This window comes from Vidua chalybeata, chromosome 29 (assembly GCF_026979565.1).
Source record: "Vidua chalybeata isolate OUT-0048 chromosome 29, bVidCha1 merged haplotype, whole genome shotgun sequence".
NCBI classification, from domain to species: domain Eukaryota; kingdom Metazoa; phylum Chordata; class Aves; order Passeriformes; family Viduidae; genus Vidua; species Vidua chalybeata.
The window spans coordinates 1,411,529-1,543,715 of NC_071558.1; the positions used below are offsets into that span (position 1 = coordinate 1,411,529).

At 54.4% G+C, this 132,187-nt stretch overlaps 13 protein-coding genes across 28 annotated transcripts in view; 6 read left to right on the top strand and 7 right to left on the bottom strand.

Moving 5' to 3' along the window:
* The first annotated feature begins 1,769 nt into the window (after nt 1-1,769).
* On the top strand, nt 1,770-30,222 carry TUFT1 (tuftelin 1). 2 transcript variants are annotated; one of them, XM_053966844.1, is made up of 14 exons: nt 1,770-1,851; nt 3,245-3,358; nt 5,697-5,765; nt 7,480-7,581; nt 12,520-12,594; nt 15,430-15,537; nt 16,751-16,810; nt 17,219-17,299; nt 19,012-19,119; nt 21,136-21,230; nt 22,581-22,686; nt 25,407-25,490; nt 28,818-28,918; nt 29,436-30,222. In XM_053966844.1, exons 1-14 carry the CDS (start codon nt 1,810-1,812, stop codon nt 29,488-29,490), a joined length of 1,200 nt encoding a protein of 399 aa, XP_053822819.1. In that variant the 5' UTR covers nt 1,770-1,809; the 3' UTR covers nt 29,491-30,222. The 2 variants fall into 2 exon arrangements, with proteins under 2 accessions (XP_053822819.1, XP_053822820.1); XM_053966845.1 differs by having other exon boundaries at nt 1,791-1,851; nt 3,248-3,358.
* Nucleotides 30,223-36,677: 6,455 nt separating this feature from the next.
* ARNT (aryl hydrocarbon receptor nuclear translocator) lies at nt 36,678-59,013 on the top strand. Of its 7 annotated transcripts, XM_053966761.1 has the most exons (24): nt 36,701-36,768; nt 40,672-40,894; nt 42,241-42,346; nt 43,466-43,510; nt 44,372-44,416; nt 45,296-45,340; nt 47,289-47,502; nt 47,736-47,949; nt 48,033-48,098; nt 48,216-48,315; nt 48,658-48,723; nt 48,807-48,916; nt 49,314-49,390; nt 49,540-49,674; nt 50,102-50,176; nt 50,980-51,131; nt 52,043-52,147; nt 52,334-52,409; nt 54,398-54,521; nt 55,213-55,312; nt 55,665-55,815; nt 56,020-56,179; nt 56,654-56,805; nt 57,369-59,013. In XM_053966761.1, exons 2-24 carry the CDS (start codon nt 40,672-40,674, stop codon nt 57,456-57,458), a joined length of 2,631 nt encoding a protein of 876 aa, XP_053822736.1. In that variant the 5' UTR covers nt 36,701-36,768; the 3' UTR covers nt 57,459-59,013. The 7 variants fall into 7 exon arrangements, with proteins under 7 accessions (XP_053822740.1, XP_053822741.1, XP_053822742.1 ...); XM_053966765.1 differs by lacking the exon at nt 40,672-40,894 and having other exon boundaries at nt 36,678-36,768; nt 48,831-48,916; XM_053966762.1 differs by lacking the exon at nt 48,033-48,098 and having other exon boundaries at nt 48,831-48,916.
* An 89-nt stretch (nt 59,014-59,102) lies between these two features.
* LOC128801098 (pro-resilin-like) lies at nt 59,103-61,810 on the top strand. Its single transcript, XM_053966736.1, has 3 exons — nt 59,103-60,829; nt 60,867-61,273; nt 61,735-61,810. Exons 1-3 carry the CDS (start codon nt 60,221-60,223, stop codon nt 61,808-61,810), a joined length of 1,092 nt encoding a protein of 363 aa, XP_053822711.1. The 5' UTR covers nt 59,103-60,220.
* On the top strand, nt 61,595-64,571 carry LOC128801120 (cathepsin K-like). The gene is made up of 8 exons (XM_053966770.1): nt 61,595-61,806; nt 62,589-62,733; nt 62,868-62,990; nt 63,081-63,236; nt 63,308-63,526; nt 63,607-63,772; nt 63,856-63,961; nt 64,043-64,571. The coding sequence occupies exons 2-8, from the start codon at nt 62,608-62,610 to the stop codon at nt 64,140-64,142; spliced, it is 996 nt and encodes a 331-aa protein (XP_053822745.1). The 5' UTR covers nt 61,595-61,806; nt 62,589-62,607; the 3' UTR covers nt 64,143-64,571.
* Nucleotides 64,572-65,179: 608 nt separating this feature from the next.
* Nucleotides 65,180-70,268, bottom strand: ECM1 (extracellular matrix protein 1). Its single transcript, XM_053966769.1, has 7 exons — nt 70,228-70,268; nt 69,594-69,665; nt 68,280-68,578; nt 66,892-67,257; nt 65,816-66,036; nt 65,509-65,596; nt 65,180-65,431 (listed from the first exon to the last, which is right to left on the bottom strand). The coding sequence occupies exons 1-7, from the start codon at nt 70,265-70,267 to the stop codon at nt 65,258-65,260; spliced, it is 1,260 nt and encodes a 419-aa protein (XP_053822744.1). The 5' UTR covers nt 70,268; the 3' UTR covers nt 65,180-65,257.
* A 983-nt stretch (nt 70,269-71,251) lies between these two features.
* Nucleotides 71,252-77,154, bottom strand: TARS2 (threonyl-tRNA synthetase 2, mitochondrial). Of its 2 annotated transcripts, none has more exons than XM_053967246.1 (18): nt 77,095-77,154; nt 76,769-76,983; nt 76,424-76,547; nt 76,213-76,334; nt 76,015-76,132; nt 75,724-75,785; nt 75,572-75,650; nt 74,433-74,576; nt 74,249-74,347; nt 73,802-73,968; nt 73,563-73,725; nt 73,351-73,488; nt 73,200-73,274; nt 73,013-73,113; nt 72,606-72,707; nt 72,207-72,279; nt 71,976-72,090; nt 71,252-71,485 (listed from the first exon to the last, which is right to left on the bottom strand). In XM_053967246.1, the coding sequence occupies exons 1-18, from the start codon at nt 77,149-77,151 to the stop codon at nt 71,337-71,339; spliced, it is 2,103 nt and encodes a 700-aa protein (XP_053823221.1). In that variant the 5' UTR covers nt 77,152-77,154; the 3' UTR covers nt 71,252-71,336. The 2 variants fall into 2 exon arrangements, with proteins under 2 accessions (XP_053823221.1, XP_053823220.1); XM_053967245.1 differs by having other exon boundaries at nt 73,200-73,277.
* A 244-nt stretch (nt 77,155-77,398) lies between these two features.
* Nucleotides 77,399-92,359, bottom strand: RPRD2 (regulation of nuclear pre-mRNA domain containing 2). 2 transcript variants are annotated; one of them, XM_053967114.1, is made up of 11 exons: nt 92,121-92,359; nt 87,331-87,460; nt 86,972-87,072; nt 85,825-85,899; nt 84,509-84,561; nt 83,952-84,078; nt 83,395-83,570; nt 82,498-82,783; nt 81,980-82,255; nt 81,531-81,734; nt 77,399-80,933 (listed from the first exon to the last, which is right to left on the bottom strand). In XM_053967114.1, exons 1-11 carry the CDS (start codon nt 92,344-92,346, stop codon nt 78,286-78,288), a joined length of 4,302 nt encoding a protein of 1,433 aa, XP_053823089.1. In that variant the 5' UTR covers nt 92,347-92,359; the 3' UTR covers nt 77,399-78,285. The 2 variants fall into 2 exon arrangements, with proteins under 2 accessions (XP_053823089.1, XP_053823090.1); XM_053967115.1 differs by lacking the exon at nt 85,825-85,899.
* Nucleotides 92,360-93,137: 778 nt separating this feature from the next.
* Nucleotides 93,138-104,825, bottom strand: PRPF3 (pre-mRNA processing factor 3). 3 transcript variants are annotated; one of them, XM_053967133.1, is made up of 17 exons: nt 104,741-104,796; nt 103,173-103,665; nt 102,507-102,662; nt 101,571-101,701; nt 97,578-97,724; nt 97,396-97,479; nt 97,056-97,276; nt 96,447-96,753; nt 95,659-95,825; nt 95,149-95,231; nt 94,859-95,002; nt 94,541-94,640; nt 94,322-94,435; nt 94,082-94,200; nt 93,723-93,806; nt 93,576-93,637; nt 93,138-93,406 (listed from the first exon to the last, which is right to left on the bottom strand). In XM_053967133.1, exons 3-17 carry the CDS (start codon nt 102,649-102,651, stop codon nt 93,260-93,262), a joined length of 2,055 nt encoding a protein of 684 aa, XP_053823108.1. In that variant the 5' UTR covers nt 102,652-102,662; nt 103,173-103,665; nt 104,741-104,796; the 3' UTR covers nt 93,138-93,259. The 3 variants fall into 3 exon arrangements, with proteins under 3 accessions (XP_053823108.1, XP_053823109.1, XP_053823110.1); XM_053967134.1 differs by lacking the exon at nt 103,173-103,665 and having other exon boundaries at nt 104,741-104,825; XM_053967135.1 differs by lacking the exons at nt 101,571-101,701; nt 102,507-102,662; nt 103,173-103,665; nt 104,741-104,796 and adding an exon at nt 98,461-98,915 and having other exon boundaries at nt 93,139-93,406.
* A 148-nt stretch (nt 104,826-104,973) lies between these two features.
* On the bottom strand, nt 104,974-106,557 carry MRPS21 (mitochondrial ribosomal protein S21). Of its 2 annotated transcripts, none has more exons than XM_053967264.1 (3): nt 106,345-106,557; nt 105,944-106,036; nt 104,974-105,192 (listed from the first exon to the last, which is right to left on the bottom strand). In XM_053967264.1, exons 2-3 carry the CDS (start codon nt 106,024-106,026, stop codon nt 105,012-105,014), a joined length of 264 nt encoding a protein of 87 aa, XP_053823239.1. In that variant the 5' UTR covers nt 106,027-106,036; nt 106,345-106,557; the 3' UTR covers nt 104,974-105,011. The 2 variants fall into 2 exon arrangements, with proteins under 2 accessions (XP_053823239.1, XP_053823238.1); XM_053967263.1 differs by having other exon boundaries at nt 105,944-106,033; nt 106,345-106,415.
* A 118-nt stretch (nt 106,558-106,675) lies between these two features.
* CIART (circadian associated repressor of transcription) lies at nt 106,676-108,123 on the bottom strand. Its single transcript, XM_053967262.1, has 4 exons — nt 107,863-108,123; nt 107,562-107,637; nt 107,381-107,459; nt 106,676-107,290 (listed from the first exon to the last, which is right to left on the bottom strand). Exons 1-4 carry the CDS (start codon nt 108,094-108,096, stop codon nt 107,026-107,028), a joined length of 654 nt encoding a protein of 217 aa, XP_053823237.1. The 5' UTR covers nt 108,097-108,123; the 3' UTR covers nt 106,676-107,025.
* Nucleotides 108,124-109,445: 1,322 nt separating this feature from the next.
* CA14 (carbonic anhydrase 14) lies at nt 109,446-112,900 on the top strand. 2 transcript variants are annotated; one of them, XM_053967117.1, is made up of 11 exons: nt 109,448-110,132; nt 110,263-110,283; nt 110,911-111,090; nt 111,157-111,299; nt 111,679-111,774; nt 111,851-111,917; nt 111,985-112,142; nt 112,217-112,346; nt 112,449-112,469; nt 112,546-112,630; nt 112,736-112,900. In XM_053967117.1, the coding sequence occupies exons 1-11, from the start codon at nt 110,081-110,083 to the stop codon at nt 112,815-112,817; spliced, it is 1,035 nt and encodes a 344-aa protein (XP_053823092.1). In that variant the 5' UTR covers nt 109,448-110,080; the 3' UTR covers nt 112,818-112,900. The 2 variants fall into 2 exon arrangements, with proteins under 2 accessions (XP_053823093.1, XP_053823092.1); XM_053967118.1 differs by lacking the exon at nt 112,736-112,900 and having other exon boundaries at nt 109,446-110,132; nt 111,990-112,142; nt 112,546-112,632.
* Nucleotides 112,901-113,080: 180 nt separating this feature from the next.
* Nucleotides 113,081-115,980, bottom strand: APH1A (aph-1 homolog A, gamma-secretase subunit). 2 transcript variants are annotated; one of them, XM_053966832.1, is made up of 7 exons: nt 115,224-115,973; nt 114,856-115,014; nt 114,560-114,633; nt 114,337-114,459; nt 114,127-114,254; nt 113,758-113,881; nt 113,451-113,605 (listed from the first exon to the last, which is right to left on the bottom strand). In XM_053966832.1, the coding sequence occupies exons 1-7, from the start codon at nt 115,379-115,381 to the stop codon at nt 113,541-113,543; spliced, it is 831 nt and encodes a 276-aa protein (XP_053822807.1). In that variant the 5' UTR covers nt 115,382-115,973; the 3' UTR covers nt 113,451-113,540. The 2 variants fall into 2 exon arrangements, with proteins under 2 accessions (XP_053822806.1, XP_053822807.1); XM_053966831.1 differs by lacking the exon at nt 113,758-113,881 and having other exon boundaries at nt 113,081-113,605; nt 115,224-115,980.
* A 9,807-nt stretch (nt 115,981-125,787) lies between these two features.
* Nucleotides 125,788-132,187, top strand: part of ANP32E (acidic nuclear phosphoprotein 32 family member E) — an 8,725-nt gene continuing 2,325 nt past the window's right edge. Inside the window, exons 1-7 of one of the 2 annotated variants that reach the window (XM_053966842.1) lie at nt 125,788-126,049; nt 127,568-127,717; nt 128,222-128,344; nt 129,018-129,180; nt 129,919-130,073; nt 130,922-130,973; nt 131,799-132,187. The exon at nt 131,799-132,187 is cut by the window's right edge and continues 2,325 nt beyond it. In XM_053966842.1, coding sequence (XP_053822817.1) covers nt 125,996-126,049; nt 127,568-127,717; nt 128,222-128,344; nt 129,018-129,180; nt 129,919-130,073; nt 130,922-130,973; nt 131,799-131,866 — 765 coding nt within the window. In that variant the 5' untranslated portion in view covers nt 125,788-125,995 and the 3' untranslated portion in view covers nt 131,867-132,187. The remainder of the gene's footprint in view (nt 126,050-127,567; nt 127,718-128,221; nt 128,345-129,017; nt 129,181-129,918; nt 130,074-130,921; nt 130,974-131,798) is intronic. The other variant, XM_053966843.1, reaches the window with a different exon arrangement.

The following is a 132,187-nucleotide window of genomic DNA, read 5'->3' on the forward strand; positions in this document are numbered from 1 at the left end:
CAGCCTGGCACAGCTCTGGCCCAGCCTGGCACAGCTCTGGCACAGCCTGGCCCGGGTTTGGCACAGCCTGGCACAGCCTGGCACAGCCTGGCACAGCCTGGCACAGCTCTGGCACAGCCTGGCACAGCTCTGGCACAGCCTGGCACAGCTCTGGCACAGCCTGGCCCGGGTTTGGCACAGCCTGGCACAGCCTGGCACAGCCTGGCACAGCCTGGCACGGCTCTGGCACAGGTTGGGCACAGCCCGGCCCCGATCCTGCCCCACCCTTATCCCAATTTCCCCCTTCTGGCCACTTTTATCCCAATTTTTCCCCATTTTTTGCCCAATTTTCCCCCAATTTTATCTCAAATTTATCCCAATTTTTCCCCACTTTTATCCCAATTTTTCCCCATTTTTTGTCCACTTTTATCCCAATTTTCCCCATTTTTCCCACTTTTATCCCAATTTTCCCAATTTTTTCCCCACTTTTATCCCAATTTTCCCCCATTTTTTTCCCAATTTTCCCCCAATTTTATCTCACATTTATCCCATTTTTTGCCCACTTTTATCCCAATTTTTCCCCATTTTTTGCCCACTTTTATCCCGATTTCATCTCCAATTTTCCCCATTTTTTGCCCACTTTTATCCCAATTTTTCCCCATTTTTTCCCCACTTTTATCCCGATTTTATCTCCAATTTTTCCCATTTTTCCCCACTTTTATCCCGATTTTATCTCCAATTTTCCCCATTTTCCCCCACTTTTATCCCGATTTTATCTCAAATTTTTCCCCATTTTTCCCCACTTTTATCCCAATTTCATCTCCAATTTTTCCCCATTTTCCCCCACTTTTATCCCAATTTCATCTCCAATTTTCCCCATTTTTCCCCACTTTTATCCCGATTTCATCTCCAATTTTTCCCCATTTTTCCCCACTTTTATCCCGATTTTATCTCAAATTTTTCCCCATTTTTCCCCACTTTTATCCCAATTTCATCTCCAATTTTTCCCCATTTTTTCCCCACTTTTATCCCGATTTCATCTCCAATTTTCCCCATTTTTTCCCCACTTTTATCCCGATTTTATCTCCAATTTTCCCCATTTTTTTCCCCACTTTTATCCCGATTTTATCGCCAATTTTCCCCATTTTTTCCCCACTTTTATCCTGATTTTATCTCCAATTTTTCCCCATTTTTCCCCACTTTTATCCCGATTTTATCTCCAATTTTCCCCATTTTCCCCACTTTTATCCCAATTTTATCTCCAATTTTTCCCATTTTTTCCCCACTTTTATCCCAATTTTCCCCCATTTTTCCCCCAATTTTCCCCCAATTTTATCTCACATTTATCCCATTTTTTGCTCACTTTTATCCCAATTTTTCCCCATTTTTTCCCCACTTTTATCCCAATTTTTTCCCATTTTCCCCCCAATTTTCCCCCAATTTTATCTCAAATTTATCCCATTTTCCCCCCAGTTTTATCCCAATTTTTCCCCATTTTTTCCCCACTTTTATCCCGATTTTATCTCCAATTTTCCCCATTTTTCCCCACTTTTATCCCAATTTTATCTCCAATTTTTCCCATTTTTTCCCCCTTTTTCCCCCGAGTCCCCCAAACCCCGCCCCCTTTGTGGGCGTGTCCACACCCCTCATACCCAAATTAGTCATGACCAAACATGGGCATGACCCGGAGCTGGGGGGGCGTGGCCAAAACCCCGCGAACAACATCCAAACCCCACCGAGGGCGTGGCCGCTGTGGGCGTGGCCGCTGTGGGCGTGGCCGCGGTGGGCGTGGCCACCTGGCTCAGGTGAGGCGGAAGTGGCGGCGGGGCCATGAACGGGATCCCGGGCTGGGCCGCGCTCACGGAATTCCCGGTAATTCCCCCCCCCCCCAATTCCCAAATCCTTCCCAAAATTTCCCCAGGAAATTCCTGCAGCATTCCCAAAAAATTCCCGCAAAAAAATCCCCGGGCCTTTCCTTCGGCTCTTCCCGGAACTGCCGGGATTTTTTTTTTTTTTTTTTCCCTCTTTTGGGATCCTTTTGGAATTCCTGGGATCCCGCCCCAAATTTTCCCATCCTTCCCAAAATTCCTGGATCTCTTCCCCGAAAAGTTTCAGGATCCTTTTCCCCGAAATTCCTGGATTTCCTCCCCAAAATTCCCGGGCCTCTCCTTTCCCCACTCCCGGAACTTTCGGGCTCTTCCCGCCCTCCTGGGAGGAGTTTGGGGGATCCCAAATCCCTTTGGAATAGCCGCGAGCTCTTCCCAAAATTCCCAAATCCTTCCCCAAAATTCCCGAATCCCTGCCCTAAAAATCCCCGGGACCCCTCCCTAAAATTCCCGCCTCCCTCCTTTTCCTCATTCCGGGAATTCCCGGGATTCTCCTCCCTCCTGGAACGACTTTTGAGGGGGGGGGAATCCCAAATCCCTTTGGAATTTCCGGGACCCCTCCCAAAATTTCTCCAGCTCCTTCCCAAAATTCCCGCCTCCCTCCTTTTCCTCATTCCTGGAATTCCCGGGATGATTTTTGGGTGATCCCAAATCCCATTTTTTTCCCGCCTTCCAAACCCCAAATCCATGCCGGCTTTTTCGGGATCTTCCCACGGAATTCCCGGGAATCTTTGCCCAAAATCCCGATTTTTTTTTTTTTTTTTTTTGGGAATTCCGAATTCCAAGGGGCGGGGCCAGCTGGGATTTGAGGAAGTTTTCCCAAATTATTTTCTTTTTTTTCCTGCTTTTCCCATCCAGGCCTTGGGGCGGGGCTGGCACATTCCCAAAAATCCAACCCCGCCCCAAATCCCGGGAAATTTGGGAATTTTGTGTCTCAAATCCCAACGGTCACAGAGGTTTTTATGGATTTGGCAAACTCCGGGATTTTTCCCGGTTTTCCAGAGGAAATTCCTCATTCCCAGCCTTTTAAGGAGCGGTTTGGGATCGCTGGGAATTCCCAACATTCCCGAGTTTTTTTTTTTTTTTTGGGATCCCCCATTCCAGGATTTTTGGGAGTCTCTCCCCATCCTTCCAAACTTTTCCCAAAAAAAAAAAAAAAAAAAAATTCCTTTGGAAATGGAAATGATGGGAAAAACAAACCTTGGAAAAGTTGGAAAATTCACCTTTGGAATTCTGGGATGAGCTTGGGATTTTGAGATTCCCAAAATTCCCATTCTTGCTGAATTCCCACCCCTAAAAAAAAAAAAAAAAAAATCCCCCTTGGGAATGAAAATTTGGGAATTTGGGGAATTTTCCGGTTCAGGGCAGATTTTTCCCAGCAGGAGCTGAGCATGAGGCGCCCCACGGAATTCCCAGAATTTCCCTGCCTGGAAAATTCCCCCGGATCCCCCGAAGATTCCGGAGGAGGCTCCGGATCCGCCTGGAATCCGGAGGTGAGTCCTGGAATTCCTGGAAAATTCCACCCCCAAAAAAACCCGGATCCGGTGTCGCTTTTCCTTCTCCTTGTCTCTGTTTTCCTGGATTGATCCCGGGTTTTTCCTGGAATTTTCCTGGATTTATCCTGGATTTATCCCAGATTTTTCCTGGATTTATCCTGGATTAGTCCCGCATTTTTTCTGGATTAATCCTGGATTTATCCTGGATTTATCCCGGATTTTTCCTGGATTTATCCCGGATTTTTCCTGGATTTGTCCCAGATTTTTCCTGGATTTATCCCGGATTTTTCCTGGATTTCTTCCGGATTTTTCCTGCATTTATCCCAGATTTTTCCTGGATTTATCCCAGATTTTTCCTGCATTTATCCTGGGTTTTTCCTGGACTAGTCCTGGATTTTTCCTGGATTTATCCTGGATTAGTCCCGCATTTTTTCTGGATTAATCCTGGATTTATCCTGGATTTATCCCGGATTTTTCCTGGATTTATCCCGGATTTTTCCTGTATTAAACCCGGGTTTTCCTGCATTTATCCCGGATTTTTCCTGTATTAAACCCGGGTTTTCCTGGATTTATCCCAGATTTTTCCTGCATTTATCCCGGGTTTTTCCTGGACTAGTCCTGGATTTTTCCTGGACTAATCCCGGATTTTTCCTGGATTTTTTTCTGGATTTATCCCAGATTTTTCCTGGATTTATCCTGGATTTGTCCGGGATTTTTCCTGGATTAATCCTGGATTTTTCCTGGATTTATCCCAGATTTATCCTGGATTTATCCCGGGTTTTTCCTGGATTTATCCCGAATTTTTCCTGGATTTATCCCGGGTTTTTCCTGGATTTATCCCGAATTTTTCCTGGATTTATCCCGAATTTTTCCTGGATTTATCCCGGGTTTTTCCTGGATTTATCCTGGATTTTTTCTGGATTTATCCTGCATTAATCCTGGATTTTTCCTGCATTTATCCCGGATTTTTCCTGCATTTATCCCGGATTTTTCCTGGATTTATCCCAGATTTTTCCTGGATTAATCCCGGGTTTTTCCTGGACTAGTCCTGGATTTTTCCTGGATTTATCCTGGATTAGTCCCGCATTTTTTCTGGATTTATCCTGGATTAATCCTGGATTTATCCTGGATTTATCCCGGATTTATCCCGGATTTTTCCTGGATTTATCCTGGATTTTTTCTGGATTTATCCCGGATTTTTCCTGGATTTATCCTGGATTTTTCCTGTATTAAACCCGGGTTTTCCTGGATTTATCCCAGATTTTTCCTGCATTTATCCTGGATTTTTCCTGGATTTATCCCAGATTTTTCCTGCATTTATCCCAGATTTTTCCTGGATTTATCCCGGATTTTTCCTGGACTAATCCTGGATTTTTCCTGGATTTTTTTCTGGATTTATCCCGGATTTTTCCTAGATTAATCACAGATTTATCCCAGATTTTTCCTGGATTTATCACAGATTTTTCCTGGATTAATCCCAGGTTTTTCCCGGATTTCTTCCAAGTTTATCCCAGATTCTTTCTGGATTAATCCCAGATTTTTCCCGGGTTTTTCCCGGATTTTTTCCTAGATTTCCCCCGGATTTTTCCCAGATTTTATCCCGGATTTTTCCCTGATTTTCCCTGGCTTTATCCCGGATTTTTCCCAGATTAATCCCAGATTTTTCCCGGATTTTTCCCGGATTAATCCCTGATTTATCCCGGATTTTTCCTGGCTTTATCCCGGATTTTTCCCGGGATTTTTCCCGTATTTATCCCGGATTTATCCCTGATTTATCCCGGATTTTTCCCGGATTTATCCCGGATTTTTCCCGGATTTTTCCCGGATTTATCCCGGATTTATCCCTGATTTATCCCGGATTTTTCCCGGATTTATCCCGGATTTTTCCCGGATTTTTCCCGGATTTATCCCGGATTTATCCCGGATTTATCCCTGATTTATCCCGGATTTATCCCGGATTTTTCCCGGATTTATCCCGGATTTATCCCTGATTTATCCCGGATTTTTCCTGGATTTTCCCTGGATTTTTCCCGGATTTTTCCCGGATTTATCCCGGATTTATCCCGGATTTATCCCGGATTTTTCCCGGATTTATCCCGGATTTTTCCTGGATTTATCCCGGATTTTTCCCTGGATTTATCCCAAATTTTTCCCTGATTTATCCCGGATTTTTCCCGGATTTTTCCCGGATTTATCCCGGATTTTTCCCGGATTTATCCCGGATTTATCCCTGATTTATCCCGGATTTATCCCGGATTTTTCCCTGGCTTTATCCCTGATTTATCCCGGATTTTTCCCGGATTTTTCCCGGATTTTTCCCGCGTTTAACCCTTAGGGTGCCGGGCCGGTGCTGAGGCTGCGCCTGCCCCGAGACCCCCCCGGGGACCCCCGGCCCAAACAGAAGGTGCGGAAAAACCGGGAATGGGGAGGGAAATTCTGGGAATTCTGGGGAAAACGGGAATTTGGGGGAAAATCTGGGAATCCGGGGGGGAGAAATGGGAATTTTGGGGGAAAATTTGGGGAAAATTTGGGATCTTTGGGGAAAATTTGGGATCTTTGGGGAAAATTTGGGGGTTTTGGGAGGAAAATGGGAATTTTTTTGGGGAAAAAAGGGAATTTGATGATAATTCTGGGAATTTTGAGGGCAAATTTGGGATTTTTCTGGGAAAATTTGGGAATTTTAGGGGAAATTTTGGGATCTTGGGGGGAAATCCTGGGAATTTTGGGGGAAAATTGGGGAATTTTAGGGGAATTTGGGGGTTTAGGGAGGAAAATGGGAATTTTTTGGGAAAAAATAGGAATTTTGGGATAATTCTGGGAATTCTGTGGGGAATTCTGGGTGAAAATCAGGATTTGGGAGGGGGAGAAAAGTGAAATTTGGGATTTTTCTGGGAATTTTGGGGGGAAATTTGGGAATTTTGGGGGAAATGTGGGGGTTTGGGGAAGAAAATGGGAATTTTGGGGGGGAAAAGGGGAATTTTGGGATAATTTTGGGGAAAAATTTGGGAATTTTGGGGGAAAATTTGGGGATTTGGGGAGGAAAATGGGAATTTTTGGGGGGAAAAGGGGAATTTTGGGATAATTCGGGGAATTTCAGGGAAAAATGGGAATTTTGGGGGAATTTTGAGAATTTGGGGGAAAATCTGGGAATCTGGGGGGGAGAAATGGGAATTTTGGGGGAATTTTGGGGAAAATTTGGGATCTTTGGGGAAAATTTGAGGGTTTTGGGAGGAAAATGGGAATTTTTTGGGGGAAAAAAAAGGGAATTTTGCGGGAAAATTTGGGAATTTTTGGAGGAAATTTGGGGATTTGGGGAGGAAAATGGGAATTTTTTGGGGGAAAAATGAGTATTTTGGGATAATTCTGGGAATTTTGGGGGAAAATTCGAGAATTTGGGGGAAAATCTGGGAATCTGGCGGGGAGAAATGGGAATTTTGGGGGGAATTTTGGGGATTTTGGGGAGGAAAATGGGAATTTTTGAGAGGAAAAGGGGAATTTTGGGATAATTCTGGGAATTTTGTGGGGAATTCTGGGTGAAAATCAGGATTTGGGAGGGGGAGAAAAGTGAAATTTGGGATTTTTCTGGGAATTTTGGGGGGAAATTTGGGATTTTTGGGGGAAATTTGGGATCTTTGGGGAAAATTTGGGGGTTTGGGGAGGAAAATGGGAATTTTTTGGGGGGAAAAAAAGGGAAATTTGGGATAATTCTGGGAATTTTGGGGGAAAATTTGGGAATTTTGGGGAGGAAAATGGGAATTTTTGGGGGGAAAAGGGGAATTTTGGGATAATTCTGGGAATTTTGGGGGAAAATTTGGGAATTTTGGGGAGGAAAATGGGAATTTTTGGGGGGAAAAGGGGAATTTTGGGATAATTCTGTGATTTTCGGGATGATAATCCAGGATTTTGGGGGGGAAATCTGGGATTTTGGGGGAAAATCCACATTTTTTGGGATAATTTCAGGACAAGGAATGAGTTTATGAATTTACCCGTAGCTGAAAAAAAAACCTGGATTTTCCCATGAAAATCCTGGAATTTTCCCTCCAAATTTGGGGTTTTTGAGGACAAAAGGTGACAAATCCCAGCTGTGGGGTTTTCCTGGGAATTTTTTTCCCCCAAAGCCGGTGGGAAGAGCCTTCGCCATGGTGGCCAAGAGATCCGACGGGAATTCCTTGGCCTCGGAATGCGTCAAATCCAAGGATGGCGACGAGGAGATCATCAAGGTGCCCCAAATCCGGGGAATTTTGGGGTTTTTTTTTTGGGATTTTTCCTTGGGATTTGAGGAAAGAGTGGGGTGATAAAATTCCCACAAAGTTCCCCCTGAAATTCCCAAAAAATTCTCACAAAATATCGAGGAATTCCTGAATTTTGGCCTCAAAATGCATCAAATCCAAAAATGGGGATGAGGAGATCATCGAGGTGCCCCAAATCCGGGGAATTTTGGGGGTTTTTTTTTGGGATTTTTCCTTGGGATTTGAGGAAAGAGAGGGGTGATAAAATTCCCACAAAGTTCCCCTTGAAATTCCCAAAAAATTCCCACAAAAATCGAGGAATTCCCAAATTTTGGCCTCGGAATGCGTCAAATCCAAGGATGGCGACGAGGAGATCATCGAGGTGCCCCAAATCCTGGGAATTTTGGGGGGTTTTTTTGGGATTTTTCCTTGGGATTTGGGGAAGAGAGGGGTGATAAAATTCCCAAAAAATTCCCCCTGAAATTCCAAAAAAAATCCCAAAAAATCCCCACAAAAAATCGAGGAATTCCTGAATTTTGGCCTCAAAATGCGTCAAATCCAAAAATGGGGATGAGGAGATCATCGAGGTGCCCCAAATCCGGGGAATTTTGGGGGTTTTTTTGGGATTTTTCCTTGGGATTTGGGGAAAAGAGTGGGGTGATAAAATTCCCACAAAGTTCCCAAAAAATTCCCAAAAAATTCCCAAAAAATTCCCACAAAAAATCGAGGAATTCCCAAATTTTGCCCTCGGAATGCGTCAAATCCAAGGATGGCGACGAGGAGATCATCGAGGTGCCCCAAATCCTGGGAATTTTGGGGGGTTTTTTTTGGGATTTTTCCTTGGGATTTGGGGAAGAGAGGGGTGATAAAATTCCCACAAAGTTCCCCCTGAAATTCCCAAAAAATTCCCACAAAAAATCGAGGAATTCCTGAATTTTGGCCTCGGAATGCGTCAAATCCAAAAATGGGGATGAGGAGATCATCGAGGTGCCCCAAATCCGGGGAATTTTGGGGGGTTTTTTTTGGGATTTTTCCTTGGGATTTGGGGAAAGAGTGGGGTGATAAAATTCCCACAAAGTTCCCAAAAAATTCCCAAAAAATTCCCAAAAAATTCCCACAAAAAATCGAGGAATTCCCAAATTTTGCCCTCGGAATGCGTCAAATCCAAGGATGGCGACGAGGAGATCATCGAGGTGCCCCAAATCCGGGGAATTTTGGGGGGTTTTTTTGGGATTTTTCCTTGGGATTTGAGGAAAGAGAGGGGTGATAAAATTCCCACAAAGTTCCCCTTGAAATTCCCAAAAAATTCCCACAAAAAATCGAGGAATTCCCGAATTTTGCCCTCGGAATGCGTCAAATCCAAAAATGGCGACGAGGAGATCATCAAGGTGCCCCAAATCCGGGGAATTTTGGGGGGTTTTTTTTGGGATTTTTCCTTGGGATTTGGGGAAGAGAGGGGTGATAAAATTCCCACAAAGTTCCCCCTGAAATTCCCAAAAAATTCTCACAAAAAATCGAGGAATTCCTGAATTTTGGCCTCAAAATGGGTCAAATCCAAAAATGGGGATGAGGAGATCATCGAGGTGCCCCAAATCCGGGGAATTTTGGGGTTTTTTTTTGGGATTTTTCCTTGGGATTTGGGAAAAGAGTGGGGTGATAAAATTCCCATCAAAATTCCAATAAGATCCCAGCAAAAACGGCTCCAAATTCTGGAAAAATTCCCCTAAAATTCCTCATTATTCTCCCAAAATTCCACCAAAATTCCCCCAAAATTCCCCAAAAATTCCCACAAAATTCCCACAAAATTCCCAAAAAATTCCCCCAAAATTCCCCCAAAATTCCCCAAAATTCCCCCAAAATTCCCCCAAAATTCCCAAAAAATTCCCCCAAAATTCCCCCAAAATTCCCCAAAATTCCCCCAAAATTCCCCCAAAATTCCCAAAAAATTCCCCCAAAATTCCCCCAAAATTCCCCCAAAATTCCCCCAAAATTCCAAAAAAATTCCCCCAAAATTCCCCCAAAATTCCCAAAAAATTCCCTAAAAATTCCCAAAAAATTCCCCAAAAATTCCCAAAAAATTCCCAAAAAATTCCCAAAAAATTCCCTAAAAATTCCCAAAAAATTCCCCAAAAATTCCCAAAAAATTCCCAAAAAATTCCCCAAAAATTCCCAAAAAATTCCCCCAAAATTCCAAAAAAATTCCAAAAAAATTCCCACAAAATTCCCCCAAAATTCCCAAAAAATTCCCACAAAATTCCCCCAAAATTCCCCCAAAATTCCCCCAAAATTCCCCCAAAATTCCAAAAAAATTCCCCCAAAATTTCCAAAAAATTCCAAAAAAATTCCCCCAAAATTCCCAAAAAATTCCCAAAAAATTTCCACAAAATTCCCCCAAAATTCCCCCAAAATTCCCCCAAAATTCCCAAAAAATTCCCCCAAAATTCCCACAAAATTCCCCCAAAATTCCCAAAAAATTCCCACAAAATTCCCACAAAATTCCCACAAAATTCCCCCAAAATTCCCAAAAAATTCCCACAAAATTCCCACAAAATTCCCACAAAATTCCCACAAAATTCCCAAAAAATTCCCACAAAATTCCCACAAAATTCCTACAAAATTCCCACAAAATTCCCAAAAAATTCCCACAAAATTCCCACAAAATTCCCACAAAATTCCCACAAAATTCCCAAAAAATTCCCACAAAATTCCCACAAAATTCCCACAAAATTCCCAAAAAATTCCCAAAAAATTCCCCCAAAATTCCAAAAAAATTCCAAAAAAATTCCCACAAAATTCCCACAAAATTCCAAAAAAATTCCCCCCAAATTCCCCCAAAATTCCCAAAAAATTCCCACAAAATTCCCACAAAATTCCCCCAAAATTCCAAAAAAATTCCCCCAAAATTCCAAAAAAATTCCCCCAAAATTTCCAAAAAATTCCAAAAAAATTCCCCCAAAATTCCCAAAAAATTCCCACAAAATTCCCACAAAATTCCCACAAAATTCCCCCAAAATTCCCAAAAAATTCCCAAAAAATTCCCAAAAAATTTCCACAAAATTCCCCCAAAATTCCCAAAAAATTCCCACAAAATTCCCACAAAATTCCCAAAAAATTCCCCCAAAATTCCCACAAAATTCCAAAAAAATTCCCACAAAATTCCCACAAAATTCCCACAAAATTCCCAAAAAATTCCCACAAAATTCCAAAAAAATTCCCCCAAAATTCCCAAAAAATTCCCCAAAATTCCCACAAAATTCCCACAAAATTCCCACAAAATTCCCACAAAATTCCCCCAAATTTTCCTTGGATTTGGGGATGGCTTTGAAGGAATTTTGGGAATTCCAGGTGGAATTTCTGGGATCCACTTTGGATTTTGGGGAATTCCAGGTGGAATTTTGGGAATTCCAGGTGGATTTTTGGGAATTCCAGGTGGATTTCAGGGAATTTCGCTCCATGGGAGCAACAAAGGCGAGGAAACCTCTCCCAGAAAATTCAAATTTAACGGGAAAAATTCAAATTTAAACGGGAAAAATTCAAATTTAAACAGGGAAAATTCAAATTTAAATGCTAAAAATTCAAATTTAAACATGGGAAAATTCAAATTTAAATGGGAAAATTCAAATTTAAATGGGAATAATTCAAATTTAAACAGGAAAATTCAAATTTTAACGGGGAAAATTCAGATTTAAATGGGAATAATTCAAATTTAAACAGGAAAATTCAAATTTTAACGGGGAAAATTCAGATTTAAATGGGGAAAATTCAAATTTAAGGAGGAAAATTTAAATTTAACGGGGAAAAATTGAAATTTAACAGGGAAAATTCAAATTTAATGGGAAAAATTAAAATTTAATGGGGGAAAATTCAAATTTAAATGAGAAAAATTCGAATTTAACGGGGAAAATTCAAATTTAAACAGCGAAAATTCAAATTTAATGGGGAAAAATTCAAATTTAATGGGGGAAAATTCAAATTTAAACGGGAAAAAAATCAAATTTAAATGGGGAAAATTGAAAATTAACGGGAAAAAAATCAAATTTAAAGGGGAATAATTCAAATTTAACGGGGAAAAATCCGATTTAAACGGGAAAAAATTCAAATTTAAATGGGGAAAATTCAAAATTAACGGGAAAAATTCAAATTTAAAGGGGAATAATTCAAATTTAACGGGGAAAAATCCGATTTAAACGGGAAAAAATTCAAATTTAATGGGGAAAAATTCAAATTTAACGGGAAAAAATTCAAATTTAATGGGAAAAAATTCAAATTTAATGGGAAAAATTCAAATTTAAATGGGGAAAAATCCGATTTAAACGGGAAAAAATTCAAATTTAATGGGGAAAATTCAAATTTAACGGGAAAAAATTCAAATTTAATGGGAAAAATTCAAATTTAAATGGGGAAAAATTCAAATTTAACGGGAAAAAATTCAAATTTAATGGGGAAAATTCAAATTTAAATGGGGAAAAATTCAAATTTAACGGGAAAAAATTCAAATTTAATGGGAAAAATTCAAATTTAAATGGGGAAAAATTCAAATTTAACGGGGAAAAATTCAAATTTAATGGGAAAAATTCAAATTTAAATGGGGAAAAATTCAAATTTAACGGGAAAAAAATCAAATTTAATGGGAAAAATTCAAATTTAAATGGGGAAAAATTCAAATTTAACGGGGAAAAATTCAAATTTAATGGGGAAAAATTCAAATTTAATGGGAAAAATTCAAATTTAATGGGAAAAATTCAAATTTAATGGGGAAAATTCAAATTTAACGGGGAAAAATTCAGATTTAAAGGGAAAATTCAAGTGGAAGGGGGAAATTCGGGGACAAAAAGCTTCCGTGGCGCTTTGGGAAGGCTCTGGACGCTCTGGAATTCCGGGGAGGCTCCGCCCATTCCCGATCCCGTTCCGTTCCCATTCCCACTCCAGGTTTATCTCAAGGCTCGCGCCGAGCACGAGGAGCCGGTGACGCAACTCAGGAGCGAAGTGCGGCACATCCAGGAGGTGAAATTCCCCAAAAATTCCCCACATTCCCAGAATTCCCAGGAAATTCTGCAACATTCCCCAAAAAAATCCCAAAAAATCCTCCCAAATTCCCAGGAAATTCTGCAACATTCCCCAAAAATTCCCAAAAAATCCTCCCAAATTCCCAGGAAATTCTGCAACATTCCCCAAAAAAATCCTCCCAAAATCGGCAAAATTCCCAAAAATTCCCCAAATGCCGCAGAATTCCCAGAAATATTCTGTGAAATTCCCAAAAAAATCCTCCCAAATTGTGCAAAATTCCCACAAATTCCCAAAATTCCGCAGAATTCCCAGAAAATTCTGTGAAATTCCCAAAAAATCCTCCCAAATTCCCAGGAAATTCTGCAACATTCCCCAAAAAAATCCCAAAAAATCCTCCAAAATTCCCAGGAAATTCTGCAACATTCCCCAAAAATTCCCAAAAAATCCTCCCAAATTCCCAGGAAATTCTGCAACATTCCCAAAAAATCCTCCCAAAATCGGCAAAATTCCCAAAAATTCCCCACATTCCCCAGAATTCCCAGGAAATTCGGCAACATTCCCAAAAATTCCCAAAAAATCCTCCCAAATTCCCAGACAATTCTGCAATGTTCCCAAGAAATCCTCCCAAATTGTGCAAAATTCCCACAAATTCCCAAAATTCCCCAGAATTCCCAGGGAATTCTGCAACATTCCCAAAAATTCCCAAAAAATTCTCCCAAATTCCCAGGAAATTCTGCAACATTCCCAAAAAATCCTCCCAAATTCCCAGAAAATTCTGCAACATTCCCAAAAAAATCCTCCCAAAATCGGCAAAATTCCCAAAAATTCCCCAAATGCCGCAGAATTCCCAGAAATATTCTGTGAAATTCCCAAAAAATCCTCCCAAATTGTGCAAAATTCCCACAAATTCCCCAAATGCCGCAGAATTCCCAGGAATATTCTGTGAAATTCCCAAAAAATCCTCCCAAATTCCCAGAAAATTCTGCAACATTCCCCAAAAAAATCCCAAAAAATCCTCCAAAATTCCCAGGAAATTCTGCAACATTCCCCAAAAATTCCCAAAAAATCCTCCCAAATTCCCAGGAAATTCTGCAACATTCCCAAAAAATCCTCCCAAAATCGGCAAAATTCCCAAAAATTCCCCACATTCCCCAGAATTCCCAGGAAATTCGGCAACATTCCCAAAAATTCCCAAAAAATCCTCCCAAATTCCCAGACAATTCTGCAATGTTCCCAAGAAATCCTCCCAAATTGTGCAAAATTCCCACAAATTCCCAAAATTCCCCAGAATTCCCAGGGAATTCTGCAACATTCCCAAAAAATCCTCCCAAATTCCCAGAAAATTCTGCAACATTCCCAAAAAAATCCTCCCAAAATCGGCAAAATTCCCAAAAATTCCCCAAATGCCGCAGAATTCCCAGAAATATTCTGTGAAATTCCCAAAAAATCCTCCCAAATTGTGCAAAATTCCCACAAATTCCCAAAATTCCGCAGAATTCCCAGAAAATTCTGCAACATTCCCCAAAAAAATCCTCCCAAATTCTGCAAAGTTCCCAAAAATTCCCAAAATTCCGCAGAATTCCCAGGAAATTCTGCAACATTCCCAAAAAATCCTCCCAAAATCGGCAAAATTCCCAAAAATTCCCAAAAAAATCCTCCCAAATTCCCAGAAAATTCTGCAATATTCCCAAAAAAATCCTCCCGAATTGTGCAAAGTTCCCACAAATTCCCCAAATTCCCCAGAATTCCCAGAAATATTCTGTGAAATTCCCAAAAAAATCCTCCCAAAATCTGCAAAGTTCCCACAAATTCCCAAAATTCCACAGAATTCCCAGGAAATTCTGCAACATTCCCCAAAAAATCCTCCCAAATTGTGCAAAGTTCCCAAAAATTCCCAAAATTCCGCAGAATTCCCAAGAGAATTCTGGAAAATTCTCAAAAAAACCTCCCAAAATCTTCAAAGTTCCCACAAATTCCCCAAATTCCACAGAATTCCCAGGAATATTCTGTGAAATTCCCAAAAAATCCTCCCAAATTCCCAGAAAATTCTGCAAAATTCCCAAAAATTCCCAAAAAAATCCTCCCAAATTCCTAGAAAATTCTGCAACATTCCCAAAAAAATCCTCCCGAATTGTGCAAAATTCCCACAAAATCCCAAAATTCCACAGAATTCCCAGGAAATTCTGCAACATTCCCCAAAAAAATCCTCCCAAAATCGGCAAAATTCCCAAAAATTCCCCAAATTCCGCAGAATTCCCAGGAGAATACTGGAAAATTCCCCAAAAAATCCTCCCAAATTCCCATAAATTCCAAAAAAAATCCTCCCAAATTCCCAAAAATTCCCAGGAAAATTCGGCAAAATTCCCAAAAATCCTCCCAAATTCCCCAAAAATCCTCCCAAATTCCCAAATTTCCAATTCCAAATTCCCCAAATTCCAAATTTCTGCAAAATTCCCGAAATTCCCCAGAATTCCCAGGAAAATTCTGCAAAATTCCCACGAATTCCCTCCCATATTTCTCCCAAATCTTGGCTCAAATCCCCCCCAAAACTCCCAAAAAATTCCCCCAAAAATTCCCTGAATTCCCCCTGAAATTCCCCCAAAATTCCCTCAACTTTTCCCTGAATCATCCCAAAAAATTCCTGTAAAATTCCCCCAAAATTTTTTCCCCAAATTCCCAAAAAAATCCCCCAGAATTCCAAACGTTTTTTTTTCATTCCATTGGATTTTTCCTCCTTTTTATTTGGATTTTTTTCCCCCTGGAAATTCCCAAATCCCCCAAAAAAAAAAAAACCCAAAATTTTCCCTTTTTTTTCCCAATTTTTTTTCCCAGGCTGGGAGCGCCCTCAAAAAACTCCGGGAAGATTTGAGCACCAAACTCCAAACCCGGACGGAATTTCGGGAATTTGGGGAATTTTGGGAATTCCAGGAGAGCTCCGAGGTAAAAAATTGGGGAATTCCAGAAAAAAAAAAATGGAATTTTCCATTGGGAAAACCCATTCCAGAGGGATTTGGGTGGGAAAAGGGGGAAAAATCCCAATTTTTCTGGTGGGAAAAAGGGAGGAATTCCCATTTTTGATGGGTAAAAGGGAAAAATTCCAAATTTTTGGGAGGGAAAAGAGGAAAATTCCCATTTTTTGGGGGGAAAAATGTGAATTTTGGGATTTTCTGGCGGGATTTTGGGATGATCCTGGAATTTTGGAGTTGGTAAAATTCCCAGATTTTGCCTCAAATTGGGAAGGAGGAGCAGGAAATTAAAAAAAATTGGAATAAATCCATTAAAATTTAGGAATAAATGGATTGAAATCGGGAATAAATCGATTGAAAGTTTGGAAATGGGACAAAAAAAAAAAAAAAATCTTGGATTTAAAAATGTGGGAGAAAAAAAAAAAATTTGGGAATAAATCCGTGAAAATTGGGGGGGAAAAGGGCTTTGAAAAAATAAGGAAAAAAAAAAATGGGAATTCATCCGTTGAAATTTGGGAAGAGGGAATTGAGTAATTAGAAATTAAAAAAAAAATTGGGATAAATCCCAAAAAATCCGGGATTTCAGCCGGAATCCTGAAAAATCTGGGATTTCACCCAGAATTCCCAAAAATTCCGGGATTTCAGCCGGGAATTCCCAAAAAATCCGGGATTTCACCCAGAATTCCCAAAAAATCCGGGATTTCACCCAGAATCCCAAAAATTCCGGGATTTCAGCCGGAATCCCAAAAAATCCGGGATTTCACCCAGAATTCCCAAAAAATCCAGGATTTCAGCCGGGAATTCCCGAAAATTCCGGGATTTCAGCCGGAATCCCAAAAAATCCGGAATTCCGAAAAATCCGGGATTTCACCCAGAATTCCCAAAAAATCCGGGATTTCAGCTGGGAATTCCCGAAAATTCCGGGATTTCACCCAGAATTCCCGAAAATTCCGGGATTTCACCCAGAATTCCCAAAAAATCCGGAATTCCGAAAAATCCGGGATTTCAGCCGGGAATTCCCGAAAAACCCGGAATCCCCAAAAACTCCGGGATTTCAGCCGGAATCCCAAAAAATCCAGAATTCCGAAAAAGCCGGGATTTCAGCCGGAATTCCTGAAAATCCGGGATTTCACCTGGAATTGGGATAAATCCCAATTTTTTTTCCCTTTTTTTCCTTTGGATTCCAGGTGGGGCTGGAGAAACGAAACCAGAGCTGCTCCTGCCGGGGAAATTCCCAGGAAAACCCGGTAGGGAAAAAAAAAATTGGGAATTTTCCAGGATGGAATTTGGGATCGGGATCAAAACATTGAAAAAAATTCCCTTTTTTCCACCCCAAAATAGGGGGGGATATTTGGGATTCATTCGGGATTTTGTTGGCGTTTCCCAGCGAGTTTCAAGCCCTGAAATTCCCAAGTTTTCCTCGGGATTTGGGAAGTTTGGGGATTTTTTTTTTTAAGCGAAAAATTCAGCAAATTTTTTTTTTTTTGGGGGGGGGATTTTGGAGCTCTTGGGAAATTCAAAATTTGGGATTTCTTGACCTCTTGGAAAAAAAAAAAAATGGGAATTTTTGACATGTTGGAAATGGAAAATTTGGGGAAAAAGGATTTGGGGATTTTTTGGATGTTTTGGGATTTTTTTTGGGGTCGTTCCCACAGGAGGATCCCGAGGATCCGCAGCTCCTGCGGAGGCTCCAGGAGGCGGAAAAGCGGCACCAGCGGGAGTGGAGCGGCCTGGAGGTGAGGCGGGAATTCCCGAAAATCCGGGATTTCAGCCGGGATTCCCGAAAAATCCGGAATTCCTGAAAATCCGGGATTTCAGCTGGAATTCCTGAAAATCCGGAATTCCTGAAAATCCGGGATTTCAGCTGGAATTCTGAAAATCCAGGATTTCAGCGGGAATTCCCGAAAATCCAGGATTTCAGCGGGAATTCCTGAAAATCCGGGATTTCAGCTGGAATTCCTGAAAATCCGGGATTTCAGCGGGAATCCCCGAAAATCCGGAATTCCTGAAAATCCCGGGATTTCAGCTGGAATTCTGAAAAATCCAGGATTTCAGCTGGAATCCCAAAAAATCCGGGATTTCAGCCGGAATTCCCGAAAATCCGGAATTCCTGAAAATCCGGGATTTCAGCTGGAATTCTCGAAAAGCCCAGAATTCCAAAAAATCTGGGATTTCACAAAAATCCGGGATTTCAGCCGGAATTCTGAAAATCCAGGATTTCAGCGGGAATTCCTCTAAATCCGGGATTTCAGCCGGAATCCCGAAAAATCCGGAATCCCCGAAAATCCGGGATTTCAGCTGGAATTCCCTAAAATCCGGGATTTCAGCGGGAATTCCCGAAAATCCGGGATTTCAGCCGGGATTCCCGAAAATCCGGAATTCCCGAAAATCCGGGATTTCAGCTGGAATTCCCTAAAATCCGGGATTTCAGCGGGAATTCCCGAAAATCCGGGATTTCAGCCGGGATTCCCGAAAATCCGGAATTCCTGAAAATCCGAGATTTCAGCTGGAATTCCTGAAAATCCGGAATTCCTGAAAATCCGGGATTTCAGCTGGAATTCCTGAAAATCCGGAATTCCTGAAAATCCGGGATTTCAGCTGGAATCCCGAAAAATCCGGAATTCCTGAAAATCCGGGATTTCAGCTGGAATTCTGAAAATCCAGGATTTCAGCGGGAATTCCTGAAAATCCGGGATTTCAGCTGGAATTCTGAAAATCCGGGATTTCAGCTGGAATTCTGAAAATCCAGGATTTCAGCGGGAATTCCTGAAAATCCCGGGATTTCAGCTGGAATTCCCAAAAAATCCGGGATTTCAGCTGGAATTTCTGAAAAATCCGGAATCCCAAAAAATCTGGGATTTCACCCGGAATCCCGAAAAATCCGGGATTTCAGCCGGGAATTCCCGAAAATCCAGGATTTCAGCTGGAATGCCCAAAAGTCCGGGATTTCAGCTGGAATCCCGAAAAATCCGGAATTCCCGAAAATCCGGGATTTCAGCTGGAATTCCCAAAAATCCGGGATTTCAGCCAGAATTCCCAAAAAATCCGGGATTTCACCTGGAATCCCGAAAAATTTGGGATTTCACAAAAATCCGGGATTTCAGCTGGAATTCCAAAAAAAATCCAGGATTTCAGCTGGAATTCCTGAAAATCCGGGATTTCACCCGGAATCCCGAAAAATCTGGGATTTCACCCGGAATTCCTGAAAAATGCAGGATTTCACACGGAATTCCCCAAAAATCTGGGATTTCAGCCGGAATCCCGCGGGAGAATTTTGCCCAAATTCCGGGAATTTTAGTTGGAATTTTAGAGGAGGCGCTGGGATTTTTTTTTGGGGGGTTTTTTTTTTTTGAGGAACGATTTTGCGGGATGTCCGGGAAAGTTTGGGAATGTGTCCTGAGAGCCGGCATTCCCGGCATTCCCGGCATTCCCGGCATTCCCGCTGCAGAGGGCGCTGCTGCGGAGCCGGGAGGACGCCGAGCGGGCGAATTCCGCGCGCGGCCGCGCGGAGACGGAGGCGGAGCAGCTCCGGAGGCTCCTGGCGGACATGGAGAAGGTGATTTGGGATCGGGGAGCGGGACTGGGATGAGGGGATTTGGGATTGGGATGAGCTGGGGCCATTCCCGATATCCCGACCCATTCCCGATATCCCACCCCATTCCCGATATCCCGACCCATTCCCGATATCCCGCCCCATTCCCGATATCCCGACCCATTCCCGATATCCCGACCCATTCCCCATATCCCGACCCATTCCCGATATCCCGCCCCACTCCCGATATCCCGCCCCATTCCCGATATCCCGACCCATTCCCGATATCCCACCCCATTCCCGATATCCCGCCCCATTCCCGATATCCCGCCCCATTCCCGATATCCTGACCCATTCCCGATATCCCGACCCATTCCCGATATCCTGACCCATTCCCGATATCCCACCCCATTCCCGATATCCCACCCCATTCCCGATATCCTGACCCATTCCCAATATCCCACCCCACTCCCGATATCCCGCCCCATTCCCGATATCCCGCCCCATTCCCGATATCCCGACCCATTCCCGATATCCCACCCCATTCCCGATATCCCACCCCACTCCCGATATCCCACCCCATTCCCGATATCCCGACCCACTCCCGATATCCCGCCCCATTCCCGATATCCCACCCCATTCCCGATATCCCGACCCATTCCCGATATCCTGACCCATTCCCGATATCCCGACCCATTCCCGATATCCCGACCCATTCCCGATATCCCACCCCATTCCCGATATCCCGACCCATTCCCGATATCCCACCCCATTCCCGATATCCCACCCCATTCCCGATATCCCGACCCATTCCCGATATCCTGACCCATTCCCTATATCCCGACCCATTCCTGGTTTCCCACTGTGCCATCCCTGGATCCCGTTCCCGGATCCCGTTATCCCATCTCTGTATCCCATTATCCTGTTCCTGTATCCCATTATCCCATTCCCAGATCCCATTATCCCATTCCCATTATCCCATCCCTGTATCCCATTCTGGGATCCCATTATTCCATCCCATTATCCCATTCCCATATCCCATTATCCCATCCCTGGATCCCATCCCTGGATCCCATTATCCTGTTCCTGTATCCCATTATCCCATTCCCAGATCCCATTATCCCATCCCATTATCCCATTTCTGGATCCCACTATCCCATCCCATTATCCCATTCCCAGATCCCATTATCCCATCCCATTATCCTGTTTCTGGATCCCATTATCCCATTTCTGTATCCCATTCCCAGATCCCATTATCCCATTCCCGGATCCCATTCCCGGGTCCCGTTCTCGGATCCCATTATCCCATTCCCAGATCCCATTATCCCGTATCCCAGTATCCCGTTCCCGGATCTCATTATCCCATTCCCGGATCCTGTACCCGTATCCCATTATCCCATTTCTGGATACCATTCCCGGATCCCGTACCCGTATCCCATTATCCCATTTCTGGATACCATTCCCGGATCCCGTTCCCGGATCCCATTATCCCATCCCTGTAACCCATTATCCCATTCCTGGATCCCATTATCCCATTATCCCTGTATCCCATTATCCCATTATCCCGTTCCCGGATCCCATTCCTGGATCCCATTATCCCATTCCCGTATCCCATTCCCGGATCCCATTCCCGGATCCCGTTCCTGGATCCCATTATCCCATCCCTGTATCCCATTATCCCGTTCCCGTATCCCGTTCCCAGATCCCATTATCCCGTTCCCGGATCCCTGTATCCCATTATCCCATTATCCCTGTATCCCATTATCCCATTATCCCGTTCCCGGGTGCCCTTCCCGGATGCCGTTCCCGGATCCCTGTATCCCATTATCCCGTTCCTGTATCCCATTCCCGGATCCCATTATCCCATTATCCCATTATCCCATTATCCCATCCCTGTATCCCATTATCCCATTATCCCGTTCCTGTATCCCATTCCCATTATCCCATTATCCCATCCCATTATCCCGTTCCCGGATCCCATTATCCCTGTATCCCATTATCCCTGTATCCCGTTCCCGGGTGCCGTTCCCGGATCCGCAGGATCACCGGGATCTGCTGGCGCGGATGGAGTCGGGCCAGGCGGAGCTGGAGCGGCTCCGGAAGGAGGAAGGGGAGAGAGCAGCACAGCAGGAGCGGTGGGAACCGGGAAATCCGGGAATTCCGGGAATGGGGGGAATCCGGGAATGGGAATTCCGGGAATGGGAATTCCGGGAAGGGGGGAATTCTGGGAATGGGAATTCCGGGAATGGGGGGAATCCGGGAATGGGAATTCGGGAATGGGAATTCTGGAATGGGAATCTGGGAATGGGAATCCGGGAATGGGAATTCTGGGAATGGGACTCTGGGAATGGGGGGAATCCAGGAATGGGAATTCTGGGAATGGGGAGAATCCTGGGAATGGGAATTCCAGGGATGGGAATTCTGGGAATGGGGGGAATCTGGGAATGGGAATTCCGGGAATGGGAACCCTGGGAATGGGGGGAATTCTGGAATGGGAATCCTGAGATGGGAATCCTGAGATGGGAATCCTGGGAATGGGAATTCTGGGAATGGGAATTTTGGGAATGGGGAAATCCAGGAATGGGAATTCTGGGAATGGAGGGAATCCGGGAATGCGGGAATCTGGGAATGGGAATTCTGGGAATGGGAATTTTGGGAATGGGAATCCGGGAATGGGAATTCTGGGAATGGGAATTTTGGGAATGGGAATTTTGGGAATGGGAATTCTGGGAATGGGGAAATCTGGGAATGGGAATCCAGGAATGGGAATTCTGGGAATGAGAAAATCCCAGGAATTCCCGACATCTGAGCGTTTTTTGGGGGTGGCCATTCCCTTTTTTTTTTTTTTTTTTTGACTCAAAATTCCAGAGTTTTTTTTGCTGCGAACATTCCCAGTTTATTTTAGGTGAACATTCCCAGGTTTTTTATTTTTTGGGGTTTTTTTTTTTGGGATGAACATTCCCATTTTTTTTACTGTGAGCAATCCCATTTTTTTTAGCTGAACACTCCCAATTTTTTTTTTGTTTTTTTGGATGTGACCATTCCCAATTATTTTTTTATTTTGGAGTAGGAATTCCATTTTTTTAGTTTTTTTTTTTTTTTTTTTTTATGTGACCATTCCCAGTTTTATTTTTTTTTTGGAGTAGAAATTCCATTTTTTTTAGGGTTTTTTTTTTTTTTTTGATGTGACCATTCCCAATTTTTTTTTTTTTTTTGAGTAGGAATTCCTTTTTTTTTAGTTTTTTTTTAGTTTTTTTTTTTTTATGTTACCATTCCCAATTTTTTTTTTTTTTTGGACTAGGAATTCCATTTTTTTTTAGTTTTTTTTTTTTTTTTTGATGTGGGCATTCCCAATTTTTTTTTTTTTTTTGGACTAGGAATTCCATTTTTTTTAGTTTTTTTTTTTTTTTATGTGACCATTCCAATTTTTTTTTTTTTTTTTTTTGGGAGGCTGTTCCCGGAGATTTTTCCTGGTTTTTTCTCAGCTCATCCCAGCTGGAGAAGGAGGTGGCAGCGCTCCGGGAGAAAATCCATCACCTGGACGACATGCTGAAGAGCCAGCAGCGCAAAGTCCGCCAGATGATCGAGCAGGTGATGGGAAAAGGGGGGAAAAAATCCCGGGAAAATCCCGGAAAAACAAAAAAACAAACAGGAAAAATGGGGAAAAAAAAACACAGGAAAAATGGGGAAAATTGGGGAAAAAAAAACAACACAGGAAAAATGGGGAAAATTGGGGGAAAAAAAAAACACACAGGAAAAATGGGGGAAAATTGTGGGGAAAAAAACACAGGAAAAAAATGGGGAAAATTGGGGGAAAAAAAAAACAACACAGGAAAAAATGGGGGAAAATTCTGGGAAAAAAAAAACGCAGGAAAAATGGGGAAAAATTGTGGGGAAAAAAACACAGGAAAAATGGGGAAATTGGGGGAAAAAACACAGGAAAAAATGGGGAAAATTGGGGGAAAAAACACAGGAAAAAAATGGGGAAAATTGGGGGAAAAAAACACAGGAAAAAAATGGGGAAAATTGGGAAAAAAAAACCACACAGGAAAAAATGGGGGAAAATTGGGGGAAAAAACACAGGGAAAATGGGGAAAATTGGGAAAAAAAACACAGGAAAAATGGGGAAAATTGGGGAAAAAAAACACAGGAAAAAAATGGGGAAAATTGGGAAAAAAAAACCACACAGGAAAAAAATGGGGAAAATTGGGAAAAAAAAACCACACAGGAAAAAATGGGGGAAAATTGGGGGAAAAAACACAGGGAAAATGGGGAAAATTGGGGAAAAAAAAACAACACAGGGAAAATGGGGAAAATTGGGGGAAAAAACACAGGGAAAATGGGGAAAATTGGGAAAAAAAACACAGGAAAAATGGGGAAAATTGGGGGAAAAAAAACAACACAGGGAAAATGGGGAAAATTGGGGGAAAAAAACACAGGGAAAATGGGGAAAATTGGGGAAAAAAAAAAAACAACACAGGAAAAATGGGGAAAATTGGGGGAAAAAAAAACCACAGGAAAAATGGGGAAAAATCTGGGAAAAAAAAAACAAACACAGGAAAAATGGGGGAAAATTGTGGGGAAAAAAACACAGGAAAAATGGGGAAAATTGGGGGAAAAAAAAAAACAACACAGGAAAAATGGGGAAATTGGGGGGAAAAAAAACACAGGGAAAAATGGGGAAAATTGGGGGGAAAAAAAAACAACACAGGAAAAATGGGGAAAATTGGGGGGGAAAAGAAACACAGGGAAAATGGGGAAAATTGGGGGAAAAAACCACAGGAAAAAATGGGGAAAATTGGGGGAAAAAACCACAGGAAAAATGGGGAAAATTGGGGGAAAAAAACACAGGAAAAATGGGGAAAATTGGGGGGAAAAAAAACCACACAGGAAAAATGGGGGGAAATTCTGGGAAAAAAAAAACACGGGGAAAATTCTGGGAAAAAAACCCCACAGGAAAAATGGGGAAAAATTCTGGGAAAAAAAAAACCAAAGGAAAAAATGGGGAAAAATTCTGGGAAAAAAAAGTGGAAATGCGTGGGGAAAAAGGGGAAAAGCAGGAAAAACTGGGGGAAAAACCCAGGAAAAAAATTGGGGGAAATCCATGCAAAATCCATGAAAAAATCTGGGAAAAAACTGGGAAAAAGCCTGGAAAAATCCAGGAAAAAAAAAAAACAAACAGGAAAAAATGGGGAAATTCTGGGGAAAAAAAAAAAAAAAACACAGGAAAAAATGGGGGAAATTCTGGGAAAAAAAAGTGGAAATGTAGGGGGAAAGAAAAGGGGAAAACCAGGAAAAACTGGGAAAAAAACATGAAAAAATGGGGGAAAATTGGGAGAAAAATCCATGAAAAAATCTGGGAAAAAAAACTGGGGAAAATCCCCAAAAACATCCTGGAAAAATCCAGGCAAAATCCATGAAAAAATCTGGGAAAAAACTGGGAAAAATCCCAAAAAAAATCTGGGAAAAATCCATGCAAAATCCATGAAAAAATCTGGGAAAAAAAACTGGGAAAAATCCCCAAAAAAATCTGGGAAAAAACTAGGAAAAATCCCAAAAAAAATCTGGGAAAAATCCTGGCAAAATCCATGAAAAAATCTGGGAAAAAATCTGGGAAAAAAAGTGGGAAAAATCCAGGCAAAATCCAGGAGAAAATCTGGGGAAAAACTGGGAAAAAGCCTGGAAAATATCTGGGAAAAATCCGTGAAAAAATCTGGGAAAAATCCAGGAAAAAATCTGGGTAAAAAGTGGGAAAAAGCCTGGAAAAAATCTGGGAAAAATCCAGGCAAAATCCATGAAAAAATCGGGGAAAAAAATGTGGCAAAGCCAGGAATAATCCATGAAAAAATCTGGTAAAAAACTGGGAAAAATCCAGGAAAAAATCTGGGAATCCCCAAAAAAATGTGGGAAAAATCTAGGCAAAATCCTTAAAAAAATGTGGGAAAAATCCTGGCAAAATCCTTGAAAAAATCTGGAAAAAATCCAGGCAAAATCCATGAAAAAATCTGGGAAAAAAACTGGGAAAGATCCCCCAAAAATCTGGGAAAAATCCAGGCAAAATCCATGAAAAAATCTGGGAAAAAAACTGGGAAAGATCCCCCAAAAATCTGGGAAAAATCCAGGCAAAATCCATGAAAAAATCTGGGAAAAGCCTGGAAAAAATCTGGGAAAAATCCAGGCAAAATCCATGAAAAAAACCCTGGGAAAAACTGGGAAAAATCCAGGCAAAATCCATGAAAAAATCTGGGGAAAAAGTGGGAAAAATCCCGGGGAAAATGCGGGAATTGTCAATCCCGTGGGAACGTTTGCAGCTGCAGAATTCCAAGAGCGTGATCCAGGCCAAGGACGCTGCGATCCAGGAGCTGAAGGAAAGAGTTTCCTACCTGGAAGCAGAGGTGGGACCCGGAATTCTGGGAGCTGGATCCCAGCTTGGATCCTTTGGGAATGTTGGGATTTTGGGGTTGGGATCCTCGTGGAGGTGGTTGGGGATTGGGAATGCAGGAAAAGGTGGGAAAAGGGAGGGAATCAAGACTTGGAAAATCTCAAAAGACCAAAAAAAAAAAAAAGATGGAAAAAAACCAAATTCCCACCACGAGCCAGAGCAATTCCAGCGGGATTTGGGAAATTTCCTGGGGAATTCCCAAGCCCAAAGTGAGATTGAGGATTTTGAGGGAGAAAATTCCCTCCTGATCCTCATTTTTCCTGGGACAAACATTCCCAAATAACTCAGGGAAATCCCCAGCTCCATTCCCACACTCCAAATTTCCCCCAAATCCCGAGTAAAGAAGGACCATCCCCCAAGGGATCTCCTCAGGGGTTGGAAAATCCTTTCCTGGATCCCAAATTCCTGGAATTCCCAAGCCCAAAGTGAGATTGAGGATTTTGAGGGAGAAAATTCCCTCCTGATCCTCATTTTTCCTGGGACAAACATTCCCAAATAACTCAGGAACTTCCCAGTCCCATTCCCACGCTCCAAATTCCCCCAAATCCCAAAAAATTCCTGATCTGGGCACAGAAGGGAGCTCCTCAGGGGTTGGAAAATCCTTTCCCGGATCCCAAATCCCAATTTTATTCCAAATTTCCTGGGGAATTCCCAAGCCCAAAGTGAGATTGAGGATTTTGAGAGAGAAATTCCCCCCTGATCCTCATTTTTCCTGGGACAAACCTTCCCAAATAACTCAGGAGCTCCCCATTCCCACGCTCAAATCCCAAAAAAATCCCAAAGGGATCTCCTGAGGGGGTTGGAAAATCCTTTCCCGGATCCCAAATCCCAATTTTATTCCAAATTCCTGGGAAATTCCCAAGCCCAAAGTGAGATTGAGGATTTTGAGAGAGGAAATTCCCTCCTGATCCTCATTTTTCCTGGGACAAAGATTCCCAAATAACTCAGGAACTCCTCATTCCCACACTCAAATCCCAAAAAAATTCCTGTTCTGGGTACAGAAGGGAGATCCCCAGGGGTTGGAAAATCCTTTCCCTGATCCCAAATTCCTGGAATTCCCAAGCCCAAAGTGAGATTGAGGATTTTGAGAGAGGAAATTCCCCCCGATCCTCATTTTTCCTGGGACAAACATTCCCAAATAACTCAGGAGCTCCTCATTACCACGCTCAAATCCCAAAAAATTCCTGTTCCGGGCAGAGAAGGGATCTCCTCAGGGGTTGGAAAATCCTTTCCCTGATCCCAAATCCCAATTTTATTCCAAATTTCCTGGGAAATTCCCAAGCCCAAAGTGAGATTGAGGATTTTGAGGGAGGAAATTCCCCCCGATCCTCATTTTTCCTGGGACAAACCTTCCCAAATAACTCAGGAGCTCCCCATTACCACGCTCAAATCCCAAAAAATTCCTGTTCCGGGCAGAGAAGGGATCTCCTCAGGGGGTTGGAAAATCCTTTCCCTGATCCCAAATCCCAATTTTATTCCAAATTTCCTGGGGAATTCCCAAGCCCAAAGTGAGATTGAGGATTTTGAGGTAGAAATTCCCCCCTGATCCTCATTTTTCCTGGGACAAACATTCCCAAATAACTCAGGAGCTCCCCATTCCCACGCTCAAATCCCAAAAAAATCCCGAAGGGATCTCCTCAGGGGTTGGAAAATCCTTTCCCAATCCCAAATTCCTGGAATTCCCAAGCCCAAAGTGAGATTGAGGATTTTGAGGGAGGAAATTCCCCCCAGTCCTCATTTTTCCTGGGACAAACCTTCCCAAATAACTCAGGAACTCCCCATTCCCACGCTCAAATCCCAAAAAAATCCTGAAGGGATCTCCTCAGGGGGTTGGAAAATCCTTTCCTGGATCCCAAATCCCAATTTTATTCCAAATTTCCTGGGGAATTCCCAAGCCCAAAGTGAGATTGAGGATTTTGAGGTAGAAAATCCCCCCGATCCTCATTTTTCCTGGGACAAACATTCCCAAATAACTCAGGAGCTCCCCATTCCCACGCTCAAATCCCAAAAAAATCCCGAAGGGATCTCCTCAGGGGTTGGAAAATCCTTTCCCAATCCCAAATTCCTGGAATTCCCAAGCCCAAAGTGAGATTGAGGATTTTGAGGGAGAAAATCCCCCCAATCCTCATTTTTCCTGGGACAAACATTCCCAAATAACTCAGGGAAATCCCCAGCTCCATTCCCACGCTCCAAATTCCCCCAAATCCCAAAAAATTCCTGATCTGGGCACAGAAGGGAGATCCCCAGGGGGTTGGAAAATCCTTTCCCCGATCCCAAATTTCCTGGGGAATTCCCAAGCCCAAAGTGAGATTGAGGATTTTGAGGTAGAAAATCCCCCCGATCCTCATTTTTCCTGGGACAAACATTCCCAAATAACTCAGGAGCTCCCCATTCCCACGCTCAAATCCCAAAAAAATCCCGAAGGGATCTCCTCAGGGGTTGGAAAATCCTTTCCCCGATCCCAAATTCCTGGAATTCCCAAGCCCAAAGTGAGATTGAGGATTTTGAGGTAGAAAATTCCCCCTGATCCTCATTTTTCCTGGGACAAACCTTCCCAAATAACTCAGGGAAATCCCCAGCTCCATTCCCACGCTCCAAATTCCCCAAATCCCAAAAAATTCCTGATCTGGGCACAGAAGGGAGATCCCCGAGGGTTGGAAAATCCTTTCCCCGATCCCAAATTCCTGGAATTCCCAAGCCCAAAGTGAGATTGAGGATTTTGAGGGAGGAAATTCCCCCCGATCCTCATTTTTCCTGGGACAAACCTTCCCAAATAACTCAGGAACTCCCCATTCCCACGCTCAAATCCCAAAAAATCCCGAAGGCATCTCCTCAGGGGTTGGAAAATCCTTTCCCCGATCCCAAATCCCAATTTTATTCCAAATTTCCTGGGAAATTCCCAAGCCCAAAGTGAGATTGAGGATTTTGAGGTAGAAAATCCCCCCGATCCTCATTTTTCCTGGGACAAACATTCCCAAATAACTCAGGAGCTCCCCATTCCCACGCTCAAAATCCCAAAAAAATCCCGAAGGGATCTCCTCAGGGGTTGGAAAATCCTTTCCCAATCCCAAATTCCTGGAATTCCCAAGCCCAAAGTGAGATTGAGGATTTTGAGGGAGGAAATTCCCCCCAGTCCTCATTTTTCCTGGGACAAACCTTCCCAAATAACTCAGGAACTCCCCATTCCCACACTCAAATCCCAAAAAAATCCCGAAGGGATCTCCTCAGGGGGTTGGAAAATCCTTTCCCGGATCCCAAATCCCAAATTTTTTCCCCCCAGAATCTGGAGATGCACGACCGGATCGAGCACCTGATCGAGAAACAAGTGAGCCGGGGCGGGAGCAGCGCCCGCGCGCGCTCCAAGTCGGAATACGTCAGCAGGTGCGGCGGGAATTCCGGGAATTCTGGGAATTCTGGGAATTCCGGGAATTCTGGTCAGGAATTCCGGGACCTCTTCTGCATTTGGGGATTCTCCTTGGATTGGGGCAATGAATTTTTTGGATTTGGGGGCTGCACTTTTGGAAGCGCCGTCCGGATTTTAGGAATTCTTTTCTGGATTTGGGTTTTTTTGGGGTTTGTTTTTTTTTTTCCCTTCTGGATTTTTTTTTTTTTTTTTTTGGAGAGGGATTCTCTTTGGGATTTTGGGATGAGCTGTTGGGTTTTGGGGTTCTCTTCTGGATTTAGGGATCAACTTTTGGAATTTTGGGATGCTCTTCCACATTCGGGGATAATCGAAACCTCCCCTGATTTTTCCCACGTCTCCAGCAGATCCCAAATCCCTCCCTCAGGAATTTTTGGGAATCACCCCAAAACCCTTTTCCCTGTTTTTTTTTTTTTTTTTTTTTCCAACAGAAAATTCACTTTTCTTCTTTTTTTTTCCTTCTTCCCCTTTTCCCAGCAAACGCCTCCCGGGCCCCAAGCCGCTGCCCCTGATCCGAGTGGTGGAAACCTGAATTTCGGGATCCGGGCCCAGCCGGATCCTTCCCCTTCGGAAAGATCAGAATTCCCAGCTGGACTCAGAGCCCTTCCCGAGGGAAGAGGTTTGGGATTACCATGGGCACGATTCCAGGTCGGAATCTGGAATTTTTCCCCCTTTTTTCCCCAGCGATTTTCCGGCTCTCGCCATCCCTGTGTGGATTCCAGAGGTTTTTTCCCAACCGAATTTAGGACTTCACATTGGTTTTTTTTTTTTTTTTTTTTTTTTTGGAGGAGTTTCCAAATCAAAATTTCGGCTTTTGATTTTTTTTTTTTTTTTTTTTCCCTGAAGAAAAATCCCAAAAAAATCTGGGAGCCGCCATCTCCGACCTCCAGCACCACACTTGGACTTGGAAAATGCTCTCCCAACCCTAAAAATTCCATGTTTTTCCTGCAGAATCCTGTGGTTTTTCTCACAGAATTCCATGCTTTTCCTGCAGAATTCCATGCTTTCCCTGCCCCCCAATGATTATTGTTGGAATTCCCGCGATTTTGGGATTTTATTCCCTGTATTTATTTCCCTAAATTATCAGAGTCTCCCGGTGAGGTGGGGGATGGGCACAGGCCAGAATTCCTGGGAATTTTGGCCCAGGACTGCCCCAATCCCACGTTTGACCCCAGAGGCTCCAACCGGGATCCCTTGGGATTCCCTTGGAATTTTTTAATTCCTGGTTTTCTTATTAAAAATAAAAAATTCTGTCTGCTTTAAATCCCAGACGTTTTGGTTGCTTGGAAAAGATTGGGAATTTTGGGGGGGGGGACGTTGAGGGGAGTTTATCCTGGGGGGTTTTTTTGGCTTTTTGGTTTTTCCAGGTCCTGATTCCATGGGAATGGAGAAACTTTGGGATTGGGATTTTCCCAGGACTGGGATTTTCCCAGTTTTCAAAACCAGGGGGGGCTTAGGTCAGGAATTTGGGGAATTTGGGGATTTTTCCAGGATTTTTTTTTTTTTTTTCTTTTTTTTGCTTTTGGGGTTTTTCCAGGCCCTGATTCCATGGGAATGGAGAAACTTTGGGATTGGGATTTTCCCAGTTTTCAAAACCAGGAGGGCTTAGGTCAGGAATTTGGGGATTTTTCCAGGATTATTTTTTTTCTTTTTTTGGCTTTTGGTGTTTTTCCAGGTCCTGATTCCATGGGAATGGAGAAACTTTGGGATTGGGATTTTCCCAGGACTGAGATTTTCCCATTTTTCAAAACCAGGAGGGCTTAGGTCAGGAATTTGGGGAATTTGGGGATTTTTCCAAGTTGTTTTTTTTTTTTTTGGTTTTTGGGGTTTTTCCAGGTCCTGATTCCATGGGAATGGAGAAACTTTGGGATTAGGATTTTCCCAGGACTGGGATTTTCCCAGTTTTCAAAACCAGGGGGGCTTAGATCAGGAATTTGGGGAATTTGGGGATTTTTCCAGGATTTTTTTTTTTTTTTTTGGCTTTTGGGGGTTTTCCAGGCCCTGATTCCATGGGAATGGAGAAACTTTGGGATTGGGATTTTCCCAGTTTTCAAAACCAGGAGGGCTTAGGTCAGGAATTTGGGGATTTTTCCAGGATTATTTTTTTTCTTTTTTTGGCTTTTGGTGTTTTTCCAGGTCCTGATTCCATGGGAATGGAGAAACTTTGGGATTGGGATTTTCCCAGGACTGAGATTTTCCCATTTTTCAAAAACAGGAGGGCTTAGGTCAGGAATTTGGGGAATTTGGGGATTTTTCCAAGTTGTTTTTTTTTTTTGGTTTTTGGGGTTTTTCCAGGTCCTGATTCCATGGGAATGGAGAAACTTTGGGATTAGGATTTTCCCAGGACTGGGATTTTCCCAGTTTTCAAAACCAGGGGGGCTTAGGTCAGGAATTTGGGGAATTTGGGGATTTTTCCAGGATTTTTTTTTTTTTTTTGGCTTTTGGGGGTTTTCCAGGCCCTGATTCCATGGGAATGGAGAAACTTTGGGATTGGGATTTTCCCAGGACTGGGATTTTCCCAGTTTTCAAAACCAGGGGGGCTTAGATCAGGAATTTGGGGATTTTTCCAGGTTTTTTTTTTTTTTGCTTTTGGTGTTTTTCCAGGCCCTGATTCCATGGGAATGGAGAAACTTTGGGATTAGGATTTTCCCAGGACTGGGATTTTCCCAGTTTTCAAAACCAGGGGGGCTTAGATCAGGAATTTGGGGATTTTTCCAGGTTTTTTTTTTTTTTTGGCTTTTGGGGTTTTTCCAGGCCCTGATTCCATGGGAATGGAGAAACTTTGGGATTGGGATTAGGATTTTCCCAGTTCCCAAAACGTGGGTGACTCGGGGTTTGAGGGGTCTCAGATTCACCTGAATTCCTCTCCAAAGGGTCTGGACCCTTCGGGAATGACCAAGAGGGGACCCCGAGGACAACTGGGAATATCCTTGGTTGGTCGGATTTTTTTTGGAGGCGGCTCCTGGAGACAAAGACCGGTTCTTTTTCCCGGGAAGGAAAAGTGGCCAGCCCGGGTTCCCGATGTCATTTGTAGGGTGCCCTTGGGACGGTCAGGGCAGCACAGGTTTGAGGTGGGGGCAGCGGACGCCGCGGCGCTGACGTTGCCACAACGGCCGGTGGGGACACGGCGGGGATGGACACCGGGGCTCAGGGCCCGCTGTGCCCCAAGTCCCAAGGTGGCACGCGAGGATTTTGTTTAACAAAAATGAAATCTCAAGTGGGAATAAGGACCCCGGGAATGAGGGGATGGACACGGAATTCCCAAGTGAAGTCCCAAGGTGACACTCAAAGATTTTGTTTAACAAAAATGAAATCTCAAGTGGGAATAAAGGACCCCGGGAATGAGGTGATGGACACGGAATTCCCGGGGCCGGACGGGGCAGCGGTCACTGGAGTGGCATGGGAGAAAACCCAACGGCCAGCACGGGGCTGACATGCGTGGGGAGGGGATAACGCGGGGGACACACGAGGATACACGGAACCGGTAAGCTAAGACAGAGCAGAACCCCAAATCTGATCCCAAAACCCCAACACTTTCCCTGGGGAAGAAAAGTGGCCAGCCCAGGTTCCCGATGTCATTTGTAGGGTGCCCTTGGGACGGTCAGGGCAGCACAGGTTTGAGGTGGGGGCAGCGGACGCCGCGGCGCTGACGTTGCCACAACGGCCAGTGGGGACACGGCGGGGATGGACACCGGGGCTCAGGGCCAGCTGTGCCCCAAGTCCCAAGGTGGCACGCGAGGATTTTGTTTAACAAAAATGAAATCTCAAGTGGGAATAAAGGACCCCGGGAATGAGGTGATGGACACGGAATTCCCAAGTGAAGTCCCAAGGTGGCACGCGAGGATTTTGTTTAACAAAAATGGAATCTCAAGTGGGAATAAAGGACCCCGGGAATGAGGTGATGGACACGGAATTCCCAAGTGAAGTCCCAAGGTGGCACTCAAGGATTTTGTTTAACAAAAATGAAATCTCAAGTGGGAATAAGGACCCCAGGAATGAGGGGATGGACACGGAATTCCCGGGGCCAGACGGGGCAGCGGTCACTGGAGTGGCAGAGGAGAAAACCCAACGGCCAGCACGGGGCTGACATCCGTGGGGAGGGGATAACGCGGGGGACACACGAGGATACACGGAACCGGTAAGCTAAGACAGAGCAGAACCCCAAATCTGATCCCAAAACCCCAACATTTTCCCTGGGGAAGAAAAGTGGCCAGCAGCCTGGGGCCGACACCCGTGGGGAGGGGATAACACTGGGGATCGTCCTAAATTGACTGCAAAACACTTTTATCCCCAATCATCTATTCTATTTCTGCTGAATAATAAGTTTTGCACTTTTAAGACTTGTTCCAGAAGTAAAAGGAGAGAGAAAAAGCGCAGAGTTTGTTTCCAAAAAACTGCACTCACTCCTCCACATTCCTTCTCCCGGGCTGTGCTGTCTGCAGACAAAGCAGCGAGACAGAGCTCTCCTTTGCTTTTTAGTTAGTTTTAACTAACTGAGGCAAAGAAATTCCCTGAACTGTAGTTTTTGGTTTTTTTTTTCCTTTTTTTTAAACCTGCTCAACCCTGCTCTAGACTAAACAACAAAAAAACAGCAACAAGTCACACCCGTAGCCCAGCAGGCCCAGCCTGGGCCGCAGCATTTCCAGCACCAAAGGGACTGAGTGAGCCGAGCTGCAGCCCGGGCAGGGGGTGGAATTGGTCTAAATTTGTCTCTCTTTTAAAGCAGCAAGAAATTCTATCGTTTAATAGTGTTTAATCAACCACTTTTCTCCCAAAAATAAAGTATTTTTCCCCGAACCACTCAAGGAGAAAAGGTAATTAAATCTGCCTGCTAGAAGAACCCCTTTAAAGATTCTCTCCCAAATTTAAAACCAAGACAGGGACACACGAGGATACACGGAACTGGTAAGATAAGAAAGACCAGAACCCAAAACCCAGGAAAATCTGAACCCAAAACCCAGGAAAATCTGAAAGCAAATCTGAACCCAAAACCCAGGAAAATCTGAACCCAAAACCCAGGAAAATCTGAACCCAAATCTGAACCCAAAACCCAGGAAAATCTGAACCCAGAACCCAGGAAAATCTGAACCCAAAACCCAGGAAAATCTGAACCCAAAACCCAGGAAAATCTGAACCCAAATCTGAACCCAAAACCCAGGAAAATCTGAACCCAAATCTGAACCCAAAACCCAGGAAAATCTGAACCCAAATCTGAACCCAAAACCCAGGAAAATCTGAAAGCAAATCTGAACCCAAAACCCAGGAAAATCTGAACCCAAAACCCAGGAAAATCTGAACCCAGAACCCAGGAAAATCTGAACCCAAATCTGAACCCAAAACCCAGGAAAATCTGAACCCAAAACCCAGGAAAATCTGAACCCAAAACCCAGGAAAATCTGAACCCAAAACCCAGGGAAGGACAGTGGCCAGCCCGGGTTCCTGATGTCGTTTGTAGGGTTTCTTTGGGACTGTCAGGGCAGCACAGGTTTGAGGAGGGGGCAGGTTGGACCTGGGGTAAATCCTCGGTCGTTTGGGGTTTTTTGGAGTTGCCGGAGGGGTTTTGGGCTCAGCTGATGGGCTCCTCCTCCCAGGTGGAGGTGGGGATGGCGCTGTAGGGATCCGCCACGAGCCGGGCGCAGCGCACGGTCACGGCGAGGAGGAGCAGCCCCAGCAGCACCACGAAGGCCACGGCCACGGCTTCGTCCACGTCCATGGCGGGCGGCGCCGTGGGGGTCTCCATGCAGGGAGCCTCAGGTGGGTCTGGCCCAGCTCCAGGGACCCTCAGGTGTGGCTGTGACAGCTCCTGGGGTTCCTCAGGTGGGTCTGGCCCAGCTCCAGGGACACTCAGGTGGGTGTTCCTTGGTTCCAGGGACCCTCAGGTGTGTCTGTCACACCTCCAGGGACCCTCAGGTGTCTCTTCCTGGCTCCAGGGACCCTCAGGTGTGTCTGTCACACCTCCAGGGACCCTCAGGTGTCCCTTTCCCAGCTCCAGTTTCCCTCAGGTGGGTGTTCCTTGGCTCCAGGGATGCTCAGGTGTGTCTGTCCCAGCTCCAGAGGTTCCTCAGGTGTCCCTCGCTGGCTCCAGGAATGCTCAGGTGTGTCTGTCCCAGCTCCAGAGGTTCCCCAGGTGTGTCTGTCCCAGCTCCAGAGGTTCCCCAGGTGTGTCTGTCCCAGCTCCAGAGGTTCCTCAGGTGTGTCTGTCCCAGCTCCAGGGACCCTCAGGTGTCCCTCGCTGGCTCCAGGGATGCTCAGGTGTGTCTGTCCCAGCTCCAGGGATGCTCAGGTGTGTCTGTCCCAGCTCCAGGGACCCTCAGGTGTGTCTGTCCCAGCTCCAGGGATGCTCAGGTGTGTCTGTCCCAGCTCCAGGGATGCTCAGGTGTGTCTGTCCCAGCTCCAGAGGTTCCTCAGGTGTGTCTGTCCCAGCTCCAGGGATGCTCAGGTGTGTCTGTCCCAGCTCCAGGGATGCTCAGGTGTGTCTGTCCCAGCTCCAGGGATGCTCAGGTGTGTCTGTCCCAGCTCCAGGGATGCTCAGGTGTCCCTCGCTGGCTCCAGGCTCCTCCACCACGCGTCCCCCAGCTCTCAGCTCCCAGTGACGTCCCTGAGGGGCCGGAACGAGGGCGGATTCCTGAGGCTGAGGGGGTCAAAAACACCCAAAAAAAAGGGGGGGAAATGAGGCCTCGAGTCCCCTCTGCTCCTGCCTTACCTGCCCGGGCCGCCTCTGCGTCTCTGCCGGCTCCAGGCCTTCATCAATAGTGCAGGAACGCGGCGGCATCGCTTTTCAGGGGATCAAATTCCCACCCCACACCCCCCCCCGGGTCCCTTCACGGATCTTCCCGGCGGCTCGGGGGGTCACAGGGGGAGCGCTGAGGAGGATTGAGCCCCAAAATCCAAAAGCCTTGCCTGGGAGAGCATTTCAAGGTGGTTTTTTTTTTTGTTGTTTTTTTTGGCTTATATTGGAATAGACTGGGGAAAAAAAAAAAAACCTCTTGGGAAAATGAAGTGAGCTGCCATTTGGATCTGGCGAGACAGCCTCACAAAAACACCAGAACGCCCAAAATACGCCCAAAATCTCCTTCGAATTTCTTTTTTTTCCCCCCCTGCTCTGAGAGAAAAAACGATCATTTTGGGAAGACAGTGAAACTTTGGCACCCCAAGAGCCGGGCTGTAGGGGCGTTCCAGAGATTTTTTTTTCAGCAAAGGATGAGTTGTGGGGTCCTGTTGGTGGCCCCAAATTCCGGCCCTGACAAAAAAAAAAAAAAAAAAAAAAAAAACATTCCGAACCCAATCCGGGTTCCGACCCAAATCACGCGTCCGGTCTGGATCCGCATCTTCATTCGCGGGGTTTTGGAACACCAGCTTCACCCCAGTCTCAATCCTAATCCTAATCCCAATCCCAATCCTAATCCTAATCCCAATCCCAATCCTAATTCTAATCCCAATCCTAATCCCAATGTTATGTGACGTCAGCAACACCACCCACTTTAGCCACGCCCCCTCGACAAACCCCGCCTCCTTCCCGGTGGGGGCGGGACACTGCCGCGCTCGCCACGCCCCCAGCCGTGCCCTCCGCTTGTCCCCGCCCCCAGCCCTCCGCTCGGACCAATAGCAATGCCGCGTCTCCCCGTGTCCCTCCTCCCGCCCCCAGGTTGAACCAATAGGAAGCCGCCGTGCCGCTGGCCCCGCCCCCGCGCCGGCGGGGCTGTGGGGGGCCGGCGGAGGTTTTCCTGCGCCGCCATCTTGGCTCGGCGGAGCGGAGCGAGGAGGGGGCGGCCCGGGACCCCCGCCATGGCCGCCACCGCCGCCAGCGCGGGTGAGCCCGGCCGCGGCGGCACGAGCGGGGCTGGGGAGCGGGCGGGAGGGGCCAGGGCGAGCTCAGGGAGGGTTGAGCGGGAGCTGAGGGGGCTGAGGGGGGGCTTTAGGGGATGAGGGAGGCCTGAGGGGACTCAAGGGCTCTCACGGGGCCTGCAAGGCTGAGGGCGACCCTCAGGGGCGAGGGCTGACAGGGGCGTGGGGAGGTTCCTGAAGGGCTGAGGGGGGTCTGGAGAAGGGGAAATGGCGCTGGGGGGCGGACGGAGGGGCCAGGGGGAGCTCAGGGAGGGCTGAGCGGGAGCTGAGGGGGCTGAGGGGGGCTTTAGGGGATGAGGGAGGCCTGAGGGGACTCAAGGGCTCTCACGGGGCCTGCAAGGCTGAGGGCGACCCTCAGGCGCTGTCGTGTGGGGGGCTCTGAGAGGGACCCTCAGCGGTGGCTGAAGGGCTGAAAGGACCCTGGAGGGGCTGACAGGGGCGTGAGGAGGTTCCTGAAGGGGCTGAGGGGGGTTTGGAGAGGGGGAAATGGCGCTGGGGGGCGGACGGAGGGGCCAGGGGGAGATCAGGGAGGGCTGAGCGGGAGCTGAGGGCGACCCTCAGGGGCGAGGGCTGTCGTGTGGGGGGCTCTGAGAGGGACCCTCAGCGGTGGCTGAAGGGCTGAAGGGACCCCTGAGGGTCTGACAGGAGCGTGGGGAGGTTCCTGAAGGGGCTGAGGGGGGTTTGGAGAGGGGGAAATGGCACAGAGGGATGGGGGCACCCTGCAAGAGTCGGGGCTGTGGTTGGGGTACGAGGAGACCCTCGAGGTGGGGATCTGGATTTGGGGTCCCTGCACCAGGTTTCCATCATCGCTCGTTTGGATTTGTTTTCCCGGTTTCTGCCCGGTTTTAACCCTTTATCAGCTGCGTTTCACTGAGTCTGTGTTACCTGGGTTTGGGGTACGAGGAGACCCTCGAGGTGGGGATCTGGATTTGGGGTCCCTGCACCAGGTTTCCATCATCGCTCGTTTGGATTTGTTTTCCCGGTTTCTGCCCAGTTTTAACCCTTTATCAGCTGTGTTTCACTGAGTCAGGGCTGTGTTACCTGGGTTTGGGGTGCTTGGGGCCGGGGGTCCCGGAGACCCTCGAGGTGGGGATCTGGATTTGGGGTCCCTGCACCAGGTTTCCATCATCACTCGTTTGGATTTGTTTTCCTTGATGGATTCTGCCCGGTTTTAACCCTTTATCAGCTGCGTTTCACTGAGTCTGTGTTACCTGGGTTTGGGGTACGAGGAGACCCTCGAGGTGGGGATCTGGATTTGGGGTCCCTGTGCCAGGTTTCCATCATCGCTCGTTTGGATTTGTTTTCCCGGTTTCTGCCCGGTTTTAACCCTTTATCAGCTGCGTTTCACTGAGTCTGTGTTACCTGGGTTTGGGGTGCTTGGGGCCGGGGGTCCCGGAGACCCTCGAGGTGGGGATCTGGATTTGGGGTCCCTGTGCCAGGTTTCCATCATCGCTCGTTTGGATTTGTTTTCCTTGATGGATTCTGCCCGGTTTTAACCCTTTATCAGCTGCGTTTCGCTGAGGTTTTTTTGTTCAATCCCAACAAAAAAGCTCATGGCCCGGTTTGGAGGTTTTGCACGAAAGTCCCTCTGAGCTCTGTGAAGGAGGGGAGGGCCCTGGAGCACAATGTTCCCTCAGGTTGGTCCCCAGAGTCCTCAGCTCCCTCTGCACAGGAAGCTGGGAGCTGCTGATCCCAGAAAAAAACAAAAAAAAAAGAGATTTTATCAATTTTCTGGCCAAACTGCTCCGAAACGAGCTCGTGTCCAGATTAACCCGGCGCCTGTGAAGTCGTGATGGATTTACAGCGTGGTGGCTGAGATCAGAATTTGAGTTTGTTTGTGGTTTTTTGATTTTTTTGAGTTTTTTTTTAATCTTAACTTGTGCTTTGTGGCTTGAGGGTCGTGAGACACGCTCAGGTTTATCCAGGAGTGTTCAGTGACGCTGCTGAAGGATCCCAGGGGTTTTATTTGAACGTTTTAGGGAGGTTTTGTGGCTTTTAAAGGTGGGAAAAAACAACGCACTGGGGACTCAGACCATCCAGTTTAGGAGGAAGGAAGATGCTCGTGGGTATGCAAGCATTTGTGGAAGTGGAGTCTTCAGGGCTCTGTGGTGTTTTGCATAATAAGAAAGTTTTAAAATTCTGAAAGAAAAGAGGATTTTTAACATCTGCGTTTAATATTTTTAATCGTGGGCAGAGTGACCAATATTCACTCAACCCTTTTACACAGAGGGAGAGAAATACACAAGCAGTAAACCAGGAGATTAAATTCTGAAGAATTCTCACAAATAACGTGGGGCTTCTTTTCCTTAAAGTGTTAAAAAAAAAAACCAGATTTCAGGGCTCCAGTAGATGCTGGGTAATGCCTGAAAACTCCCCAGAATGTCTTCATTTCAACCCCTTAGCATTGGAAGGAACGTTCTTTTCTTAATTTTTATATTTCTTCGTGGAGAAGGTTCCCCATGGGGATGAAAGTGCTGAGCTGGCATTGCATGGGAAACTCAAACAAGCTGAAAACCTCCTGCTTACTTTAAAAAAAAAAAAAAATCAATTTAATGTACCCCAGACATGGAAATTGAGATGTTTTGTAAATAAAAAAAACCCATAAAAGCAGAAATATCCAAGCCTTAGAGCTTTTAAGGCTCCCAAACCTGCTCCAAACATTCTGGGGAGCTCACAAATGGTTAAATTTAAAACAAATCTTATAAGATTTGATGTCCAAACGTGAGCCTGGCAATCAACCCCCTGCTGAAGCTCCTGCAGCAAAAAAAAAAATCACCAGTTTGGTACAATAAAAATGTATATAAAAGCTGCAGCTCGTAAATCACAGCTGGGAATATTTGCAGTAATTTTATTTTTGGAGCTTTTTTTCTTTTTTTTTTTTTTTTTTTTCCCTGTTGGGATGCCAGTGGTTGCAGCAGAGCTTTTCCCAGGAGAGCTGGGCTGGGAGCCTGGAGCACTGGTGGGGGGAGGTTGGGATTTACATTTGCTCTCTTAATTAGATCCAGCACAAGCAGGGATTGGTTCTGGGAAGGGCTGGGACACAGACCCAGCCAGGATGTTGGAAACCCACCTGGGATTTCTTGGGATTCTTGACTGGACACCTCCAGCAGCAGCTCCTTTCTGGGAAGGGATTTTCCCTCCCTCCCACCCTAAACCTGCCCTGGTACAGCTTGGGGCTGTACCATCCTCATCCTCATCCTCTTGTTCCCTGGGGAGAGCAGAGCCTGCCTCCAGCCTCCTTCCAGGGAGTTGGACAGAGTGAAAAAAACTCCACCGTGTGCTCCAGGAATTCACCTCGTGTTTGGAATGGGGATGAACACAATCTTTGTGTTCGTGGGCATTTCCCAAAAATCCCAAAGTGGGGGGGGGGGGAAAGGCAGAGCTCTTCCCGTGCCGCCTCCCTGCCCGTGCTGTCCCTGGCTTTGGGAGGCCGTGGCCAACCTCAGGGTCTGTCCTGGGCTTCCAGCTGAGCCACGAGAGGGAAATGTTCCTCGTGGGATGCGTGTTGGGCTCCTGGGAGATGTGGAAGGCTTGGAAAAGAATTCCCTGTGTCTGTCCCCCTCAGCCCTGTGAGAACAGCACAGTGTCACTTCCTTCCCCTGCCCAGAGCGGAAATTCCTTCCCCTCAAGAAAGGGATTCTCCAAAAACTTCATTTCTCTTCCCACCATGTTCACATAAGGCTGGGGAAAAGGAGAAACCCTCCCTTATTCCCACTTGAGATTTCATTTTTATTAAACAAAATCCTTACCTGTCACCTTGGGACTTCACTTGGGGCACAGCAGCATCTGAGCGATCCCAAATCGAGCAGAAGGGAGATGGGGAATTGTTTCCACCTCTGGTTTTTTTTTTTTTTTTTTTGTTCCCCAGATGTATTTTGGAATTGCAGAGGATCCTGGTGTTTTGTTGCTGGTGTTGGATGGGCTGTGCTCACTCCTGCTGTTGGTTGAGATTGTTGTTTTTGGCTCCTTCGGCTGCCGAGCCTCCAGCTGGATGCTTATTCCATACTGTAGTCACCCCTGGGAAATTCTATGGATCAGCAAGGAAAAAAGCTTCCTCAGCAACGCCAGCAGCTTGGAGGAAAACAAACCAGGCAGGCAGAGAGGCTGGGAATGTTAACGTGGTAAAATGTGTTTAATTTTGGCAGAAATAACCAGGAATTTGGGAGCGTGTTTGCTGTGAGGTCCAGGCACACCACGGAGGTGATTGTACAGCTCCACTTCTAGCTGTAAATGTGCAACTCTGGAAGTGAAATTAAGCTATTGTTGGACTGAAATCTGCCTTTGGGCAGTGGAGAAGAGCTTGGGAACCCCAGCTTAAAGCCCATTTTTTCCCTAATTCGTTAAACCTGGCCTCAGTTCTTCACTTTGTCCCCCCAGTTGTGGCTGTTTCCCGCCCAGGCTGCTCTCGGTGCTGCTGAGGGCGGTTTGGGAAGCCCAGCACTGGGGTTTTGGGGGTGTCTGGGTAGTTCTGGGCTCCCTTTGCTTTGATAAAGGGTCTCATTAGGATCACTAAATAAAGAAGTGGTTTGGGGGCTGCATCAGGCTCAGTTTGCAGTGGTTGTGGTGGAGGTTTTTGGACTGTTTTGGGGCAGTTTCACAGCACATTTACAAACCAACAACCGTTAAAGTACGCCCAGAGCTGACACGTTTCAGCAAAAGAAGAAAAAAATTGTTTATAACGGATTTAAAAACTCATTTTCTGATGTGGAACAGAACTGTTTGAATGCAGAGCAACATTGGTTGGGCTCTGATGGTGATGCTGGGGTGTAGATTCAGCATGCTGAGCAAGCTCTGAACAACTGCAGACCGTGAAGAACCAGGATTAGGGGAAAACACAGGAAAATGGAATGCTGGAATCACAGCCAGGTTTGGGGTGGAAGGAATCACCTGGGCCACGGCTCAGCCACCTCACACTTGTCCAGGGTGCTCCAAGCACTTGTGGAAGAGCACAAGCAGGCCAGTAATGGTGCCCACTGGTCTGTGCTGGTGAAGACCAGCATGGGTCAGCTGAACAATGCTGAGTTTTGGAGTGTTTTACGAGCGTTTGGGTTCATCCTTTGTCTCAGATTGGGCAAGGAACCCTCTGCGAGCTGGTGTCATCAGGGAAACTCGCAGCTCTGCTCCTCCTCCTTCATCCTGCAGCCTCAACCCCTTCCCTGCTCCCACCAGGCTCCTCCTCTCTCCAAAAAAAAACCAAAAAAAAAAACCAGCCCACATCTTTTGAGTTTGGCAGCCTCAGCTCTTGCAGCTGAGGAAGCAGCGTGTGCTCCGGCCCCTCGGCGCAGCAGATGACACAAACACACCCCAGATCCCACCCCAGCACATGCTGACACACAACTGCTTCTACCAGGGAGTGTTCCACTGAACCAGAGGGGCTTGGAAGTAACACTGGTTGATTTCTTTGATATTTTTCTTTTTTTCCCCAACTCCTGTTTAGAGATGGCATCCGACGTTTCCTCGCTGGGCGCAGCCGTCGGCTCCGGGAACGCCGGGTCGGGAGCTCAGGCTGGAGCAGCTCAGAGGCCCAGCAAGAGACGGCCTGGGTGAGTGAGTGTGTGAGTGGGTGAGTGCTGGGGCTGTGCTCTGCGGGGAGGGCTGGGGGAAAAGGGCCTTTTTGAGGAAGTTCTGTTCTCCAGAAAGAGCTGTGGCTGCTTCTGAGACGTTTCTTTCAGGTGGGCTCTGTGCAGTCTTTTCCCTTTGTGGTCGTGTCTTTGTGCCAGCTACACCCCTTGAAGAGTGACGTATTCAGAGGGGACTAAAAGCTTTGCGCCTCAGAAGAAGGAGCAAATGCACACCAAGGATTGAGAGCAAGACAGGAGTTTGCTGCAAGACCTGGGGGAACAGAGAAATCTGGGTTTTGGGGCCTTACTCCAACCTTTGCAGCTGTGCTGTCCCTGGGAGGGGTGGGGGGAAGAAGCCACAATGTGCTTGTGGGAGGCTTTTTGTTTGCTCAAAATGCCTTTGCAAATTCAAAGGGAGTTTGAATGGCTCTTCCCAGATTTCTGGCACAAGAAATTGCCTCGTAATTTTCAAGCAAACTGAAATCTTTCTCTGCACCCCTCCCAGTCACTCAAACTCTTTCCTTCAGCCCCATTTGCTGGTGCTCCCACCCCCCTGCAGCTCCTCCTCTGCATCCACAGTTTTCCATCCCGAAAGAAAAGGTGAAAAGTCTTCTGTCCTTCCACATGAACTGGTCAGAAGTGAGGTTTTGGCCTTGTGTGAGCAAACACTGTGCACAAAACTGAATTTTAACTCCAGGAAGATTTTACCCTTCTGCTTTTTTGTTTTGGTTTGTTTTAATTTTAAATGCACCCAAATCCAGGCTTTTGAGCTGGGAATGCTCCATCTGTAGGCTGCTGATGGTCCCTGGTTCTCCTAGGAGATCCAGGCTTTTGGAACAGAAGGTTGGGAGTCCGTGCATGCTCCAAGTGGGTTTTCTTCCTTTGCAACTGTTTTTCCTTGCTCTGTTCCTGATAGATACCTAAAAGAAGCCCCTTTCCAACCAACTGTGCTGGTTGTTTCACAATAGGATCACTAAACTGCCTTGGGATTACTTAATTTTTTCCCTTTCAGGAATCATCTGCATCCATGGGGACAGACAGAAAAATAATTTAAAGGAGAAACCACTTGGTTAACAGCTACCTTTTTTTTCTGTTTTTCAGGCTCGATTTTGATGATGATGGAGAGGGGAACAGTAAATTCCTCAGGTGAGGGAGAACATTGCATCCACAAGTTTCTGTCCTGTGGTCTAGCTGTGTCTGTGTCTTTTCCCTGGAGCAAGATCTTTCCGCTCCTGTGGCTTTTCCTCTCTGGAAGCAGTGGGAATTGCTCCAGTTCCTCAAACTCTTCCCTTTCTCCCAGTCAGCAATATTCCTCCATCTCTGTGGCTTTTGTTGCTGCCTCAGATATTAATTAATTAACCCTCATCTGTTGTAAGGATGCTCCAGTTCCAGAGACATCCTTATTTCCCGAGGAGTTGGCGAGGCTGCAAGGATCTCCCCGTGATCCATATGGAACACAGAAGAGTTGGAATAGCTTGTGTCATTTATTTGTAGCCTCACTACGTGGTTTAGGATTGAATAACTCCAGTGATAGTGGAGTTAACTCCAATAATAACTCCAAATAACTCCGATTCCAGTGATACTGGAATTCCCTGGGCTTTAAGGATGCCCATGGAATGGCTGGAGGATGATGAATGTAGAATTTACCAAGAGAAACCCCTTGGATGGAGGTCCTGATTTGGGCCACCTTCATCTTCCAAGTGCAATTGAATCAATTTCTTGGTATGGGATTAAATTTTGTGTGATCCCAGCACCCTTGATTGGGATGAGCTATGGAAAACCCCATGGAGGTGATGCCCAGAGTCCACCCACAGTGTTTGGAGTGATCAGTGAATTATCCTGCACTGCCCAGCCACAGCCAAGTTTGCCTTTTTAACCCCAGGCTTTTCTCTTTTTTTCTTTTTTTTTTTTTTTTTTTTTCTGTGGGAGTTATTAAACCTTGTTTTCTCAGTGTTTGTTTGGGAAAGAAGGAAGTGTAAACACTTTAACCTCTCCCCCTTCTCCTAGATGTGATGATGACCCGATGCCAAACGATAAAGAGAGATTTGCCAGGTAAGAATTTGATGATTTAAAAGCTTTTTGTGCCAAAAAAAACCCCAAAAACTTAATATGAGAGGGATCCTGCAGCTCCCTTCTCACAATATCTCTCTTTGAAGGTGTTCCACACGTACTCCTTGATGTTTTTTGGACCAGTTCATTGAGTGTGACAGTGACATTCCTCTTTTTCACCATTCCTTTCAGCTCTGGCCTTGGACTCTCATTCTTTTCTCCTGCTCAAGAAACTTGCAGAGATTCAAGTTTCCTGCTTAGTCCAAGTTTTCCTTGAACAGAGTTTCCTGGCACACATTGTGATTTGTGTGTTTTGTGGGGAATTACACAGAAGCTCTACAAATTGGGAGTTTTCTGGAGACTGTAGGGAATACTTTGATGAGTTTTTGGTGTCTGACAGTATCTCTGTGAGTGCTGGCACCGAGCCCATGGTATTTTTACAGCTCTTTGAAGCTCCATTCCCTTCTCTGGACACATTCCAGCCCATCAATGTCCCACCTCCCAGGAGGAGACAAAACTGCCCCCTGGATTTGGGGCAGCCCTGCTGTTACCAAGGGAATTCCAAGCTAAGATTCTCCAACTTTTTAAGCAATTGGAGTCCTTCTGAAGTCAAGCAAATATCAGAATACCTCAAATATTAGAAATAAGCAAATTAGAACTAGGTCACAGCCTCAGAAAATGTTTTTAAACTCCAACACATCAGGCACCAGTTGAATGTAGAATGTTGCAAACTAATGACTGTTTTATTTTATGGAATTGCTCCTCTGCAGAACAGACCTGTCCCTAGGCTGGGTTTCCTAGTCCATCTTTCCATTTTTTTTTTTTCCATTTCTTTCAACTTTTTTTTCCATTTTTAGCTTAGCTGGCTAATTTTATTTTTAGGTCTGATGATGAGCAGAGTTCAGCGGATAAGGAGAGACTTGCCAGGTAGGAGAATGGAGATTTCAAGCATGGACAAGCAGAGTTTTTCCTTTCCTTAATGTTTCTCTAGGCATCCCTTCTCTTTTTTTTTTTTTTTTTTATTTTTTATTTTTTATTTTTTTTCCCTCCTTCCCTCATCTGCTGCAGAGGATTTAACAAACTCCTGGAAATGGCTGTGGAATTGGGATTAGGAGGGGAAAGGCATTGAGGAAAGGCACACCTCATCCTTGGAAGAACCTTTTTAGGGAATACATGGAAGGATTTCTTTACCAAAGGCCACAGGGTTGGGCTTCTGCTTTCACCTGTGCTAAACACAATTCCTCTTGTCCTGGGTCGAGGTGCCAAGTTGTCCATCTGGGAAGGTTTTGGGTCGAGGTGCCAAGTTGTCCATCTGGGAAGGTTTTGTGTCCTGGGAATGCTGTTGGACTCTCAGAACAGGCAGGAGAAGCTCAGGTGTTTTCCTTCCAGGAAAGGTGGTGTCACTGGAAACAGCATTTCATTTTTCCCTGAGTTTCTATTAGCAATTAATGAGAGAGACTGTGCCTGAAAGCACCAGAATGCTGCAGCAAGAATCCAGGAATGGGCCCTGCAGCCCCCTGTGCCCACGTGCAGGTGATTTGTCACCTGGGCACACCTGCAGCAGCCTTAACACCTGTGCCCTTCGTTTTCCACCTCACAGACTTAAGCCAATTTGGGGCAGTTTTGTCTTTAAACCAAAACCTGACCCCCAGAGTGCCTTTGCTGACTGCACTGAGCTGTGCAGAAATGTTTGAGGGGCTCAGGAAGGCACAGAGGTGTCCCCCAGGATGGACAATCCCAGTTCTCCCATCCTTTCCTCGTGGCACGCTGACAGTGGGCAAGTGAAATGTAAATGTCTGGTGATTCCCCAGTAGCTTTTGTAGTTGAAGGATCTTTGTTTTTCACACCTGAGCTTGTGAGTTTAGAGAAGCTGCCTGACTCAAAGGTGAGGAGGTCACTGAATGTCTGCACACACCTCGTAGTGATAAATGCTCCATGTTTGTATTTATCCTGTTCATTCACCTGCCTATCCTTGCTCCTTCCAACACTTCCATCTCATTTCACTTCCCACCATGTGCTTCCTTGCACATGATCCATCCTTCTGCATAGGAAACCTGGCTTTTAAGCTCTGTTTTGGGAAACCCACCTTAGGATCCCAGTTAAACGATGTGTCCTGGATAAAAGAACCAAGTTCTGGTCTGTGGGACTTGATGGGAACTGTGCCCTGTGAGCCAAAGGGGTGCCAAGAGCCTCCTTAGATGGCAGCAATTGCCAACAGTGGCTCTTTAGAGGTCGGTGCCACCCCTCCCCAGGTGTTGCCTGGTCCTGGTCTGCCCAGGTTGGTTGGCCTGGATGATCTGTGCAGAAATGAGGTGGAACCTGCTTGGAAGCTTTCCCTGCTGTGATGGGAAAGTGGCTTCCCAAAGCACTGCGAGGTGAGACCCAGCTCATTCAGGTCACTCGGAATCCTGGGCTGCCTGGGGCTGGAAGGAACCTTAGAGCTCATCCAGTTGCACACCTCCCACTAGCTCAGGTTGCCCAGAAGAGCAGGTGCCCAAGTTTTAGCTGCAGGGTCTGATGGTGCAGGTGATCTCACCCAGCCTCGGATGGACAGTGCTGAGGTCACCTGCAGCGAGGTGGAGCTTTGGGAGCAGCTCCTTTGGCTTCCTGCAGCGCTGTGTGGTGGACGGGGGAGGTTAGCCCAGGTTCCAGGGAGCTGCTGTGACTTCGAGGAAGGTCCAGGTGTAGCCTCTCCTCCTCCTCCTCTCCACATTCCCTGTGCACGCCCAGCATGTGAGGCTTGACTCCTAATCCTGACGGCCCCGATGCGTCTCTGTGTGTCGCACCCGTGCGAGCGCCGACGTGGGGACACGGCCGAGCCTCCCACCCTTGGTAACTTCACCTTCCTCCTTTTCTCCTCCTCGACCCGTGGCAGGGAGAACCACAGCGAGATCGAGCGCAGGAGGAGGAACAAGATGACCGCCTACATCACGGAGCTGTCGGACATGGTGCCCACGTGCAGCGCCCTGGCCCGCAAGCCGGACAAGCTGACCATCCTGCGCATGGCCGTGTCCCACATGAAGTCCCTGCGTGGGACCGGCAACACCTCCACGGATGGCACCTACAAACCCTCCTTTCTCACCGACCAGGTCTCTGCCTGTATAAAAAAATCCCTCTTTTTATGAAGCCTCCTTAAGGTCCTGGAAGGTCACAGTGAGGTCTCCCTGAAGCCTCCTGATCTCGGCCTGATGCTGCTTTGTGGGAATTATGGCAGAGGGGAAAATTAAACGATGGGTGGTGGCGGGGGGGAAAAGTCCAAACCCAGGGTGTGTTTTGGCTGTGGAGTTGAGAGGTGTCTGTGTGTGTGTGTGTGTGTGTGCAGGAACTCAAACACCTGATCCTGGAGGCAGCTGACGGCTTCCTGTTCATCGTGTCCTGCGAGACGGGGCGCGTGGTCTACGTGTCGGACTCGGTGACGCCGGTGCTGAACCAGCCGCAGTCCGAGTGGTTCGGCAGCACCTTGTACGAGCAGGTGCACCCCGACGACGTGGGCAAGCTGCGGGAGCAGCTCTCCACCTCCGAGAACGCCCTCACAGGTACAGCAGCCCGGGCTGGGACGCCAGGGGCTGGCAGGTGGGAGAGCCTGCGGAGGACTTGGATTAAACCCTTCCCTTTGTAGAGGGAACCAAGCCCTGGTGCCTTTCTACCAAGGATGCTGCAGCCCCCCCCGAGAATGCATCTAAAGGTACCACCAGTGACACTCGTGTCCTGCCAGCTCCCAGTACGTTACCTGGAGCCACACCTTGTCTTGGTGGAAGGACTCCCAGTGCAGCAGCATCTCCTTTTCCTTTCTGTTTTTAAGGTCGTATCCTCGATTTGAAGACGGGGACTGTGAAGAAGGAAGGGCAGCAGTCCATGAGGATGTGCATGGGCTCCCGGAGATCTTTCATCTGCCGAATGAGGTAGGAAGGAATTCCTGGGAAAATCTCTGAGCCTAAAGCCAAACTTGCTCCCTAAACCTGGCCCTTCCATGCTTCTATTTCAGCTTTTTTGGGGGCTCATTTTCATGTAGACGTGATAGAAAATGGCTGAGCCTTCCCTACAGTCAAGTTCTTGAGATGTTTGTTTGCCCTGTTGTTGTAGAAGATCCAGATAAAGTAACAATTAGTTTCAGCCCCAGGTGTCACCTCCCTTGAGTTCCGCAGAATGAGGGGTTTGTGTGATGGAAATTCTTCTTCTTCAAGACATCCAGATTATTTCCATGTTGATGAGGAAAGATCAAATCCTTTCTAACCCTGGTGCAGGTGTGGCAACAGCTCCGTGGATCCAGTCGCTGTCAATCGTCTCAGCTTCATGAGGAATCGCTGCAGGTAAATGACACAGAAACAGCACACATGCATACAACATATAAATAACACAGCTAAACACCTTGCCTCACCTTCCCCCACTGCAGCACAGCCTCTTTCTCTCTCCCAAGGAATGGGTTAGGTGCAGCCAAGGATGGAGAACCTCACTACGTCGTCGTGCACTGCACGGGCTACATCAAAGCCTGGCCCCCAGCAGGTAAGGATTCACCTCGTGTTCAGCTGGGCTGGGTTTAAGAGCTCGTGGTCTCATGTTGCCATTCCAGGAGCTGAATGTGCCAGGAAGTGCTTTGCAAACGTGTCCATGACTTTTATTTTAAGATTGACTTAATTTTTGCAGGCGAAGCAGCAGAGTGCCTCTGTCTGTAGAGGATGAAAATAACATTGAATTGTCTGATGTGCAGCTTTTGCTGAAATTCAGAGATTTTCATTCCTTCTGGTGAAAGAAAAGGAGGGGATTGCACCTTAATTTACAAAATCCCTTCATGGGGAAGAGTATTGGGTTACAGACCACGGCAGAGAGATGTCTTGAAGTCCATTCCTCTGAAATTTTTCCTGTACTAACCTTGCTGGAATTTTTGGTCCTCCCCTCCCAGGTGTTTCTCTGCCTGACGATGACCCCGACGCCGGCCAGGGCAGCAAGTTCTGCCTCGTGGCCATTGGCAGGCTCCAGGTGAGTGCCCTGTTCCCCTTTTCCAACATTGCCTTGTCCTGGTAATCCCCAAATTTAAACGGTTCTGTCTGAAAACATTCCCTGATGGCCACAAATCCCAGTGCAGGGCTGGCAGCTCAGGTTGGGGACTCTCCCTGTGTTCCTGGCAGGTGACCAGCTCCCCCAACTGCACGGACATGAACAATGTCTGCCAGCCCACAGAATTCATCTCCCGACACAACACCGAAGGAATTTTCACCTTCATCGACCACCGGTGCGTGGCCACCGTGGGTTACCAGCCCCAGGTGAGGATCTTTAGGAGCTTTTGGAGAAAAAAGTGCTCTTTAAACTTGCTTTTCCTTCTACATCATGGCTCTACTTGTCTACTTGATAAACCATGCCCTGGGCTTAACCCAGACATGTGTTTCTTCTCCACTGGTTGCTCTTCCATGTGTTTTTCCAAGTCCTTTGATCCTGGGAAGGCTGGGTGTCTCTGGATTATGTCAAATGTCAATTAAAGCCATTTTTGCCTCCAATTGAGTTAAAGATCAAACATTGATCAACAGCTGTTGTGCTTTTCTTTTAAAAAACAGCACACCAGCTCTTGTGCTTGGGTTGTGTAGCAGGGATTTGGGGGGAAGGAGCAGGAACTACCTGTCCAGAGACAGATTAATTATGGAATCTGCCTGCCAGATGAACTGACTCAATCTCTCACAATTCCTTGAAAAATAGGAACTTCTGGGGAAAGACATTGTGGATTTCTGCCATCCAGAAGACCAACAGCTTTTACGGGACAGTTTTCAACAGGTAAAAGCATCAGAGCTGCCCTTTGCATGCAGGGTGGAATTCAGATTGGAGTTCATCCCGAGACTGGAATGTCTTGGTGCTTGCAAAGCAACAAAACTGACTGGAAAACCAAGAAGAAAAAAACAAAGCTTAGCTAATTCTCCTGTGCAAAAAGTTGCAGACTTAGTCGTATCATTAAATGCAAAATGAAAACAGAAGCATCTGATGTCTTAACTCCTGAATCCAGTCTTAACTCCAGCTCTGGCTGCTGATCCAGTTGGCTTTTAGGGCCAGGGATGTGGCTCCCAAGTGCCTGCTTGACTTGGCTGAAACCCTGGTTCATCTCTAGGGCCCAGCCCAGTGCTGCAGAACCCGCAGTGGAGGTGGTTTTCTTGCCCTGTTATTTCTGAGGGCCTTGGACTGGTGGCAGGGCAGGTAAGGCTGCCCCTGTGGTTTCATGACTCCAAAAACCAGCTGCTCATATCCATTGCTCCAAACCGTTGGAATGGGAAGCGACAGCATGTGTTTCATTTCTTGGAGGCTTTTCCATACATCTCACCAGTGCAAAGAGATAAGAGAAGTGAAGCCAAAAAAAAAAAAAAGGGGATTTTAGGAATCAAAATCCCTCCTGTATCCTTTAGGAATCAAGCTATCCCAAGGGAATAGTGCCATTTAGTTTGGGAAGGCTTGAGATGTGGTGGTCCAGGTTTGAGGCAAAGGGCCATCGCCGGGGGCTGGGCGGGGGGAACTCGTGCTCAGGCTCTTCCCCCACCTTTGATCAGGTGCTACTGATGTAACTCCCTCTTTTTTTTTTTTTTTTCAAGGTGGTGAAGTTAAAAGGCCAGGTCCTGTCAGTCATGTTCCGCTTCCGATCCAAAAACCGGGAATGGCTGTGGATGAGAACCAGCTCGTTCACCTTCCAGAACCCCTACTCGGATGAGATCGAGTACATCATCTGCACCAACACCAACGTCAAGTGAGTGCCTGGAGAAGGGCTCTCAGTCCAGAATAACCCAGAACTGAGCCTCAGCCTCTCCCCCTCACCAGTTTCCCATCAATTCCCACAACCCTGGGGAAGTTCCTAAGTCCCTCCAGCTCCCATTCTCTGCTGGGCTGTGCCAGGCACTGGAGGGCTACAAAGTGCAGGAATTGTAATGCCTTTGGCTGTCTTGTTGTGTGGCTTAACAAGCTGCCAAAATTCAGCTCCAGCAGTGCCTGAAAACAGTGAAATCTGCCTTAGAATGCTCGTGGATTCCTGTGACACCCCAGGGAATGGTCAGAGCTGCTCTCTCTTTCCTTGAGGGAGCTCCACACCCTTTGCAAGGACCAAGAAATTGTGCCTGTGTGTGATCTAGAGCTGCAGGCTTGGCAAGGGCAGCTCCAGCAGACAAACAGAAGGCTGGATTGCCTGGGAAAGGGAAATCCGGGAATATTTTTTTTTTTTTTTTTGCCATGAGGCAAAGGAGCACTGCTTCCCTGCAGAGCTGAAATCTGCTGCAAGCCTGATTTCCTGCCCCATGTCAGAGCTCTCTCTTTGAACTTCTTCGTTCCTCATACAGCCATTCCCACATCCAGAACCCAAAAATCCCTGTGGAAGTTCAGAGCAGAGCAGCAGTGTCTGTGTGGTTGTGTTTGAGGTGTGCAGGGCACAACCCCCCACACCTGGAGCATCCTATTCCATGACACCACCTTTCAAGGAAACCAGGTGGAAACTCACTCCAAAAAAACCCTTCCTCACTCCAAAACCCCTTCCTCACTCCAAAACCCCTTCACTCAAACGAGGGTTTTGCATCTTGTCCCATACAGCCACGCCCTGCTACACACAGGACCCAGCTTTGCTGCCAGCTGGGGCTTTTTAAATCTCATTTTTCTGTGTTTGCTTTGAAGGAACTCGAGCCAGGAGTCCCGGCCTGCCCTGGCAAACTCCATGCCAAGGCCTCAGCTGGGGCAGAGCCTTCCCCTGGACATGGGCACGGCCCCACTGCCCTCAAGGTCAGGAGGAGCTCAGCTCCTTTTCCCATTTCCACCTTCCCCTCACACACCCTTCATTCCCAAATTGCCCTCTCTGCAGCCAGGAGCTCCAGGCTGACAAATCCCTGGTGTAACCAGCCAGAGCTGTTCCCTTGGGAATTATCTTTAGCAGCCTGTGTTCAGTGTTACAGACTCTTTCTATTTTAGGCAGCAGCAGCCACCCCAGGCAGAGCTGGAAGTGGGCCCAGGAAGGGAGAGCTTGGCTGGCTATGAGCACTCACAGGTGAGTCCAGAGGGATTTGGGCACTCCCTGTGCATTGTCCTGCACTGTTTAATTCACCCTTTTGCTGGGGGTTTAAAGGTGGTGGCACCAGGTTGAGGTGAGGTTTGAGAAGGTGTTTTTACCTTGGGCGTGGCTCAATTCCAGTATTTATCACGTGGAATCATAGACTCATGGAATAATCTGGGTTGGAAGGAACCTTAAAGCCCATCCACTCCCACCAGAGCTGGTTGCTCCAAGCCCTGTCCAGCCTGGCCTTGGTCACTTCCAGGGATGCTCCTGGGCATCCTGAATGGTCCTGCTATCCCAAAAAAGGCACATCAGAATCCCGGGAGCAGCTGGGCCCTCAGCTGCTCCCTGTGCTCACCTCCTCTGTGCCGAGGTGTGAGCAGCTACACCAGGTGTGAGCAGCTACACGAGGTGTGAGCAGCTACACCAGGTGTGAGCAGCCCCATGAGGTGTGAGCAGCTACACCAGGTGTGAGCAGCTACACCAGGTGTGAGCAGCTACACGAGGTGTGAGCAGCTACACCAGGTGTGAGCAGCTACACCAGGTGTGAGCAGCTACACAAGGTGTGAGCAGCTACACCAGGTGTGAGCAGCTACACGAGGTGTGAGCAGCTACACGAGGTGTGAGCAGCTACACGAGGTGTGAGCAGCTACACCAGGTGTGAGCAGCTACACCAGGTGTGAGCAGCTACACAAGGTGTGAGCAGCTACACAAGGTGTGAGCAGCTACACAAGGTGTGAGCAGTTACACGAGGTGTGAGCAGCTACACCAGGTGTGAGCAGCTACACAAGGTGTGAGCAGTTACACGAGGTGTGAGCAGCTACACAAGGTGTGAGCAGCTACACCAGGTGTGAGCAGCTACACAAGGTGTGAGCAGCTACACCAGGTGTGAGCAGCTACACCAGGTGTGAGCAGCTACACAAGGTGTGAGCAGCTACACCAGGTGTGAGCAGCCCCATGAGGTGTGAGCAGCCCCATGAGGTGTGAGCAGCTCCACCAGGTGTGAGCAGCTACACCAGGTGTGAGCAGCCCCAGGAGGGGAGGTGTGAGCAGCTACACCAGGTGTGAGCAGCTACACCAGGTGTGAGCAGCTACACGAGGTGTGAGCAGCTACACCAGGTGTGAGCAGCTACACAAGGTGTGAGCAGCTACACCAGGTGTGAACAGCTACACGAGGTGTGAGCAGCTACACCAGGTGTGAGCAGCTACACCAGGTGTGAGCAGCTACACAAGGTGTGAGCAGCCCCAGGAGGTGTGAGCAGCTCCACCAGGTGTGAGCAGCTCTGGGAGGTGTGAGCAGCTACACCAGGTGTGAGCAGCTACACCAGGTGTGAGCAGCTCCACGAGGTGTGAGCAGCTACACCAGGTGTGAGCAGCTACACCAGGTGTGAGCAGCTACACCAGGTGTGAGCAGCTCCAGGAGGGGAGGTGTGAGCAGCTACACGAGGTGTGAGCAGGTACACCAGGTGTGAGCAGCTACACGAGGTGTGAGCAGCTACACCAGGTGTGAGCAGCTACACCAGGTGTGAGCAGCTACACCAGGTGTGAGCAGCTCCACCAGGTGTGAGCAGCCCCAGGAGGTGTGAGCAGCTACACCAGGTGTGAGAGCTCCACCAGGTGTGAGCAGCTCCACCAGGTGTGAGCAGCCCCAGGAGTTGTGAGCAGCTCCACCAGGTGTGAGCAGCCCCAGGAGATGTGAGCAGCTCCACCAGGTGTGAGCAGCCCCATGAGGTGTGAGAGCTCCACGAGGTGTGAGCAGCTCTGGGAGGTGTGAGCAGCTCCACGAGGTGTGAGCAGCTCCACGAGGTGTGAGCAGCTACACCAGGTGTGAGCAGCTCCAGGTGTGAGAGCTCCACAAGGTGTGAGCAGCTCTGGGAGGTGTGAGCAGCTGCACCAGGTGTGAGCAGCCCCAGGAGGTGTGAGCAGCTCCACCAGGTGTGAGCAGCTCCACCAGGTGTGAGCAGCTCCCCCGTGTCCCCCAGGTGCCCGTCCAGGCCGTGAGCGCTGCCGGCCCCGAGCACAGCAAGCCCCTGGAGAAGGCTGAGAGCCTGTTCAGCCAGGAGCGGGACCCTCGCTTCGGGGAGATCTTCCCTGGCATCAGCACAGGTGAGTGCAGCACAGGTGAGTGCAGCACAGGTGAGTGCAGCACAGGTGAGTGCAGCACAGGTGGGTCACAGCACAGGTGGGTCACAGCACAGGTGGGTCACAGCACAGGTGAGTGCAGCACAGGTGGGTCTGCAGCACAGGTGGGTCACAGCACAGGTGGGTCAGCAGCACAGGTGGGTCACAGCACAGGTGGGTCACAGCACAGGTGGGTCACAGCACAGGTGAGTGCAGCACAGGTGGGTCACAGCACAGGTGGGTCACAGCACAGCTGGGTCTGCAGCACAGGTGGGTCACAGCACAGGTGAGTGCAGCACAGGTGAGTGCAGCACAGGTGAGTGCAGCACAGGTGGGTCACAGCACAGGTGGGTCACAGCACAGGTGAGTGCAGCACAGGTGAGTGCAGCACAGGTGGGTCACAGCACAGGTGGGTCTGCAGCACAGGTGAGCTCCTCCTGCCTGCCCTGGTCACTCCTTCCTGCCTCTCCCTGCTCCCTGTCTGCAGTGGATGCTCTGACCCCAGAGAACCTCTGTTCAGTAGAAAATGGGAGAGGAAATCAAATGAAACAGGATTTAACAAAACCTGGAGTGTGTGTCTGGAGAAGGAACAAAGGAGTCTTCCTTCTCTTCCAACTGCTTCTGCCCCTGTTCCTGAGATGTCCCAGCCCAAAAATGACTCGTGCTCTCTCCACAGATGAGAGCAAAGCCATCCCTGCCAGCACCATGCCAGCCAACCCGCCCCTCTTCGCCCAGGGAAACACCTTCACTGCTGCACGGCCCGCTGAGAACTTCAGGTGAGGCTTCACCTGTCCAGCTCCTGCCCATTCCCTCTGTTTCCTCTGCTGTGCCTTGGACATGCCCAGGACCTGAGTTCCCACAACCCAGCAGCTCCTCTCGGTTGTTTCCCAGTATGGAATCATGGAACCCTGTGGGTTGGAAAGGCCCTCTAGGATCATCAAGTCAGACTGTTAACCCAAGTTTACCACTAAGCCCGTCCCCAGGTGCCACATCCACACATTCTTGGGACCACTCCACCCTTCCCAGATGGGCAGTTACCCCAACTGTTGGGCTCATTTCCCTCCAGCAATGACTTGAGCAGAGGGGTTTGGTGCCTGTCCATGGCCTCAGACACCTCTTGTGTTCCAGGAGCAGCAGCATGGTGCCTGCAGTGAACATCATCCAGCAGCAGCCCTCGCCCGCCGGCCGGATCTTATCCCAGATTTCCCGGCACTCCACCCCAGCTCAGGTCAGCGGGACCACCTGGGCTCCAGGGACACGGCCGGTGTTCACACCCCAGGTAGCACAGCCCGAACCCTCAGGTGCAGGCCCCGGGTCCCTGCTGCCTTCCAGACCCTGCTCTCCATGGGGGAACCATGCTGCTTCCACTCTCTGGTGCTGCGTGTCCGTGTGCTTCCTCCTTCGGGGCTGCTCCTCCCTGAGCTGGGGGTTGAGGTGAAGCCGTGCCTCCTCTTCCTCTCCTGTGTTTTTCCTCTCTTTACAGCAAGTGGCATCCCAGACAGTGAAGACTCGGCCACCTTCCTTCAGCATGGGGACATTCCAGGGCACGCCGTCCTCCTTCAGCTCCATGACAGCGCCGGGCTCGACGGCTTCTCCCACCACGGCGCCGTACCCAGCCCTGGCCAGCCGCAGCACAGGCTTCAGTGAGTGGGGTTTGGGGGGAGCAAAACACCCCTGGGAGGAAAGCTGGGAGCATCCAGCTGTGGTGGGGTGTGCTCTCCATCGTTTTTTTGTGGATTTTGGGAGTGCCTAAATGTGGGGAGTAGAGTTGAATCTGTGCATTGACTGACACTGATCACCTTCAGTCATCCTGCAACCACAGAGTTGGACTTGGTGGGTGGATTCCTCCCAGCTCGGGATAACTGGGGTCATCCCAGCAGAAGAATTTTGAACCATTTTAAGGCTGACTAGGAGGAAACAAACCCCTCTGGGAGTCTCTTTGTTCTATCCCATGGCAAACACCTGAGTTCCTGTGGCAGGAATTCCTGGAGGGCGACCCTGCTGTCACAGCAGCAGCCCCACACAAAGCACTGCCCTTCCCAATCCCATCAGAGCACTGGAGAAGCCTCAATTGCCAAAGGAGGGGTGGCTCACTGCCCCTGTTCTCTGTCCCACAGCCGCAGAGGCAGCGCAGACCCCGGCCCCGTTCCAGCCCCGCGCCGCCGACGCCGTGGGAATGTGGCCACAGTGGCAAGGACAGCACCACGGCCCAGGATCTGGGGAGCAGCACGTGCAGCAGTCCCAGCCCAGCCAGCCTGAGGTCTTCCCAGTAAGATGGGGCTTTTTAACCTCCCAGTCTGGTGGGATCCACTGGTCTTGAAGCACCCAGAGCTTGTCCCTCTGGTTCAACTCAACTGGGGAGATCCCAAACTCCTGGATAACCTGATGGAGCTGGAAGTGGACACGGGCTTTGTGTCTTGGTCTGTTGCAGGATCAGTGGGAAATTCCAGTTGGATTACCCCTTCTAATTGTAATTAATTAAAAAAAAAAAAAAAAAAGCTACAGTCCAATGAAATTAAAATAATTCCTGAGAATTCATAATCATCTCACCCCAGCTTTCCCAGCAGTTGTTGGTGGTTATAGCTTAAATTTGCTGCTCTCCTTGGACACAGACCCTGTGTTCCCTGGGAGAGGGACCACTTTGGTTGACAGTATCCATTCCAGCAAACCCATGATTAAATTGCCCACATGATCACGGAGCCACGGAATTGCTGAGGCTGGAAAAGCCTCTGAGGTGGAGTCCAGCTGTTCCCCCTGATTTCCAATCTAAACCTCCCTGGCACCCCTCGATACTCCAGTGTGGATCCTAACTCTCTCCTTGTATCCTCACAGGACATGCTGACCATGTTGGGGGACCAAGGGCCCAACTACAACAACGAAGAATTCCCAGAGTTGAATATATTCCCTTCTTTTTCCGAATAAAACGAGCCTTAGGGGAAACAACATAAAGCCCTCTACAACATCCACATGGAAAGGAAAACAGCAGAGTCTTTTTCTCAAGGAACCATCACTTCCCACCTTCTGGAAGCTGAGCTCCAAGGAGGGATGGCCGTGGAGGAGGAGGTGGTTTGGACACCTCCTCCATGTGGGATTGTTCTGGAAGCTTCAGGACTTGAGTGCCACGAGGCCGAAGGCCCCGTGTTCCCCGAGCCGCTCCCAAGTGGATTTTCTTTTTTTTTTTGGGGAGGGATTCCTGTCTGCATCACAGACAGCCCTTCCAAACTTTTTAAGGTGGCTTTGACTGTTTTTATTTCATTCTCTGCCGTGACTTTTTTTCTATACAACACAAACTTTTGGAATTTTTAAATACTGGAAGGAACTCTTCCAAAGTGTTATCCCTGTAAACACAATCCTGGAGGATGCTTGAGTAAGAATCCGTGTCCTAAGCCAGCGTTTCCCTCCTTTTTGGAGGGATTTTGGCTGTTTTTGGAGGGTTGTTACAGCGTCTCCAGTCCAGGGTGCTCCATGTGGAGATTCCTGTGTTTGTTTGGAATCTTCTCTCTCCTGTGAACTGTGCAATGAAATCAGTGTGACCCATGACCCCCCGTTATCCCGGGATAATTAACAAGCCATAAAAATTTTACCCCATGTAGCTTTCTTCTGGATGAATCCATTTTCCAGCTGATGGTTTCTGTGCTGCCACAAATTGATGTTTCAAGAGGGTTTTTTTTTGGGATAAAACCTGCTCCACGCTGTCCATGGAATTTTATCACGTGTAGATGAGTTCCTTGTCCTGGTTTTGGAGCTGGATGTAGGAGAATCCCTGGATTTGATCAGAGAATTGCTGAGGAACTGTGTATTTTCACTACATTTGTTCACTCACCATCTCCTTAAAGAAGAATTCCTGCCATGGGATGATCCTGTTGCCAAATGACAAAAGAGTAAGAGGAGAGCTGGAAAAGTAGGGAACAGAATGAAATTTTTTTTATATATATATATATATATATCTATATATATAAATTTTTAATTTTTAAACATTGACTTGGAATCTTCTGGCTTTTTCCATGGAAAAAAAAAAAAAAAGCCAACTTGTGGCCAACCCTGCTCTCCTCAGGGGCTGGAAGAACCATTTGATTCCTTCTTGCTTCAATTCCAACAGGAAAATGAATTGCAGAGTTGGACTTGGAAGGAAATTTGGCACAACGGCAGCTGGGGAAGAATCCCAAGTGTTCCTGGTTTTTGTTTTGAATGGAATGTGGGTGTCCCCCCCTTTTCCCTGCATGTTGGGGAGGGGGGCTCTGGGACCCCCCAGGCTGGTTGTGAGTGTTCTCTCTGCTGGTTGAGGGCAAGGATGGGGGGACACCCCTGCTTTCCAAGAGCTGATTCCAGAGCTGTCAATTCCTGACTGAAATCCGAGCTTTGAAACCTTTGTGTCACCAGCCCAGAGAGATTCCTCTTGTAAGTGGAGCAGGAAACTTTATTTTTTTCCCCCTCTCCTTTTCCCTCTGGAAAATTAAGACTTGAAGGTTTTGTTTTAGTTGTTTGGGTTTTGTTTTTTTTTTTTTATTTTGGGGGGGGGGGTCTTTTTAAAAATTGTGTTCCGAAGTTCTCTATGGATAAGTGGGAACATCCCATCTGAAGACATGCTGTGATCCTCCCCAGCATCCCATCACATCCTGGGCCCTTCCCCTTCAGTTCTGAAAGGAGGAGGGAAATTCCCATTTCCACGTCCTGTGGTTGTATCCCCCCCACCCCCCCCCAAAATTTTCCAGATCCTGGGAGAAGGAAACCAAATCTGTTGGGAAAGGAGGATGAGGAGCAGCCAACAGGGTTCCCAGGGGCTGCTGCATGGGGGACAGGGACAGGCTGGGCCCTTCCCCCCCTCTTTGGGAGCTCCAGTGTTTGTCCTGGGGGGAATTTTATCCTACACCCCCCTCGGGTGTGTCCCAGCCCCAGGTACCTCAGCCCTGTGGATTCTGGGCAGCAGAGATTTTCCAACAAAGAGATTTTCCCGTTTTTCCAACCTTTGTCTCATTTCTGCCTCACTCCTGTCCCCGTCTTGGAGGAATGTCCCTAAATCCCCATCCCCTCCCCGTTCTGGCCTCCAAACTCCCGTTCCCTCCCTGTTTTGTCCCCCAGATCCCCTTCCCCCCTGTTTGGCCCCCAAGCCCCTATTATCCCCCCCATTTTTCCCCCCATAATTCTCCTCCTCCCATTTTGCCCCAAACCCCTCGTACTGCCCCGTTTCCCCCCGGTTTGTCCCCTCGGTTCCCGGTCACTCGCTGCCACGTCAGGGCCTCGTGCTCCGGGCGATGATTCTGCCCCGGAGCCCCGGGCTGACTCAGCCCCCGCTGTCCCCACAGAGGTCCAGGTCACATGGGGGGGGGGGGTGGCCCCTCTCTTGGGGACCCCCGTGGGGTCGGGGTGACGAGGACACAGCCCCACCTTGGTGCTGCTCCATCCCTCCTCTCCCCTCCTGGTCCCGGGGATGATCCGTCCTTGTTCCCGTGGCTGGAGGGTGGCAGTGGTGACGGTGTCCATGTCCCCGGTGTGACACGGCTGGGATGGCTCTGGTGCCCTTCCTCCTTGTGGTGGCAGGAGCCGCGTGACGAGGTGACACTCGCTGCACAAAGCACCCTCCAACCCCACCTCCCCCAGCCAGGGACCCCCAAACTGGGGACGGGGAGGCAGCCCCGGGTTGGGGACAGAGGTGGGCTCCTGTCCTCCGTTCCTGCTGTCACACCATGTCCCCGAGCTGCCGTGTCCGGCTGCTCCTGAGGGAAGTGGGCGCTCAACTCCGTCCAATTCGGCCACGGGGAGGACTTGGGGACAAGGTGGGTGTTCCCCAGGGCAGCAGAATGTCCCCAGGGTGGCATGCCGGGACAAGAGAATGTCCCCAGGGCAGCAGGACATCCCCAAGTTGGGATGCCAGGACAAGAGGGTGTCCTTGGGGCCAGGATCCTTGGGACAGGTGGGTGTCCCCAGGGCAGAACGCTGGGACAGGAGAACGTCCCTGGGACAGGAGGGTGTCCCCAGGGCAGAACGCTGGGGACAGGAGAATGTCCCAGGGACAGGAGGGTGTCCCCAGGGACAGGAGGGTGTCCCCAGGGACAGGAGGATGTCCCAGGGACAGGAGAATGTCCCAGGGGCAGGAGGGTGTCCCAGGGACAGGAGGGTGTCCCAGGGACAGGAGGGTGTCCCAGGACAGAACGCTGGGGACAGGAGAATGTCCCAGGGACAGGAGGGTGTCCCAGGGACAGGAGGGTGTCCCAGGGACAGGAGGATGTCCCAGGGACAGGAGGGTGTCCCAGGACAGAACGCTGGGGACAGGAGAATGTCCCAGGGACAGGAGGGTGTCCCAGGGACAGGAGGATGTCCCAGGGACAGGAGAATGTCCCAGGACAGAACGCTGGGGACAGGAGAATGTCCCAGGGACAGGAGAATGCCCCAGGGGCAGGAGAATGTCCCAGGGGCAGGAGGGTGTCCCAGGGACAGGAGGGTGTCCCAGGGACAGGAGAACGTCCCAGGGCAGAACGCTGGGACGGGAGAATGTCCCAGGGACAGGAGAACACCCCAGGGACAGGAGGGTGTCCCCAGGGACAGGAGGGTGTCCCAGGGACAGGAGAACGCCCCAGGGACAGGAGAACACCCCAGGGACAGGAGGATGTCCCCTGGCTCAGGGGACAGGAGAACGCCCCAGGGACAGGAGGGTGTCCCAGGGACAGGAGGATGTCCCCTGGCTCAGGGGACAGGAAAATGTGCCAGGGACAGGAGAGTGTCCCCAGGGATAGGAGAACGTCCCAGGGACAGGAGAATGTCCCAGGACAGAACGCTGGGACAGGAGAACGCCCCAGGGACAGGAGGGTGTCCCTGGCTCAGGGGACAGGAGGGTGTCCCAGGGACAGGAGGGTGTCCCCAGGGACAGGAGAACGCCCCAGGGACAGGAGGGTGTCCCAGGGACAGGAGGGTGTCCCCAGGGACAGGAGAACGCCCCAGGGACAGGAGGGTGTCCCTGGCTCAGGGGACAGGAGGGTGTCCCAGGGACATGAGGATGTCCCTGGCTCAGGGGACAGGAGAACGCCCCTGGGACATGAGGGTGTCCCTGGCAGGACCCGCCACCAGCCCCGCGCCGGGGCTGACTCAGCTCGTCCCGCAGCATCACGTGAAGCCCGGGGCAGCCCCCGCGTCCCCCCTCCTTCCCATCCAGACCCGATGCTTGCCAAAATTTTCCGGCTGCCTCCAAACTTCCTCAATCCAGCGGCATAAAAGCGCAGCGGCCGCGGCTCCCGCAGGCCCCGTCCCGGCGCTCCCACCGACGGCTCCGTGCTGGGTAAGCGGCGGGGAGGGGTCCCCCAGGGGGGCGCTGGGTGGCTTTTTCCCCAGGGAAATGGATCCCAGTGGGAATGGGAGGGAATCGGCTCCATTGTGGGACCCTCGGAGGCACAGAAAGGGAAACTGAGGCACTTTACGTCGAGCCGGCCTGGGGACCCCCGGCTTGGGGAAGTGCCCAGGTCCTGCTCTGCCGCGGGGGGCTGGGGGGCTCGGGGTGAAGCCAGGGAGGGGCGGGATGGTTGGGACTTCCCCCCTCCTGCACCCTCTGCATCCCAAATCTCCCCCCTGGCTTCGGGCTGCCGGAGCGGTAACGGGAACCAGCTGTCCCGGCTCATGTGATGCAGGCGCCCGGCCAGCCCTGCCCGCGGGGGCTGTCCTGGCCCCAAATCGGGGGAGGAAGGGCTCCCGGCCCCAAATCCAGGGTGGCAAGGGGTCCCGGCCCCAAATCGGGGGAGGAAGGGGTCCCAGCCCCAAATCCAGGGTGGCAAGGGGTCCCGGCCCCAAATCCAGGGTGGCAAGGGGTCCCGGCCCCAAATCCAGGGTGGCAAGTGGTCCTGGCCCCAAATCCAGGGTGGCAAGGGCTCCCGGCCCCAAATCCAGGGTGGCAAGGGGTCCCGGCCCCAAATCCAGGGTGGCAAGGGGTCCTGGCCCCAAATCCAGGGTGGCAAGGGGTCCCAGCCCCAAATCAGGGTTTGCAGGAGGTCCTAGTCCCACAAGAGTGTGGGCACGGGGTCCTGCCCCCACCCGGGCCCCCTGGCTCAGCCTGTGGCCCTTCCCCAGTGTTGAGCTGGTCGCCAGGATGTGGTGGCCCATGCTGCTGGCCCTGCTGGTCCCTGCGGCGCTGGCCCAGTTGCACCCGGAGCGGGAGCTGGACGCGCAGTGGGAGCTGTGGAAAAAAACCCACCGCAAGCAGTACAATGGCCAGGTACGGGGGGGTGCCGTGCTTGGGACCCCCAGTGACGTCCCCAGGGTGGGGTGCTGGGGCACAAGGACGTCCCGAGGGTGGGGGGCACAGGCAGGACCCCCCTGTCCCAGCACCATCTCACCCCCCCGGTGCAGGCGGACGAGGTGACGCGGAGGCTGATTTGGGAGAAGAACCTCAAATACATCAACACCCACAACCTGGAGCATTCCCTGGGCGTGCACACCTTCGAGCTGGCCATGAACCACCTGGGTGACATGGTGGGTGTCCCTGGCAGGGGAGAGAGCGGGGCTGAGCACCTGTGGGTGCTCCCACCCACCCGCTCACTCACCGGGGGGCTCCTTCCCCAGACCAGCGAGGAGGTGGTGAGGACAATGACCGGGCTGAAGGCGCCCCGTGGTCGCCAACGCCACAACGAGACACTCTTTGTCCCCGACTGGACCGAGAGAGCCCCGGCTGCCATGGACTGGCGCAAGAAAGGCTACGTGACCCCTGTCAAGAACCAGGTGAGGCAGGTGTGTCTGGAGCAGGGCGTCCCCCCGGTGTCACCCTGGTGTCACCCGTTGTGTCCCCGCAGGGCCAGTGTGGTTCGTGCTGGGCTTTCAGCTCGGTGGGTGCCCTGGAGGGGCAGCTGAAGAGGAAAACAGGGAAGCTGCTGTCCCTCAGCCCCCAAAACCTGGTGGACTGCGTGGCCAACAACGACGGCTGCGGGGGCGGCTACATGACCAACGCCTTCGAGTATGTCCGGCAGAACCGCGGCATCGACTCCGAGGACTCCTATCCCTACATTGGCCAGGTGTGAGGGGGGACAGCCCCAAATCCCCCTCCATCCCCCCCCCATCCCCATCTCACCCCGACCTTCCCGGCCCCACGCAGGACGAGAGCTGCATGTACAGCCCCACCGGGAAGGCGGCCAAGTGCCGCGGCTACCGCGAGATCCCCGAAGGGAATGAGAAGGCTTTGAAGAGGGCGGTGGCCCGGATTGGCCCCATCTCCGTGGGCATCGACGCCAGCCTGCCCTCCTTCCAGTTCTACAGCCGGGGTGAGGGGCTGGGGGCAGATCGGGGGTCCCGGGGCTGCTCGGGGACCTGAGGCACGCCCGGTGACACCGGCTGTGTCCCCAAGGCGTGTACTACGACGAGAGCTGCAACGCCGAGAACATCAACCACGCCGTGCTGGCCGTGGGCTACGGGGCACAGAAGGGCACCAAGCACTGGATCATCAAGAACAGGTACAGGGCTTGGGATGCCTTGGGAATTGCGGGTGGCCGGGGCTCTTCCAGAGGCTCAGGCTCTGCTTTTCCACCCTCCAGCTGGGGCGAGGAATGGGGCAACAAGGGCTACGTCCTCCTTGCCCGCAACATGAACAACGCCTGTGGTGTGGCCAACCTGGCCAGCTTCCCCAAGATGTGACGAGCCCGCCCAGCCCTTCCCTAGCCACTGCCCTGCCCTCCAGCTTGGCCTCTTCCCTCCCAGTCCCAAAGACGACGGTGCTCCCAGGGGGAATTCTTTGTCTCCGTGAGAAATTTCCCCTGGGAAGGGGGGAGACACCCCTCTTCACCTGCAGGGAACGGGGAGGAGTCCCCTCAACTCTGTTTGCCACCCTTTGCCATGCTGGGTTCTGCCTTCCCGTGGACGGTGCCCGGCCTGATCTGTGAAGGCCGATGCACGCAGACACGCTTCAGGAAACAGGTTCCACACCAGCCCCTGCCTCAGGAACACTGGGGTGGAGGTGGGATATTCCCAGTGGAGAAAGTAGATCCCTCTCCCTCCACCCTGTATCCCAGTGGAGGCTGCTGAGAATGATGTGACTTTATTTTTCAACTAAAATTGGGAATAAGGCTTGGGACTGGTTCGTTTTGTGCTGGGAAAGGGATGGGAAAAATTCTTCCTTTTCCCAAAGGGGCAAAGAGCCCCCTTGTGAGGCAGAATAGGGTGAGAAGAAGCTGCTGGGGAATTTTGGGACAGATGGATGGATGGAGTACCTGGGGAGGGGGTGGTTCCAGCAAGGACACAGGACGGACCCACAGGATGCCCCCAGCCCCATCAGAGTCCCCCAAACACTCCCCAGCGACTGCCAGCCATGGCTGGGGGGGCACCAGGGGGGATTTGGGGACCCTGAGGTCCCATGAGGGATTCGGGGACCTCCTGGGATTGTGGCCATGGGCGGAGGGGGGGACACAAGTGACAATGACACTCTGGAGCCACAAGAATTGCAGGGAAGAGGTGCACAGAGACCCCTGGGGGGCACGAGGCCGCGTGTGAGCGTGGTGACCACAAGCACACCCCAAAACCAAACACAGGTATCACAGCAGGCCTGACACACCCCAACAGTGCAAACAACCCCAATATCCACCCACACCCCGGCACGCCCCGGAATGGGGCCCCGTGGGGGACACTGAGGCCCGGGGCGGGGGGGGGGAACCCGAAACAATGGAGACAGTGAGGCATAAGGAAGTCCCCCAGAGGGAAAAACACTCCGAGGTGACACCGCAGCGTCTTTATTGCTCCCTCGCGCTGGGAGGGGTTCACTCCTCGTGGCCGGGGGGCGGGGGCGCCAGGGCGGCCCCCAGGGTCACCTGGCTCAGGTAGGTGTCGTCGAAGCAGCGGCGCCGCTCGGGCTCGTCCCACGAGCAGCAGCCCTGGGGGTCCCTCCAGGCGTCCCGGGGGGTGGCACAGAGCGTGGCGATGCCCTGGGACAGCTGTGGGCAACGGGGACGGGGGTCAGGGCGGCCGTGGGGGTCCCCTAAGCGCCCCTGGCCCCCTCGGTCACTCTCACCTGCTCCCGGGCGCAGGTGCCGCGTTCCTCGGGGGGCAGCGGGCAGCACGCGGCCGTCAGGGCCCCCAGCAGCTCCGGCACCGGCCGCCTGCGGACACGGACACGGACACGGACACGGACACGGGGGTCACCTCCACGCGGCTTTAAGGGCAGGGGGAGTGGGCTGCTGCGCCCCCACCCCGAAAGGGGTCCCCGAGCAATGGCGAGTCCCGGGTGCCTGGGATGGGGATGAGGGGTCCCGCAAAGCCGGGTTCCCCCAACAGGAGGGACTGTGGGGTGCCCCCGGGGCTGTTCTGGGGTCACCCACCTGTGCGTGAAGAGCCGCGTGGGGCCGCAGAGGGAGCGCAGCAGGGCGGGGCCGGGCCGGGCCAGGCTCACGTTGTGCAGCTCCCGGTCGTATTCGGGGTGGGGGGCGGCGGCGGCGAAGCAGCGGCCCCGGGCCCGGGAACCCCCCCGCTGGCAGCACCGGTGCTGCCCCGTCTTCACCGCTGACTCCTCCCGGCAAAACCGATTCAGCCCCTTCAGCCACTGCGGAAGGAGGAACTGGGGGGGTCAGGGGGAAGCCCGGACACTGAGCTCCCCAAGCCCCCGAACCCCTGGGTAATCCCCGGGACATTTCCGTCCTCTCCCCGGATGCCGGAGCCCCTCCCTGACACGTTCGTCACCTTCCCGGATACCTGGGAGCCTTCCCGGCCTCTGAGTGTCTGGGTCAGGCTCCGGGCACATGGGTCATTCCCGGGACACCTGGGGCCCCTCCCCGGATACCGGAGTGCCAATCCAAACACCTCGGTCCTTTCCCAAACACTTCGGTCCTTTTCCTAAACACCTCAGTCCTTTCCTAAACACCTCGGTCCTTTCCCAAACACCTCGGTCCTTTCCTAAACACCTCGGTCCTTTCCCAAACACCTGGGTCCTTTTCCCAAACATTTCCATCCTTTTCCCAAACACCTGGGTCCCTTTCCCAAACACCTGGGTCCCTTTCCCAAACACCTCAATCCCTTTCCCAAACACTTTGGTCCTTTTCCCAAACACCTGGGTCCTTTTCCCAAACATTTCGATCCTTTTCCCAAACACCTGTGTCCCTTTCCCAAACACCTGGGTCCTTTTCCCAAACACCTGGGTCCTTTTCCCGGACACCTGGGTCCTTTTCCCAAACACCTGGGTCCTTTTCCCGGACACCTGGGTCCTTTTCCCAAACACCTGGGTCCTTTTCCCGCATACCTGGGTCCCTTTCCCAAACAGCTGGGTCCTTTTCCCGCATACCTGCGCCTCCCCACTCCTTTGACACCTGAGACCCTCCCAAACTCCTGGGGTCCCCCGAGCCCTCCAGCACAGCCACCGTCCCTCCCAGCCTTGTCGCCCCCGCCCCGTGTCCCCGCTCACGGCGCTGTGGGCGCAGCTCAGGCTCTCGTTGCGGCAGCAGCGGCCGTACTCGCGCTCCAACCGGACGCGCATCCGGACGCGGGGCCCGGAGCGGGCACCGGGGCCGGGGGGCCCGGGGCGCAGCGTCCGCAGCCCGCAGATGTTGCCCAGGTTGGTGGCCGTGGGCTCGCCGGGCGGAAAGGGGGGCTCGGTGACCAGGTCCCAGGCGACGTTGGGGTCCCAGGTGGGGACGGGCTCCCAGGTGGGGGCCGGGGTCTCCTGGGCGAAGCAGCGGCGCCGCGCGGCCCCGTGCCGGCGGCAGCAGTGGAACTGCCGCGTCTTCACGCCGAACTCATCCGTGCAGAACGCGTCCAGCACGTCCGTCCACTGCGGGGGAGAGGGAGCAGAGCCCCCCCGGTGTCACCCCGTGTCCCTCCCTCCGCAGCGTCCCCGTCCCCCCCTCCCGGCATTGTCTCCCCCCACGCGTTCTTACACCTGCCCCAGTGTTTTCGTGTCTTCCCCTCCAGCAGTGTCCCCGTGTCCCTCACAGTGTCCCCGCACCCCCCTTCCCGTGGTGTCCCCTCTCCCCGCGATGTCCCCTCTCCCCTCAATGTCCCCTCTCCCCGCGGTGTCCCCTCAGTGTCCCCTCTCCCCTCGGTGTCCCCTCTCCCGCAGTGTCCCCTCTCCCCTCAGTGTCCCCCCTCTCCCCTGTGTCCCCTCTCCCCGCAGTATCCCTTCTCCCCTCAGTGTCCCCTCTCCCGCGGTGTCCCCTCTCCCCTCGGTGTCCCCTCTCCCCTGTGTCCCCTCTCCCCTGTGTCCCCCCTCCCGCAGTGTCCCCTCTCCCCTGTGTCCCCTCTCCCCTCGGTGTCCCCTCTCCCGCGGTGTCCCCTCTCCCCTCAATGTCCCCTCTTCCCTCAGTGTCCCCTCTCCCCGCGGTGTCCCCTCTCCCCGCAGTGTCCCCCCTTTCCCCTCAGTGTCCCCTCTCCCCTCAGTATCCCCTCTCCCCTGTGTCCCCTCTCCCCTCAGTGTCCCCTCTCCCCTCAGTGTCCCCTCTCCCCTCAGTGTCCCCTCTCCCCTCAGTGTCCCCTTTCCCCTCAGTGTCCCCTTTCCCCTCAATGTCCCCTCTCCCCTGTGTCCCCTTTCCCCGCAGTGTCCCCTCTCCCGTGTCCCCCCTCCCGCAGTGTCCCCTCTCCCCTCAGTGTCCCCCCTTTCCCCTCAGTGTCCCCTCTCCCGCAGTGTCCCCTCTCCCCTGTGTCCCCTCTCCCCTCAGTGTCCCCTCTCCCGCGGTGTCCCCTCTCCCCTCAGTGTCCCCCCTTTCCCCTCAGTGTCCCCTCTCCCCTCAGTGTCCCCCCTCTCCCCTGTGTCCCCCCCCCCGCAGTGTCCCCCCTCCCGCGGTGTCCCCAGCTCACGGCGCGGCGGGCGCAGGGCAGCGGGCTGTGCTGCCGGCAGCAGTCGTTCATGCGGGGCCGCAGCGCGGCCAGCGCGGCCGCCTGCCGGCGCAGGTGGGCGAAGGCGGTCGAGGGGAGCAGCAGCGGCGGCGGCAGCGTGGGGGGGTCCCGGCAGTGCCGGGTGACGGCGGCGGCCATGGGCCAGGCAGGGGGGAACCCGTCCAGGGCGCTGCCCCACACCGGGGGGCTGCGCGGGGGGGACATGGACCCCCCCACCAGGATGCCGGGGGGCACCTCGAGGTCCTGCTCCTGCTGCAGCACTGGAGAAGGGAGCGGGTGGGTGGGCACAGGGCGGGGGGGGGTCCTCCCTGCACTTTGTGTGCCCCCCCCCTCCCCATTTGGTCCCTGTGTCCGTCGTGGTCCCACTCCTGTGCCCAACCCTCACTGTCCCCGTGTCACCCCCACCCGTGTCCCCTCCGTCCGAGTCCCTTCTCCTGCACCACCACGTCCCCACGTCCCTCCACCCCCAACCCTGACCCCCCCGTGTCCCCTCCATCCATATCCCCACCCATGAGCATCCCCCTGTCTCCAGCCCTGGGTGTCCCCCTTTGTCCCCCCAGTCCTGGGTGTCCCCGTTTGTCCCCCCCATCCCTGGGTGTCCCCCTTTGTCCCCCCAGATCTGGGTGTCCCCTTTGTCCCTCCCAGCCCTGGGTGTCTCCCTTTGTCCCCCCAGTCCTGGGTGTCCCCGTTTGTCCCCCCCCAGCCCTGGGTGTCCCCCTTTGTCCCCCCAGCCCTGGGTGTCCCCGTTTGTCCCCCCCCAGTCCTGGGTGTCCCCCTTTGTCCCCCCCAGTCCTGGGTGTCCCCCTTTGTCCCCCCCCAGTCCTGGGTGTCCCCGTTTGTCCCCCCCCCAGCCCTGGGTGTCCCCGTTTGTCCCCCCAGCCCTGCGTGTCTCCCTTTGTCCCCCCAGCCCTGGGTGTCCCCCTTTGTCCCCCCAGATCTGGGTGTCCCCTTTGTCCCTCCCAGCCCTGGGTGTCCCCCTTTGTCCCTCCAGATCTGGGTGTCCCCCTTTGTCCCCCCAGCCCTGCGTGTCCCCCTTTGTCCCCCCAGTCCTGGGTGTCCCCGTTTGTCCCCCCCCAGCCCTGGGTGTCCCCGTTTGTCCCCCCAGACCTGGGTGTCCCCCTTTGTCCCCCCCAGCCCTGGGTGTCCCCGTTTGTCCCCCCAGCCCTGGGTGTCCCCGTTTGTCCCCCCCATCCCTGGGTGTCCCCCTTTGTCCCTCCAGATCTGGGTGTCCCCCTTTGTCCCCCCAGCCCTGGGTGTCCCCGTCTCTCCCCTCACCTTGTTTGATGCTGGGGGGCCGCAGCTCCAGGCTCTCCTGTACCACCTGCTGCAGCTGCCCCGAGGCCACCGCTGTCACCCATGGGGGACACAGGGGGTCAGCAGGGTCACCCCCTCCACCCCCCCACCCACGGAACAGCAAGCAGGGACCCCTCCAGACCAGGGGAGCCCCATAATGGGGAGGGGGGCGCAGGTATTTGGGAAGGGGACCCAGATTTCAGGAGGGACCCCGGGCGCTGGTGAAGGGGACACAGGCACCCAGGAGGGACGCAGGTGTTTGGGACAGGGAGCTCCAGGCACCTGGGAGGGATCCAGGTGTGTGGGCAGCGGCCCCGACATCCGGGGTGGGGAGCCCTGAGGTGCGGGTGCCGAGCCAGGTGTCCGCGGAGGTTGCCCCAAACACCTGGGCAGGAGCCCAGGTGGGACCCAGGAGTTCGGGAAGGGCATCCAGGTGTCCCGGGAAGGGACCGAGATTTTGGGAAGGGGCCCCAAACTCTCTGTGGGGGATCTCAGGTGTTTAGGAAAGAGATCCAGGTGTCCGGGGAAGGGACCCAGGAGTTCGGGAAGGGGCTTCAGGTGTTCGGGGGGCCCGGGCGTGCGGGGGGGGCCCTGGGTGGGGGCCGCGGGGACTCACCGGCGGCGCTGAGGAGGAGGAAGAGGCCGAAGGCCGCCATGGCGTCGGGCGCTGTAGGGTCAGCGCCGGCTCCGCCGCCTTATGAAGGGCCGGGTCGGGCGTGGGGCCACATCCCGCGGGGCTGAGTCACGGCCTGACGTCGCGGCAGAGCCGGGAGGGGGACCCCGGGGGGACCGGGGGGCTGTGCACGATCCTGCACCCCCCAAAACAGGACCAGGGGCGCAACCCCGACCCCAGCCAGGCTGGGGACCCGGCGACGGCCCTGTCCCCACCCTGGTGGTCCTGTCCCCACCCTGGTGGTCCTGTCCCCATTCTGGTAGCCCCGGATCGCCCTCTGGTGGCCCCTGCGCCCCCCCCCCCCCCCTCCCCGGACCCCTGCGTCACAGCAGGGGGAAGCGGTCAGAACCACATTTTCTGTGGGTTTTGCCCCGTTTTGGGGCCCCCGCCCACTGAGTCACCCCCGGCGCTGGGGGGGGGGGCTGAAGGGGGCCTACAGAGGGACCCCCGGAGATGGGGGGGGGTCACTCAGCTCATGTCCCCAAGGGTCACGGCCTTGGTCACCTACGGACAGGGGGATCCCGGGGCGGGGGGGCTCCTGTCCTATCCCGGGATAATCAAATCCTGCCCGGGGCTGAGCCCACACGGCCGGGCAGGTGTTTGGGGTGGAGGTGGGGGTGGGAAACAGCCCCGTGTCCCCCCCCCCGGATTGCCCAACGGCGTCTGCGGCTCCGTGACTCGGGGTTTGCGCAACCCCCCCACTTTCCCCGCCGCGTGGGCGGGGGGGAAATCCCGGCTGGAAGGACCCAGAAGTGCCGGAGGGAATTCGGGAGAGGGAAGGTGGGAACGGAAACCTGGGAATGAGAGCCCGGGAATCGCCACCCCCGCCCATCCAAGAGCTGTGGCGCGGCTACCCAGGTGTTTTTGGGGGGGGGTCCGCAGCGTCCTGCCCCCCTCCCCGAGCACCCCAGCACCCAGAGGTGCCCTGAGCCGCCCCAGTCTCAGCTCTCACAACATCCAGCGCGTTTCCCAGAGGTTTATTGAGTTGGGGGTTCCCTGTGGGGGGGGGGGGGTCGGGGTCCCCCGGAAGAAATTGGGGCGGGGGGGGGGGGTCAGAAGCGCTGCTCGGCGTCGGGGACGCGGCCGTCCCGGAGCTCCTGCAGGCGCTGCAGCAGCCGGGGCAGCTCCAGCTCGCCGAGCTGCCGGTTCTCCCGGGTCCGGACGCTGACGGTGCCGTTCTCCCGCTCCCGCCGCCCCACCACTGCGGGGGCACGGCCGTCGGGGAGGGGGGCACGGGGTCCCCGCGACCCCCCCCGGCCCGCACAGGAACCCCCCCCCCCCCCCACCAAGCACAGCACCCCCAGCTCTGAGCAGCACCCACCGCCCTGCGGGGTCCCAGGGACTCGGGGGGGGGGTCCCAGAACAGTCCCGGGGAAGGTCCCAAAAGGGGGTGGGGGTCTCAGAGGGGCTCCCCTAAAACACTCCTGGGGAGTTCCCGAGTGGATCTCAGGGGGGGTGCTGGTGAATTCCCAAGGGGGACTGAGCTCCTGGGGGGGTGGGGGTCTCAGGAGGGGCTTCAGCAGATTCCTGAGGGGGTCTCACAGGGGGGGCTCCCAGGGGATTCCCAGGGGAGGGTCTCAGTTTTCCTCCCCAGCAGCACCCAGGATGTGGATGGGGGCGTCCAGCCAGTCCTGGGGGGCTCCAAGGGGGTCCTGGGGGGGGGTCCTGGGGGGGTCTGCAGGCCACCTTACCCAACTGGAAGTTGTAGTGGGTGAGTTGGGCCCGGCGGATCTTCCGTGCCAGGGTGGTCCCAGGGTCCCCGTCCAGGTCGGCCAGGAGGCCCCCCCTCCTCAGCACCGCCTGCACCTGCACCCCCAGAGTCAGTGGGGGGCACCGGGGGGCACGGGGGTGGGGGCACACGAGATGGGAGCACATGGTGGGGGTCCTGGGGGAGCACGGGGAGGGGGGGGTCACATACTCACCTCCCGGGCATAGTCCTCGACCTCGGGGGTCTGTGGGATGACCATGGCCTGCAGTGGGGACAGCCAGAGGGGCCTGGGGGGGCACCAGGGGTCACTGAGGGGCACTGGGGAGCACGGGGGGGAACACACAAGGAGGGGGTGCCCCAAGGGTTGCAGGGGTGTCCCCAGGATGGAGGGGATACCTCCCAAAAGATGGAGATGTCTCGGGGATCCAGAGAGTGTCTTGGGGATTGAGTGTCCCCAAAAGTGGGGAGTGTCTGTCCCAAGACAGGACAGGGGTGACACTGGGCACGAGGGGGCCCAGCAAACTGGGAACTGGGGGTGTCCCTGGGGACTGTGTCCCAGGGACTGGGGGTTGTCTGAAGGACTGGGGTGTTTTTGGGGACCCCCCCCCCTCACCATCTCCCGCCGTAGCTCTCGGCCAGCACGGCCACCATGCGCTCCACGGAGCCCAGCACGGCCCGATGGATCAGCACCGGCCGCGCCGGGCTCCCGCTGGGGCTGGGGGAAAAACGGGGTCAGGGGGACCTTGATGCCTCCCAAATCCCCAATTCCGCCTTCCCCATCCCAATCCTGACGCTCCTCAGCCCCATGTCCCCCCCCCCCCCCCCAAATCCTGACCCCCCCACCCAGCCCCATTTCTGTCCCTCCACCCCAATCCTGATCCCCCTCCCAGCCCCCAATTCTGCCCTCCCAATTCTGACATTCCTCAATCCCAATCCTGCTCCCCCCCCCCCCACAACAATCCTGAACTCCAGCCCAATCCTGGCCCCCACAAATCCCCAATCCTGCCCCCCTCCCAGTACCTGGCATATTCCAGCTCGAATCTCTCAGGCATCTGGAAATCCAGCTGGATGGTGCCACACTGATGGTGCCTCCCCAGAGCATCCCGGATCCGGATATCAATCTTTTGGGAATCCAGGGGAGGGGAGGTTCCAGCAGGGCCCTGCTTTGTCCCCTTCAGGGATCCCCCCCTTCCCCAAAATGCCTCACCTTGGGCCCATAAAAGGCGCCGTCCCCCGGACTCAGCTCCCAGGGCTGCCCGAAATTCTGCAGGCTCTGCTCCAGCTGCTGCAGGGGTGGGTTGGGAGGGTCAGGGGGGGCACAGCGCAGGGGGCACACGACACAGGGGGCGTCATCCCACCTGCTCTGCGCGATCCCAAGTTTCAGGGTCCCCCAGGAATCCGTCGGGACGGGTGGCCAGGGCCAGGCGGAAGGAAAAGCCCAGGACGGCGTAAACGGCGCGGATGAAATCCAGGGAGGAATCGATCTCGCTCTCCAGCTGGGAAAAGGGGTGTCAGGGGGGGGCAAGTGACACATTCTGAGGGGACAGGGAGGGGTCAGGGGCACGGACACCTGCTCCAGAGTGCAGAAAATGTGGGCATCGTCCTGCTGGAAGCGCCGGACCCGCGTCAGCCCCGTCAGGGTCCCGGGGGGCTCGTTGCGGTGCAGGACCCCGAAATCCGCCAGGCGCAGGGGCAGCTCCCGCCAGGAGCGCGGCCGGTGGGCGAACATCAGGCTGGGGACGGACGGACAGACGGACAGGCAGCGCCCCCCAGGTGTCCCCACAGGCGCCCCAGGGCCACCTGACTCACCAGTGGGCCGGGCAGTTCATGGGTTTGAGGGAGAGGGGCTCAGGGGCGGCAGGGACGGAGAAGATGTGGGGGCTGTAGTGCTGCCAGTGCCCCGAGAGCTCCCAGAGCCGCGGGCTGAACAGGTTGGGGGTCACCACCTCGCTGAAGCCCCTCGCCCGGTACTCGCTCTGCGGGGACAGGGACAGGGGGGGACGTCAGCTCAGCCCCACAGCATCGCTCACGGGGGGCTGCAGGGACGGGGAGGGCGAGAGCTGCGCCCATCGGGGCACGACAAGAACTGGGGGGGCAACAGTGTGTGAGGGATGGGGTGCAGGGTGGGCAGAGGGGTCTGGGCGTGAGGGGATGGGTGCAGTGGGGTCTGTGGGGGGCACAGCGGTGCCCAGCTGTGGTGGGGATGGGGCGCACTGGGGTCTGGGTGATGTGACAGGGACACGACGGGGGTCGTACCCGGATGAACTCCACGAGGGTGTTGTAGACGTGGGCGCCGCGGGGCAGGAAGAAGCAGCTGCCAGGGCTGAACTTGTGGAAGAAGAAGAGCTCCTGATCCTGCAGCAGGGAGGGCGTTACTGGGGGGGGGGAATCCCTGTGGCTGTGAGGGACCCCCCCCACCCCAGCCCCTGGCAGGGCTCACCTTCCCGATGCGGCGGTGGTCCCGCTGAGCCGCCTCGTCCTGCGCCCGCTGCCACTGCTCCAGGTCCTGGGCGCTGGGGAAGGCCACGGCGGCCACACGCTGGAGGGACTGGCCCCCAGCTCCCCCCCACAGCGCGGCCGAGCTCTGCGGGCACGGGGGCACATCAGGGGGCCGGGCACCGGGACCCCCACCCAGCACCCGCTTTGTGGGGGATGTCAGTGGGGCACTGGGACCCCCACCCAGCACCCGCTTCATGGGGGATGTCAGTGGGGCAGGGCACAGGGACCCCCACCCAGCACCCGCTGCACCAGGGGATGCCAGCGGGGCAGGGCACAGGGACCCCCACCCAGCACCCGCTTTATGGGGGATGTCAGTGGGGCACAGGGACCCCCACCCAGCACCCGCTTCATGGGGGATGTCAATGGGGCACTGGGACCCCCACCCAGCACCCGCTGCACCAGGGGATGCCAGCGGGGCACCAGGACCCCCGCCCAGCACCCGCTTTGTGGGGGATGTCAGTGGGGCACCGGGACCCCCACCCAGCACCCGCTTTATGGGGGATGTCAGTGGGGCACCGGGACCCCCACCCAGCACCCGCTTTATGGGGGATGTCAATGGGGCACTGGGACCCCCACCCAGCACCCGCTGCACCAGGGGATGCCAGCAGGGCAGGGCACAGGGACCCCCGCCCAGCACCCGCTTCGTGGGGGATGTCAGTGGGGCACCGGGACCCCCACCCAACACCCGCTTTGTGGGGGGATGTCAGTGGGGCACCGGGACCCCCACCCAACACCCGCTTTGTGGGGGATGTCAGTGGGGCACCGGGACCCCCACCCAGCACCCGCTTTATGGGGGATGTCAGTGGGGCACTGGGACCCCCCCCCAGCACCCGCTTTATGGGGGATGTCAGTGGGGCACCGGGACCCCCACCCAACACCCGCTTTGTGGGGGATGTCAGTGGGGCACTGGGACCCCCCCCCAGCACCCGCTTTATGGGGGATGTCAGTGGGGCACTGGGACCCCCCCCCAGCACCCGCTTTATGGGGGATGTCAGTGGGGTACCAAGACCCCCACCCAGCACCCGCTGCACCAGAGGATGCCAGCGGGGCAGGGCACAGGGACCCCCACCCGGCACCCACCGTGAGCACCCGCAGGGCTCCGATCAGCCCCGTGTGCCGGAGGAGGGGCCCGCGGCACAGCTGGAGCAGGGGGCCGCACCTGAGGGATGAAGGGATGGACGTGGGGACAGCTGTGGTGACCGAGGGCCACGCCCAGTGTCCCCTGCGCTCACCTGTAGACTGTGGCCGTAGGGGACGTCACCTCCTCGAGCTGCTGCAGCTGGAAGGCGTTGTGCTGAGGAGGGACAACGGTGAGGTGGGTGACGGTGGGCTTGGTGACATTGGAGGGGTGACACCGAGGGGGAAGTGACACTGTGCTGGGGCAAAGGACCAAGGCGGTGACAGGTAACGCCAAGGTGGGCCCCGATGAGCGTCACCCCAGCTAATGATCCCAACCGGGGGGGGTCCCAGCGCCCCCAGGGTGGCCTCCCATGCCCCATCCTGATCTGGGGAGGGGGACACACCTTGAGCAGCTCAGCCAGCTGCTGGCGGGTGGCCTCGAGGCGCTCGAAGCGGTGCCGGGCACGGGCGAACGTGGCGCAGGCCTCCTCCAGCGCCGGCAGCTCCGCGCTCTGCACCGTCCTGCGGGCACGGGGACGTGCTGGGGACACGCCGGGGACACGCCGGGGACACCCCGGGACCCCGCGGCTGCCCCGCCCTACCTGCTGCCCATGTGCACGTCGCAGAAGAAGCCGTCCTCGGTGGCCCGGGTGCTGCAAAGCGTCGCCCCGAAAAACTGCTCTGCCACCGCGGCCAGGACGCAGGCGCTGGAGCGCCAGAAAGCCTGGGGGGACATTGGGGACACACATTGGGGACACGGGGGACAGGGGCTGTGAGGGGAGCGGGGCCGGCAGCCCAGGCCCCCGGGCTCACCTCCCGCCCCTCGGGCGTGGAGAAGTCGAGCAGCTCCAAGTCGGTGTCACATTCCAGCGGCCGGTCCAGGTCCCGGAGGGTCCCGTTCACGCGGGCCACCAGCGCCACCTCGGCCAGGCCAGCCCTACAGGGACACCAGCGACCCCGTGGAGACCCCACAAACCCTGCGGGAATCCTGTGGGGGCTCTGCGGGGATCACGGGGACACAGGAGGAACCCCAGTGAACCTCGTGTGGGCACCACGGGGACATCGCAGACTTTGCGGGGACACCCTGAGGGACCTGGGAACCTTGACAGGACACCGCGGGGACCCCGGGGACAGCCTGGGAACGCCCTTGGGCCGTACCCGAGCTCCGCGGCCACCTGGAACGGGGTGGTTTGCAGGGCCCGGCCGGGCAGGCGGCGCCCGCCGGGCAGCGCGATGCGGATCGGGGTCCCCGGCGGGAGGCGGCCGCCCCCGGCCCCGCCGCCGGCTCCATCCCCGGGCCCGTCCCAGCGCTCCGCCGCCGCCGCCCGCAGCCGCTGGAAGAGCCGGAGGCGCTCGGGGTCCGGCCCGGACACCTGGGGACGGGGATCAGCGCGAGGTCACCAGAGGTCACCGGGGCTTAGAGCCCGCGGGGAGCGGGCAGAGGGGGGGGTGCGGGGGGGGTGTCCCGGGGGTCCCGAGCGCACCCGGTGTCGCCGCGGGGCTCCCGCCAGCAGCAGCCGCGGACCGGCGCGCGCGGACATGGCCGAGGCTCCGCCCGTTCCGCCGGAACCGGGCACCGCAACGCCGTCCTGCCCCCCCCCCCCCCCCGCGGAAGCCGCGTTGGACTCGCCCGCCCGTGCGGGAGAGCCGCAGACAGGGCGGAACCATGGAAGGGGGGGGGGGGGGGGGGAGAAGGAGCCGCAGGGAGCGGGGGCCCGGCCCGGGGCGCTCCCCCTCAGGCCGGGGGTGCCCGGAGCGAACGCGAGAAAGAACGGACCCGCCAAGGGCTGGTTTGGTACTTTTTATGCAGATCCTGAAGCCCACACCGGTATCAAACAGGTACGATGGAGGCAACTAAAAACCAACCAAAAAATAATTAAAATAAATCAAGTAAAATCCCGACTTCATATAAAAGCCGCGGGGGCGGCCGTGGGTGTGTGTGTGTGAGGGGGGGACCCCTCTGAGCCCCCCGCCGGGCTCCGGCTGCGTGTGGTGAACGATCCCAGAGGGAATTAAAAAGTGATTGCTATATACACACACGTAGAAAGTCTGAACGGCGATCCCGGGGGTGGGGAAAACAAAACAAAAAAATCAAAAGATCCCCAAATTAACCCAAACCCAACCACAGTCTTCCCAAGCAGTGGGGACAGGCTTGGGCCTTCTTGCTGCCGGAGTCCCACGTCCCATGGAGCTCCAAGGTGGGCTTGGGTGGGTTCCTCGACCCTTTTTTTGCCTTGTTTTGGTGCTTTTGGCAGACAGGAGGAACAGAGGGGTCTCCCCTCCCTGCAGCAGCAATTTGGGGATCGGCTGTAAACCAACACCCCAACACCACTCAGCGCTCCTCTCGAAGCTTTCAGAGTTTTTCCTTTCTTTTAATTTTTTTTTTTTTTTTGTCGTAACTTTTTCAACTACTACTGAAGGTTTTATTTAACAGCAACGTGGCTTCTTCTCGTTAAAACATTGTTTTGTGTCTGTTTTCTTGTCTCACCCAATGCTGGGGGGGGCTGGGGGTAGAACCAACCGAAAAGTACAGAACATTTAATTTAGGAGAAGGTTACAGGGGTCGTCGAGGGAAGGAAAAAAGAAAAAAAAAATAAAAAAAAGAAAAAAAAAAAAAAAAAAAAAAAAAAAAAGAAAACAAACGAAAGGGCAGCCCCGGGAGCTCGGCAGCTGCGTCAGTACCGGGGAGGAAAGAAGGGGCGCTTAGGGGTGAAGAAGGGGGCCCCCCCTCTTCCGAAGGGTGGCCGCGGCCGCTTCAGGCTCTGGAAGGGGTCTCTGCCGCCGAAGGGCTCCCGCGGGCGGAACTCGGCGCGGGGCGTGCGGAGCAGGACGGAGCCGCGGCCCGCGGGGTCCCGGTGGGCCGGGGGGCCCAGCCCGCGCGCGGCCCCCAGCTGCTCCCGGGGCAGGGGGCCGGGCCCCGCGGGGTCTCGCGAGCGGGGCAGGGGGTCCCGCGGCTGCGCCCCCCCGAAGTGCTCCTTCAGCGTCCCTTGCATCGTACCGTGCTCCTTGGGGAAGGCGCCGGCGCCGTGCTCCATGGGGGGCGGCGCAGGGAAGGGGACCCCGCCGTGCTCCCCGGCCGGCGGCGGCTGCGCGGGGAAGGGGACCCCGGCGTGCTCGCCGGGCACCGGGGGCGGCGGGGGCGTGGGGAACGGGACCCCCGCGTGCTCCACCGAGGGGGGCGGGGGGACGCCGTGGGGCAGCGGGAGCGGCGCGGGCGTTTCCTTGGAGAAGGGGTTGGCGTGATCCACCGACGGCATGCGGGGAGGGACCGAGTGGTCCCTCGGGAAGAGGCCGCCGTGGTCCTTGGTGGGAGCGGGCGGGGGCACGGCGGGCGGCCCCACCGGGTCCCGTGGGAAGGGGTTCCCGTGCTCCAGGGGAGGCGGCGCGAGGGGCGGCGGCGGCAGGTGGTGCTCGAAGGCGGAGCTGAAGTTGTTCGTTCGGAAGTTGTTGACGCTCTCCGGGAAGGGCGGCACGTGCTCCTTGTAGGGCGCCGGGAAGCCGCCCATGCCGGGCAGCTCCGAGGAGCCCGAGGGCCCGTTGTCGAAGGCGCTCCCGCCGCTGCTCAGCTCGAACCAGCCCGCCCGGCTCCCCTCGCGCCCGTGGCCCCGGCTGCCCTTGCCCAGCACCCGGATGGACTCCACGGTCTGGATCGGCTCCCCCGACATGCCCCGGCTCGAGGCGTTGTGGTAGCCCAGCGTCTCGATGGGGGCCCCCTTCTCCTCGGTGCTGTCGGGCAGGTCCAGGCAGGAGGAGGAGACGCGGGTCTCGATGCGGTAGTGCTCCTCCGGCGGCTGCGGCTCGCCCTTCACAGCCCCGGACAAGCTCCCCACCTCGCCGGAGCCGCCTTTGGGAATCTGCCCAAAATGCTTCTCCTCGGAGGGCTTCCGGGAGGCGTTTTTGAGCATGTTCTTGAACTCAATGGTGGAGGTGGCGGAGATGGAGGAACCCAAGGGTTTGTCCCCGCCCGCCGCGGGTGGTCGGCTGGCGGGGCTGGGGAGGGCGTTTTGGGGAGAGAAGAGCGAGCGGTGGGGAAGCGCATGGGGCGAGTCCGAGTATTGCTTCTGCGGGAGGCCGGGCTTGGGCAGGGCGCTGTGGTTGGAGTCCGGCGTGAAGAACACGTCGTTCTTGCTGGGCGACGGGGACCCGTCCGAGGCCGAGTCCTTCCCCCTGCGGCCGTAGCTCCCAAACATCCCTGGGGATGAGGCCAGCGGGTCGCAGCTCTCGCTCTGATCCAGGATAGACCTCATGGCCGGGGGGAAGGACGGCTTCACGCCGAACTCCTGCGACCGCTGACCGTAGCTGGACAGCACTGGCTGGTACTCCGCAGAATCGGGGAGTTTACTCGATTTCAGGATAGACTTGACCGGCTTCTTCTCCAAGTTCAGCATGGCCGAGGGCGGCGGCCCGGAGTAGTCAAAGTCACGGTAATCCTCGTCTTCTTGGAAAGATGTATCTGGGTAAAACTTCTCCTGGGAGGAGTCCATCAAGGAGGAGGGCATCTCCCTGCTGTCCACAGGTGGCTTGTACAGGCTGGCCGGGGACTCTCTGCCAAGGCCAAAGGGCCGGTAGCCATGCACGGAACTGGGAAGTTCTTGGGAATATCCATCATCCCGGCCCTGCAGAGGCGACCTTGTGCTGCTGGGAGTTGAAGAACCGGGGCTCATGATTTTCGACAGCAGGGAGATCGTGTCGACGTTGCTCGACGTTGGCTTGTCCATCATCTCGTCCTGGGTGGGCGTCCCGCTGCGCTCGTCGCGCACTGGCGTCCCGTCCACATTGTCCATGGAAGTGCTGGTGGGACCACGCTGGAAGTCAGAGGTGTGACTCTCCGTTGCCATGCTGGACCCCAAGCTGCTGAGGATGGGAATATTCAAGTTCAGGCCACTGAAGCCAGGATTTCCCTTCAGGAAATTGTGTATCTTCATCTCCAAGCTGGGAGAAGGGGGTTCTGATTCCAGCTTGGCTTTTGAAATTTCGGAGGATTGACCCAGTGAGGTTTCTGTTGGCAAAAGGGAGGAAGGACTGGTAGGGTGGGAACTGGAAAACCCCAGGGAATTAGTTGGTGGCTTAAAACCAGAGCTTGACAGTGCTGGGGTATGTCCGACGGGAGCCTTATTGACTGAAGTGGAGGAAACCTCTGCGGTGGTTGAGTTTGGAGAATAACCAAAACTTTTGGCTATAAAGGACTGCGGATTGGAAGGAACGTTCCTCCCCTTCGCGCACGGCACGGTTGCGTTGGCTGGCGATGCCGAGGTGCTCTGCGAGGCGGGTTCTCCTGACTGAACGGTGTTTCCAGCCACGCTCTGCAGCAAGGACGACAGCCCTGGAAAACAGAACTGCTGCATCAGGTGCTGAGGGCAGGGGCAAATCACCCCAAGCCACTGCCATAGGGGAAAGGCCCCTATGTTGGCACTCTTTACACCCCCCAATCTCCAGCCACGAAGAGGACTGGATTTTGCTGCACTGACACTAGCACCCAGTGAGTTGCAACATTTCGCCAAAGGCTTGGATTGATCTACAAATATAAATTACACCATCGAGTCAGGTGGGTAAGAACTCATCCTGGTCTGCAGCCAGGAGTGGGAAAACCTGCCCTGCTGGCCAGGTGACCCTGGCAAGGTGCCAGAGCAGGAGTAGAACCTCTTGGTCTCCTGTCCTGTTCGGGGAATGTTCCAGATACGTGTGCTTCAGCCACAGCACAAGCAGGAAGTACAGGAAAGTACAGGGAAGTGACAAATCTCACTGTTCCGTGACACCTGTGCTACCTGAGAAAGACCATCCACACGTGCCAGTGACGTAAAACGTTCCAATGAGGTTTTTCTCCCCCTGTTCTCACTTTAGGACAAGCAGAGCAGCACATTTCATTCTGGCCACTGCCCTCAGACACTTGCCAGCCCTCCCCCAGCACCCACCCCCGTACCTTGCAGCGCTGGCGCCGTCTGAGTCTGGGTTTTGGAGAGAGCCGACAAAATGCTTTCCGGAGTTATCTCAACTTTGGAGAGAATATTTGCTAAAGGATTCGAAGGAGCAGACGGCGTTCCCAGGACAGGAGTCTTCAGGCCACTGGTGAGAGCTGAGGGGCTGGTCGGGGTCCCTGGCGAAGGTCTCGAGGCGGGACTCACACCTGGGGCAGGAGCACACACCACTCACCTGCGCTGCTCCGGCAACGCACGTGCTTTTGATTCAGGTTTCCCACAGGCACAACGGAGCACGAGCAAGGAGAGGCTCAGGAAGCAACACCATGTGCCAGAGACCCAACCAGACCTCTGAGAGCAGTAACTCACTCACGTTTATTTTGGGACAATTAAAGCTTTAAATGATCACCCAGCTCCGTTAGTGCCAGTGCCCACGGCCCGGCTCAGAACTCACCTGTGCTCTTCATCACCGACGTCAAACTGCTCAGGATGGAGCTGATCTTGGCCAGGTCCACGTTGGCCAGGTTGGGTAAGGCAAGCGCCGGTGCCAGAGGGATGGGAGCTGTGCTCACCACCTTCGGAGCCGGGGGTGTCGGAGGGGCTGGGGCCGGCGTGGCCACCGTCCCCGAGGCTGTGGCAGCCGCAGCAGCTGATGGCACCGCTTTTGGGACGCTCTCGGTCTTGGCGGGGGCCGGGGCCGGAGCAGCCTGTTTGTCCTTCCTCTCCTCCACTGCAGCAGAGAGGGGAAAACAAAAGCAGAAAGGTCACGACTCAGGGAACATCAATCCTGATTCCCACAGATGTAAAAACATCTTTGATAAATGTTCTGGGAGATGCAAATGATCACAGTGGGACTGGGACTTCCCTGCCAGGAGATTCAAACCCAACAGCCCCAGCCCACAGGCTTTGTGCCTCCTCCACATCCCAAATGAAGCTGGAGAAGGCTGGTTTGTCCTATATCAAATCACATACCAATGATTTTAGACGTATCATCCTCCACATCGGAGAGCTCCATGTCTTCCACATCCCGATTATCTGTTGCAGGCTCTGGAGAGACCATCTTGCGGCCTCCAGCTGCTGGAGACCGGGTGCTGTTCTCCTCCCCCATCCCCTGGAAAGGGGACTCGGAGCCCGTCGGAGATGGAGCATCCATGCTGGGAGAAGGGACAGGAGACTCCTCGGGATCAGGGAGGGTTGCTTTCAGCTGGTCCAGCTTTTTCTTCAGATTGCTCACTCGGTTAGCAAATGTTTTATAGGCCTAAGGAAGGAAGGACACTGCACTGGGGGATCTTTCATGCCTCAGTCACTTCCTTAAGGAAGCAACACACACCCTGATAAAACGAATTCCAAATCCCTGGACCCTGCAGTGCTAAGAACTCGGCTTCTCCATGGGACTCCCAAGGCAACAACCACAAGAAGTGGGGAGGATAAAAACTTTTTCCACTGACTTAAAAGAATTTTCATAACCCCTCACATATTTTAACAAATACCCATTTGGGGCTTTTTGCAGGTTCTGGAGGGTACTGGTTGTTTTTATAACACTTTACTACCGTCCTTTCTTCGCTCATCTAGTTGTCACCTAAATCCCAAGTTTCCAGAATTCAGGATTTGTCACACTAACTGTAATTTTGCCCTGTTTAAGAATCTAGAGGGCATCCAACATTTCAGCAACACACACAAATTGAGCTTCCAACTGCTGGATTTTGAGAGCATATCCTTGTCTTGCCCAAACCCTCCATTCTGCTCTCTTTGGAAACCAACCCCACAAACTTTTTAATTTTGAGAACAGAGAGATGAGGCATTTTCCAGCCCAGTGAACAGAGGCAGATGCTGTTCCACCTGTGGAGGATCCAGAAAAGGCAAACTTACATTTGCCACCACCTTGACTTCTTTGTACTGTGCCTCGTAGAATATCCCAGCGTTCTCCAGCGCCTCGGTGAGCGAGGGGCCGTTCTTCACTTGCTTGTCCAAGCCATTGACAAATTCCTCCAGCTTTGAACTTGCTTCTTCAAACTCCTTGGAGAACTTCTTCCCTCCTGTTTTATCTGCAGGGAGATGAACACCATGGAAATGAGCTGCCACATGCCAAACCACAGAAGTGTGGCCTCAGTGGCAGCACCTGGGATATTGGGACAGTGGAGCTGCAGGCTCCCAAACCACCCTGGTCATCCTCTGGGATCTGGCAAGGAGAAGGCCTGGTTGCTGGCAGAGTGCTGCTTTTCAGACAGTCTTTTTCTGCTTGGTCTGAGCTCTGCACCTCAGAGTTTCCACAGAAATTCAAACTAACCCAAGATTTTTGGCTCCTGATTGCTGGTTCTTAACCTCACTCTGAAATTCTGGCATTTTCCAGACACAAATTCTGGCATTTCCCATCTCGACAGAACTGAGGAGCTCCCACAACACCTTCAGTGCCCTCGGGGCTTTACCTTTCAAGCACTTGAGTGTCTCAGTGCTGCAGACGTCCACCCTCATAGTGGAAAGCTGCTTCTCCTTCAGCTCTATCTGATCTTCTGAGCGTTTGTACAACAGCAGCTCATCAATGAGGGACTGGGGCTGGAAAAAAAGCAAACAGGAAAAGCCTCCTCATCACATTCCAGAGAAGAGAAGCCCTGCCTCTGCTCTGCTTCCAGACTGCTTCCAAGCAAGAGCTAACCCAGGAACCACGTGGAGCCTGGGATTTTCAACCTCAAATCTCACGATGAGCAGACCCGGGCTCAGGTAGGAGCTGCAATTCCACAAATCTCCTGGTTAAAAGCAGGGACAGGTCTTTTTCTATTTACTCCCCATTTCACTCTACAGGTGCCTGTGCATTTCATTAATATGTCCCACTCTGTCAGGGGACTGAATTTAGACCAATTTCTTGCCACCAACTCCTCAGCCACAGCCCCCACATCACAGGAGGCTCTTGGGCCTGGGGTCACCCCACATGCAAACCCCCAAGGTGGGGGTCAGTGCCACGGGTCACTTCCACTCACAGACTTACTCGGAATTCGGCAACAATCTTGGACTTCAGAGCAGCTTTCGGGTTGGTGGAGGCTGTGGGGATAAAGGAAAACTGTGAAGAAATTAAGGAACCACATCCCAATGGAAAATCAGTCACAAAAGGCAGCCTAATAAGAGATATTTTAAGATAACTCCACGTGTTACCCATCACATCCTCCCCTCCATGCATGTGTCCCTCAGTGCTCCGGGCTCCTGGCAGCTCATGGGGTCATGGACACGCACAGCTGGATTGGGACCGAGCTCAGCAAGTGACACTGCTGCTTTTTAACATGCTCTGAACATTTCCTGGGCACACCTTTTCCTCAGGAAGACAAGTCCCTGCAACAAGGTCGCTCTGACAGCCTTATCCAAGGAGTTACACCTCTCTGCAAGGAAGGGAATGTTATTCCCAAAGTGCCAGACCTGGAGCTGACATGGAGCCCAGGTTTCCCATGGGTAGGGCTTCCCTTGGGCACTTCCTAGGTCTGACCATGCTCAGAGCCTTAACAACTGTCACACCTGGTTACAGGGTGGGGGGAACGAGTCCTGCTGGCAAGAGACTGAATCCATCAGATTCTGGACAAAACAGGAGAAACAGGAAAGAAGAAATGAGCTGATGAGAAGCAAAGCACTAAACCCTCCATCCACGCTGGACACAGCCCAGTTCTGTCTGGGAAAGCAGCTTCTGGTGTTAATATACACAGTAATAAACACTCCCCAACTCTTTTAACCTTCTGATGTCACCCCGTGTCACACGTCACACCTGATGTCCCACGTGTCACACGTCACACGTGATGTCCCACACGTCACTCCTGACATCTCACCGCCTCTGTGGGGACCACTCAGGGTGTTGGTGCAACATGAGATCATTAAGGTCACTCTGTTATAATAAATTCTCTCCTGCTGGTCTGGGTTCTGGACTGTTGGACTCTCACAGCCTGTCCCTGCACTTCCACCTCCAGGTTCCTCCTCCCAGCCCAGCCTGCTGGGGCAGAAGTGTTCCTGAGCATGAAGGGAATGTCCATCTCCTGCTTCTCTCTGTCTTCTCTCCATCTCTGACCAGTCTAAGAGCAGTTTCCAAGAGGTTCCACCAGCTCCTTCCTCTCCTGTCCACAACATCTGCTCTCATATCTTAATTTTTGCCTCACTTCTTTTCTTTACAAAGTCGTTTTCTACCAACACCTCCTTGGTGTGCACATCCTGGGGCCCTTGTGAGCCTGCAGGCTCAGCTGGCTCAGCCCACGCTGGGCTCAGCCCTTCTGCTCCTTGAGCAGCCAATTTCTGCATTAGTGCACAGAGTTCACAGTGGTTCCTTACTTTGTGATTTCTTCCACGGCTTATTCGGTTTGTTCAGAGACTCTTTCAGCTGCTTCTGAGTTTTGAAAGTGGTACCTGGAAAACATTTCATTTTTGGCAGTCTGGCATTATGGGATTCCTGTCAAAATCTGGTTTTTGGTGCCATACAGTTGCACGGTGAAAGAGTGAACAGAAATTTGTTTTAAAATACCTCGACCAACTTCCTTAGAGGAGCTGCTGGATGCCCAAGAGAACCTCAGTTTACTCAGGAATGCAGCAACCTGGGGGTGGTCTGCCATTTTTAAATCAAGTTTCTGTTTGCCCTTACACTAAGGCAGTTCAAAAATCACAGTAAAAAGGGAAAACACAAGGAATCTAAAAATGAAACTCTTTAAGGGAGGCTGTAATGGAATCAGCATGGAACAGACAAAGCACTGCCCATTGGGAAAGCAGCCACAATACCTGATTTACCTGGAACCTCACAGACCTGTTTTCAAGTTACAGAAATGAGCGATTTCAGAGCAAAAAGCACAAACGTCACTTCTCGGCATGCAACACCCAGCTCAAGCCTGTCCTCGTGCCACAGCCCGACCCAAGACACCACGTTCCTCCTGACCATGATGGCCACTGACCCTCAGACCACACCTGAGGGCTTCCTGAGCACCTGCAGCTCTTGATGATGTGAGTAAAGCCAAAACCTGGACTGATTTCCTGCAAGTACTGCACTGCTAATTCCTGCTCTTAACCGACTCCACGTGTTTCTCCCCTAAGGACCTGAGGGCTCTTCACCCTCCAGCTTTGCTCCTGCCTCTTCCTACCCCACAAACACCATTAGTTAAACCAGCCTACGACTGAACAGGGCAAGGAGGTAGAGCCAGAGCACCCTGGTCAGGACGTGTAGGACCATTTCAGCCTCATGTTCTGTTTGCTCTCAGCGGGAGCAGTTCCAGCTCATGTGAAAGAATTCACAGCTGCCTTAAGAAAGGTACAGAAGAGGTAAAGCAGAGGAGAATCCAGCGCTGCTCACGTCCCACACCCGGCTACGTTCCAGCCTGTGCCAGGTGCAAATGCCCCTCATTCCCCTCAGTGACCCCAGACTATTTCTACAACTTCAGCGAGCTCACGTGGCAGTTTGTAAGGTGAGAAATGCAAAGGGTAAGTAACTTACTCAGTGCTTCTTTCAGTGCCAAAATGGTTTCCTCAGGGTACACGTTCCTGTCCTCCCAGATTTTGAAGATTCTTTCAATAGATTTGGAAACGGATGGATCCCTGGAAAAGAAGAGTTCTTTACCCCCTGACTGCAGGACACTGGTGTGAGGCTTCCCTTGCTCCACAGGATAATTTGACCCAAACCATCTCCCCTGTGCAAATTAAAACCCAGCTCATGCCCACTCTGCAAACACACAGCTGTTCCAACAGAATCCTTTAAGTTCTGCTGATGTTTCTAGAAAGTCTGAGATATCAGAAGAAAAATTCTCCCTTTTTGAGACACTCAGCCTCCCAACAGCCCGTTAGTTCATTACTCACTTCACTAATGAAGCAGCCTCAGGAAGCACCTCTGCAAAGGTGTCCCGAAAAACAATGGCATTTTTCCTCTTGCAGTTCTGTATGACATCATTGGCCAAGTAAAAAAGGTTCAGCCGATGAGGAAAAGCAGCTGAGGACAAAAGAAAATTTAGAGTCAGCATCAGACAGAAGTACCACAACAGCCACACCTTGATCCCAATACTTCAGTGCTATTTTGGGAAAGTTTCAGCGTTTCCAAGGTCCAGCAGGGAAACCCTGAGGACTGGAGAGAACATCTTCAATTTACAAATGATCTTCAGATTCCCCAGCTGTGCTTGCTCCTCTGACCCCCCTCATGTTCAAAAGCTCCAAACTGAGTTACTTCATCAAACCCCTTCCTCAGAGTGGGTAAACTTGGGAAGCTCATCCACATGCAAATGATGGTAATGAGCTCCTTCATTTCACTAAAGGACATTGCCAAGGATTAAACTAAAGGAACAGTGCCAAAAGATGGTGTTACTTCACTCACCCGTGTGTTGTCACCTCTCACCTGCCCATGTCACCCCTGGCTGCAACCAGAATCAGTTTTTATCTACAGATCCCTCAATTCTCTATCCTGCTTCATTTTCCACTTGTCCCTACATTGGACTTCCCACAGCATGGCTGCACCTTGCAGCTCTCCAGGATTCCTCTCAGGAAGCTCAGCATCCTTCCTGGTCCAGAGCCCCGGGGGGGAGCTCACCCCTCACTCAGCAAAAAGCTGGAAAAAAAGCAAAAAAGCTGAAAAAAAAAGCAAAAAATCTCCCAGCAGAAACATTCCACCTGTGCTGCCCTCCCAGCATCAGGGCGAGTTCACGAGTGAACACAAATTCAAAAGGAAGATCCTGCAGAGAAGATCCTCCTTTGAGGGGAAGCAGAGCTCAGCCCACAAGAAAAAGCTTGGATGGGTTCTCAAATCCCCACGGGTCGATGTCCTTAAGTATCACTCCAGACTGGGGTGAGGAAGGGCACAGGGACAGAGCCCTTGGGAAGTCCCTGCTCCTGAAGCCCTGTCCCTGCCCCAGGACACACACCAAAGGCCTGGGAGCCAGTGAGTCACTGCCAGCAGCTGCTCGCCCCCAACCCTGCATGGAGCCCCAGCTCCCACATCCCAGGAGGAGCTTTTATCCCTGACCCTGCTCCTCTGGCCATGGCCACCTCACAGAGTCCCAGTTCAGGAGTTTTTATCCCTGACCCCTCTCCTCTGGCCATGGCCACCTCACAGAGCCCCAGCTCCCAATTCCCAGGAGGAGTTTTTATCCCTGACCCTGCTCCTCTGGCCACTGTAACCTCAAAGAGCCCCAATTCAGGAGCTTTTATCCCTGACCCTGCTCCTCTGGCCACGGCCACTTCACAGAGCCCCAGCTCCCACATCCCAGGAGGAGTTTTTATCCCTGACCCCTCTCCTCTGGCCATGGCCACCTCACAGAGCTGCAGCTCCCAAATCCCAGGAGGAGCTTTTATCCCTGACCCTGCTCCTCTGGCCATGGCCACCTCACAGAGCTGCAGCTCCCAAATCCCAGGAGGAGCTTTTATCCCTGACCCTGCTCCTCTGGCCATGGCCACCTCACAGAGCCCCAGCTCCCACATCCCAGGAGGAGCTTTTATCCCTGACCCTGCTCCTCTGGCCATGGCCACCTCACAGAGCCCCAGTTCAGGAGCTTTTATCCCTGACCCCACAGTTCTGGCCACTGCCACCTCACAGAGCCCCAGCTCCCAAATCCCAGGAGGAGTTTTAATCCCTGACCCCTCTCCTCTGGCCACTGCCACCTCACAGAGCCCCAGCTCCCAAATCCCAGGAGGAGCTTTTATCCCTAACCCCTCTCCTCTGGCCATGGCCACCTCACAGAGTCCCAGTTCCCACATCCCAGGAGGAGTTTTTATCCCTGACCCCTCTCCTCTGGCCATGGCCACCTCACAGAGCCCTAACTCCCAAATCCCAGGAGGAGTTTTAGTACCTGACCCTGCTCCTCTGGCCATGGCCACCTCACAGAGCCCCAGCTCCCAAATCCCAGGAGGAGTTTTAATCCCTGACCCCTCTCCTCTGGCCATGGCCACCTCACAGAGCCCTAACTCCCAAATCCCAGGAGGAGCTTTCCCAGCACTGAGCGAGCCAAGGACTTTTGACCAGAACCTGTTGCTCACAACCTGTGCTCTGAACATGCTGACAGGGCAGGCTGAGGTGGGTTTTCTGGAGCACAGAGTGCTCTGCTCTGCCCCGAGGGCTGGGAATTCAACTGGAGCAGGGCTGCCTGGTGCTCCAAAACAATTTGCAGCCAGCTTTCCCTCAGATCATCATCCCGTTGGAATGGGCCTTCTGTGATTTAGTTAAACCCAGTGCTTGAGTGCCAATTCTCCCTCCCAGAGACATTTCACCAGCACAGAGCAATGATTCCACATCTTAATAATGTAATAATAGAATAGTATGTAATGTAAATAAGGTAAAATAGATTTCAAAGAAGTATAAACCTTTAATTTAAACGATCCAGCATCTACACAGCAGAAAGAAATGTGGAGCAGGACTCCAGCCTGATGCTGAGCATACAGAGCACCACTTGCTCAGAGCAAAGTTAGAGCCACAAGTTACAAACCAAGGTACACCCACACCACACAGGAGGAAAGATCCATAGGAAGGCTATGGACATGATCCACAAAGAAACCCAGGTGTCTCTGGGTCCAAGATGCAATGGGCTCTGTCCAGTGGGTGAACAGCTCCCCTCAGCTTAAACCAGTGAGGAAATGTGGGCAAACAGGAAACTGCAGAGCTGAGCCCACTCCAGCCATGCCACCTGCTCCAAACCAGGCACAATGGCACCAACAAAAATGGCATTTCAGAGCCTATGGACATGTTTAACTCACACTTAAACACCCTGGCCAAACCCTCCTGCAGGGACACTTGGATTCCCATCAGGGCCTTCCCAAAGGTGAAGAGACAGAATTTCCTTGCAGGAACATTCCTGTTGGGAAGCTCTGGCTGTGACCAGCATGGCTCAGAATCAAGATGCCAAAAGCAACAGCAACATGTCAAATACCAGCACTCCTATTTTTCCCGAAAATACACAATTCTGTGCCCCAGGAGCCCCAACCCCACCACATTCCCCCTCACCAGGAGGATTTGATGTGTTCATAGGAGCTTTGGAATGAAACATTTAAATGCTCAGAAATGAACCCAGAGCCACCTGTACTTGCTGTGGCACCACCACTGAGCTCCTCTGGCTGGGACAGGGACTTCCCACAGCATGAGAACTGTGAGGTCCTTGGGGCAGAGGATGAAGTGCACCATGAAGAGAAAAGCAGGGAAAAAAAAAACCTGTGGAAGCAGGGAGTAACCAAACAATCAGGGGTCAGGGCATGGCAGCATTGCAGCTGCTGTCAAGGATTGGGTGAGTAGGATAAGATGGTTAAGGAGGGACCTGGATAAAAGGAGGGGTGTCGAGGGGAGATCCTCACAAGGGCTGTGAAGGGAAACTTTGAAAGAATCCCACAAAATCCAACAAGAATTCCAGGCTGGGGCCAAGGGCTCAGGGTAGGAGGCAGCAGACAGGAGCTGGGGTAGGAACAGGGCATCGAGGACCTGCAGGTGGGAACAGTTCAATGGCTTTTGATGAGTTTGGGAAGGGGGAAGGAGTGATGGAAGAGCACTGAGGGCCTTGGAAGAGCCAGGACAACTGTGAGAAGGCCACGTGCAGAGGAGCTGGCACATCCCAAGGAGAGATGGGCTGGATTTTCTTCAGGGGGCATGCACTCGGAGCAGAAGGGGAAGAGCCCCAAGGATGATGCCACAGTGCCAAGGGGTGTCCAAGGGAGGAGGATTTCCAGGAGAGCTGGCAGTGGCAGCAAGACCCAGGGCACTTCCTCCAAAGCTCTCACCTTCCTCTCCTTAATTCCATGGAGTACAGACAAAACAGCTCAAACTCTGGGGAAAGAGGATCTTCTGCATTCTGCAGGAGTGCCTTGACAGCGAAACCCAACTGTCCCAAATTTTCCAAAAGGTTCAGCACGCAACAGATCGACACTTTGGGGTGGGAATGCTATCTCCACGTTCCTGCCAAGCAGAGCTTCCTTGAACTCCCACAAGAAGAGCCAAACCTTCCCACGGCAGCGGAGATAACACTGCCGTGCTGAGCCCCTTGCCAACACCAACCTCCTCCCTCCAGGTCAGGGACACATCCTGATGGGCACTGCAAACCCCAGAACTGGCACCCGGACTGTCCGTGCCCACCCCAGGCTGCTCCAAGCCAGGCAGGGCACAGAAACAGGTCCTTGAGCCCCCCAAAAGTGCTGCTTTAGGAGATCATGCATTCAGGAGGACAAAGGTGCCACCGCCGAGGTGCAGGCACGCATGTTGTGCTCCTCCAAGGATGACAAGGTGATGCACACGGGACAAGAGGGAACGTTTTCGAAGTAAAAGGGACAGATTTAGATGAGGTGTCAGGAAGGAATTCTTCCCTGTGAGGGTGGTGAGGCCCCGGCACGGGTAGCAGAGACCAGCCGTGCCTGCCCTATCTATCCCTGCAAGGCTCCAAGGCCAGGCTTGGAAGAACCTGGGCTAGTGGAAGGTGTCCCTGCCCACGGCGGGGTTGGCACCGGACGGGCTTTAAGGTCCTTTCCAACCCAAGCCTTTCTACGGTGATGAGCCCGACCCTGCGCCACCGGCCGGTCCCCGAGTGCCCGGTGCGGGCTCGCCGCCGATGGCGGAGCCGGAACCTCCGGGCCCGGCCGCGCTCGCTGCGCCCCGCTCTGCCCCGGCCGCCCCCCGGGCCCGCACTCACAGCGGCGCAGCCACTTCATCCAGTGGTACACGATGGTGCTGTGGTGCCGCTTGTTCTCCAGGCACCACGAGGAGAGGCCCTGGATCGACTCCATCGTGTTGGTCACCGCCTGCAGCTTCCTGTCGAGCGAGGCCTCGAGCGCGCCGGCCGCGGACGAGGCGGCGGCGGCCGAGGAAGAGGAGGAGGACGAGGAGGCCCGGCCGCCGCCTCCGCCGCCCGCCGCCATCTTCCCGCGCTGCTCGCGGCCGGGCCGCGCGGGGGGCGGCGGGGCGGCGCCTCACGGGGCGGCGGGGCCCGGGCGGCGGTCACGGCCCGGGGGGGATCGAGGGGAGCCCGGGGGGGGCGCTCGGGCGGTGCCAGAGGCGGCGGGAGGCGGTCCTGGCCGGGGAGAATGGCTCAGTCCGGGCGGTGCCAGAGGCGGCGCCGGCCCGGAGGGATCGCGGGGACCCCGGGAGGTGCCGGAGGCGGCGCCGGCCCGAGGCGGTGCCGGTACCGGAGGCGGTCACGGCCCGGCCCCCCCCGCGCGCGCCGCCCGCCCCCCCGCCGCCATTTTGTGACTCCCCGCACACGGGCGGGACGCGCACGCGCACGCCCCGCCCCCGCCGCGCCTGCGCGCGCGCGCCCGCCCCGCCCGGCAAGATGGCGGCGCCCCCCCCCCCCCTCAACCGCCCCCCCCCCGCCTTTCCTGGCCGTGAGGGGGGCGGAGAGCGCGGGCACCGCGCGAGCATGAAAACGCTGTTTATGCCGTAAATCCCCGATTCACCGAGCTTGGAAAACGCTGCTGAGTCCAACCCGTGACCGATTCGCACCGAGCGCCACATCCAGGCGTCCCTTGCACGCAGCCAGCGGTGGGGATTCGAAGAAACTCCCCCGTGTCCAGTCTGAACATGGCTGGACCTCCCCAAGCACAGCTTGGAGAAGAGGCGAAGTGGCTTCTGCCCCTCCTCACAGGCTCCCTTGTCCCTTCCCTCAACACAATCAAACGCGGGGGCATTGCTGTCCTTTGCCCAAAAAAAAAAAACCACGCTACGGCGATTTGTTTTAAAAAATATGTCTTTAATGGGGGTGCTGAGGAGAGTGCTGGGAGCTGTGTGGCTCAGGGGCTGCGGGGCGGGAGCGGCCGCGGGGCCGTGCCGGGCTCAGTCCGTGGACTCGAGCACGGACTCGCTGAGCGCCAGGTCCCAGTAGTGCTCGGCGCTGTGCTTCTTGAAGTGCTCCCGCGCCATGTTCTCCGTGGGGCACTGCTTGAACTTCATCTCGCCGAAGCTGCGATCCTTCGCCGTGCCCTGGCGGGAGGACGAGGGGTGACGTCCCGCCCGAATTCCCACCCGAATTCCCACTCCAAGGGGGATGGGGGAAAACGCGGCCACACGTGGTTTTTGTCAGGTTACGGCTCAAAGGAACGTGATGGAGAGTTGGAGCCCACCTCAGCCCCGTCAAACCGCCACGACTCACCTCCCAAACCAGAGAGCATTTGTTTGTTTTCTTAACGGACTCCTCGTCAGACTCATCATCATCTGGAAAAACCCCGCCAATAAAGCTCATTTAGCCCCTGAGTGCAGCAGGACTCCCCCCCTCTCACACCAGCACGGCATCGCTCACCCTCTCCCTTCGTGTTTGACGTCTGCTCGTCCCACTTTATTCGATGCAGCATAAGACGTTTGAATTTCTTCTGTGCTTTCGGGCCTGCGGAAGAATCAAGAATCAACATTCTCAGAAAATCTCTTAACCTGCAGCTGGCAGAGGTTCCCTTCCTCGTGGAATGATCCGGGTTTTCTCACTGGATTACTGCGCTCTGCAGTCACTGCTAGCCCCGTTAATAATGTAATTAAGGGAGTTTCTAATTGCCTTCTCACTTCCTTGTCCTTCCCTAACCCTGTCACCAATTTCCATAACAATTCCTGCTGGAGGCAAGCTCCGGAATGCTCTGTGGTGACCCAATCCTGCCTGGAAGGCCTCACCTCCTTCTACCACCACCACGTTGACATCTTTGTGCAGGACCACCACGCCCGTGAGGTACAGCTGCCCAGCATTCGCCTCGATTTTGAATTTTTTTGCTGGATTGCTCAAGTTTCGGACCCTAAGGATAAGATGAAAAATATGATCAAATATCTGTGGAAAACCAGAATTGCTATCCCAGCCCCGAGAGGTCCCTCTGCCCCAACCAGGCCCAGCAAGAGCTCACCTGTGAGCTCACTCACCTGTACACAGCTATGTGAACTCCCTGGGAAACATCTTCCTTGAGCTTTTTCACCTTCTTGGCTTTCCGCTGCTCCGCCGTGAGCTTCCTCGCCGCGTTCGCTTCCTCGTGAGCCCTGGAAACAAACAGGCAGCACTGAAAACACCGGTCCTAAACAAAACACCAGCACTAAATCTACCCAAAAATGACCCGAAATGTCACGGTACAAGGTGCCACCTACTTCTGTCTCTTGGCCATCTGCGCTCGGACGTGAGCTTCCACCTTGGTTGGGTCCTGGACAGCTTCCGTGCCCAGCACCCGCATCAGGTTGGAAATCCTCACTGCAAGGGAATGGAAGAAGTGTTGGGAGGGCTCCTGTTGCACATGGCAACGGGAGAGGCTCCCACTGGACACTTTTTCCCCATCAGAACACTTGCACACGCATAAAAAAACCCCAGTGTCTTGTGTGGATTTCAGATCCGTGCAATCCCACCGAGGCTGTGCTGCTGTCAGCATTCCCAACGCATCCACGCCTGGCCAGGGCCTGGCTGTCACTCACCTTTGGGCTCTGGTGGTGGCATCAGGCCCAGCCTGACCTTCTCCTGCAGCTCCTTCTGGGCTTCTCGCCGTGTCTGGCGCCGTAATTTCTTCTGCTCTTTCTTTGTTAAATACACGCCCAGGGTCACCGGCGTGTCGCTGTCCACTGGCAGGGAAATGAGACCATCAGGAAGGTGCCCTGGAGGATCCAGGGGGACACAGGGCTCCACCAGGACCAGGAGGACACCGGCAGTGCCACACGGAGGGGTCGGGGCTGCTTGAGCAGCCAAAGCCCCCAAGCCAGGGCCATACCCGGGGGGTTGAGCTGGGCTGGGTGCTCCACCAGGTTCGTGATCCCAAAGTACTCGTCTTTCTTTGAGGTCGTGCCGCCTTTTCTAGAAAGGAGAGAGTTGGGCATCATGGCAGAATTCCCAGCAGGAATTCCTGCACAAATCCCAACCCACAGCTCGATGGGCTGAAGGAGACCCACAGTGGTGTTCATGTACAGGTGTCTCCCCCCATTTCGGGGCTCAGATGCACATCCACCGTGAACTCAACTTGTGCAGAATGTTCATACTTGGAAACAAAACCAAACTTCCCCAACTCTGGGCTAAAATATCCCTCCAACTCCACAGCAGCTGCCTACTACAGCCCCCAGAGAAACTTTGGGAGCAAACCCAGGGCCTGGATCTTGGAGATGAGAGGCGGAATTCGATGCTCAAGCACGAACATCTGGCCTGATTTCCCACGTGCTTCCCAGACCCACCGTGCAGCTCCCAAATTCCTGCTGTGGCAGAACCATCAACACCTGGAAATACTCACAAATCCAGGCCATTGGGGATGATGTAGGAGTCCCACCACTCGATCTCTGGGATCTCCCCCTCCTTCAGCTCCTTCTTAGGGGTGATCAGAGCCAACTTGGTGGAAGTGTGAATCCCAGTTTTCCTGGCAGCCTGGGAGATCTCTGCCTGCAGCTTTTCTAGCTGAGCCTGAGAAGGAAAATGGAACAGAAAGGTCATTCCAAAACAGCAGAACCTATGTGAAGAACTGAACACAAATCACCTGCTGATTTATCTGCATTCTCAAACAGTCTGAAGCAGACTGCAAGAGAAACCACACAGCACGTGATGGAGAGGGGAAGCTCCCAAGCTTGGCAAAACTCTGCTCTTGTTCTTGAGCCTTTCAGGACCACGGAACATTCCCAAAGAAACATCTCCCTCTAGGAACTGTATCACTAGACTTTTTCTCTCCCCTCCTCCCCAAGAACTTAGAGCATTTTAACAAAATTCCTTTAAATCTCCACTTCTGAGTTGATCACTCAGCCAGAAAGAGGTCTGTTCCCTTCAGAACTTTCTATGTTTTGTCAAAAAAAGGAGATTTTGAGATTTTGCTCTTCAACAGGTGAAGACAGTGGTGAGAAAACCCTTTACACACACAAGGGCTAACTTGGGCACACGTCATCCCAACAAAAATGAGGTTTTTAAGAAAAAGTTTCAGGGGATTTGACAGGAAAACTTCCGAATCAAAGCCACCCCGGGTCCCTTCCCAGCCCAGGAGAGGAGAATCCCCTCCTACCCATGCTCTCATCAGCAGGATGAGACCTCTGATACCTTTGTTCTCAACCTCTGGGCAATTTTCTCGAATTTTCCTTTTTCATGGAACTTAAAGGTGCGTTTCTGCCGCTGTGCCGGGGTTATGGAGACCCGGGGGTCAAAGTACGTGTTTGACTCCATGTCTTCTGAGGGCTTTTCCTTAAGCTGCTGCTTGAACTGCTCTCTCTTCACCGCTCTTATGTTGGCCTTTAGGGTGGGCATGCGGTGGGTCAGCTCAATCTCCTTCCCGCTGGCATCCACTGTCCGGCCCTGCTCATCCAGGATCAGAGGTGTGGGCTTGGTCTGATCCTTCAGCTCCACTTTCCTGCAGGGCAGGACAAGATACGTTGCATTCAAATGTGAACGCAGCACTAAATCAAAGGAAATTTGAGCTTAATTCCATGGTTTCTATATTTTTGCAGCTCATCCGTACTGCCAGAAGAGACTCCAACCTTGTGTGCACAATTAGGGAATCTCGACCAAGGAAGGAGGAACCTCAATTTCGCTTATTTTAATATAAAATTTGCTCCTTCAGCAGCAGTTAAAGCCATTGCTGGGGAACCAGCAGCACTGGAGAAACCTTTGGCCAGCCCCTGCCCGGCATTCCGGGTTCATCCCGCTACTCACGGCGGCGCGATGCCCATGGCGTGCAGGTTGGCCAGCCCCACCATGTTGGCGTTGCCAATGAGCCCCGGTTTCAGGGCCAGCTGAGCCTGGATCCGGGCCTGCAGCTCTGCAGCTTTCCTGGCCTTCTCGATGGCATCGTTCATGAAGGTGGCAGCCTGCGAGGGCTGGATCGTGTTGCCGATGGGGAGCCGTTCCGATTGGGACGAAGAAGAAATTTTGGGCTGTTGACAGAGAAGGAAGTTTTGCTCCAATGCCCCTTCCCAAGCAGACCCAAGCCAACGTATCACAGCTGCAACAGGGGCCAGGGATGTGTGGGGTTTGCCTGTTGTTTAGCAGATACCTGTGGTGTCGGAGGGCTGATGAAACTCAGCTGCTTTTTCCTCTCTTCAATCTGCCGGGTGGCTGCCTCCATCATCTGTTTGATCTGTGGGAAAACAGACAGTGAGTTTTCCTTTGCTCCATTTGGAATACAAGTGAGGATAAACCCCACGCCGTGTGGGGACACGGCCCAGCTAGACTGACCTGGAGCTTAGTCAGCATCCCTGGGCTCTCCGACGGCGGGCCTGGAATGACTTCAGGCTCATCCTCAACCTCCTCAAACCGTGGGATGCGCCGTTTCTTGACACCAGAGGATTCCTTGGACACCTCAGAGTCATCACCAAACACATCCTGATGTAAGGAAAGAGCAGAAAGCTGTGGTTAGAACAGAGCATTCTCCTCACAGACCAGGATTTGAGATGAGAAACCACCAGCATTGTCTCAGCTCCGGCTCCATAACGCAGAATTCCGGGGTGGCACGTGCAGGCTGAGTCCATGCCGAGCCTGGGCCCTGGTCCCCCACCAAAGAAACACCAATGAAGTCCATGCAAGAGCATGAAGGACAGGAGACATCACAGGGATGAGCCTGCCTAACAGCACCACTGCTCCCTCGGCTGCTCAGAGGGGAGGACTGGCACTGAGGAGATGTAAGGTCTCAGCGACATGGGAAGATAGAAAAAGCCGGCCCAGAGCTGATCTGACTGGGATAAAAACATTTCCACGTCTTCCACCAACTTGAAAGGGTTTGGTGAAAGAATCTGCACTGTCCTACCAAGCAGTCCTCCCTCCCAAAAGGAGGATGTGGCCCTGGACCCAGGGAGTTTTGGGACACCTGCAGCATTCCCTCACACTCCAGCCCAGATCCAAGGCCGGAGCAACTCCAGAGAAGCACAGCTCAGAGAGCACACGGAGCAAACAAAAGGCACAACACATTTTCCACAGAGCTCTGCTCAGGCCCAGCCCAGCACCTGTGGCCATGGATTCCATCATCAGTGCCTGGTTTGTGTATGGAAAGCTGGATGTGTCCGTGCCGTGGGTTACTGTAGTGTGTGTGTCAAGGTGTTATTTGAAAAGAAAATATACACACCGGTTGGGAGCGTTAGTTGCAATCCCTTCTTCACTACAACGGTTCATATCCTACAAGGACACTTCCTCAGCCACACAGGTACTTCTTGGAAAACCTACAAGTTCAAGAGAAAGGACTTGCCCATAGTATAAAGTGTGGAAACTTTACGTTCAGTTCCTGACCTTCCCAAGCCATGACCTACCCCAGAGTGAACCGAGGAGCGGCGAGCGGCACGGCAAGCGGCCCTGGGAATCACTGCCCAACCTAGGGGGGCTACAGGTGCCAGCAAAATCCCTCTCCACAGCCTGTGCTGGGGCAGGGTCAGTCAGTGTGCCACGGCCTGACCACCTCAGAGAGTGGTTTGTGCTCCTGCAGGGTCCAGGCAGACCCAGAGCGCGACGGAGAAGTTCCAAGCAACGTGATTCCAGAGAGAAGAGCGAGGATTTGGCAGGAGGAACGCCGCTCTCCGTGCCAGGAGCCAAGAGAAGGAGGATCAGTTTCTGCTGGTGCTGCCTAGCCCAGCTTCTGGCTCAGCCAGGAACACCAGCAGTGCTCAGGCCACACAGCCCTGTGGCTTCACTGGGGAAGGGTCCCCTGCAGCCCCCCAGCCCTGCTCCTGCTGCCACCACAGATCCCTCTGCCACCACAGATCCCTCTGCCATCACAGATCCCTCTGCCATCACAGATCCCTCTGCCACCACAGATCCCTACTGCCATCACATATCTCTCTGCCATCACCAGATCCCTCTGCCATCACCAGATCCCTGCTGCCATCACAGATCCCTCTGCCACCACAGATCCCTCTGCCACCACAGATCCCTCTGCCATCACAGATCCCTCTGCCACCACAGATCCCTCTGCCATCACAGATCCCTCTGCCACCACAGATCCCTACTGCCATCACATATCTCTCTGCCATCACCAGATCCCTCTGCCATCACCAGATCCCTCTGCCATCACCAGATCCCTCTGCCATCACCAGATCTCTCTGCCATCACAGATCCCTCTGCCATCACCGATCCCTCTGCCATCACCAGATCCTTACTGCCACCACAGATCCCTCTGCCACCACAGATCCCTCTGCCATCACCGATCCCTCTGCCATCACCAGATCCCTGCTGCCATCACAGATCCCTCTGCCATCACAGATTCCTGCTGCCATCACAGATCCCTCTGCCATCACCAGATCCCTCTGCCATCACAGATCCCTACTGCCATCACAGATCTCTCTGCCATCACAGATCCCTGCTGCCATTACCAGATCTCTCTGCCATCACAGATCCCTGCTGCCATCACAGATCCCTCTGCTATCACAGATCCCTCTGCCATCACCAGATCTCTCTGCCATCACAGATCCCTCTGCCACCACAGATCCCTGCTGCCACCACAGATCCCTGCTGCCATCACCAGATCCCTCTGCCATCACCAGATCTCTCTGCCATCACAGATCCCTGCTGCCACCACAGATCCCTCTGCCATCACCAGATCCCTCTGCCATCACAGATCCCTGCTGCCACCACAGATCTCTCTGCCATCACCTGATCCCTCTGCCATCACCAGATCCCTGCTGCCATCACAGATCCCTCTGCCACCACAGATCCCTGCTGCCATCACCAGATCCCTCTGCCATCACCAGATCCCTCTGCCATCACATATCTCTCTGCCATCACAGATCCCTCTGCCATCACAGATCCCTCTGCCACCACAGATCCCTGCTGCCATCACCAGATCTCTCTGCCACCACAGATCCCTACTGCCATCACAGATCCCTCTGCCATCACCAGATCTCTCTGCCATCACAGATCCCTCTGCCATCACAGATCCCTCTGCCATCACCAGATCCCTCTGCCATCACCAGATCTCTCTGCCATCACAGATCCCTCTGCCACCACAGATCCCTGCTGCCATCACAGATCCCTCTGCCATCACCAGATCCCTGCTGCCATCACCAGATCTCTCTGCCATCACCAGATCCCTCTGCCATCACCAGATCCCTCTGCCATCACCAGATCCCTCTGCCATCACCAGATCTCTCTGCCATCACAGATCCCTCTGCCACCACAGATCCCTGCTGCCATCACAGATCCCTCTACCATCACCAGATCTCTCTGCCATCACCAGATCCCTCTGCCATCACCAGATCCCTCTGCCATCACAGATCCCTCTGGCAGTGCTTGCTCTCCCCAGCAGGTTGTCACCACACTCCTGCCACCACCAAGTGGTGGCACTGCCAATGTCCCCAGCTCTGCCGTGCCCCTGACCAGGCCCAGGAGAGCACTTGGACCTCCAGCCCCGCTCGACCCTCACGTTCCCACAGCCCCAGGGACCAGCCCAGCACCCACTGCCATGGAGGGAAGAAAGCAAGTTCCTGGTGGAAAATGAGGAGTGCTTGTCCCAGCACTCCCAAAGAGATCCAGATCCTGAACGGGACTGCTCTGCCTCACCAAGGCTCAGTGCTGACTACAAGTGTCGGGGAAACCCAGACTGCCATAAAACAGGAGCCTCAGGAAGAGTGACAGGAAAATCAGGAGCAGCACGGAGAGAGCCTGTCAGACTTGGCAGAGTGATGGCAAAATGGAATTCTACAGGATGGTCCTCAAGAGAAGAAAGGAAGTGAAAACAGCTGTGGATGCACAAGCCTTCCACCATCCCAGGCAAGGGAGAAACACCAGAGCAATGGAATCCCAGTTGGAATCAATCCTGTGCTAGGATAGGGGTTGCCAAAAACCACCTATTGTTGATTCTGGATGGAGAAAGGGAATGAAAACCCACCAGATCATCCACCACAGAGCCCCACGTGGGGAGCAATGGGAGGTCACCAGGAGAAACTCTCCCAAGCTCCAAATGAAAACACAAGCACAAGGAGCACCAAGAAGGGAGATGGATCCCCGTGGATTCAGCCTAACAGAAAGCCAAAGCCAAAGCCAGGCTTCCACCTTGGCTTTGGGAAAGAGAACCGCAAGGTAAAGGCTCCCACACTTCATCATGGAGAGGAGTCGTTTCTCTTGAACATTCCGAGCTGTACCTCTCTGGAAGAGGAGAGTGTGCCAGAGCACCAGTGCTGCCTCCAGGCCACCCAACCACAGGAAAAGAATTAAAAAAAAATAAAGCAATCAATAATCAATAATCACCTTTAGCTCCCGCTTCCGGTTCCGGTCGCTGTTGGATTTGGAGTGCCGGGAGCTTCGTCCTTCCTCCACTGCCTCAAAGAGCTTGTCTACAAATCGCAGGGTGGAATCATCCAGGAAGGGTTTAAGGTGGTCTGGAAAAGAGGAAAATCCCATCAGTGCAGAATTCTGAGCTTGAGGCGAGCAAGAGCATGGAGAATCCACGTGGAAGATGTAAACCACTTAAATTTAAGTGTGATTCAAGTCTACAAGCACAGGGAGGCCTGGAAGCCTCTGGGATCTGTGGATTGTGTTGTCAGGAGCTTTAAACTAAGGGATTAAGGCTGCAGAAGCAAAGCAGGGCTGTAACGGGCAAAAAAAAGCATACTACAAAAAACACCTTTTACAGTTTGAATATTCCTTATTCCTTTGAATATTCCTTATTCCTTTGAATAAGAAACAAGGAATAAGGAATATTCCTTATTCCTTTGAATATTCCTTATTCCTTTGAATAAGAAATAAGGAATAACGAATAAGGAATATTCCTTATTCCTTTGAATATTCCTTATTCCTTTGAATATTCCTTATTCCTTTGAATAAGAAATAAGGAATAACGAATAAGGAATATTCCTTTGAATATTCCTTATTCCTTTGAATAAGAAATAAGGAATAACGAATAAGGAATATTCCTTATTCCTTTGAATATTCCTTATTCCTTTCTATAAGAAATAAGGAATAAGGAATGTTCCTTATTCCTTTGAATATTCCTTATTCCTTTGAATAAGGAATTAATTTTTCCTTATCAGATTCTTTTAACACACCCCAAGGCCTCCAGCTGACTCTGGTCCGAGGGATTTTCCCCTCCTGACCTCGTGGAGGCTGAGAGAAGTGCCCTGTGGCCCCTGCCCCTCCACCCTGGCGAGGTTTTGGGCTGTTTTACAAAGCCGGCCGCGGACGTACCGGCCGCTTTCTTCTTGTCCATGCCCTTGCCCACGCAGTTGAGCGCGGCCGTGACCACGGTGGGCTCCGAGAAGCCCAGCACGCGCTTCACCGTCTTCTCGATCCATGGCTTCAGCTCGTCCAGCTCGCGCTTGGACAGCGACATCTCCGCTCGGGCTGCAAGGGAGACACGGCGCGTCAGACAAGCTCCCGCGGGCGCGTCGTCACCCTCGTGCCTTCCTCCCTCGGGATCGGCTCCAGGGCTGGGGAAAGCTCTTGTGGGCTCCCCTGTGGGTTAAAATGAGGCAAAGCCCGTGAGGAGGGAGGTGCTGACCCCACGCAGGGGATCCTGGATGTGGTGGAGATGTCAGAGGGATGCGCCACAGCGCTCCTGTGCTCCCAAAACCAGCCAGGAATGTCTGTTCTCAGGATAACCCTTCCCACCCTGGCTCCTCCCTCAGCTCCCCAGGTCTCTCCGTGCTGCCAGCCCAGTGCCAAAAGCCTCTGAGCGCCCCAAATCCCTCCATGGGATGCTCCACGGTTTGGGAAGAGAGATGCACGGCGAGCGGAGCACGTGGGACAGGAGAACCCCCCTGCTCCCACTGACCCCTTGCCAGGGACACAAAAACAATCCGAGCCCCTTCCCCAGCGAGCAGCCCCAAATCTGGGCAGTTTCCTGGCACTCACATCCCCTCACATCCTGCAGCACTCACGGCCTGGGCTGTGGCTGCAACTGCTTTTAACTGGCTCCGGGCCCTAATCGGATCTGGGAAAATCTCCTTAGGGCTGAGCACGACCACGGCACCAAGGTGGGGCTGTGGGAATGGACACCTGGCACAGCTGTCCCTCCTGGAGCTGGGAATGGGATCCTGGAGTTCAGTTATCCCTCCTGGGAATGGGGTCCTGGGTTCAGTTATCCCTCCTGGAGCTGGGAATGGGATCCTGGGGTTCAGTTATCCCTCCTGGAGTTCAGTTATCCCTCCTGGGAATGGGGTCCTGGGTTCAGTTATCCCTCCTGGAGTTCAGTTATCCCTGCTGGGAATGGGGTCCTGGGTTCAGTTATCCCTCCTGGAGCTGGGAATGGGATCCTGGGGTTCAGTTATCCCTCCTGGGAATGGGGTCCTGGGTTCAGTTATCCCTCCTGGGAATGGGGTCCTGGGTTCAGTTATCCCTCCTGGAGCTGGAAATGGGGTCTGGGTTCAGTTATCCCTCCTGGGAATGGGGTCCTGGGGTTCAGTTTTCCCTCCTGGAGCTGGGAATGGGGTCCTGGGGCTCAGTTATCCCTCCTGGAGCTGGGAATGGGGTCCTGGGGCTCAGTTATCCCTCCTGGGGCTCAGTTTTCCCTCCTGGGGTTCAGTTTTCCCTCCTGGGGCTGGGAATGGGGTCCTGGGGCTCAGTTTTCCCTCCTGGGGTTCAGTTTTCCCTCCTGGGGCTGGGAATGGGGTCAGCCCTAGCACAGATCCCCTGATTTCAGGTCCATGAGCAGTTCCAGGAGGTTACTGCTGCTTCCTGCAGGGCCCCAGGAACCGGGGAATCTGCACTGTCCTACCAAGCATTCCTCCACAGAGGACATCCCTGCAGAGCCTGGAAACCTCCACAGGTTCTGCTTTTCCTGGCAGCTTCCTTAGAGACAAATAGAGGTTCAAATAGAGCCCAAACCCGGATCCTGGCGTTTCCCCCACGAGTTCTGAGCCTGCAGAGGCTAAGGACAAGCAGAACTAACAAATTACAGCCCCGACACATCCACAGCTCTGAGCACGCCCGTAACAAACCACAAAACTCGTGTAATTAGAGGCGGTCCGGCCTCCAGCCGAGCTGAGCTCCAGGGGAGGCAGCAGCTCCGTTTCCGTGGCACACCGGGAGAGCAGAGCCAGCGCGGGGAGCAGCTCCAGGGGGGATGCGACCCCCGGAACCCACAGCAGGATCAGTGAACGTGTCCGAGCACCGCCCGACCGCGCCGGGGCTCCGCCGCCTGCTTCGGCCTCACACGGACGGACAGACAGACGGACGGAGACACGGGGCTCCGCCGACCCCGCTCCCGCGCACCCCAGCGGCCCCGCAGGGCCCGGCGTTCCCCGCTACCGCGGAGCTCCGCCCGGGGCCCGGCCCGGCCCCCTCAGCGCGGCGCGCCGGGCGAGCGGCTCCGCGCGGGCCGGGCCCGCGGCCACCTCCGCCACCGCCTCCTTCCCTCTCGGCAGCCCGCCCGCTTCCCCCCGTTGCCTCCACGCCCTCCGGGGCGACCCAGTTTTCCTCACCGGCCCCGTTCCCTCACGCCGCTCCCGGTCCCGGCCCGGCGGGCCCCTGACGGTGACGGCGCGTCGGGGCGGAAGCGGAAACGGGCGCGCGGCGCGTGCGCGGCGCGTGCGCGGCGGGAAGGGGAGAGCGGGGGGCGGCCCCCCCCACCACCCGGCGGCGCGCGCCCGGCCCCGCCCACCGGCCCCGCCCTCTTCCCCTCACGCCGTCATTAACCAAACTCAATTAACGGGGATCAGAGGCAGAGGGTCTTTATTGCGGCCGGCCGCCTCCTCAGCAGCCCGGCCACGGGTCCTGGCGGGCGCTCCGCGCCAGGAAGGCGATCCTGCGCGCCATCTCGGCGCAGTACACCCGCCGGCAGGCCTCGAACGCCCGCCGCCGCCGCGCCTGGCTCGGCTTCTCATAGTACCGGGAGCGCCGCACCGCCTCGGCCACGCCGTCCTGCGCCAGGATCCTGCGGGAGGGGAGACAGCGGTGACAGCGGCAGGGAAGGTGCTGGGATGGGCGAGGAGGGAGGAACGGGCACGGCTCGGTGCCGGTGCGGACCCTCGGCTCGGTCCTAGTGAGGACCCTCGGCTCGGTGCCCGTGAGGACCCTCGGCTCGGTGCCGGTGCGGACCCTCGGCTCGGTCCCGGTGCGGACCCTGGGCTCGGTGCCCGTGCGGACCCTGGGCTCGGTACCCGTGCGGACCCTGGGCTCGGTGCCCGTGCGGACCCTGGGCTCGGTACCCGTGCGGACCCTGGGCTCGGTGCCCGTGCGGACCCTGGGCTCGGTCCCGGTGCGGACCCTGGGCTCGGTCCCGGTGCGGACCCTGGGCTCGGTCCCGGTGCGGACCCTCGGCTCGGTCCCCAGAGGACCCTCGGTTCGTTCTCCTCGCCGCCCATCCGCGAGGAGGGGAAGGAGCCCCCCCGAGCTCCGTTTAAGGCGGCACCAGCGAAGGTGTGTGTGAGCACGGAGCTCAGCACCGCCTCCTCCCCGAGGAACAGCGCTGAGCTCTGCCTCTATTTCACCCCGCTTACACCCGATCCGAGGGGGCGGCGGGACGCGGAGCTCATGGGAAAAGCCCGACACGACCCTCCCGTCACCTTCTGCTCAAGAAATTCCGGTTCTGAACCCAGTGCGTGAAGGAACTGAAGCCTCTGCGGGGCCCAAACCCCGGCCGGGCTGCGGAGCCCTGGCCCCCGCCGTTCCCTCCCGGTCCTCACCGGTTCAGGACGCCGTACGCCGCCTCCACGTTTCCGTTCTGCACCATCACCGTGCGGCCCACGAAGCGCAGGTGGTTCGCCATGGCCGCGCTGCTGCGGGACGGGGCGGCTGGGACCGGGCGGTCGCGGGGCTCGGAGGAGCCAGACCCTCCTCCCCGCGCCCCGGGACACGGCAGGGAGCCCCGGGTACAGAGAGGGGCCGGTGCCTCCCGCCCCTCTCCCGGGGACACGGAGGGGTCGGTTCTTCCCGCAGAGCCCCAAGGGAACGCGGCAGGGACACCCACCCCCCGCCCCACGAACGGTCCTGGCGGGGCGCTGCCGCCGCCGCGGGCCTCCCCCCGCCCCCGGCTGGCCCCGGTCAGGCCGCTCCCGGTAGGGTCCCGCTGCTCTCCCCGACTGACCCCGGTGAAGCCGCGGCCGCTGCGCGCCCGCACCGGCAGTGACTGATGGAGGAACTTCCGTTGGGAGGGATTTCCGGTGCCGCCGGTACTTCCGGCGGGGAGAGCCCCGGGACCGGCGGGACCGGTGCCTCTCCCTCCCGTAGCCGGAACTGGAGGCACCGCAGGGTCCCACAGCGGAGGGGACAGCGCGGCACCAAGGGCGGCTCCGAGCCCACCCGGGGACAGGAACGCCACCCCCCGCCGCCCTGCCGAGGCACAGAGGACACGACACCGGCTGGCCCCGGCCGCTCCCGCGGCGTTTATTGCTTCCAGCAGGGCCGGCTGCGGGCCCTCCCCACTCCGGGGGTCCGCACCCACCGCTCTGGGGGAGCCACGCTCAGCCCCAGCCGCCCCGCGCCACGCGGGGAAGGCACAAGCCCGGGAGGGCCCGGTCCCCGCGGGGAGGGGGCTCCGCTCCGGCCAAGGCACGCGGCCGCCCCGGGGTTGGGGCTTCTGGGGGGTCGGGGGTCGGGACCTCCCTCACCCCCGGTCAGTCCCGCCCGCCCGCGGGTCTCACTGACCACCGGTAAAAAAAAAAAAAAAAAAAAAAAAAAAAAAAAAAAAAAAAAAAAATCAGAAAAAGGCAAAACCAAGAAATGCAGACGAAATCTTCCCCCCCCCGCCCCCGAGCCGGGGGGGGCGTCACACGTCCGGCGCCGGGGGGGACTCGGGGGTCCCGGCCTGGCACCGGGGGGACCCCCGCTGCTGTAATGTCCCCGCGGGGCTGGCGAGGGGGAGATCCCCGGGCAAGCGGCAGCACCGGGGAGCCCCGGGGGGACCGGCGGGGGGGCGGCGGCGCGGGGGAGCCGCGGGGGGGGCCGGGTCCAGCGCGGGTTTGGGGGCGACGTGGGGGAACCAGAGCCGCAGCATCGCCTCCACCTGCAGCAGCGTCCCCAGGTAGCGGGCACTGCGGGGAGAGGCTCCTGTCACCCTCTGCCCAGGGGGGGTGTCCCCGTGCCCCCCCCGCCCCCCCCCGGCGATGGCTGGGGACACTCACCCCATTTCTGGCTTCTGCAGGACCCCAATGATCCGCTGGAGCCGGTCCATGGCCACGCTCTGCTGGAAGCTGCTCAGCCCTGGGGAGTCCCGAAATTGGGTGAATTCTCCCCAGGGGGGATGAGGTGCTTTGTGGGGGAGGGGAGGAGGAGGAGGAGGGTGGGGGGGGGGCAGGCACCCACCTCTGTCGTAGCGGCCCCGCCGCAGCCCCTCCAGCAGCTCGGCCAGCGGCCGGATGAAGCCCCGGAGCTCCCGGCACTGCGAGGAAGGGGAGGAGGAGGAGGTGACTGGGCTGCACCCAGACTGGGGAGGGGGTCTGGTGCCCCCCCTCAAACCCCACTTACCTCCCTCTCACCCCCCCAAATCCTGCTCATCCCCACCCGCCTGTTTCACGTGGGGAAACTGAGGCAGACCCAGGGGTTTTTTTAGGGGACCAAGTCCTCCCTCACCTCCCGTGTTTGGATTTTTCTGCCAAAAGCTCACCTTTTGGGCAAAGAGGCGATCGCCATCGCTGGGAGGGACATCCCCCCCCTCCCCTTTCCGCGGGCGCTTCCCCCCGCGGGGTGACGGCGGCGATTCGGGGGGTGCTCGGTCCAGCCCCCCCGGGCGCTTGCGGCTGCGCTCGGGTTTGGGGGGGCTCCGGGGGGAGCTGCCGGCCTCGGCCTCGCTGTCAGAGGCAGGGGAGCCGCAGGAGCAGGTGCGGGCGGGGGGCTCCATGGCGGGGCTGGCCCCCCGAGGGGAGCCTCTCGCTGCGTTCAGCTCCAGCGGAGTCAAACGGCCGAGGCTGTCTGGGGGAGACAGGGAGGGAAACACCGGGGGGGGGGAAATCGGACAAAAATGGAAGACAACGAACTGCCTTGTTCTCCCGTGGGGGTGTCATCCCCACACCCCCGGCGCTGCCTCACATGCCCCGGGCGAGCAGATTTGGCATCTCCTCACACAGGACGGGGGCGCTGGGACCTTTCACCCGGGACTGGCCAGTCCCAGGACCCCCCACCAGCTCCCCTCACTCCATCACCCGCCGCCCCCTCCCCAGGACTGCATCCTCCCCGCAGGAGCCCCACCCGTGATGGGGACATTCCCCTCGCGCTGGGACCCGCCCAGGACCTCCCCACGCGGCCCCGGTCACCCCGGACCCCACCTGCTCCCGGCTGCACCTGCGGTGATGCCGTCTCAGCGCCTGTGCCCCGCTGCCGGTGTCGCCGTTCCCGTCCCTGACCCAGTGCCGGTATCACCGTTCCAGTATCGCTCTCCCGGTATCAGTGTCCCGCCGCCGTTGCTGGTATCGCCGTCCCCGTTTCCCGGCCGGTGTCGGTGTCCCCGAGCAGGTGCCGGTGTGGCCGTGCCGGTGTGGCCGTGCCGGTGCCGCTGCTCCGGTGTCCCGGTCTCTCTCTGTGCCCGGTGCCGGTGCCGCTGCTCCGGTGTCCCGGTCTCTCTCTGTGCCCGGTGCCGGTGCCGCTGCTCCGGTGTCCCGCTCTCTCTCTGTGCCCGGTCCCGGTGCCGGTGCCGCTGCTCCGGTGTCCCGGTCTCTCTCTGTGCCCGGTCCCGGTGCCGGTGCCGCTGCTCCGGTGTCCCGGTCTCTCTCTGTGCCCGGTGCCGGTGCCGCTGCTCCGGTGTCCCGCTCTCTCTCTGTGCCCGGTCCCGGTGCCGGTGCCGCTGCTCCGGTGTCCCGGTCTCTCTCTGTGCCCGGTCCCGGTGCCGCTGCTCCGGTGTCCCGCTCTCTCTCTGTGCCCGGTCCCGGTGCCGGTCCCGCCCCGCCCGCGGCGGCCCCACGCGGACACGTGCGCGGCCGCACGTGCCTCCGGCCGGGCCCCGCCCCGCCCCGCTCCCATTGGCCACTGCGCCCAGGGAGGCCCCGCCCCTCCTCTCCCGTTGGCTCGTTTCCGCCGCCCGGCGCTGATTGGCCGGAGGGCGGGGCTCTGGCCACGCCCCCGTGCGCGGCGATTCGGGGCACGCGGCGCCGGGCAGCGCCCCCTGGCGGGTCCCGGGCCGCGCTCCCGCCCCGCCGGCGCCGCCCCCCTGCCCTCAGCCAATGGGCGGCGGTCCCGGCGGCGCGTCTCGGCCAATGGGCGGCGCGGCCACGCCCCCCCGCCGTTACATAACCGGGGCGGGGCGGCGCGTGGGCCCCCACGTGGGGGCGGGGAGCCCCCGTGTGACGTCACGCGCTGCACGCGCGTGGGGGAACGCCCGCTGGGCGGGGCTTCCCGGAGAGGGGCGGGGCCGGGGAGCGCGTGCAGGGTCTGCCCGGGGCTCCCCCCAAATCCCCCCCCAATATTCCCCCCCAAAATCCCTCCCAGGACCAGAGCCCCCAGCGCGGCTCTCCCCACAGGAGGCTCGGGGTGACCCCAAGACCCCTCCCCCCCACCCTCCACAAGGCCCAGGGGCTCCCCTCAGGACCCCCAAACCCTCAGAGCCCCCCAGGGCCCCACAAACCCCAGTCCTACCAGCCCCTCACCCCGCAAACCCCAGTCCTACCAGCCCCTCACCCCGCAAACCCCAGTCCTACCAGCCCCTCACCCCGCAAACTCCAGTCCTACAAGCCCCTCACCCCACAAAGTCCAGAGCTCGCAGCCCCCTCTCCACCCTCCCCACACCCCGGGCATGGCCCCTCCAGCCCTCCCCGTCCCCCCGGGGGGGCCCGTCCCCCCGGGTGGGTATTTAGGGCCGGGCCGGTGGCACCCAGCCCCCCTTGCCCCCCGCCATGCTGAGTGTGCTGCTGCTCCTGGGGGGCCTGGCCCCTGCCCTGCCCGCTGGTGAGTCCCCCCGAGGTGCCCCTGGCAGATCCCACTCTGGGGTGCAGCCCCAGCCCCCCTCAGGTGCCCCCATGTCGGGCCAGGGGGCTCAGCCGAGCCCCCACCCCAATGCCTCCGCTCTCCCCAACAGGTCCCCACTGGACGTACGAGGGTGAGTGGGGCCCCACGCAGGGACCCCCCGATTTATTCCCACCCCCCGAAACCTCCGTGAGCTGAGGGGCTCGCACGGGTCTCCCCGGAAGGTGGGGAGGTGGATGGGTGACAGCCCCCCCCCCCCCTTGATCTGGGTCCCCCAAATGGGAAGGAGCTGGGCAGATCACAGCCCCCCCTTGCTCCCCCTTACACATCTGGGTCCCCCCAAATGGGCACCCACCTGGGTCCCCTAAGACAGGCGGGGGTGGATGGGTGCAGCCCCCCACTTTCCCCTCCTGCCCCCCCTTGCCCCCCTCGCTCCAATGGTCCCTTTGTGCTCCTTTACATAAGGCTCCTGCTGCCAAATCCAATTAGGATCCGGCCCCGGCCAAATCCCGCTAAGCCCCGTCCTGCCGGGCCCAGGGGACCCATGGGTGCCCCCCCGGCCCCGCGGGCTCGCCTTTGTCCCCGCTCTCCCGGCTGGAAAAAATGTCCCCAGCAGATTAACGAGGCCCTTGGGAATGTCACCCGTGTCCCGGTTTGGGGGGCACCGAGGGCGTTTTGGGTCACGGGGCCCCCGTTGGGTGAAGCAGCCCCTGGGGTGAGGTGAGGGGGGGGGTCCCACCTGGGGTCTGGTCCCCCCCAGGTCCCCACGGGCAGCAGCACTGGCACGAGGGACACCCGGAGTGCGGGGGCCGGGCGCAGTCACCCATCGACATCGCGACAGCGCGGGCGCAGCCGGACCCGTCCCTGCCGCCGCTGCGGCCCGAGGGCTACGAGCGCCCCGAGAGCGCCCGGCTGACCCTCGCCAACAACGGCCACACCGGTGAGCGCCGCGGGGAGAAGCGGGCGGTGCCCGGTGTCCCAGCCCCGCTGACCCCGTGTTCCACAGCCGTGCTGGCGCTGCCACCGTCCCTGCGGCTCCGGGGGCTGCCGCGCACCTTCGCTGCCCTTCAGCTCCACTTCCACTGGGGCCGGCCCGGCCACGCCGCTGGCGCTGAGCACCTGCTGGACGGGCACCGAGCCCCCGCTGAGGTACCGGGGGCGCTGGGGGCCGGCGCCAAAAATGGGTCTGGGGGCGGGAAATGGGGTGGGAAAGGAGGAGGGGAACACGTTTGGGGTCAGGGAATGGCATGGGAATTGTGTGGGAAATGGTTGTGGGGAGGGGCGTCAGTGTGGGAAACAGCGTGGAAAATGGGTTTGCACTGCAGGAATTTGCTGCAGGGAATGGAAAAGGGGTCCTGGTGAGGGAAGTGGATCCGGGGATGTGAAATGAGTGCAGGGAGGGGATGGGGTGCGGAAGAAAAGGGTGGGAAACGGGAGTGGGAGCAGGTCTGGGCACTGCGGGATGGGAGCCGGGGCAGGGGTTGGGGTGGCAGGGCGGGGGGCTCAGGGGGTCCCCGCCGTGCCGCAGATGCACGTGGTGCACTTCGATGCCGAGCGTTTCGCCGACGCCAGCGCGGCGCAGCAGCACCCGGGCGGGCTGGCCGTGCTCGGCGTCCTCCTGGAGGTACGGACCCCACACCCACGACCCCCACCCACCCACCCACCCGCGCTTCCCTCACTGACCCCCCTCGCTCGCCCAGGTGGGAGATGACCCCCACCCCGCCTATGACAACATCCTGAGGCATCTCGGCAGCATCCGCTACGCAGGTGAGGAGAGGGAGGGCGGAACCGCAAATCCCCCTCCCAGCACGCCCCAAACTGCTCGCCCCCGCAGGGCAGACGGTGGCCATCCCCTCCTTCAGCATCCGGGACCTGCTGCCCGCGCACCTGGAGCGCTACTACCGCTACAACGGGTCCCTGACCACGCCGCCCTGCTTCCAGAGCGTCCTCTGGACCCTCTTCCCGCAGCCCGTCCGCATCAGCCGGGCCCAGGTAGGACCCGCTCTGCGGGGAGCCCCCCGCGTTTGGCGAGCGCACCCCCCAGTGCTGCCCCCTTCCCCCTCCAGCTGGAGCAGCTCCAGGGAAGCCTTTACTCCACGGAGGAGGGCGAGCCGGAGGAGCCCCAGCTCCTGGTGGACAATTTCCGGGCCCCGCAGGAGCTGAACCAGCGCCCGGTGCTCTCGTCCTTCCCCAGGGGTGAGCGGAGGGGTGGGAAGGGTCCCCTGCACCCCTCGCGTGGCTCCTGGAGCCCCGGCTGGGCACAAGGCGCTGGCCCTGACCGCGGCCTTTCCCTTGCAGAGCCACAGGGATATTCCACAGGTAGGGCCAGGCCGGGAGGCCGGGCTGGGGGGGGGTCACCCCTGGACCCCCCTGACCACCCCCGGGCGTCACGCAGGTGAGCTCATCGCCATCATCTTCGGCGCTGTCGCCGGCTGCGTCGGCCTCTCCCTCGCCGTCCACTTTGGGGCCAAACGGATGCGGTGAGACCCCCCCCCCCACACGCCCCAGAGGGACCCCCACAGCTGGGGGGCCCCGAGCTCCGTGCAGAGACCCCCCCCCCCTCACCCGTGTTTCTGCCCCGGCAGCGCGAGGCGGGCGCAGGCACAGGACGTGGTGTTCAAGGCTTCCTCCCGGCGCTCGCCCATGGACACAGGACACTCCCGCTGACCCCCAGGCTGGGAGGGGCCGCCCCACGCCATCCCCCAGCCCCCCACCCATAGCCCCGCTGCAAATAAAGCCCTTTCCCCCTCCTGGTGGCTCTTTGTGGGGTGGGAACGGGCGCCTTTGAGGGGCTTTGGGGCTGGATCCCGTCACCGCCAAGAAACCAGCGTGTCCCGGGTGCCCCCCAGGGCTGGAGCAGAGCACAGTGGGGGGAGTGACCCCTCTCCCTCCTCCTCTTCTCCCCAGCAGCCACAGTGTCCCGTGCTTTTGTAAAATGGTTTTACTCTTCATCAAAAAAATAATTGACTCCCCGCTGCACCTCCAACCCTCCTGGGAGCTGAACAGGGGTCAGAAGGGCAGAGCATCCCAGTCCCGGTGCCCCCCACCCCCAGAGCATCACCCCCAGCACCAGTGGCTGCACCAGCGGTAGGGACCCCCCCCCAGAGCGACAAACACAAGGAAATGGGGGGGTCCTGCCTTGACTTCCCCAGGCCTGGACTTCCCCCAGGGCATCTGGCCCACCTTGGCGTTCCCCAGAGCCTCAAGCTGAGGGAAAGGTGTCAACAGAATCTGGGAACAAAGGGAAGAGGGTGGTGGTCAGACCCCAAAGTCCCCAGGAGCACCAGTGAGACCCCAAAGGCCCCCAGGAACTGGGCAGACACAAATTCCCCCGGAGCAGGAGGGCTGAAGGCTTTGGCAGGAGTGTCCAGCTGTGGGGCCATGGCTCCCTCACCCCTCAGGAGGCACCTGCAGCGCCGAGTAGAGCATGGCCTGGCCCTCAGGCTCCTGCTTACCTGGGGGAAAAGGGGCGTTTATGAAGGTGGGGGTGGTTTGGGGGTTTGTGGAAGCCCCCAGAACGTGGCCCCCATTCAACAAGACTCATCCACCCCCATCCCAGCAGCTCTGACCTCCCCCAGCCCCCAAAAGTGACACCCACCCCCCTTACAGGAGAGGCACTTGAGGACGTTGCGGAAGGAGCCGCCAGCGGTGCTGAAGGCCCAGAGGCCAGTGCAGAGCGTGAGGATGAAGATGGGGCCCAGGCTGGCCTCGTACCACGGGTTCAGGAAGGTCTGGGGACACAGAGAGGCAGGTCACACCTTCCTGAGCCCTCCAAGGGCAGCAAAAGGAGCGCCCAGCCCTGTGGAAACCCAGCTCAAACCCCTGCTGAGCTGTATGCCCCCAAATCCTTCACTGACCTCCTCCAGCCCGGGCACCCCAAGAGGCTGGGTGTGCCCGGGGGTGTAACTCGCCCCATGGCCCCAGGCAGGGAGTGAGGGGGAGTGGGTGGGGGGTTCTGGTGCCCCCCAGGACTCACCAGCCCTGAGGTGAGCAGGTGGCTGCCCACTACCAGCCCCAGGCCCCCGGCGCGGCGCCGCTCGCAGGCGTCGAAGAAGATGATGCCCCAAAAGGTGTGGAGCAGTACCAGGGCCATGGTGAGGAAGGCTGTGGGGAGAGACACAGAGCCTCAGAGCCAGAGCCTTCCTCCTCCTCCTCCTCCTCCTCCATGCCACGGCCCTGGCCTCACCAGAGGTGATGAAGTAGTACGGGGAGTCCCCGTGGATGCCGACGGTGCCCGGCCCCGCAGAGTCTGCCAGGGTGTTGGTGATGGAGAAGACGCCACTGATGATGCCAAAGGAGAGCCCAGACACTGTGGGGGAGCCGGGGTCACGGGAGCCTCCGCGGCCCCGGGCTCGGTGGGCTCGGGGAAGGGCAGGAGAGTTGAATGCAGCACCCCGGGCTGCGCTCACCGTAAGCCATCTGCCGCAGGGAGATCGGGGACCGCCCATCCTTGCTGAGGGTCGCCAGCCCTTCATCCGCCTTCCTGCCCCGCCAGAGAGAGAGAGCGTGAGCCGCATCCCACGGGAGAGGGGAAGGGAGAGCCGCGGCGAGAGGAGACGGCTCCGCTCGCTCCCGGCGTTTAACAAGGAAGGGACTTCGTGGGGTTCCTCTGGACACGGAGCCCCAACATCTGCTCTGCCTTCCCCAAGCCCCGGGACACCCCAGCCACCGGCACAGCTCCCCGGGCGCCCGGGCGGGCTCTTACTTGAGCATTTTGAAGCAGGCGAACCTGCAGAGCTCCTGCAGCAGCACGGCGGCGGCGGCTCCGAGCAGCAGCAGCGCCGCGTCCTCCCGCCCGCTGAGCCGCACCGACACTGCCCAGAGCAGCGAGGCCGCGAGCAGCGACAGCAGCCAGACAAACGCCCTGGGGACAAACGGGACAGCCGGGTGGCGCCGCGGGCACCGGCACCGGGCACCGCTCGGGACCCGCAGCGGCCGCAGCGCTGCTCTCAGTGGAGCTGCCCCCTCGCCTCAGGGCTCCTCACGCCGCCAGCAGCTCCCGGTGTCCCCCAGAACCGCCACAGAGCACCCCCGAGCACCCCCTCAGCCCCCCGCCGGGCCGGCCCCGCTCACCCCGCCACCAGCACGATGACGAGCAGCGGCTCCGCCGCCACCGTGAGCAGCACGAGCGCGGCCGCGGGCCCGAGCGCGATCGCGGCGCAGCCCAGGGGCACGGCGGCGCCCATGGCGGCCGCGGCCAGCGCCCCCTGCCGGCCCGGAGGACCTGCCATGGGGGGGTAGGACCAGTCCCGGGACGGGGGGGACAGAGCCGGGACAGAGCGGGGACAGAGCGGGGACAGAGCGGGGACAGAGCGGGGACAGAGCCGGGACAGAGCGGGGACAGAGCGGGGACAGAGCCGGGACAGAGCCGGGACAGAGCGGGGACAGAGCGGGGACAGAGCGGGGACAGAGCCGGGACAGAGCGGGGACAGAGCGGGGACAGAGCGGGGACAGAGCGGGGACAGAGCCGGGACACAGCGGGGACAGAGCCGGGACAGAGCGGGGACAGAGCCGGGACAGAGCCGGGACAGAGCGGGGACAGAGCGGGGACAGAGCGGGGACACAGCCGGGACAGAGCGGGGACACAGCGGGGACAGAGCGGGGACAGAGCCGGGACAGAGCGGGGACAGAGCCGGGACACAGCGGGGACACAGCGGGGACAGAGCGGGGACAGAGCCGGGACACAGCGGGGACAGAGCCGGGACAGAGCGGGGACAGAGCGGGGACACCGCGGGGACAGAGCGGGGACAGAGCGGGGACACAGCGGGGACACAGCGGGGACAGTGGGGACAGAGCGGGGACAGAGCCGGGACAGAGCGGGGACACCTGACACGGCCTGTGCCCCACACCACCTGTCTGCAGGGTCACCTGGCTGCAGGGGCACCTGTGTGCAGGATCTCTTCTCTCTTCTCTTCTCTTCTCTTCTCTTCTCTTCTCTTCTCTTCTCTTCTCTTCTCTTCTCTTCTCTTCTCTTCTCTTCTCTTCTCTCTCTTCTCTTCTCTTCTCTTCTCTTCTCTTCTCTTCTCTTCTCTTCTCTTCTCTTCTCTTCTCTCCTCTTCTCTCCTCTCCTCTCCTCTCCTCTCCTCTCCTCTCCTCTCCTCTCCTCTCCTCTCCTCTCCTCTCCTCTCCTCTCCTCTCCTCTCCTCTCCTCTCCTCTCCTCTCCTCTCCTCTCCTCTCCTCTCCTCTCCTCTCCTCTCCTCTCCTCTCCTCTCCTCTCCTCTCCTCTTGGAATTACTCTTTAAACCGGCATTTTTTCTCTATTCCAAGCCCCTCACATCTCCAATTCCGATTCTGTCCCCAACCCCCAACGCTGCTGCTATTTACAGAGGAGCAGGGAAGAGCAGGAAAACTTTATTTAGACTAAAAAATTCCATTAGCCAGCAAGAACAGCCTGGACGGCTCCAAAGCCCCTCCCTCTGGACTGATAGTGCCACAGGGAGTGCTGGCCACTGGTGCCATGAAGATTTTTCATCCATCTTCACGTCTCCTGCAAGGAAAACTCCAAACAATGTCCCCTCCAGCCTCTTCCGCAGGAATCCTGCGAATGCCATCTCCTGGGCACGAGGCATTGTTCAGGGAAGAATTGGAGTTACTGCCTGCCTTGGATTAATTTCCCTCCTTATTTCACTTCCGCCTATTAAAGCTGGGAAATGACGAAGCACATCTGAGCACTGATGACTTCAGCTGCACCTTCTTCCTTGGACTTCCCCCCAGCACAGCACCAGGCTCTGGATGCCCAGAGCATCCCTGGGATGCAGCCCCCTCAGCACAGCAAGAATCCTTCTTCCTTCCTTTTTTCTCCTTTTCCTTCCTTTTCCCCTCTGTTTTGGCTCACGTGTTGAGTTTTCCCTCAGGAAAGGTGTCCCTCCCTCGTTGCTCTATTGTTGTGGCAGATTTTGTTGGATTTTGGGGGGGGAAAAAAATTAATAATTAAAAAATGAAGACATAAAAGTTGAAATATAAAGCAAAATGGGGATTTGGGGAATAGGAAGTAAGGTCTTGGGATGGGAGGTGGAAAAGCCCTTGCACCCTTTCTGTGGCTGCAATGGGTTTGCTCCGTGTGGCCAGATGTGAAGAATCAGTAAGAAAAAAGGCAAAAAGAAGAAAAAAAAAAGAGGAAAAAAAAAAAAAAAGAAGGAAAATAGAACAGTTTCCTTTTCCATCCAGAAACACAATTCGAGGTCTGCACCTGGGATGCAGGATGCTGCTGGGAAGTTCCAGCTGGTCACAGCTAGGGAAGAGCAGCTGTTTCCCCCTTTAGCACCTTAGGGCACATTTTCTCCAGGTCCCTTTCCCTTAATGGATTCTCCGAGTTTTCCCAATTTTTGCAAGTCTTACACCATCACACCCAGTTCTGGAGTCATTCCCAGCCCTGAGCCAGCAAATCCCACTGAATTCTGACTCCCACATCAAGGGTTTGTCCATTCAACCCCACCCACTCATCTGATAAGCCATAACCATCCTCAGGGATCTTCCTCGCCCCTTTTCCTCCCCATTCCTTTAATCCCAGGATATTTTAACCCTTTCCTGCTTCCCCAGGGCCTCCTGGCTGAGCCGCTGGCCCCAGCCCTGCTGGGATTCTTCACAACAAGTTCAGATTTCTGCTTGGGTTGGGATTTTTGAGTTTCGATGTTATTCTTGTGGAGGAGGGAGAGGAGGGTCTTGTGGAGGGGAGGATTTGAAGAGATTCACTTCCTGCCCGGCATTCCTGGGCACTTAACCCTTTGCCAAACATCTCCCTACAGATGGGAGAAGCTCCTTCTGCAAAGCACAGAGAACCCCAGAGAGGCTGGGAACCAACTGTGGGATGCACTGGAAAAATTCTTCAGTTGGGTCCACTCTTGGTAGGAAAAAAAGTCTGCTTTGGGGAATTTTGGCTTACAATTGATTAGAATCCTTAAAATCTACAGAAATCTTTGGTTTAAAATCAACAAGAGGTGACATGAGCTTTGAGGTCACTCCCAACCCCTTCCGTGATTCCATGGCCCTCCACCCCAAAAGAGAGTTCCTCCCGTACTATGCAAGACTCACCCTGCTCTTTGCTGGTTTTCTAACCTTCATCTTCAAGAGTCACCAAAATATTGATTTTACAGCACGTGAGTCACCTCTGCCTCTTTTTCTTCCCCTTCTCCTTCCTCCTCTGGTCTGCACCCATTCCCACCTGGATCCCGCCGGCTCCTCGCCGGAGCTCTGCTATTGCCTTCTCCCCAGAGTGTTTTTACCCACTATAAAATAAAATAAATCCATGACCATTCATGTTTCTTCCTCCTGATGAAGAAACTGAGGCACGGGAAGGGGAAATGAAGCCAAGACAAAAAAAATCCCCCAAGATTTTACGGGAAGTCGGGACGGACTCTGGCTCCCAGTCAGCATCTCTGCCTTCTCTCCCTGGAGAATTTGCTATTTATAGCTCCGCTTTGCTCCTTTAGAACATAATCAAAACCATCCTCCCTCCATATGAGAACTCATCCAGCGGCACTAACCCTCCCGGGGGGAAAACTTCCCGAGATTTGCAATTCAGCCGTCCGAAACGCCTCTGCAACGGGAAACTTCCACCGCCGGAGCGGCGGCGCGGACACCGCACGGGACACGCTCAGCCCGGCACTGCTCCAGTCCCGGGCACAACCCGGGCTCCCTCCCACGCTACCGAGGAGGTTGCTCGGCTCAACCCCCCCCCGAGTCATTTCCTGCTTTCGCGGGGAAAGCTCGGCAAAGCCCCGCGGAGAAGGAGCGGCGCCGCTCCGGCAGCCGACACCCAACGGAGGACGATGAATTTCTGCATCGCGGTGCTCCTGGTCCTTCAGTCCTTGCCGGGTAAATACATTCCCCGCGTTTTCCTGGGTTTTCTAAGGGCAATTTGATTGTAGCTCGCTGCTCTGATTGTTCCCGCACTCCTGGGATGCCGCGGGGCAGTTGCGGCAGGGGGGGAGTCTGGAGGCTGAAAGATCTTGGGGGGATTTTCTTGGAGAAAGGGGGCTGCAGGGGAAAAAAACCACCGGGAATACATGATGTAAATTACTGAAAGTTCCATAAAGCCTGTGCTTAGAGAACAGTGGGATAGCGAACGTTTCCCGCATTGTGTTCAAATCATTTGCAAACTCCAGCTGGGAGCTATTAGGAGACACAGAGAAAAAACCCCAACAGGATTTCCTGAGAGTTACGTGGGCCGTTTGAGATGGGGAAGAGTGGAATCAGGGGTATTGAGGGAGGAAAACCCCAATCTGGAGCTGCTTAAGGATGAGCACGATATTGTCCCATCTCTGGGAAAGTGAGATACAGAGCAGCACCGGCTGAGGGGAACTGGAAACTGCAGCTCTGCCATGCCCAGGAGCCTCCCTCTCTCTTCCCCTTTCTCTTCACCGAAGGAACAAATTCAAACATGAAACATCAGGCGAGAGGATTCCCAGCTGGAGGCTTTTTTCAGGACAAGGTTGCCCTGTTATTCTTAGTGACTCCATGTAAACAAGAGCCAGGTTGGAGTGACTTTCTGGGAAAGCTCCGTGCAGGGGATAAAGGTGCCCCAGAGCTCAACGCTGCTGGAGCATTGCCAAAGGACGAGCGTGGGAAGGAGCGGGGATGGGGGGCAGGTCCCAATTTCAATCCAAATCCCCCCAAAAGCTCAGGGTGGGAGTGGGACAGGTCGAGGTGTTCGACACCGTGACGGGCGAGGCTGCGCTGCGTCCCTCCTGCAGAGCCCTGATCCCACCCTGGAATCTTCAGCCTTAGTCATTGTTTTCAGAGAATTCCCTAATGAGAATTCTGGGACTTGGGCTTCCCCGCCAGGCTTTGCCAGTGCTGAGAAAGTCAGGGATATGAGAGGAAAAAGTGGGAGGGTTTGGAGGGGGACCTGGAGCTACAGCATGACTGACAGCATCATTCCAGCTATTCATGGTGTCACTTATAATGACAATACTATAATTATCTTATTTGTGACTATAAATGAGTATCAAACTATAAAAATATCTTATTATTCCATATCTTCCATTCTCATGAGTATCTTGGTGTATGAATCTGTGACTATGAGAACATTAATATTCACAATAAATTTGCTTTAAAAAATCCTCCCACAACCCAAGAAAACACACAGGACCTCATGTTTGGAATAGGGAATGAGCCACTTGCTCCAACTGTGACAATGTCACATGGGTCAGAATTTATTTATAGTGGCTCAGCCCTAAGGAAACATGAGGGTCCCTTGTGAGCCCTTGGCAGCCAAAGGCATTGGAGCAGCTGGATCCTGGATGAGAGGCTCATCCCAGGACAGATCCAGCCCAGCTCTGGGTCTGGGGTGCAGGAGCACAGCCAGAGGCTCCATCTCTCACTTCTGCCACATCCACACCCACAAATGAAGGAAAATCCCAGCTCTGGTCTGACCTCCCACACTTTTAGCTGGGATCTAATGATGGGTCAGGTTGGAAATCCATCAGTCCCACAGGAAAGGGGTTTTGCCCAAAGCACCAATAAATCAATGAAATCTCCCATGCCCCGGCGCCCACGGCTTGACCCGAGGCTCCTCATGGTGATCCGTGTGTTGTTCCTTTGCTTTCAGGGAAGGCGGAGCTCGAAGATGACATGGAGGAGATCGCACAGGATTTATATGACTACATGGCTCATTTAAGTGAGAAATGCCATTTTTAAAAAGCATTTTTACCATTTTCCACAAGCCACAGGAGCGAGTTGGGATAACCAGGGCTGGGAAGGGATTGTTGTCCAGATGAATTTGAGTTACACTGGCTGCTGAGGGGGAAAAGCTGGGTGGTCACAACCCAATTCCCATAGTGCCACCTCACCTGGAGCTGTTTCCATTCCAGGCAATTACTATTCTTCCACAGAAGATTATTACTATGACAACATCACGGCAACCCCCGCCACGTACGTGTACGAGTTTGATTCATACGAGGTGAGCTGGGTTCCTCTTGGTATTCCCCTAAAAAACAGGTTTTCCTCACCCAAATCTCTGCCACCAGGAAAAATAAATGGATTAAACCTGCCTATTTTAAGACCACAGAACAAGTCAAGTGAGTTTGAGTAGAGTGTCCATGAACAGCAATCATGGAACGGTTTGAGTTGGGATTTTTTCTCCAGATTGCACAGAAACAGTGAGAAATTCCTTGTTTTCTCAATTAAATACCATCAAAGCCATCCCAAGGAGGGATCTCTCTGCACAGGAGTTAATCCTATGCTGTGACATACTAGGTTATTTCTTTTTCTCCACATCCAGACAAGCACCATTGGATACATGGACTGGGAGAAGTTGTTTCCAGAAGAGAATGCCACCACTGAGGTTTCAGGATTTCCAGATACAAATGCTCCAGGGGATTCCAGGGATGCTAAGGACAGTCAGGTGGGTGTCTGTCAGCTCGGGAGCTCTGCCACAGGCTTTTAGCACAATAAAACATGGGACTTTCTCACTGATTTATTTTCCTTGGCTCACCAGGATTTCCAGGAGTCATTGGGATCGTCCCTGCAGGGCCACCTCACCCTCATCATCCTCCTCAGCTTCCTGGGTCTCCTGCTATGATGCCCAGGCTCCTCCAAAGGTACTCTGGGATTTCAACACTCACTCAAAGTGTGTCCTTCAACCCAGGGAAATCCAATTCTTTCTGAAGCAGCGACTTTCCAAAACAATGGAAAGATAACAAGCCCTGCCAGGCAGATAACAGCCATCAGGGACCTCACCAGCAGCTCTGACCACCACTGATGGCCTGGAGAGGCTTTCCAGGACGTTTTCCTGTTGGCATTCAGTGGGACCTTCACGGGGTGCGAGCAGCCAGGCTCCTCCACCCAAATATCCTGTTCCATAAAACCCTGGAATGGTTTGGGTTGGGATGAACCTCACAGACCAGCTGGTTCCACCCTCCTGCCCAGGTTCCTCCAAAGCTCCATCCCACCTGGCCAACCTTTTCCCACAGCTGGAGCTCTCCAACATCCCAGGAGGTGGCCAACTTCCATCCTGCCACGCCCTGCTCACCTTTTTCCCTCGTTCCAGACACGGTGGCTGGGATGGAGACCAGGACATTGTCAGGTGTTGATGATGACATCCTCTCCACGAGGTGTTGTCTCTGTTCCAGAACTGCTGAGATGTTTTGTCTGGAGGTTTTGGTGGAGGGTCGGTGCCGCCCCGGCGGCGCGAGCACGGAGAGCTCAGCAACCCTTCAGTCCTTCCCTGTTTCCTTGGATTCTGCTGTAAATAAGAACCTCTGCCAATAAAATCCCCAACACCTGGTGCACGGTGACTCATGGTAAATAATCCAGAACTGGAATAACAAATGCAAACAATGCATTCAAGTGCTTGGCCCGTCAGCAGGATCTTCTTGAGCCTCTAAAACCAGCCAGGAGCTTCCAACTTTGTTTCTTCCAGAACTGCTCTTCACACTGTTTATTTTCCAGAAACTCACACAATATCTGGGTGTGATGAGAAGCTGGATCAGAAAACCTCCCACCACCCCAACCCCCCCCCCCCCCCCCATGGAGAGCAAACTGTCACAGAAATGGGTGGTTTTGGTCAGGAAATCAGAGTTAAATTCCTTTTCTGGGGGGAAAAAATGCAATCCCACACTTGGTGCCTATGTTGCTTTTCCTTGGGAGAGTTAGCAGGAAGGAGAGATGGAAAATTGGCCCAGGTGTACCCAGGTAAAGGACAAAAGATGTTGAGTGAAGCCAAGGGATGTTGAGTCAAGCCAACAGGAGATTCACAGTGGTCACAGTGCCCAGAGCCCTCAGATCCCTCCAGAGCCCGGGGGAATCTCCCGAGCCGCCAGAGCAGGTACGACCCATTCCCAAGTTATGCAGGCCCCCAGCTTTGGAAAGAAGAAAACTTTTGTTTCCTGCGGAAGGTAAAAAGCTCGAAAGGGGTTCAGAAGCGGCGGGAGGAGCGAGACCGGATGCGCTGCCTGGCAGTGCCACCTCCTGGCTCTGTGCTGCCATAAAGGTGGATTGAGAAAGGCCAAGAACGCCCCGGAAAATGATTCAGGATCACACAGCAGTGAGATTTCCAACCCTGGAGTGGAGCAAAAAGCAATTAAAGGGAAATAAAAGATGTGGATGAAGGTTATGAGTTTATTTCTAAAAATCATCCCTCTAATGCAGACCCAGAAAATAAACCAGTTTGTTGTTATTTGGCTTAACCATAAATTGAATCACTCCCTTCCAGAGCAAATCCTCAAACCAAATCCTCACCTTCCAGCAGCGTTTTGGGACAGCAATGTCCTGACACAAACACACCACGTGTGTGACAGCTGGACATGCCTTCTCTGCTCCCAAACATTCACCCAAACCTCTTTAGTCCCCAAATGACACCATCCTCCTGGTTCTTTCACAAGTTCCTTTCCTAGATTTACCCATTTCCCCTCACTCGGAGAGTGGTGGTGGCTCCATGGCCACTTCTCCATGAGCAGCCACCCAGCTCTCCTGGCAAACCCCTGGGATAAGCAGCTTTAACACAAAGAGGATTTTCCCTGCAGTTGTGAGAACCTTTCCCAGTTACCTCCCAACAAGAAGCAAGCACAAGGCTCTCCAGGTCTCTGGTGTTCTCCAGCAGCTCCTTATCAAACCATCCCAGAAATATTTTCTCCATGGAGTTTACACAAAGCTGGAACAAACCCGAGATTCTCATGTTGGGTTGTGTTTTTGTTTTTTTTTTTTAAATTCTGTCAACAAGTTGCCAAAATGTCTCCGGTTATTTGTGTCTCCAAAGTTAAAAGAGTCAAGATGTAAATATTTAGAACTGCTTGTCCCAGAATTGTCCTGCCTGGGCATGAGGGATATCAGTGGCTCGCAGGCTCTTTTCAATGATCATTTTCCGTGAGAAAAGCTTCAATAGAGAAACACTCATTAATTATTAATTTTAAATAGGAAAATAATTTCCATAGGGATATAAATCCCCATCTATCCACCTGGGGAGATCTAAATTACATATATCCAACTAGAGGGGAATATAAATCCCATCTATCCACCCCAAGGGGGTTATAAATCCCATATATGCAACCCGAGGGGGATACAAATCCCGTGTATCCACACAGAGTGAGATATGAACCTCATACATCCCCCCCTCGAGTGGTTCAGATTTTAGGAACTGGGCTATTCCCCAGATGTGTGACGCCGCCCCTCTCCGACGCATTGGCAGTGCTGCCGTCAAGCAAATTAACCAAAAATAACATAAATTCGCAAAAGCTGTTGTACCCTACGGCGAATGAGACCGCCGTGCGTCCCCGGACCGCCACTCGCGACAGCGGCTGTGTGACCCCCGCGGGAGTGAGGGGATGCGCCAAACCCCGCAGGGTCCCGTCCGCACAGCACCGGGGGTGCGAACCATCCCGGGGCCCCCGCGGAACACGGAGCTGCGGGGCAGGGAGCGGCGGGGGCGGCCCCACGGGCAGACCGTTCCCGAGGCCGCGCGGTGGGACACGGCCCCCGCAGGAGAGCAGGGCCCGGCCCCGCGGCGGCCGCGACCCCCGGCTGACACAGAGCCGCGACCCCCGGCTGACACGGAGCCGCGACCCCCGGCTGACACAGAGCCGCGACCCCCGGCTGACACAGAGCCGCGACCCCCGGCCCGGAGCGGCTCCCTCAGAGCCTCGATCCCCGGCCTCTGCCCATCCCAGAGCCGCGACCCTCGGCCCGGCGCAGCTCCCTCAGAGCCGCGACCCCCGGCTGACACAGAGCCGCGACCTCCGGCCCGGAGCGGCTCCCTCAGAGCCGCGACCCCCGGCTGACACAGAGCCGCGACCCCCGGCCTCCGCCCATCCCAGAGCCGCGGCCTCCGGCCCGGAGCGGCTCCCACAGAGCCTCGACCCCCGGCCTCCGCCCATCCCAGAGCCGCGACCCCCTCAGAACTGCGAACCCCGACCCCCGCCCGTCCCGGAGCCGTGGCCCCTTCAGAGCCGCGAACCCTCAGAGCCGCGACCCCCGATCCTCGTCTATCCCAGAGCCGCGGGCCCCTCAGAGCCGCGATCCTCTCAGAGCCGCGACCCTCTAAGAGCTGCGACCCTCTAAGAGCTACGACCCCCGACCCCCGCCTGTCCCGGAGCCGCGGCCCCTTCAGAGCCGCGACCCCTCAGAGCTGCGATCCTCGCCCATCCCAGGGCCGCGGTCGCCTCAGAGCTGCCGCCCCACAGAGCCGCGACCCTCGGCCCCTGCCAATCCCAGAGCCGCCACCCCCTCAGAGCCGCGGCCCTCTCAGAGCCGCGGCCCCCTCAGAGCCGCGACCCTCTAAGAGCGGCGACCCCCTAAGAGCTGCGGCCCCTCAGAGCCGCGGCCCTCTTAGATCTGCGACCCCCTCAGAGCCGCGACCCCCTCAGAGCCGCGGCCCTCTTAGATCTGCGACCCCCTCAGAGCCGCGACCCCCTCAGAGCCGCGACCCCTCAGAGCCGCGACCCCTCAGAGCGGCGCCCCCCGATCCCCGCCCACCCCACAGCCGCGACCCCCAGCCCGGCCCCGCCCCCCGGGACCGCCCCCGGCCCCGGCCCCGCCCCGCCCGCTCAGGGCGCGCGCACCCGCCGGCCCCCGCGCGCCAGCACAAACCCCGCCCCCGCGCGTCCTGACGGGCAGCGCGCTCGGCCAATGGCGCGGCGCCCCCCGCGCCAATGACGGCGCGGAGCGAGGAAGCCCCGCCCCGGGGCGGGGCGTGGCCGGGGGGGGGCGCCATGCGCCGTGTCATGGAGGCGCAGTGTGCGGGCGGCCGTTGACGGTGCCGGAGCTGCTGCGGAGCGGCGCGGCCGGGGCGGCCCCGGCGACCCCCGACCCACTCCCGGTGCGCTCCCGGCGCCCGCCGCAGCCGCAGCGACCCTCGCGGCCGCTCTCGGCCACCCTCCCTCGCCAGTGCGGAACCGCGGGAGGGGGGGCAATGGAGATGAAGAAGCGCATCAACCTGGAGTTGCGGAACCGGGCCCCCGAGAAGGTGAGGGGCGGCGGGGCCGGTGGGGCGCGCTCCCCCCGCCCCGTTGGGCCGTCGCTGCCGCTTCGGGCCGCGCAGGCCCGGCGGCACCGCTGCCGAATCTGGGTCAGCCGTGGCGCAGGGCCCGGCGGGGCGCGGGCGGCGCTTCCGGCGCGGCCCCGGGACCCGCGGCCCCCCCTCATTCCCCCTCCGCCTCCTCTCTCGGGGTGCCCCGAAGTTCCCGGGGGGCGCGGCGGCCTCGGCTTCCCCCGACGTTAATCCGCCGCTTCCCCCGGCCGCAGTAAACAGGTCACGGCGGCGGCCCCGGCCGCGGCCCGTCGCTCATCCCGGCGCCTTTAATTAGTATAATTAACGTTGTTTCCCGCGCCCGCCGCCCCGCCGGGCGTGCCGTGGGGTCCCGCTTCCCCCCCTCCCCGCGCTTCCAACTTTCCATTTCTTATGAAAGAGCCAAAAAAAAAAAAAAAAAAAAATTAAAAAAAGCCCCGAACCCCAGGCAAGGCGGGAGCGCACGTGCGCGGCGGGGCCCCGCGCTGCCCCCGCCGCCTCCCGGGCCCCACTCGGGGCTCCGGAGCATCGCTCCCCACTTCTCCACCGGAGAAAAACCGGCGCCCGGTTCACCCCAGGAGTAAAGTCCTGAGACGTTCGCTTTCCCTGACCTGGCGCACGTGGGTTTTGGCTGGGGAAAAAAAAAAAAAAACCTGCCCAAAACCGTTGGTTTAACGCGCCCGTGTTTGCGGGTGGCAGGTACACGGAGAGGCCTCGTCGCGCTGCAGCTGCTGGGGATGAAGCTGGGAACCTCCCTCTCTCCCCAGCAGCTTGCCTTAAAATTTGATGTCTGCATGGAATAATGGGCGTATTTTAATGAAAAAATAAAGTAATAGTGGGAGGCTGGCCTCGTGCTGCTAGGGGTCTGCAATACTCCCAAAATTTTGGTAGTGTGCGGGGAAAAGAAGTGTCACCTTGTGTCTGTCCTTTGCCAAGTGGATGTTCCACTGTAGATAAAATAATTTCAAATTAATTGGCTGCTTCTTGTTGTTGCTTCTCCAAGTTCGTGACCTGTATTGATTATTAAATGGCTTGGGCACAAGGAAGTTATTTATTTGGGCTCCATTAACCTCTAGGATTCTCTGGGAAAATAATCTGGAGTCAGAGGGTTTTAGGTTCAGAGAGAAACTGGTTTTATGAGTTTGGTTATGCGCAGTTAAAGGAGAAGCCAGCAGTTGGTTGGCTACAGTGCTTCTGTGGGGAGCTGTACCAGTGTACTCTGTCGATGGAGTTTTGGGGTCAGGTGGCAGTTTTTGCAGAGTTTAACACGTGCTTTAGAGGACGGGAAACTGCATAATTTTTAAATTAGGTGGGTGATTTTAAATTAGGTGTTGGTGATTTCAGGGCAGAAATCTGGTCTGATTTTAAATGAAGCCCCAAACCTGCAGCCACTGTCCAGTCCCTGGGGTGGCTTTCGGGTGAGTGTGGGAGTTCACTGCTGTGACACCCACACGTGCCTCGCTGGCCTGTTTGCAGGTGACAGAGTTGGTGCTCGATAACTGCCGGTCCAGCAACGGGGAGATCGAAGGGCTCAACGACTCATTTAAGGAGCTGCAGTTTCTCAGCATGGCCAACGTTGAGCTGACGTCGCTGGCCAAACTCCCCACGTTGAGTAAGCTCCGAAAGGTGGGTATCTCCTGCCTGCCAGCGCTTTGGGATGGCAGAGTCAGGGGTGGCAAGCCGTGGTGGCACATTTCAGCACTCGTGGTTGGACTCGTGTGGTGCTGAAGGTGCTTTGTGAGCCTCTGAAATGTATTTTTAAGGACCGAAATTGTTTCGGGTGTTTTATGGCGAGTTGGGTTTGGTCAGCGACTCTTGGGGCAGTAACTGCTTGGACATTGTGAAGGTCCAGCTGAGCAGGGTGCCTTGGTAGGAGGTTCTTGGATCACTCATTGCTGGCAGTAAACTCCAGTCCTGGTAATTTAAAACTGAGGTGCCCAAACGCATGAAACTCTAAGGAGCAGTTTATAATTCTCAACTTAAAGGAACTTTTTGACAGCTAAAGCTTGTTACCTTGGGTGAGTCTTCAAAAGTGATTACATTCTTAAAGGGAGAACAATTAACAATGATGCAGCTGAATCTAAGGCTGAAAATCTATTTGTTAATTCCTTTTTTTTTTCTGTAAAATAGCTGGAGTTGAGTGACAACGTCATCTCTGGAGGCCTGGAGGTCCTTGCAGAGAGATGTCCTAATCTCACATATCTCAATCTAAGTGGCAACAAAATCAAAGATCTTGGCACTGTGGAAGCTCTTGTAAGTATGAAGTGGGAGGGGCTCTGGGGAGATGGAATAAGTACTATTTTTTGGCAAGAACCCTTAATATTTTTGCAGTGGATTTGCACAAATGTTCATCAGTCTTGTGGTTGGCCCAGTCTGATGGACTCACAGGTGCCATGGTTGTAGGACAGCATGTGTAACCCCACTGCTGGAAAATGTGTCAGGAATGGGATGTCCCAAATCAGAGATGGTTGGGCTTGTTTTGTCTTTGAAGAAAAAGTGGCCAAGGTGTGTCGTGCTGAATCCCCTGTGCTTGTTCGTTAAGGTGTGTTTGTCTGATGAGTTTTCATTGAACTCTGAAGTGACTCAGACAGGGGTGTGATACAGCCAGGAGTGGGACAGTGAAGCAGAGGAGGGAGCTGCCAGTGGTGATCCATTCACCCATTTTTCTGCATGATTGGGGTTTCTGTCCAGAACTGGGCTCTGCAAGCATAACTCAACCTCCAAGGTTTGGGAGCTGTGTGGGAGTTACTCCACATGATGCCTTTGGTGGGGATTTGGCTGCTGCCAGCAACTTGGACTGAACTTTGAGGGAGAAAAATTGTGACTAGAAATGAGGGATGAGGATAAAGTAAATTCTGTTATCCTTGGGTTGTGAGCCTGCTGTATCGGAGAGCACCACAGGAAAAAACAAACCATTTATTTTCAGCAAAATCTGAAGAATTTGAAGAGTCTTGACCTGTTCAACTGTGAGATTACAAACCTTGAGGACTACAGGGACAGCATCTTTGAGCTGCTCCAGCAGATCACATACCTGGATGGGTTTGATCAGGAGGACAACGAGGCACCAGACTCAGAAGATGATGATGATGGTAACTTCCTGAAACAAACTGGGGGCAGGAATGGGATGCTGGAATAAAGGTCTCCATGTAGTGTGGGGTCTTCCTGAGCACACAATGCTGCTCATGCTCCTGAAGAGCAGAGTCCAGAGTGTGTTTGGTATTAATGCACTGATACAGAGCATTAAGATAAATCTTAATAAAGATTCCAGTCCTGCAGAAGCTGCCTGGGCTTAAGGGAATTGGACTAAAGATACTTCTGCAAAGACACAAATATTCTTGTTGCCAGCAGTAAAGCCCTTTGTGCCACTGAGTGATACAGAGCAAGGGGACATGCACACTATTTTGAATTTAAAAATTGCAATTTTACAGGGTTTCATAATGGTTTCAGGCCCCTGTTTCAGTATAATACAAATTTTAGTTCCAAAAGGACACCTGGTTCCCTTTGGTCCCAACTTGGTTGCAGTCCTTAAGGGGGCTGTTAGGGATGGCAGGAGTTTGTTTTTGTAGCTGCTTCAGACATCAGGAGTTTTGTCTGAAGCTTGTGATGGAAAAGCACTTGTGAGTCTTCCTTAGAGAAAAAAATGACAAAATTTAACTTGGTTACAATGATGGTAATTTCCCATGTGTTGCCTGGATTTAAAAAAAAATAAAAATCCCCAAATCCTTCAGGGAAAAAAAAAAACTATTAGGGCCAGCCCAGCCTGCTATATTAAGAGAGGAGTGAATGGAACTGAACTTCTGGTCTTTTATGTGTGTCCTTCACTGCAGAAGGGGATGAAGATGATGATGATGATGAGAATGAAGCTGGGCCTCCAGGAGAATATGAAGAGGAAGATGATGAAGATGATGGAGCTTCAGATTTGGGGGAAGGTGAAGAGGAGGAGGAAGTTGGTCTTTCATACCTGATGAAAGAAGAAATTCAGGTAAAGTTTGAAAATGCTGCCAAAAGCAGGAAGCAAAGAGAAGCTCCTGTGGGGTTCTGTGGTTACAGAAAACAGTTCTGGTACAGTTCTCAGAGTGCAGAAAACAGCCACCTTTCAGAAGGTGATGAGTAGAGTTCTTGTAGCTATAAACTGGTCACACAAATTACAGGACAGCAGTAAAGCCCTGGGTCCTGCTCAGATCCTCCCCTCTGACATCAGGAGAATGTTCCTGGTGTGGGCTTTGTGCCCCAAAGCAGCACCCCCGTTTGGGATTGAAGGCCCCTGTGGCCAGCCAGTCTTTTGACAGGAGTTTGCTTCGTGTCAGGGAGTTAATGTGGAGTGGGTTTAATTCAAATATTCCAAGGGCCAGCATCAGAGGCTTGTTGCCCCATTTTGACTTGTCACACTCCCCTGTGTACAAAATTCCACCAAGCAGAGGGATAGAAAAACAAGACTTGGGCTTGTCGAATTCTCTGGAGCTGATTGTTAATTCGTTTACATTCCTCATCTATCAGCTTTAGAACAAGACAAAAAAACCAACAACACACTTACTGGTTTTCACAGTAACTTGGGAAGAGTTAGGCACCTTTTCCTCCAGGCCCTTACTGACCGTGGGTTCAAAGGCAATCTAGAGCTGCTGGCATCTCTTTCACAGTTAATTTTTCAATAACTTTGAGCTGGCTTAAAGAAGTGAACAGTGGGGAAAAGCAAAGAATTGAGCCTCTAGGGCTGATTGATGCCCTGCGGGGGAAATTGCAGGGAATTCCTGGATTTCTGCTTGGGATCATTGTGGAAGCAAGACTTCAATAAACAGCAACTGTAAAAAATGTCTCCCAATTTTTGTACAGGATGAAGAGGATGATGATGACTATGTTGAAGGAGGTGATGAGGAGGAAGAAGGTAAGTGCTCAAGTATTGAAGTTGTGACTGAAATAATCAAATCTCTATAATTCTTTGTGGGTTTGGGACCTGCATGCTAACACAAAAACAAAAGTAAAGCAAAAGTGAGGAAGAAACAACAGTTTTCTGAAAGGAAAGACACTATCAGCTGCACAGTTGGAAATTGTTCTTCATTGTGGAGAGGAGTGGGGCTCTGCTGTGCATCTTGTTATTTACATACATTGAAAATATTCCTCAAGTGCACCAGAGTCTCTGCTGGCAAAGCCTGGCAGCCAGGAGCAGCTGGAGCTTTCCCTTTATCCAGCTTCTCCACAAGCAATTCTGCTACAGGGACAAAGTTCTGTTTGCAAGAAGTGGCTTACTGGAGTATTTTTAATAAGTTTTTTTCATAAAAAATTCCACGTCTTTGTAAAGGCAAATCCCAGAATTTCTCCCCAGCTGAGCTCCCATCTCCTCCACATGCTGGGCTCAGGTTTGGGAGCAGGATTTTCCACTTGCAAAAACAGTTATTTCTGAAGGATCAGTGTGAATTCTTCACTTTGTACGAATGCAGCCCTGGAGTCGGGATGGGCTGCTGGCCAGGGGATGGCTGCTGGGGAATTAATGGACTGGCTGGGGCAGCATTGCACTGCGTGCTCCCACCAGCAGAGCGCACAGCTCACCACCCAAATCCGGCCCTTTGCCACAGAAAACTCGGGGATCTTGTGCAGGATCCTGTGCTGGAGGTGCAGGGATGTTCTGTCAGGAACATCCCATTCCCCTCCCCTGGCTGTAAGTGCTGTGTGGGCAGAGCATAACGGGCTGTGTGCATCCCTCTCTCCTTAGCAGAGGGTGTCCGAGGGGAGAAGAGGAAACGAGAGCCCGAGGATGAAGGCGAGGAAGAGGAGGATTAATTTGCAGGACCAGACTCTCCAGTTACGGAAGACGCAATAGTGATTATGCAGCTCTGTATGTCCATGTACCATAGATGTCCTGACAGAAATCCTATGTTAACTTTTTATAGCAGAAGTGTGGTTTTACTATTCCTGCCCCTTTTATCATTCCAGATAAGCTCTGATAGCCCATAGGGAACCTTCTGTAGAGAACAATTTTCAGCCCCTATAATCACTGAAGCCATTGGCAAATTCCCCCCACCAGACTTTTCTTTGGAGCTCTTTAATTTCGTACAATCTTGCTGTGTTGGTCATTGTTAGCCCTGAATCCAACCCCATGTC

Bases quoted from the DNA above. Each gene is read 5' to 3' on its own strand.
- ARNT (XM_053966761.1), top strand. From the start codon at position 40,672: ATGTATTTTGGAATTGCAGAGGATCCTGGTGTTTTGTTGCTGGTGTTG. The intron at 47,950-48,032 runs GTACAGCAGCCC...TTCCCTTTGTAG, and splicing joins CTCCGAGAACGCCCTCACAG to AGGGAACCAAGCCCTGGTGC. The intron at 50,177-50,979 runs GTAAAAGCATCA...TTTTTTTTCAAG, and splicing joins TACGGGACAGTTTTCAACAG to GTGGTGAAGTTAAAAGGCCA.
- APH1A (XM_053966831.1), bottom strand. From the start codon at position 115,381: ATGGCAGGTCCTCCGGGCCGGCAGGGGGCGCTGGCCGCGGCCGCCATG. The intron at 115,015-115,223 runs GTGAGCGGGGCC...GTTTGTCCCCAG, and splicing joins GTCATCGTGCTGGTGGCGGG to GGCGTTTGTCTGGCTGCTGT. The intron at 114,460-114,559 runs GTGAGCGCAGCC...GCTCCCCCACAG, and splicing joins CCTGCGGCAGATGGCTTACG to TGTCTGGGCTCTCCTTTGGC.
- TARS2 (XM_053967245.1), bottom strand. From the start codon at position 77,151: ATGTCCGCGCGCGCCGGTCCGCGGCTGCTGCTGGCGGGAGCCCCGCGG. The intron at 73,726-73,801 runs GTGAGTCAGGTG...GTCCGTCCCCAG, and splicing joins ATGAACTGCCCGGCCCACTG to CCTGATGTTCGCCCACCGGC. The intron at 73,278-73,350 runs GTGGGATGACGC...CCACCCCTGCAG, and splicing joins CTTGGGATCGCGCAGAGCAG to CAGCTGGAGCAGAGCCTGCA.
- CIART (XM_053967262.1), bottom strand. From the start codon at position 108,096: ATGGAGCCCCCCGCCCGCACCTGCTCCTGCGGCTCCCCTGCCTCTGAC. The intron at 107,638-107,862 runs GTGAGCTTTTGG...CCTTCCTCGCAG, and splicing joins ATCGCCTCTTTGCCCAAAAG to TGCCGGGAGCTCCGGGGCTT. The intron at 107,291-107,380 runs GTGAGTGTCCCC...CTCTCCCCGCAG, and splicing joins CTGCAGAAGCCAGAAATGGG to TGCCCGCTACCTGGGGACGC.
- CA14 (XM_053967117.1), top strand. From the start codon at position 110,081: ATGCTGAGTGTGCTGCTGCTCCTGGGGGGCCTGGCCCCTGCCCTGCCC. The intron at 112,347-112,448 runs GTGAGCGGAGGG...TTTCCCTTGCAG, and splicing joins GCTCTCGTCCTTCCCCAGGG to AGCCACAGGGATATTCCACA. The intron at 112,470-112,545 runs GTAGGGCCAGGC...GGCGTCACGCAG, and splicing joins GCCACAGGGATATTCCACAG to GTGAGCTCATCGCCATCATC.
- LOC128801120 (XM_053966770.1), top strand. From the start codon at position 62,608: ATGTGGTGGCCCATGCTGCTGGCCCTGCTGGTCCCTGCGGCGCTGGCC. The intron at 62,734-62,867 runs GTACGGGGGGGT...CCCCCGGTGCAG, and splicing joins GCAAGCAGTACAATGGCCAG to GCGGACGAGGTGACGCGGAG. The intron at 63,773-63,855 runs GTGAGGGGCTGG...TGTGTCCCCAAG, and splicing joins CTTCCAGTTCTACAGCCGGG to GCGTGTACTACGACGAGAGC.
- MRPS21 (XM_053967264.1), bottom strand. From the start codon at position 106,026: ATGGCGAACCACCTGCGCTTCGTGGGCCGCACGGTGATGGTGCAGAAC. The intron at 105,193-105,943 runs GTGAGGACCGGG...CCCCTCCCGCAG, and splicing joins GCGTACGGCGTCCTGAACCG to GATCCTGGCGCAGGACGGCG.
- TUFT1 (XM_053966844.1), top strand. From the start codon at position 1,810: ATGAACGGGATCCCGGGCTGGGCCGCGCTCACGGAATTCCCG. The intron at 16,811-17,218 runs GTAGGGAAAAAA...TCGTTCCCACAG, and splicing joins GAAATTCCCAGGAAAACCCG to GAGGATCCCGAGGATCCGCA. The intron at 28,919-29,435 runs GTGCGGCGGGAA...CCCTTTTCCCAG, and splicing joins AAGTCGGAATACGTCAGCAG to CAAACGCCTCCCGGGCCCCA.
- ECM1 (XM_053966769.1), bottom strand. From the start codon at position 70,267: ATGGCGGCCTTCGGCCTCTTCCTCCTCCTCAGCGCCGCCG. The intron at 69,666-70,227 runs GTGAGTCCCCGC...CATGGGTGACAG, and splicing joins CCTCCTCCTCAGCGCCGCCG to CGGTGGCCTCGGGGCAGCTG. The intron at 65,597-65,815 runs GTGGGTGACCCC...CCGTGTCCGCAG, and splicing joins ACGCGGCTCTTCACGCACAG to GCGGCCGGTGCCGGAGCTGC.
- PRPF3 (XM_053967134.1), bottom strand. From the start codon at position 102,651: ATGTCGCTGTCCAAGCGCGAGCTGGACGAGCTGAAGCCATGGATCGAG. The intron at 96,754-97,055 runs GTGAGTAGCGGG...CCTGCCCTGCAG, and splicing joins GCCATGGGCATCGCGCCGCC to GAAAGTGGAGCTGAAGGATC. The intron at 95,003-95,148 runs GTATGGCCCTGG...TTTCCCTGCCAG, and splicing joins AGCCCAGCTCAACCCCCCGG to TGGACAGCGACACGCCGGTG.
- RPRD2 (XM_053967114.1), bottom strand. From the start codon at position 92,346: ATGGCGGCGGGCGGCGGAGGCGGCGGCCGGGCCTCCTCGTCCTCCTCC. The intron at 85,900-86,971 runs GTAAGTTACTTA...AATGTTTTCCAG, and splicing joins GGCACTGAAAGAAGCACTGA to GTACCACTTTCAAAACTCAG. The intron at 84,079-84,508 runs GTAAGTCTGTGA...CTTTTTTTCCAG, and splicing joins AGATTGTTGCCGAATTCCGA to CCCCAGTCCCTCATTGATGA.
- LOC128801098 (XM_053966736.1), top strand. From the start codon at position 60,221: ATGTCCCCGAGCTGCCGTGTCCGGCTGCTCCTGAGGGAAGTGGGCGCT. The intron at 60,830-60,866 runs GTGTCCCAGGGA...CAGGGACAGGAG, and splicing joins AATGTCCCAGGGACAGGAGG to AATGTCCCAGGACAGAACGC. The intron at 61,274-61,734 runs GTCCCAGGGACA...TCCTCAATCCAG, and splicing joins GTCCCCAGGGATAGGAGAAC to CGGCATAAAAGCGCAGCGGC.